This window comes from Astatotilapia calliptera, chromosome 2 (genome assembly GCF_964374335.1).
Source record: "Astatotilapia calliptera chromosome 2, fAstCal68.1, whole genome shotgun sequence".
Classification (NCBI taxonomy): Eukaryota; Metazoa; Chordata; class Actinopteri; order Cichliformes; family Cichlidae; genus Astatotilapia; species Astatotilapia calliptera.
The window spans coordinates 26561496-26705674 of record NC_137423.1 but is presented as its reverse complement, the minus strand read 5'-3'; the positions used below and the strand labels follow the sequence as shown (position 1 = coordinate 26705674).

General features: G+C 41.1%; 1 protein-coding gene across 11 annotated transcripts; it reads left to right on the top strand.

The window, feature by feature from the left end:
• The first annotated feature begins 24528 nt into the window (after nt 1-24528).
• On the top strand, nt 24529-121099 carry LOC113035105 (glutamate receptor 3). Of its 11 annotated transcripts, none has more exons than XR_013911695.1 (16): nt 24533-25576; nt 26031-26189; nt 50311-50550; nt 71219-71406; nt 85868-85921; nt 86944-87105; nt 87828-87995; nt 88370-88474; nt 90501-90605; nt 92432-92638; nt 94675-95048; nt 95556-95754; nt 110110-110357; nt 111136-111250; nt 114087-114201; nt 114688-115758. XR_013911695.1 is itself a non-coding variant. In XM_026190416.2 (16 exons), exons 1-15 carry the CDS (start codon nt 25498-25500, stop codon nt 115858-115860), a joined length of 2649 nt encoding a protein of 882 aa, XP_026046201.1. In that variant the 5' UTR covers nt 24667-25497; the 3' UTR covers nt 115861-115862; nt 119278-121099. The 11 variants fall into 11 exon arrangements, 8 of the variants coding, with proteins under 8 accessions (XP_080163177.1, XP_080163179.1, XP_080163162.1 ...); XR_013911698.1 differs by having other exon boundaries at nt 24535-25576; nt 115615-115754; XM_026190416.2 differs by lacking the exon at nt 111136-111250 and adding an exon at nt 119278-121099 and having other exon boundaries at nt 24667-25576; nt 115615-115862.
• Nucleotides 121100-144179: the final 23080 nt, after the last annotated feature.

Here is a 144179-nt window from a genome sequence, read left to right as displayed (position 1 = left end):
GTTAATTAGTTATTCTAAATTTCCCAAATGGTGTGAATTGGAGTGCAAATGGTCCTCTGTCTCTCTGCGTCAGGCTGGCAACCTGTCAATGGTGTACCCCGCCTCTCGCTCTATGGTGGTTGGGCTAGGCTCAACACCCCCCCACCCCCCAGTGAGGATAAGCAAAAGAGAATGGATGGATGATTGCAAGATTCATTTTCTTGTTTGTTTATTTTTTTCTTTAATTATACCCACATATTTTTTTAATTAATGGAATATAAAACAGGAGTCATCACATTCCCATGATCTCCCATATGTAACCTAATACTGATTTGGTTGCATGATGGAGAAAAAAAAGGTTCTGCTTTAATCAAGACTACTATTGTGGTGCCATTCTAAATAAACTTCATGATTAATGTCTTTCTTACCCCTTAGTGTCTTTTTTGGTTATGTAGATACATAATACCAGGTTGTAGCGATCAAGAAAGTTTGGTTGTGTTGACTTTCAGGTTATATTTGAAGCATAAACTTTTCAAAAAATACCCTAAGCAACAAATCAAACAAAACAGCAATAACAAACCACAAAATGCATCTGACAAAGTCTGAATCATTTATGTGAAACCAGTGGAGACTTTGGTCATTCAGAAGTTTATCTTATCGCTCTGCATGCAGGCTTAAGTCTGCAAGGTCTTTAATTCTGCAGACTGGTGCAACACCCGTATGTTAAGAATGCCTTGATTCAACTGAGTGCAATGTTTCTTACAACATGACCAGAAATTTGCATAAAAAAAAATAAATTAAAAAAAACCCTTTTCAGAAACATTTGTTTCTGTAAGATAAACAGGAACAATAGAGAAGTTCAGCAATAACTGGCAGTGGTTTCCTCAGTGTGCAAAATGACTGTTTATGCTTAATCAGGAACTTTTAGGACTTATAATGGGAACAGAACAAATAAATAGCAAAAACCCAGACACAGAATGAAGAATCTCCCTAAAAGAGAAAGACATTTAAACACACATTTCTCAGCTGATGGTAATATGAAGGTTTACCCTCACACCTACATAAGATGTGCTGGAAACACTGTATTTACAAAGTGAAGCCTTTTATAATAGAAACCTGATTGGAATAATGACTGCATTCTGTATCGCAAAATATTAAAATATGATTGTTAACATTTCCTTGACACACTGCCCAGTGTACTCTGCATTCACGGCCGGAGTAGGTCTGTGATATTGCCTCGCCTTTACTCATTCACCTTGTTCACAGCAGCTTTGGGTGACAAACCCAAACGGAGCATAACACGCTGAGGAGTGTTGCAGGGAGAGGTATTGGTGCCCAGAGAATGAAAGCTGTTCGCGTTCGACACGCTTATGTCAATGAACTGTGATCTCCTAAAGACACTACAACCCCACTGGACACAGTTTCAACTGTGTGAAGCCTCAGGGGCATGCCAGGCCTGATGATGAGTGTGCTACGCAGCCATTCTCCATTTGAAGGCTCATGTGAAATTCATGTACCTGAATCTTTTTTCAGGATGATGCATGCGTGGAGAGAGAAAAGAAAACACCACAAACTTTTATCCACCTGTTTGCCAAATTGATGATTAGTTAACAGCGAGGGCCAATAAATACAGTTAGTATTGGGTCCAAGCTTATATTGGCTATTTCTTAACAAATTCTTATCCCTTCACAATAAAATAGAAAAGAAACAACAGTGTTGCCACTGCATAGTTAGTTTAATGCTAGTTAAACTATTTTTAATTGAACTATACTACTACTCCTTATATGCTTTGTGTAAGTGAAGAGTCTTTTGATATATGTTTCTAGGGCTTCAGCATGTACAGAGATTAAAAACACTCTTCTGAATAGAGATGGTTTACTTTTAGGAATAAAGAGGTTTTAGTTTAATTTGTTGCACTTTCCTGTTAACAACAAACAGTGTATCTCTAAGCTTCAAATGAACATTTCTTTCTTTTAAATAAAGACAAAGCTCTACGGAGAGGGGTTATTTATAAGACAACATTCTATCCTACTCCTTTTTTTTAACCAAAAAAAAAAAAAAGATAACTTGGCACCTACTAATTTAATTGCCTTTAAATCTGGTCATTTAGAATAATTTACTCTTTCGGTTCAGCGCTGTGGGTGGCTTGTTTCATATATTATTCTGTGGAATAACAAAGGTGTTAAAATTGGGGCCATTGTAGAAATAAATCATTTCATAGAGCAGTACATCAGTGTTTTGACTCTGTCTTTAGAGCTGAGTGAAAATCCCATTACCAATTATCGCAGCTGCCTGTTACCACATGAGGGTAAAGCTGTTATTATAATGCAGGTTCTCTTTTCTTTTTTTTAAGACAAAACATTCAGTAGCAACAACCAGAGGTAAAAGCGACTGTTTGCACAAATCATTTTTCTTCATTACTTGCTCTGCAAAAGCAAGAACCATGTAAATGACAGCTACATTCTAGGGGCGATCGTGGCTCAGGGGGTTGGGAATCGCATCTGTAACCGGAAGGTCGCCAGTTCAATCCCTGGCCTCTCTGTCCTGGTCGTTGTGTCCTTGGGCAAGACACTTTACCCTACTTGCCTACTGGTGTTGGCCAGAGGGGCCGATGGCGCGATATGGCAGCCTCGCTTCTGTCAGTCTGCCCCAGGGCAGCTGTGGCTACAACTGTAGCTGCCTCCACCAGTGTATGAATGTGAGAGTGAATGAATAGTGGTATTGTAAAGCGCTTTGGGTGCCTTGAAAAGCGCTATATAAATCCAATCCATTATTATTATTATTCAAACAGCCAATTTAAATATATTTGTGAGTATTTTTGTCTCCTGGATTTTCTGGGAGTCGTCCTCTAAAACTGAAGAAATCGAAAACATGTTTCCTGTCTCCCCTCTACTGCTGATAGCTGTCATGTGACTCTTCCTCATATTCATCTGTATAGCTCTTTATAATTTAGTACCATAAAAAAGTAAAAAAAAATTTGACTTCAAAACAAATCACAAGTGGCAGATTATTTTACAGGCCAACATCAAATATGTTGGAAGCTGTGGACCTGCTCTGCCTCATCGTTTGCTAATTGGAAGGTCGGCGGTTCTATCTCTGGCTCCTCAAGTCTGTATGCCAAAGTGTCCCTGGGCAAGACACTGACCTGAACCAAATTGCCCCCTGATGCATCATCAGTGTGTCAGTGTGTGCGTGATAGGTAAAAGCACTTAAAGTGCACAGAGTGAGGCACAGTGTTAATTAGTGAAAGCGGCTTGTTGTGTAAAAGCTCTGTGTGAGAGAAAGGGGCTATTTAAATAGCAGCTATTTTATCCAAAGCCCTGAAGGTCATTTTGGTACTTAAAATAAGGTTTCTAGATTCAGTGTGCTACAAGTATTTGATTTGAAATGGATCTAAAGACTTGTGTGACAGGAAATAACAATGTGATGTAAATCACTGTGACACTTTATAAACATTGTGCATTTTCATGGACTTTTGAATGTAACATTCAAATTTGCAGAGCTGTCAGTGTAAATTCATATAAAAATGTGAGTTCATTGGTTGAAATATGCCATCATGTCCTAACAGCATTTATATTCTTATTGAATCAGTGACCTGTAGTGTGCTGATCGGAGTCTACAAAAGACCCATCTGAAATATTCTTGCAACAATCGTGAGATAATCTTGAAACGCAAAGATAAATTTAATAAAATTCTTCAACACTCATTTCTTCTAACATTAAATGGGCCACATTGACTGAATGGGGAAAATGGCATAAAGCAGCGGTCCCCAACCCCCGGGCCTCGGACCGGTACCGGTCCGTGAGTCGTTTGGTACCAGGCCGCGAGAGTTGAGGCTCAGGTGTGAAATGGTGTGTATGGTTTTCAGCGTTATTTTGTTATCGTTTTGATCGTTAACTCGGTTTTCCTGGGTCTTTTCACGTGTGTTATGAATAAATCTTCTTTTTTTCGGTACTGGTACTAGTTTTATTTTGTTGTATTTATCCGCGACACCTTAAAGGCCGGTCCGTGAAAATATTGTCGGCCATAAACCGGTCCGTGGCACAAAAAAGGTTGGGGACCGCTGGCATACAAGATAAGTACAATCTCTAAATAGTGCTCATAGAGCTCATGCATTGCACTAGTGCAAGCTGGTGCTAGCACTATCAGTATTTAAAAAGAGAGCACAGTGAAAAGATTGTATGAGATTAGGTTTTGTAAATCACCTGTAAAACCTGTAAAACTAACCACAGCTACGAGCGCTACCTGGGGTTTGCACTCAAACACTGCTTTGCCCCATTTAGTAAATCTGGCCTCTATGTGTGGGTAGCTTTACTCATGACTTATAAAAGTTTCGCTGTTTTCTAGATGATGAGGTCTTTTGTTGTTAAATATCAGTGGAATTGCATGTGTGATGATCCACCCTATGTTATGCCCCTTGAGAAAGGAACTGCCTAAAACACATATGGAACAGGGTCATCAGCAAAAATCTCTTTACCTACACTGCCACCTTCAATGCAATCGTGTCACTGTGCTTTCTTTGTGAATAATGCTTTTTTTATGCTAAAACCCAGTTTGCACTGGTGCAACACGTTAGTAAATCTGGCCCTATGTATGTTAAAAGGCTTACCGAATCATTTACGATCTTAAAACATGTAAACATTAGTATCGCAAAATACAGAATGGGATCTTTACTGGATACATATTCTAATGCCTACAAGTGTCTCGACAACATCAAAAGACTGAGCTGAGCGAAAGCTCTCCTCTTTCAGTTTCTGGGTATTTTCTGCAGGCAGGTGCCCACTGTGTAGTTGTAACAGCAGCCTGGATGGTGCTCTGGGCCACTGCAGGGGCAGATTATATAACATCTTAATATTGTACTGCAAAAGAGATGAAGTCTCTCAGTGATAGTGTGTGTTTACCCCCTGATGTAGATACAGGATTATACCTAATAAAGCTAGACAAACAAGACAACTAAGATTTCCAGAGAAGCAAGATGCCTGCAGTGCATGGAGCAATATTAGATTAAACGCAGGGTGTTTTCCCGCATGGAGGAATTTTTAGCACTCAACGCTCAAAGAGGCTTTTTGTGAGCCCCAGAGGGACATCCTCCCCTCCCTTCCAGTGTTACAGTAAAATTATTTTTAAATCAAATTTGTTAACTGGGGTTTAATTTGCTCATGCAAGATGGAACGTTTTGTTTAGCACACAGTCAAAAATTACATTAAAATGCATAGATTTGTGTGATTTCTGTTAAATGAAGTAATAGAGTCATTGCATTTATTCTACACAGAGCTCATGCTTACTGCCAGACAGAATGATTGCCCATAGAGCCATTCTGAGTGTGGTATAAATCCTAAATTGTAGGTATTTTTTGTCTTTTGAATTCATGACCTTTGCATTTTATATCCAGTGTGTATGAAAAAGAATCATCTGATTTCAAAGAGCTTTAGGTCTGCAGCGGTTCACTGGTAACAAATAAAACAGGTACTGCTAAAGCGAGGGGATTTATGAGTTTCACGTGGCAAGCTCCCAGCCCATTACTTTCAGTCAAGATGGCGATCGTGCAGCAGAAAGACTTCTGGGGCCCAACTTTTGGTCACTGGCCACCAATATCTCGCTGTTTGTGATTCTTTGTTGTGGGGGTTTGGAAAAGACTTCCCCTTCCATCAAATCGCAGAACAACAGTATTGGCTGCATTAACTCCAGACATGCATGCAAAAGCTGGCTATCGTATGGACGTATGCCGCGAGTGGGAGAATTTTCTAAGAGAACATTATAAGTTTTGTATGTAAAACCTTTAACATTTACAACAAGCTTCTGTGTCCATTGCTTTAAAAACTACCTGGAAACACACACAAGCAAGCATACATCCACCCCTGTGCTCCAAACAGTTAACCAGCAGAAGTCTGCAAGATGATAAATGAATACTGTCACTCAGCTAAACACCCACTTGCACTTTTATTACAGTCGTGTTCTCTAGTAAAGTCTTTTGTTTTGTTGTAATTTTTTTCATGTGTGCAGTGCTCCAATAGCAGAGCGATGTTTTTCTTCAAAAATTAAAGCACTCGCACGTACCCCAAAAAATCAGGATAAACATCAGAGCTTGTCCCTAACTACACAAAAGAGTAGTTTTATTTTGAATGGACTCTTGTATCTCTGGTAAAGTGCACACTTCAATAATAGAGCAAATTTGACTAGACAGAGAAGTGGCTGAAAAAACCCGTAACCCTGTGACCTTCACGCCACCCACTTTTGCACGTCCATCCGTGGGCCATTAGGGGAGTCGCTGAGAGAGTGAGTGTCACTTTGCGTTAGTCCAGCAGTCTTGTCCATTCATTCCATCCTGTCTGATAGAATACAGTCATTAAACATCACCCTCTGTATCAAACCTGAGTACTATTTTATGCAAAGACTTTGATAATGTCTGGGTGAAATTGCTGAGATGATCTTCATACAGGAGGATTCTGGTAATCCGTACTACTGCAGCTGGCTGCTGTGGCCTACTTCCGAAAAAAGCGTTTAAAAAAAAAAAGAAAAGAAGTGGTGATAAAACATCAACATATTAAAAATGAAAAGCACTTAATTATTCTGCATGTGTGAGTGCAGAAGGTGACGTTTAAACTAATCAGGGACTTTAATGTGTGTATGTGCAGAGTGCAAAAGGACGTATTTATTTCATGCGATGTGACTTCTTTCAATTTTACCAGTTATGAGCATTATTTAAGGTCTCACAGTTTCTCGAGAGGTTCTTGGATGATCTGCATGGATGATACATCCTGCCCATTGTCAATCATAATAACACATAACTAATTTATAATAGTTACACAGGGATTTACGAGTTTATTAAAAAATAAAAACCTTAACAAACAAAACACGCTTACTACTGATTTAGTTGGCAAAAGAATACACACACACACACATATACATATATATAAAAAAAACACCCAGCACGCCCCTGCGGGCGGTTTATCCTTCAAGCTCGGGTCCTCTACCAGAGGCCTGGGAGCTTGAGGGTCCTGCGCAGTATCTTAGCTGTTCCGAGGACTGTGCTCTTCTGGACAGAGATCTCCGATGTTATTCCCGGGATCTGCTGGAGCCACTCGCCTAGCTTGGGAGTCACCGCAACTAGTGCTCCGATTACCACGGGGACCACCGTTACCTTCACCCTCCACATCCTATCTAGCTCTTCTCTGAGCCCTTGGTATTTCTCCAGCTTCTCGTGTTCCTTAGCTCGGTCATTCTCCACCACCCTTGGGGGCATCTCCCATTTTGACCTCGGGAGATATATGTATGTGTGTGTATATATATATATATATATATGTATATATATATATATATATATATATATATATATACATATACATATATATATATATATATATACATACATATATATACATATATATATATATATATATATATATACACACACATACACACACACACACACACACACACACACACACACACAGTGGGGCAAAAAAGTATTTAGTCAGCCACCGATTGTGCAAGTTCCCCGACTTAAAATGATGACAGAGGTCAGTAATTTGCACCAGAGGTACACTTCAACTGTGAGAGACAGAATGTGAAAAAAAGTCCATGAATTCACATGGTAGGATTTGTAAAGAATTTATTCGTAAATTAGGGTGGAAAATAAGTATTTGGTCACCTCAAACAAGGAAAATCTCTGGCTCTCACAGACCTGTAACGTCTTCTGTAAGAAGCTTTTCTGTCCCCCACTCGTTACCTGTATGAATGGCACCTGTTTGAACTCATCATCTGTGTAAAAGACACCTGTCCACAGCCTCAAACAGTCAGACTCCAAACTCCGCCATGGCCAAGACCAAAGAGCTTTCGAAGGACACCAGGAAAAGTACTTAGACCTGCACCAGACTGGGAAGAGTGAATCTACAATAGGCAAGCAGCTTGGTGTGAAAAAATCAACTGTGGGAGCAATCATCAGAAAATGGAAGACATACAAGACCACACTACAACGGCAGGGAATCACATCACGTCACGGTTCGATATTTTTTCGATACGAAAAAATGTTCATGCCTTTTTAATTTGTCATTTATTAAAATTATAAATATATATTTTAACTCAAAAGTACAGTTTTTAAATTTAACCCTAACCCTTGTGCGTGTTTTTTATTTTGACAGCGAATGCGCACCTGCGGACCACTTATGTGCAGCCCTGGTTATTTAGCTCGTCATATTGCAGCCACAGAAATTATTTTGTCCATGAAACCATAAAGCTGCACTTTCTTTTTGCCTTATAGTCTGATTTGTCATAACTTCTCCGTTTTGTGGTAAGCTTTTCTTTGGCTGTCACTTCTTCACCCTGACCTCTCTTATTTGGCTCAGCAGAACTAAAATATATATCCTGCTTTACACACACACACACACTCACATAAGCTCAGCGATTCTCTGCGCGATCAACCTCTCACATGTTTAAGCTGCGGGAGATTTCACTTGTCATGTTTGCATAGTAAGCTAACGATTAATAAGACAATGTCAGAGGAATTGGTGCACAAATTATCATCACTCACAGATCAGTGCTGTCGCTCTCTATACACAGTTCGCACGATTGCAAAGTGAAAGCAAAAAACAAGGGCAAATTCAAACGCGATTTCAATATGTCACATATTGACAGTGGCTCACCGATGCCAATGACATAATTACCCAGCTACATTTCTGAAAGAATGCAAAAGCATTGACATATATTTTTCCTACAATAGCCCGACGGGCAGGGAAGAGATAGATTTTGGTAGCCCGACTGAAAAAAATCGCTAGCCCCAGGACGTCGGGCTAGCGATATTGCAAGCCCTGTATCTGATTGAGGAATCACTCATCTTTGGAAAAGAGTTTATTACAGAGAAATGTCTCTTTCCAAAATAAAAGCTATACTATACGCTTCTTCTGGGCTATATTCTCAGCAGCATAAGGAGAATCATGTGCTAACAGCTGTCTAAATGACTCGGCTAAAGTTAGTAGCATGCTTGTTGTTTTTGTCTTTGCACTAGGATGATGTCGGCGTAAATGTGCAGTCATATTCGTTGTGTTCCCACTAGTGCTTTCAGGTTAATCTCGTTGAAATGACCTTAACGCCACAACACGGCAAATCTCCGTTAACGAGCTACCGCCGATCGCCCCGTGCATGGGGCTAGACGGCCAACACGTTAACGAGCTAACTGCGCTAACACACTAGTTCCCACCCATGTAATTGAGCATTGCATGGCACATCCAACATACTGTTTTACTTTAGTCCATGACTCGCTTACCTTCAGGGTCATACGTCACATGAAAACCAAAATAATTCCAAACGCCAGATCTGAATGAGGGTGGGGGAGGTCCATGTTGCAAGGAGAGCTTAACTTCTGTCTCGCTAGCTTGCCCTGCGTTCTTCCTTCTGACTATGCTGTCTGTGTTGAGGGCTCAGTGGATCTGCGCTCGACAGTGCAGCCTAGACGGAGTAGTCGAACGCAGATTCACTGAGCGCTCAACACAGACAGCATCATCAGAAGGAAAGTTGATAAAATAAATTACAAATGTTGTATTGTTCGATACATATGCGTACCGAACCGAAAGCACTGTATCGAACGGTTCAATATCGATACGAATATCGTTGCACCCCTAATATATACACATATATATACATATATGCGCGCTTGATAGCATATGTAATATCGAGGCGCTGCATTTTTATATCAATTCAGAATCCAGTTGGAAGATAAAGAAAGAGTATGTTTCTTACAATGCATAGCAGAACAAGATAATCCATAAGCTTTTGGTGTGTGTTTATGCTGATAAAAAAAAAATGCATGCATTGGCTTAAATAAATAGAACAGGGGTTAGGATTGTATTTTACTGCCTGTGTTTCTGTAGCTTGTATTCACTTGTACTGTTACAAAGGAAGAGGGCAATAGGATGACAAATAACCGATTTATCTTACCAATATTATCTTGGATAAGAGCTTTGGCCGGAGTTGCTGCTTCAGTGAAAAATTTGCTGAATCTGATCGAGATTCACAACTATTAACTTTGCAATATAATGCTCTGATAAACCTGCATGCAGGAGCCCCTTCCAAAAAAATACTGCAGTATGAAATTCATTGGAAGTTATGTGCATCTTAAAAATGTCCTGATAAATTCTAGATTTAATCTCTGTAGAGGAAACTAACTAAATTCTCATGGATACAGCAGAAGCACCAACTTCGTATCCCTGGTTGTGGCACACAGGAAAAAAGAGATTATTTACAATAATAATTTTCAAGTGTAAATCCAGACCAAATGTAACATTTTGAAATAATATTTGAGTCTGAAATTGCAAATGTTTCAAATATATAAATATATATATAAATTTAAGCAGCTCTTTTTGAAAAATGTACAAGGGACAACACTATAAACTTGTAGCTCATCCAGACAAAGGACTAATGATGTCTTTCTGTGCTGGGGCATTTGTCCATTATCCTGCCCACAACTCACAAGAATCTCTCATGGTTCTGCTGAATTTAATCAAACTAATGCTACAGTCACACTAGGGAAAACAGTGGTTGGAGACTGTGGCTTGATCAAAATTGAAGGTATTGCACACTCAACTTCTGGACAATTACTTGCAATTGGTCTCAAATGGAAAATAAATACATAAATTAAAAAATTCACTGCAGTCACTGGCAAACCATCAGTTTTTCCTCGTCGCAAGGAGATTGCAGTCCTGCTTTAGTGTGACTGAGTCATTACAAACTATCATCACCTGAAGGGTCTTCACCCAAATTGTTCTCAGCTGTGCTTTAACATCTTCAAGAGCTGAACTACTTATGCCTAAAACCCTGTCTGAAAAACAAGAGAGAATGACTTATTAAATCACTGTCATAATAATTAAAAGCAGAGGTGGCAAACGTACAGACAAGTACAGATATTTGTGTTAATGAGTAGTCTGGTAAAAGCTGTCGATTTAAATAATTTTCTCAGGTGAAAGTGAAAAAGAGCTGAAATATACTCAAAGTATAAAAATTAAAAAAAAAAAAAACTATTTAAAGAGCATTTCTGCCAGCTATTTCTGGGCAAAGGAAACCGAATCTGATGTCATATTAATATAATAATGAAATAATATTAATGCAAGGAAAGCCATACTTCAATCTAAATTCTACTTCTAGTGGAAACACTAAAAAATGTGGGGGGTTTTTAAAAATGGGGTAAAAAAAAAAAAAAAAAGCTCCATATGTTGTTGCCTTCATTGTAGATCATGGCTTTTCCTCCACACCTAAACAGGAAATGAGTATAGACAGGGGTTAATGTTATGTGGGCTTCAACAGATGTGGGAACACTAAGACCAGCCGTAGTGATGCAGTGTGCAGAAGACTAATAATAATTTCTATTGACAGCTCCTGTAGGTTTTCTTTGTGCGCAGGCTGCGGTCAGCTGACATGTTGCTGCTGCTGGTCTGAGCATTACTCCTTGCTGTGGAGTTATGCAATGCAATTCATCAAGATAAAAGCAGATGTTGCACAAGTTCTCATGGCTGATTTCCCAACATTAGACGGCATGAAGCTAGTATGAAGGAAGAATTCAATGAGTGAATCTCATCAGCATCATCAGCTTAAATTCAATGTGATCTCTGCCAACCTTGATGTAATGAAACAGCTGCTCTGCACCAGTTAAACATTTTACGACTGCAACGCAAACTAACCAGCGTAGCATCCACCAAGCTCTCTGTTATTTTCATGCAATAGTGATGGGATTTCCGGCTCTTTTTAGAGACCCGGCTCTTTCGGTTCGGCTCACTAAAAAGAGCCGGCTCTTTCGGCTCCGAACCGGCTCTTCAGGTTGTTTTGTTGCTTTAATTAATTTATTATTAACAATAATATAAAATTATGCACAAAAGGAATTACTAACGTAAAAACAAGTGGTTTTATTTATATATGTTTATATATAAATATATGCGGTGGCCCCTAGAGACAAAACACGTACAAACTCCAAAACACATTTCTAGCATGAACTGAACTTCCAAAGCAGAGCTACTAGATCACTTAAATTACACAATTGAAAGCATGTGTGTATTGTTTGTGTATTTATACACAGGCACTCATATATATATTCAAATAATTTAAAAAAAAGTTCATTTACCTGTTATTACCACACACCAAATCCGGTTGTTGGTACTTGCTGGCTTGTGTAGCCACAAGATAACAAAGGCTCAACACTGCGCCCAGCATCCTGGAGCACTTCTGTTGTCTTTTGTACGTGTTTTGAGTTTTTATGTGCTTCTGAGTTTTTATATGCTTCTGAGTTTTTACGTGCTTCGGAGTTTGTATGTGTTTTTACGTGTTTTGGAGTTTGTACGTGTTTTTACGTGTTTTGGAGTTTGTACATGCTTCAGAGTTCGTACGTGATTTGAAGTTTGTATGTGCTTTGTCTCTAGGGGCCACCGTAAATATACTTTTATTTATTCACTCCACATAAAATGTAATAAATAAATCATATAATACAAAAATCAACTATTCACATTTCAAGTTTTAACTATTTAAATTTTCAGCTTTTTCCTTTCACAAATTTAAAGTGAAAAGAACACAAAACACTGCAAACCACAACACAATTAAATATAAATTATAATATGAAAACTAAAAGAACATGCATATTCTCTGTCATATGGACCTGCATGAATAAACTTTCTCAATCCTTTATCATCTGCAACCGAAAATAGTTGTGGATGATTACTATACCTTTCTAATGTTGTTGTCCCTGCCTCTCTTTCTCTCTCTCTGGCTCTGTTCCTGTGCTACTGAGTGTAACTACCGCCCCTCCCCCCTCTGCCCAGCGTAAAGCACAAGGCTCGCGTGCAGAGTGAAGCGGAAAAAAAGTGCGAGAGAGAGGCTGAGAGAAAGGGAAAAAAAAAAACCCCACGTGACGGCTCGCGATAAGGAGCCGGCTCGCGTCGTTCACGTCAAAGAGCCGGCTCTAAGAGCCATTTCGTTCGCGAACGACCCATCACTATCATGCAACCCTAGTAAGTTCACTTCAATTTGTTTTGCACAATTTTTCACAAAACGAAAAAAACAACATGATGTACAGCTCCAGTATCCCATTAAAAACTTGAACTGTCTGAGGACATTACATGTAAGTTTCCAGTTTACCACATGTCACCAAGCAGTCCTTAGATTTACAAATAATCTGTCTTCCGCCCGTTTCTCTCCCTGGGAGATACAGCAACTGGACCTTTAGCTTAACTGCACAATATTTGTTGAGCTGTTAGAAATGTTGCATTTAAAATGTACCCTTTAAGACTTATTGGAGCAGCGCGTTAGTAACCATTTTTAAATCCCGGCAGAACTGCAACCATATAAGCTAGCGCAATAAATATTTTTGCATAGCAACCCTGAGGAGTTGTACTTACATGTTATGCATTCAGCTTGTCCTAGGTTACGGTTTCCTTCCACATATTGTTTTGCAAAACTTGCATAAAAAGCATTTGCAGCAACAAAAATATAATATTCCAGAAAAAGCTTTACTGATCTGATCAGCTGTTCATAGCACTTCCTACCTTGGAATAGACGTCAGCATGAACTATCACATGTCCCCCATTACCTGCCCAAACCGGAAGTGCCGTCACATTTTGTGGGAAACGTGTTTTTTTCCCCTCCAGGGCCTTTTTAAACATATACTGGTGTTATTCAAATTGCAGTTTATTTTGATGTATTTTATTTATTTATTTATTTCAAATTTGCATTATAATATTTATCTTCATTTTTCCTGCAGTATATAAAAATTGGTGTATCTCAAAAATAAAACTATGAAGACACCCAAAATAAAATTCCTGTGGTTGGAAACTATTTTGTGCAACTTTTTGGCTTTTACAGTTTTGAGGGAAATACATTTGAAATTTCTCTAACTATAAATATGTGTAAAAAATATATATTTTTCTAGTTTATTGCACTTTTTTGCAATTTATGTAGTTACTATTGACTTAATGCATACATATGATTAAAATTCGGAATATAACAGATGTATTGATGTATAGAAACTTGAAATGCTCCCCAAAATAGCACTACAGCATGTAAACATATAAAGATAAGCTCTGGCGGACTTGGTTCTATGGTAGATCTTAAAGGGTTAAAAAACACTACCCCCTTTATGCTAGCTCCTCTTTTGTTTCACTATAGATAGATGCTGAAGCACCCCGACCACAACTGACAGACACCTGCACAAAAAAAAAAAAAAAAAAAATGTTTCAGATTGTTATGGACCTCTTGAACCCCGGAGCGCTATAAATGATGCATAAATAATGTTTGTTATGTATACCGGAATAGGAGTGTCTCTCAATTGTTACTGGTCCCTTGATTTAGATTAAAATTGGTTTGATGTTTGAAGCGGTGTAATGACGGGAAATAATACCTTCCCACAAAAAAGTGTTAAACTTAACGTAACAAACCTGCTTTGAAAATGTAAGGAGTGTGTTGGTATTTCACAAGAAGATCCATCGGTAAGTAAAATCACTGACAGCGCTCGTCTTCTTCCATTTCAAAGAGACTCAGATATAACCTCGTACATGCTTTTCAGCCAAATAGCTCTAACCATACTAGGCTCCATTTAAAATGGAGTCAGAATCGTACTACTGTATTTCCATAAATATTATGATGTATATGGGCTCAGAAAGTGAATTACCCTTTAGTAAACTTTTTAAGTAAATGGGCCAAACTGCTGTGCATAAACCACATGTTCTTCCACAATCTGAAGAAGGCCACAAGGCTGAAACGCTGGTACATTTTTGCTTTGAAATTTGCACGTTTAATAACTGTGCAGTTTTCTAGAAAAACAAAAATAAGAGTGATTAAAAAACCAGAAAAACGCTTAACTATGCACACAGCTGCTTTTGCAGCTTCATTTATGTTTCTTCAATGTTTGTCAAAATCTGAAGCCCAACAGGCCTCCTGTGCTTAGTTAACTCATAATTAGACAATTGCAGTTTGGGAGAAGGGCTTTGGCAAATTGTGTAGCTTTGAATTCTAGTCATTGTTGAATGGTGCAAACTGATTAGCTTAGAGTCTGATGGAATTGAATTGCTTAATATGGTAGTCCCAAAAAAGTGTGCTCAATGTGACACGCTTGTGTGCTTCCTCTAAAGTGCTTCTAAATGATGATCTAATATTTCTGAGATACATCTCCACAGTGATTAGCTGATATTTTTCTCTTTGAGAAGAAATTGTTTAATTAGCTTGGCCTTTCCAGGGAGCTTAACCTTTAAAATGTCAGGTGAAGAGGTTTTAAAATAAGTGTGCCATATTCTCAGAAAATTTCTGTTTTAGTGCGCTCGTGATGACCTATAGAAACATGGCAAGAAAGAAGGTCTGACAGTGATGAATCTTACAGCCCAGGGCAATTTGTTATAGTTTTAGATAAGTTCCTGGAAATCCCTTTTAAAGCAGAACTCCCACTCAGGTGCACTGACCCAACTGGGGACTTGCATAACAACCGCCGGTCCAGACTTTTGATGAACTCGGGGAATTTGTCATATTAGCTTTGTGCTCAGGTAGGTGCTTTTGTTTCAACATAGCATTAACCAAAAATCTGGGTTTACTAGATAGGCAATAGACGATAAAGTATAGCCATTCCGCTCGCTGACAGGACCATTTGTTTGATCCGAGGCAGATCAATCCAACTCTATCTTCTTCGGGTTTCCTCTGCCTTTGTTGTCACCACTCTAACTGTCTTTAGTAATCATCAGCTTTCATGTCAAATAAATGGGCTGTCTTATTGCCGGTGTTGCCGAGGCTCCACCACCGTTCAAAATAAATGGAAATGAATAAGGGTTATTTCGCAAGGACATACGAACATGCAGAGTAAACGTGGCCGAGCTATAAAGGCTCCCGTCAGAGCGAATTGGATCACTCGGATGACACGACTGGTGCACTTTACCTTTAGAAGAAAGAAAGAAAATATGTGAAAATTTAATGACTCTAAGAGGAATATGATGTTCAGGAAATGTTATGTGATAAACTGCAGCATGCCCCCATACACACGCACATACAAAGGAGGTTAAAAATAAAAGTTACGGGTAAAAAAATAAAAAAGCATTTTTGCATGTTCAGTGTTTTTATATTGATTGTGTTATTTTGTTGATTATAACAATGCAGTGTATACTCATACCTTTTTTTGGACATCTGTCGGTTCAAAAACAGACACTAGTCTCATGAATACTGCAATACCAAGTATTCTTACTTTGGATATTCAAGACATTTCCTATGCTGGTGTAGCTGGTGTACTTCTGTCCATCTGTTGCCTTCCTTAATGAATTATTCACACAGTGTATGCTGTGTCAGTCACACAAGAGATTTGACGCTACATAAAACCATCACCACAGTTTGCTACTGAGTTTTTATTTGATCTTTAAAATACTTCATAGCAAACTTGTTTTGTGCTTTGTCACTTATTACAGTCAGCCTTGCCCAGCACCTGTAATACCTGATCTTGATCTATCTTGATGTGTCTTTATATAAAATTTAATAGTGAACCACATTAATTTTTTATTTTCTGCTGTTGTTTGGCTTGTTTATGTCTAGTTTCTTTTATTTGTTTTTTTCTGTTTTCCCCACGTTATTTCATCTTGTATGAATCACCACTCGCAGTAACCTTTCTGAGCTGGATCCAGCTCAGGCTCTGGCTATAGTATTTCACGGAGTCACATTATAGTGCAGAGATTGTTTTGGAGTCCTTGCATCCCTGCAGTTGAAATATATAGCCTGACTGTGGCCTTGCAGATCTTCTAATATAATTATAGCAGTAGTTGTTTGCCAAACTGTACTCTGGAGCCTCACCGTGCTCCAATACCACCCGCTGCTGCCCCTGACAGCACGCTATATTAGAATATAATATGCCTCAGAAAAAAATGGGGAATTTACATTGCAGTTCATATTCCAGTGTGCTCTTTCTGGGATAATTTGTGAGTTCAAAAAAAAAAGAGAAGAAAAGAAAACGACTTCATTCTCACGTGCAGACAAGCTGCCCGGCTCTGGCCTCATCAAACACTTGTCAATATCGTGATTGGGAAATATTGCAAGTGAGTTTGGCCGTCTTCGCTCCGACAAAAAGGAGAAAAAGTGGTGTCATTTTATGCTTGCACTGCCACGCCGTTCTGCGAGAGCATTGCATTAGGCTGATTACAGTTTTATCTGTCAAATGAATGCACAGAAATAGCTGACATAACATTATGTTCCAAATCCAATTTCATATTGATTGACAGTGTGCGATTCACCAAGCCCATGCAATGGCTTTCTGCACTATTAGAGCATATTGTGATGTTATTTGCATTGGAAAGAAGGGGCATTTGCTGGGAGTAATTAGTTAAGCTCCCCTGACTTTGGAAATTTAATTGCAGGTACAGTAGAAGCAGCTAACAATGGGATAACTGAAGCATTACAGTCTGTGTGGGACTAACAAACAGCAGGAGTCTCCCTCCTGACAAACAGCAGACACACAAACATGCTAGCATGGACATACAGTGACACACGAACACTCAATAGAGTATATGTTTGCTTCCAGGCCTGTTTTTTATTATTATAGGCTGACTAGACAGTTGCCTGGGGCGCCACCAACTGGAAGAATGCCAAAGATGAGAAAGAAAGATATTATAATTGCCCCAGATCTTCTGAAACTGACATCCAGTACGCCCCATACTTGTTAAAACATTGGCATTGGCTCCTGACCGCTTCGTTCTTTGATCCAGTTATGACATGCAATATCAATTTCCCAGCTACTGAATGTTTCATTCTAACTACAGAGACGCTGAGTGCATTTTAACAAGTATGGCAGAGCCTCCAGAATGTTTATCACTCATCACGGTCTCGGGTCTTTAGCGTGTTTTCCCGTAAAACCCTCAACCTTTAATTTTTCCCCTTTACTCGTATGCTGGGAACGGGCATGAGGGAGTACCACTGGTTTAATATCATGCGGTGAACGCATCTGGGAATGTGTACGCACGCCTGTGATATAAAGACAAAAACACACACACACACACACCCCGCTTTTCTAACATGCCCGTGGTTGTCGTTATTCACGCACATTTTATGAACAAGTGAATTTAGTGCTGCTCATCATATTTACTGCTCAGCCTACACAAACACCTTATGTAACAGTGTTTGTCAACTCACCTTAAACTCTAGTATTTACTCATGGAGAAAATGTCATTCACACGATAATGTGCAAGACTGCCAACACCCCCCTTTTCCTTTACATTAACAAGTTTATATTAACAGGAGTAACAGCTGAAACATAAATCACCGGATGTGGCAATGTAACAAAACAGGCACTGTTAATCATTTAAAAGGATCACTGACTATTAATGGTATTTCGCCTCACCTTTCCCATTATCTGTAGCAACCAGTTTGTTTTCCTCTCAATTAGACACGCAGGCACTGAACAACACCCATCTCCTATTACTGGGATATGGCAACTGAGGCCATGGGGGAAGGGAAAATAACAGGCTGCTGTTGTTACTGATGCTGCTGCTGCCACTGAGGGATTGTTTTGAGTATTTCTTGGCTGCATTTTTGTTTCTTTATTCTCTCCAACATAACTTGCTTGGCTCTCAACCCTCTGTCACTCCCTTTTTGAGGTCTTGAAATGATTGCGTCACAGACGTCTGACCCGAGAAATCAGAGTCAGAGACATGTGACGTCCTTTTTTGTCTTTTCATATATCTGCATACAGCTGTGCATAAAGCATATTTGCCAGTATACAGGAGTCCCTAAATGGGTTCTGTTCCACAAATCCAGTATCATTAAATTTTGAAAATATATATATACTGTAATTTTATTTTGTTTTTTTCACCAGACACACATGTCAAACGGTGCCATCATTAATCGTAAACGCACAGCGATTTGCCCAGTGCACTCACGCGTGTGTACATAACCATGTAGGTCCTGTACATATTTGTGTGTCAGTTAGGTGGGGGGAGTAGATACCGTTCTGTGTGCTGACAGCCTAGTCCATGTAGCTCAAGCCTCATGTGGTGAAGATGTCTTCCTGCCACAGTGAAGTGACTGCTGTGGTCGCATAGTTCTGACTGTGCAAAGCCCGAGGCGAGAGACTGAAGTGTGTCAGCCTGTGCAGCTGATAACACCGCCTCTGTCACAGTCAGGCCAAAGAGTGTTTGCCGGGAAGCCAAAGCTCGTGATGGGTTTGTGACGCAGCATACAGTGCCATTCAAACATAGTGGAATTGGGGTGGGCACTCTTTCTTCATGCGCTGAACTGTGTCACGTCATTTATTTTGCACCACTAGATGTGTTTTCATTTTCCTCATGGGGAGTTCACAACGATTATGTCTGAACATCTTTTCCATCAAAAGGTTCTGCCGCTTGACATACAGTGAGTTTTATCCCAGTGGAGATATTTTTACACTTTGTTAACCAAATGCGATTTCCACATCGTACCGTGTTTTTCACAAAATGTTTTTTGTTCAACTAGATTTGTTGCTTCTTTACATCTGTGTGACACTCTACCACAATGGCAAGAGCTTCTCTGTCTCCTTAGGCCATTGCCTTCCCACAATTTCTTTCATGGAAAGAGGTACTGACAGAATAAAGAAGCGCTCCTTGAGAGCAGACTCTCTTATCAGCTCCCAACATCTGGCCAAGACTGATAGGCTCTTGGAAAGGCTCTCCAAATATCTTTGAGTTCAAGCTGCATAATGCTTGTTTAACTGCATCCCTCCTACAATACTAACTCAGCCCCCTCTCATTATGTGTCTTTCACCAGAGGAACTTGCTTTTATGATTACTTAAATGAGTTCCTCAGCAGGGCAGGAGTGATGTGAAGAAGCACAGCAAAGGGTGGAAAAATGAAAGACTGAAAGGTGAGTAAAGCCATAAGTGATAAAAGTCAATGAAATTGGGTTTGAAAAGCCCCTTTCATACATTACAAGTCCTAAAAATGTAGAACTTGCAAACTGTTGAGAAGAAAAGCGGTGCACCTTTTTTTGATTGCAGAAAATTGCCAAATTGAAGCCATCATTGATGATTTAAAACAAATGGTCTCAGTGCCTCGTTATCCGTTAGATTAAAGCTCCAAGGTAATCTGCACCAGATTTAAGAATTTATCCAACCACCTGGTTCAGTAGCTGCGAGTCACGGGTGCCAAGCCTCTGATCGCAGCAAAGGAGGGTGTAGCAAAGCAGATGTGTCACACAGAGCCAGATTTGTTCTTGTCACAACAGTCTGACATGAGCAGGATGGACCAATTAATTAAGTTGAGATTTGTTCTCTTCTGTTTGCTGAAGAGTTATCTCCGTGCACAACGAGATTTGTTTTCATGTGATCTTGAAATAATTAAAATGTAATCATCAAAGTGGTGTTCTTTTTGTGACAAAGAGCATTTTCTTTGGAACCCACCTGCGGTGTTTTGTTTTTATTTGGTGGCTTTCTTTTCGCCTTTTTCTCCCCATCTCCACCCCCCGGCCCCCTTGTTTTTAAAGACCAAATCCCTGCGTATACCCAGACCTGCGGAGCTGACTCCCACTGTTCACCAGAGGAGGCTGTAGGCAGCGAGGCGCTGTCTCCGACACAAATGGAGTTACCAGCTGTTTTTTTTGACCTGGCAGCGAGGAGCTTCACAGGAAACGCAGAGATTCAGAGAACCTCCTGCAGACCCACACATCTTGGCACAGATGCTCTTATCAACCAGTAGGAGTCACCGGCTCAGGTGAACTCAGCCAAATGAGTTTTGTAGAGTTGGAGAGACACTGTGGCCATGGATTACATCTCCATATGAACCTTTTACACAACCCAGATGTCATCCAATGATACATTTTAGGCTTACGAATATGAATATAAAAAGATGGGCCATTTGATTCCCAAATGCTTGCAACACTGTAGTTTTTTGCTTAATTAGAGTGAGAGGAAAGCCTAAACTCGGAGCTGCAGAGCTGCGTGTTAAGCCATACAGAAAAAAAGCCATAAAGCACTGCAGTGTTTGGACCTTTGAATTTAAAAAAGGAATTACGCAAATGTTTTGAGGTGCATTCAAATAAAAATAATGATTTATAAAGTATCCAAGTAATGATATACTCAGGAACAGATGGAGAAAGACTAAAATTGTTTCACATTTTGTTGCTTATGGTGATCTTGCATCCTGGGTACCCACCTTTAAACTGTGCATATTGTACATCTTCTGTGCTGCCAGGTTAATAAAAAGTTTGCTATTTGTAGCTTCTTTGCAGCAGCATCTGTATTTGAAGCATCGTCTTCTGTCATGGTTTCAATGTTGTCCTTTATCAGATTAAGATTTATTGTCAGCGCAAAGAAATTCGACTGTTTTTATTCCTCTCACACTAATACAGTAGACACACAAACAGCAAAGCTGAAAGGCAAGTCGAATGCAATGGATTTGCATATCCCTTCATCACATATCAAGAATTTGCCTCAAGGGGCTTCACGTTCTGTAGAGCAAACGACACCCTCTATCCTTAGACCGTCAAGATGGATGAGGAACAGCTCTCAGTAATGGGCAACGCGGAAACAAATATGTGAACTCAAGCTTGGCTGCTTGGCAGAGACACAGCTGCAAGGTGGCAAGATCCTCTGCCAAGGCAGGAGCTAAGTTGGAGGTTATGATGCTTTCAGTTTGTCTTTTACAAGCTATAAAGAAAATAGCTAAAAGCTGAATTCTATGAACTCAGATGCAAATTAGACGATTTTCATTTGAAATTGGGGGTCAGGGAGGCTTTTGGCTTTTGCTGACAAACAGCCTTGTGGCCAGGTAAGGTATGTTCCATTATTTTATGACAAATGAAGCACATTTAATGCCTCAAATTTATTCAAAGCACTTTTTATTGTAATTCTAAACACAAAGAGATGTCACTGCAGGTAAAGGAGTCCATCAGTAGGCTGGAAAAACAAACAAACAAACAAAATAAATGAAGAGAGAGCGAAGCCGAAACTTTAGGAGTGGTTAAATTAACCATTTAGTACAATTGGAGATAAACCATCTGGATTTCAGGAGCGTTACCACACCTCCAAACATGCCACTTCCAGTTCTTATCTATATATGACACCCCCAGCTTTACAAGCTGTTTATTCTCGCTTTCTTGTCCCTCCCTCGCCTTTTTTCAATTCTTTCACTTCTCATGGGATTTGCCAGGCCTTCCCCAAAACGCATCTCAATTCATGTTTAAGCCATCTGCCTTTATCTACTAAAAATGCTGTCAAACCTAAAATGAGGATGTGGGCCCAGATACTGAATCTTAAAAATGATGAATGTCTATGAAAGCTCAGAAACAACAAAAGGCCTGAAAACCCACAGAAGACAGATGGCAGATTTATTTCCATAGTTAAAAAAAAAAAAAAAAAAAAAAACCTTCACTCAACAACTGAGACATGCCATCATTAATGGAAATACAGGTAATCTACAACAATATGGAAACCACTGGTTACACTCGGGAACTGGAAGACCAGATTGAACTTCGCCTAAAAACATCTCAAAGAAAAGAAACCCTTGGACAGATGTGAAGCCAAGGTGAACTTATATCAGAATGATGGGAAGAGAAAAAGTATGGAGGAGAGAAAAAGCTCATTAGCTGAAGCATACCACATCATCTGTCAAGCATGGTGGAGGTATTGTTATGGTATAGGTGTGTATTTCAATAAAGGAGTGAAAACCTTTATAACCATTAAAATAAATCCTTATTTTTAATACTACATTAGTTTGTCCAGTTCATGAGCCTCTGAAAATGGGCGACTCTGTATAAAAATGCCACTAATTTTAAAGCTATTCCTAGAAAACGTTTTGTTAAAGCCCTTAAATAAAAGCTAAAACTCTGCACCTCTATCACATCTTGATTGTTTGATTTAAATTCCACTGCGCTGGCGTACAAAACTACAAAAATCATGTTTTTGTCCTACAAAAATATGAGCCTAACTGCATTCAATATGTTCAACGTTTATGCAGCAACAGCAGAAACTTTCCAGCTGGCCAGGAGCCACGAGCTCAAAAAAGTTTGAGAACTACCGACATGAGGCAATCTGTGGCAATAAATAATAGAAACTCCTTCCACCTGCTGATTATAAATGATTACCACATTACACATGTTCGCATGTCGAGATTATTTTCTGATCCTGGAGAAAACATAAGCTTGTTATGTCGGGATGACAAAATAATTACCCAGCAATCACGAGCAAATCAACTCTAAAAATAGCTGCACTTATTGCCTCCAGGCCTCCCACAGAGGCACGCTGTCATTTTTAATAAATATTAGAGTTTCTAACTTATTTGCTCACATATCCTCTAATGGGCAAAGACGAAGGTTCCATCCTGTTGTGTTAGGAGGAGGATGCAGGGAACAAATGAATAACTCTTGCTGGTAAGCCTTGCCTTGCTCTGAGCTATTGCCTGTGAATCATCGTCATCATCGTGAGATAAAAAGAAACATCTTTTCATCTGCTTTTTAGTCTCTTCATTACGCCTGCTCGAGTAACACTCCTCTCAAATCCCCCCAAAAGGCCGGATCATATAATTATTTGTTTTCACGTAGATTGTATCTTCACATTTCTACACTCTGTAATTCCTGCAGAGGATAATGCGCCATGGCCAAAATGTCCTAATTGCAAATAATGCAGCACAGTCATCGTCATTTAATATCAATTATACTGAGGTCTTATCTCAATTACTTGGGCTCCCCTTGTAGCGAATAATGCTTTTTCTTTGTAGGTTTTGTTTGAAATGATGCATGATTAGGTTGGTTTACACAGAGAATCAGCATCTACTGTAAATGATCTATTAAACAGCTCCTTTGGTATTCCTCCAAATAACTGTTTTGCATCGCTTGTAACCAAATCAGCAGGTGGTCTCTTATTCCCCCTCAAACCACAGCCCGTTCTACGCTTTGGGAGTGACAACATGTTGCAAACCACCGATGAGATTTTAAACCAGGCTATGGTGTGATGTGAATTTGTGGAAATAGCAGGCAAGAAAAATCTTCAGGTCATGGTTTAACATTGATCATCATGACTTCAGCCTTTAGGGTCAAGTAACCAACATCCTGAACTTTGGACACAGAAGCAATAAAGGGACCAGAGAATCGATGTGATGTCATCGCAGTTTTTCCCCAGAGAGCTGCCCAGTGGGGGGTGGGGGTTGGGGGGGGGGGGGGGGGGACAGATGTCATCTGACCCCTGGTGAAAGGGAAGTGTCACTCTCTGATGACGAGGTCATGCAGCATCATTGCTGGGTTGACGCGGGTGACTAACACACACCTTCACGTGCATGATCCTAGTTCCATATTATTTATTTGCTAATGATGCTTGACCAGCTGCCCCATACTTGATCTCACTGCTGGCTCTTATAAATGCCAATAAGAAATATGACTGCAAGAAATCAGGTTGCATCGTGATGCTGCCTTTTAATGCAAAATAAAAATAATGGTAGAAAGTTAAACACAGAATGCACAGTCTGCCCTGTGTTAAAAGGAACTCAGTACATTGCAATATCAATAGCGGAAGCCCCAGTCATTTGGAATGCAATTAAAAACTCAATTTTCAAGGCGCTTTGGTGAGGGTGATAAATGGGCCAGTAATCCCTTAATTGTTCTCTCACAGAATCACAGGGGTGATAGATGTTTCAATAGAGGAGTACAACTTAAAGTAAATAACACGAGTTTGTTGATGGCTGTCTGATATTGGATTATCCCCAAGTTGTCAAAGAAAGCCGAATATGTATTTTGCATGTTGATATTTTCAGGTGAGGTCAATAGAAACACTGCAGTATGCATGTTTTTTGCTTTCTTTTAGACTTGTTTTTTTAGACGTTTTCAGGACCACGGACAGTTCTGTTGGCTCTGCGTACCCAGGGCGCTCTGGGTGTCCTACAAGTATTTATCACACGTAGCCTTCAAAGTGTTGTTTTCTCGACAGTGGATCGATACAGTGATAGCGGAATTTCTTGCACACAAACTTTTTAGATATGCCACAAACGTGGAAACAGAAAAAACCCGCCGGTTGAATCATATGGTGCAAATCCAGCGTCTTCATCGAGCCTTGAAATGCAGCAACTACCACAGCTGGAAGCGGCCGGGCTGTACGGAATCATCGGCCACCTGAGATTGCAGTGTTTTTCTTTTTATTATTATTTTATTTTTTCTCCTTTAATTGATTCATCCCACAGCAGGCTAATATCGCAAGTGCTGCTCTTATAACTTGTCGTCGCTTGCGGGCTGAGGTTTTTTTTTTTTTTTTTTAATTTAACATCAGATCAAGTTTGACCAACATTGGCGGATCCAATCGGAGTCCAGATCAGCTCCTTCTTTCCCCCACCACCCCCACCCCTCCTCCCTCTCTCCCTCTCTATCCTTCTTGCTCACTCGGTTCCCCCTCTCTTTCTTTAGTTGCAAAAAAATGCTCTGCAGCTGGGCAGCACCTCAATGAATGAATTGGTGCACTGTGAGCGACCATCATCTATCCGCTGGATTTTCTTTTGCGCCCGGCTTTCAATCCAGAACATATGAATTTTCTTAGGCAGAGCCTTTTAAGGAGTTGAACAGACAGGTCGGAGAAAATGGCACAGCGCGTGGTTTTCTTTCTACTGTGGCTCTTTGACCGCTCATTCGCTGGATTTCCCAATCAGATAAATATCGGTAAGTGTTTTGTTGTTACACGGCTGCAGATTTGTGATTTTTGTTTTTAACGGACATTTGAACTGCAAGATTGCGTTTTAAAGAGGATACGGCGCGCGGAGCTCTGCGCAATGATAAGAGACCAACTTGATTTCTCATATGTTGCAGGCTGAAATCCACTGAATTTTAAAAAAAAAATACATTAAAGCCACCACTGACTGTGTCACTGTCATCTTTAGGGTTTTTATTAAACATAAGATATACGTGACACTGGCGGTTCATCTGCGTTGTCCGAAGAGTTACAGAGAAGCGCGCGGGTTAAAAAAAAATAAACATAAAAATTCGTATTCTTTTAAATAACAGCTGCGTGTTTTAAATCACTACACGGAGTTCTCCCTCACTCCTTAAAATGCCGGTCAGAGCTGGCGGTCGTGTGTGAGCGCTTTGTCTGATCTCGGGTTTTCATCTCTTCCAGGGGGACTGTTCATGCGTTCCACGGTGCAGGAGCACAGCGCGTTCAGGTTCGCTGTCCAACTCTACAACACCAACCAGAACACCACGGAAAAGCCTTTCCACCTCAACTACAATGTCGACAACCTCGAGTCGTCCAACAGCTTCTCGGTCACCCATGCCTGTAAGTCTGCTTTTTTTCTTTTTCTTTTTTTAATGTGTTTCTGTGCTCGAAAAGTGACCGCGATTATTCACGAGCTTATAGATGTTACAGCATCTGCAGGAGGAAACAAGACAAGTTCTTCTCACTTCACTGTGATTCTTAAAGTCACAGCGGGGAATAAAATTAGGACGTTTTCTCGCACAAATCTTTGTTCTAATAAAATCATGTTTTTTTTCTTTCAATATATCCTGAATTTTCTAGAAATTTCTCCAACATTTAAATGTGTCTTTCACATTTTTAACGACATCGGCTACAGTTAGGGAGCACGCAGTGTTAGTACATTTATGGCACTCCTGCATGAGTTTTACGTGAGCTGGTATGAATCCCACATTGTAAAAGAAGTTCCCTTGGCAACATGCAGTAAACATGCTGCCAGTTGCACAAACCAGGGGCTCAGCCCTGGAGGAGTTCACATCTGTAGTCCAATTTCATGGAGTTTATAGATTTTCAGCGTCTTTGTTATAGCAAGTAGTGTGAATGCCTTTAATTTCATCACACAAATGATGTTTTGTCTTATTATTTGGTTATCAGACTTCTCTTGTGCAACTGGTGTAACTTTGCTTAGTTGCTGATGTAGTAAATAACCTGTTTTTGTAATCCTTTTAGCTGCAGTTTCTTGAAATAAGCAGAAACACAGATTCAACACGAACAAAACTGGAAGAAACAGGCTCCGGAGAGCCATTTTGTTATGTCATTTCAGAGGAGGAGTTCAGTTTAGGCTGAATGGCTGACTTTGTGGGCACGCAGCTCTGTCTGGATGGTGAGGTTGTGTCCCTGTAACCCCTCTGTGGCACGCTCATAACGGCCCCTCTGACTCTCCCTGTGCCAGAGCGCCTCCGCCTGCTCCGTCCTCTGACTCCCCCCTGTGTTACAGTGCATCTCCCCCAGCATTGCAGAGTCAGCTCATTAGCACTCAGCCCTCATAGCACCTCACCGTGCTGTCATTGGGTGAAAGGGGAAAAAAATCCATAGCTCCCCAACCAACGCCAGCAAATGAGTTGGGCTCAGACCTGCAGAGGAGGTGGGTCTGAGCAGTGAGGGAGATGAAGCAGAGCATCCTATCACAGGCAGCAGAGCTGCAAGTGCCTTAACAAAGGCATCCATAAGAAACAATAAGCAAATGAGAGTGAATAAATAATAGATAGTGCCATGCAATTTCACGCGTGTTGAAGAGGAAGGGAAGCATAGGAGAGGAAGGCTTGATATCAGAATCTAATTAAATTTGGGGGCAGACAGAGTTTTAGCAAAAGGAAGGGGATCCTGTGGGAGACGTGACCCCATTTCCTGCTGCCGTGTCTCTGCGTCTCCATCAAGAGCACTGTCTCAACCCTGCCTTAAACTTCAGATGAGAAAACTCTAAACCTTTCATGATGCAAACAAAAAGATGGGCAATCATCAATGTCACAGTGTGGTGCTTTAAAATGCATGTTTGATAACTCGTTCTCTGGCAGAGTGCTTACCTGCTACATCATATTAAAAAAAAAAAAGTTGCGTGCTTAACACACAAAAAGTCTTCTTAATTGCAAAATCAATGCACGATCTGATGCCTTTGTCGAGCGAGTGCCCTGAGTCTCTTGTCAAGCTGAGCTCGCAAACCGCAGACAGCTCATGCTGAGCTCACAACAGTCCACAAGCACCTCCGATTGTCTCTACCGATGTACTGAACAAAGTAGAGATGACGGTTATTAAATATCACTTATCTGCTGACTTCTAGGCCTAAGAGATTTTGCCTCTAGTGATTGTGGAGCTCTTGTGCTCTGGGTTTTACTTTTGTCAGCACTGCTGTTTGTTCTGCAAGCTGTCACAATTATTTAGTGGACATTCAGATTCTCCTTTGTCATCAATAGCCCCATGTGAATGACTCAGACCTTTGTCAGCAGCAGCACACATCTACTCTATGAACAGACGCGGTTTTACAAAAGTAGGGTTCAGGGAGTGTTTTGAAACAAGCTCCAGTGCTTTGATTAAGATGAGATCTGGCTTCTTTTTGTTTTTCTCTGCAGTTTCACATTTGATATTGCTTTAGTGAGCGTTCCCTCTTTGGTCTGGGACAGCCAGTGCCAAAGCTCTCCACTCTGACTCATCATAAAGATCACGCCCCCTCATTTGCTGCGCATCCTTTAACACATAATGCAATACTGGGAGAGCAACTAGAAGGCGTGCACAAATTCAAATTAAACTTCAGTTTAGCTGCTGAGCCTTTCAGAAACCAAGCACAGAAATCCAAGAAAGCCTGCTCTTGTTTCGGAACCATTTCTTTCAAGCTGGTTTGAAGCTGTTAGCATGTGCTGTTAATTGAATTAGTGGCCATCAGAAAAGAAAAGAAAAAAACAATGCGTGGCTTCAATAATCCTCGAGGCTTTGCTTTGTACTTCAGCGACTCGGTGTGTGCTTTCGTGGCAAGACTGTTGTTGCTTTGAAGTGACATCAGAAATTGCGAAATGTGTAATTACCAGTGGAGGGATCCATAATAGCCATGGAAGCTAGGAGTCAGGAATACCCACAAAGAAGGCAGGAGTAGTTCAAAGCAAAGGGTACCAGTTTGAAGAAAGCACAGCAGACAGCATTAATGCTCCTGATGGTCACGGCTAGCCAACTTAATGGCACCACTATCCTTTTCTCTGCTGTTTACCCTTCTTCTTCTTCCTTTACCTGAGGCAGAGGGGGGAAAAACATCAAGCCCTCTCTGCCTCTCCTTGCCACGCTACTTATTAGATTACTCGCCTTGATTCCTGTTAAAGGCAAATTTTGCACTGGTTGGCTTTTGAATCTCATCTCGCTATTCCTCATTCCTCATTCTGTCATTAAGCTAATGGTGTGTGTCCCCTCTGCCAGCCTTTTTTTACATGATCCTACCCTTCTTTTATTGAATCCTGCAGCTCCTTAAACCTTGTAGCAGATGCTTTTCTGACGCCACCGTTCACCCACCTTCTCCCGCCATTGTCAGCCACAGATAAAACCGTTTCACTCCGAGAGTGTGGAAAAGAACACTGGTAAAACTGGACATTTTGACTGCATTTGTCTTTTTTTCTAGTTACAAGAATAGGAAGAAGGACAAGAGAGTACCTGCAAGGTGCACAGTGTCACTGTAAAGAGAAAGAAGGCGAGAGGAAAGGGATAGTTTGAGATTTCAGGAAAAGCACGTTTGCTATAAATATCTAACAAATATCTTCAACACAGCTCTGCATGTTGCACATTGTGTATGTGTTGCACTCTGACTTGGTGTTAGATTGGATGTAATGCAAGACGATCTCTGGCGATCGTACGTGGGAATACTGTAAGCATCGGAACGTGCGAGAAGCCTATTAAGGCACATTTAATTTAATGGCCGCGAGGAAAAACTCCAGCAGATGCTTGTATTTACACCGAGGTGGGAATATCACCATCACTGATGAGCACCATCATGAGTACTCCAGAAAGCAATGCCTAATATTTGTCTAGACACTTCATTCAAAAAATCATCTTTACTAACCTTTACCTTTAACCTTTACATCTGCACATGTTGCTGAGAAACACCAACGGTCTCTTTACACCAGCGGCCTGCTCTGTGACCGAGCACATGTGACAAATGACATATGTTGCGGAGCACACACTGAAAGAGCCCTTACTAAATCTTTTCATATACTTTAGCTTTTGGGGGTTTGTTGTGGAGGTGGTGTTGGTGGTGTGAATGGACGGTAAACAAAGCGACAGGGAGACATGTTTTTTTGCAGTGCTTGGTCTGAGAGAGACAGGGTATGGCCGAGAGAAGCTCCTCAGGTGATTGTAGAGGTGCCACGGTTCTTGTTCTCGCAGGCTGTAACTCAGTTTGAAAGGTGTGACGAGGGAAACATGGCAGCTGAAAGAGGGAGAGGGAAGCTGAGGGGGGGAGGAGGGATAGAGACAAAAGACTGCAGTGAGAAAAAGCAAGAGGAAAAAAGAATATAAGTAAGGATGTTTTTTAAGGTTGCTAAGTGTGTTTGTGTGTGTGTGAGTGTATAACCAAGGCAGAGAGAGGGAGAGCTCTTTAGGCTATGGAGGGGGGAGGTTGTACCAGGACATGCCATCATAGTCCAGCTGTGTTGAAAGCACAGATGGGGGTTTGTTTGTGGATGTATGAGCCATGTGCTTATACACGTTTGTGTATGCATCTATGTAGAGACGTGCAAACACCCTTAAACACTACAAGTCTGGTCTGGACCTTAATATTTGTTTCTGGGTAAATTTTAGTGTTTTGTGCCGAATGCCTCTTGACACACTTCATCATTCATCAAAAATAAAGGTCAGGGTCAAAATATGGTGGGCTTGCTCCATGATTTTGGTGCAAAAGAAGAGAATTTGAGAAAAGACATAGTTTTATTATATATGCAGACTACGACGTTTTGCAAAAATAAAAATAATCCCCCAAATTTAGCTAAAACATGTATTTCATAAGCACAGTGACTGTGCAAAATCCTCTGAGGCTAACATAAGCCACGCTACAGTGATGTGAATTTGAGGCCAGCAGGCCGGGGCTGTCTCAGAGGCCTGTTTGGATGGCTTGATATGGGCCTAAGTCAAATGAGTGCTACAGAAATGGCCACGGATGAGGTTACATGCTTGGAGAGCTGCAAAGCCTCTGGGAGGGGAGCAGGATGTCAGCAGAAGAGGGTGACTGACAGCCCTGTTTTCAAATAACACACTTAAAATGTAAATTTAAACAAAAAAAAAAAAACCTGAGTTTAAAGATAGATGACAAGTTATCGAGTTAGGGATGCTCTGATCCGATAGTTATGTCAGCTATTTGTGTGAGACTGACTCAAACAACTGGACAACTGGAACATTGATGGCTGCAGTGTTCAGTTCAGTTCTGTGCTGCATCTTGAGTCAGCAGTGCACTGGGGCACTCGCATAATTTAGCTACGAGCTCGTGATCTCGTTTCGATTGTGAACAGGGGTCAAGTGAGTGGATGAAAACAGAAAAACACCACTCATATCGCCATTAACATAACAAGCTCTCGTCAACTCGATTAGCAAAATACATTCGGTAACTAAGATGAAGTGATAGAGAAACCTGAAATTTGTTGTCTTGATGCCACTTTGAATCCCATATGGGGCTTAAATTATTTACCAATCCTGCGCTGCTTTATTGAAGATGATATCAACACTGCCCTCTGATGAACAAGAGGAGCTGGCTGACCAATCCTTGTTGATGGCGACTGTGTCCAATTAGGTCACAATTTGTAACATTTTTTAATGTGTTATTATCATTATTGTCTTTTAAGAGCTACTTTGGAATCATAAGTAATTGTTAACACAAGTGCTACAGAAATAACTGCTAGTTTAGCAGCACACTGCATCTCATGCTTAATGTTACTGCTGATACAATTCTAATGAGTTATCCTGAATTTCTTGCCGTTTTCTTGAAATACTCCTGGCATGATTTCAGCCACTGCTACTGTTTGCCACAGTCATATGAGGCTTCCTGGTAAAGCCAACACAAAAAAAAGAGCTGGAAAAATTCCAAAGGCCAAATCTCCGAAGGGAACATTATTTTGACCTAATTTGCTGGTCATTAGATGCCCTTCGCTGTATTTTATTAAGTCGGGCGCATAGCTGAAACAGTAATGAGATTCAAAATACAAAAACACAGAACACACTCCAAGGCAGTTTCAACACAATGAATTTTTAATCAGAATTTCAAAAGATCTTCTTAAACCCAACCTGAGGAGAAGTGCTGCTGTCGGGGTGTTATTTGTCTTGGAATCAATGTAGCTGGCAGATGTTGTTTGTTAAAACAACAGATTTCCTCCCTTGCCACCGCGGTGGCTTCAAATCTCCATTTATCTTTCACAAACGCCGGGCATTTGGCCACTTTCAGCAGCTGTGAAGTACGAAAACTATAAGTCAGTGTAAGGAAAGAGTTTTTTGATTTTTGAAATCAGCATATCCTATGATTGCATCAAACATTTGTGTTGCTGCTTTTAAAGATTTCTCCAGCTTCTGACAGTCATCAGTCTTTATGGGTTTTTTTTTTTCCAAAGTACTCAGACCATCTGGCGAGTGTTGGTGTCTTTGAATTGTCTATTGATTTCCTTTATGTATCTGCTCAGTTTTCTTGGGCAAATATCATAAATTGTAAGTGATAAGGGGGAAATGGTTATAGATGAAATGTCATGGCACACTGAAGATATCATTGTCAGCAGATGGCATTTGCTAAGATAGCCAAACAGAATGATTAGAATTTCCATTGTTTTAATGTGATAACTGATGCTTTTATATTGTGAGTGAGTCAGTGATTGTGGGCTTTGAAAAAACCAGCAAGACAGGCCCATCTCTGCTTCACACATCAGTTCACCACAACTCAAATAATGGTGTAGTTTCTGAACTATAAGTCGACAACGACAGGCCAAGTCTGCGTTCCTTTATTGAAGATGATATCAACGCTGCCCTCTGATGAACAAGAGGAGCTGGCTGACCACATAAAAGACGGCAATAAACACTGCAGGAACCACACAGGAGGAGACACGCAAAATCTTAGTGGTCCATTAAACAAATTCGCTGCTGTGAAGGAAACACTGTTCCCGACGAGGAATGGCGTCTAAATGCTGTGCATTTTAAGTCAAAACCAACAGGGAGAAAGCTACAGTTTTTTTGTTGTTGCTGTTGTTTTTTCTCTTTCTTTTCTTTTTTTTTTCTTTTTTTTTTTTTTACAAACGGCTTATATCAGGTGCATCGGGGATGTGTGTGCCAGCAGTCTAGCTCCGTGTGACGGCTGTTTTCCATTTTGTTAGCTCAGTGAGCAAAACTTCTCGAGGAGAGTGGGCAATGTTGTTTGTGGCAGAGATTATATTTCATTTCAAAATGTCATTTACCTGCATGGAGCAGATGTGAAAAGCCAAGGGAGGAGTAGATTAAAGAAAAGAAAAGGAGGCGCATTTTCAAACCTTGTCACTTGTAAAGATCTGTAACACTGTAGTCAGCATTTTTCTTTTTTTTGAAACTTTTATTCTCCCTCTCTGTCTTTCTCATTTCTATCTCCATGTCTTAATATATATTTAATCTCTTCCACAAAGCCCATTACAGTTATGTTCTTGCAGCTATTGCAGTCACACTCAGCTAGCTATTGGCTATTCACTAGACTCCCTGACAATACCCGTAATCACTTGATCAGTAATCCCCCTGCTTGAGCTGGAATAGCACATCCGCATCGTGCTTCATTGGAAGTTTCTGCATTGGTTTGGCTTCACCGAGTCTTAAGGGAAAGAAAGAGAACTCTCTGGTCTTCTTCAGAAGGAGCTGCGGACTGCATTGTCCTAACCAAGGTCAGACAGCGTTTGACTAAAATGCTTTTATGATCTTTCAAGAACCTCAAGAACCTCGTTCATTGACACCGTTGGTGCTGTCTAAACATACCAAAACACTTGGTTTAAACCATCAGCTTGTTTTGACGTTCCTCTGCATGTGTGTTGCACTCAGTTTTATTTGTGTATGTGTGTGCTAAAGACAATCTAAAATGAGGAGGACGTCACTGTTGTGTTGAATTCAAAACACCAACAGGGAGGGTCACGATGTACTCTCCCAATGAGTAAATATTGGATCACAGTGCGATGGGGCTTCCAGCTCTCCGTCTGCCGACTGAGCAGATTGATCCGCACGTTTCTGGCCTGTTTCAAAAGAGGCAGTCGCTAGCAGAGCCCTGCCAAAGCGGCATGTCTGTGCAGAAACAAGGGCTCCATCATAACTGATTGCTTGTGACAGTTCACAGTCGCTGGGCCACTGAAGCATCATAACCTTGTGAAACTAGTGGATGAGCACTCATACATGCTGAAGGAGAGGAGGAGGAGGAGGAGAAGGAAATAAAATTATTAGCATATTCCTTGCAGTGGTAGAAAAAAGAGAAAAAAATGCGAGTAACACTCACTGTGCCGTGAATGTGGTTAATATTAAACACATCTTACACAGTCAACGACATAATGCAGACCAACACCTTTGCAGATTTACAGCCAATTACGGCAACAGTTGCAGAACAAAACCGCTAGCAGTGTCAGAGAGAGAGGGGGGGGGGGGGGGGTCAGCTGGTGTGATGGAAGTGCTAATGACAATCAAACAAGAAGATCTTCTGGCAGGAGATGAGGAGCAAAATCTGCATGGCTGTGATCGCTTTAGTTGGATCGAATGCTGCCACCATTACAAAAAAAGCACCGATTTATTTCAGAGTGTTTAAATCTACACAAGCGCTGTGAGGAGAAGAATGAATAACAAAACAAGCGTGGGTACGATTCTTTGAATCTGTCCTGGGTAACTATAAAGCAGAGATTGGTGCTGATGAAGGTGGCTGTCCATCATTTTCTCCATCTTGTGTTGGGAAAACGCGCATCAGGCAAAAATGTTTAAAAGCAGCACGGCGGTGTGGTTGTGCTTTACATATTTCCTACTGGTATTCTCCCATCCTTAGAGCTCACTATACCCATGAGTGAGAATTAAGTGAACATGATGTGCTCTTTCAACCATGACCCTCCTCTCTTTCTCTCTCCAACAGTTAATTCGGAGAGTGCTGTTGTGTGGCTCTTGCCATTTCACACATGGATACGTAAAACCTGTGGGCGGTAGCTCCCAGGCCGCTGTCCATGTTAGTGTGTCCATGCATAACTGTGCTGTGAAATATTGAAGTGTTCTATCATTCTACCATCAACTATTCGGTAGCCGTCAGTGCCATTCCTTAATTGTTATTTTTCAACCCCACCCCCTCCCTCCATAAAAAAAAAATCCTGGTTGTGTGGCTTTATGTGGCGCAGTGTGGCCTGCAGATCAGGGAAGCAAACTTCATCTGGACCCATGACAGAGCTAATCCATCGCAGCTGCAGAATGAAAAGGCCGTTTGGAGTGAATCTATTCCAGAGGCCTGAATGGAAAGCTTCTCACAGAAGCCGGTGCCCTTTGCAGCCCTGACAGTGTTAGAATGTGATGGAAAAAGGACATGAACGAGTTCAGTGGATTAGCCATGTTTGTGAAAGAAGGGAACAGTGGACGAGAGAGGCACAGTAGATGGAAAGATGAAGTGACCAGCAACGGTGTTAGCGCACGCTGGGTTGTGCACATGCAAGTGGTGTGAACTGGATTCTCAATCGCTGACACAGAAGCTCCCACTTGTACGCTGAAGTTGAGTGTTTGGAATATGCTGTCAGCTGATATGTGAGATTTTATACATCTCTGCGGATGAGCCGCACCCGCTTTCTAGCAGAACTGCGATGGCGGCGATTTGAGGAGGAGCCAAAAGTAGGACTTTTGAAATTAACTTTGTGTAAAGGAATGTACAATATGTTTAAAGGGTGGATGCCGAATAGCACCTTTCTATTTCTGCTGGAAATGGAGAGTAAGACTGAATAACATGTATTTCTCCAGTGTGTCAAGGGCGCGCATTTCTCATCAGGCTCGCTTTATGTGCCTTTGCTTTCTTCTCAGGACTTTGTTCATTCTATTTTCCTTCTGCCCATTGTAGTGCTGCTAGTGCTGCTACTGTACATGCACCATCACTAAGCTGTAAGGGGATAGACTTTGGGTCTTTTATGCGTAAAGAAGCTTAAGTTTGGAAATTGCTCTCATGTGGCCAAAGTTTGTGAAAAGTCAGTGAACATTTCACTCCCAATTTCTGCGGTTTGTCTCTGAGTAAAGCTTTTTAGCCCTAGGACACCATGTAAGTGAATGAAATATTTAGGATTAATGAAGCCTCTTGTTGCACGAGGGGTTAACCAAATCCTGCAATGGGGACTCAAATTCTGAATTTAATAAAATGTTATTATGAAATTTAGGTCAGAAAATTGTGGTATCAATCATTGTGTATTTAAAAGAATGATAAAGAGTTTTTAGTTGTAGTTTCAAGCCACCTGTGACATTAGCTATACCTAGAATAATTTTGTGAATGCTGATATCTTGGAGCTCAGCCGCATTGCTAAAAGTTGGTCCACTGGGCCAGTCAGTCAAGTGCCAACAAAACCGAGAGAAAGCAGAAATGAGAAACATGCAAAAACAGCTATCAAGGCTGTCCTTTGTTTGCAAAGCTGCTATTGCAAAAAAGTAAATGGGTTCTCAGCATCTCAGTAAAAAGGTGCAACCAGCTTTTTGGAGGTATGACCGAAAAGTGATCTGAGAAAAAAGCCTGACTTGAATTTGACTTGTATCCCTTCAAGGTAATCTCCTCAGGCAGCACTGCAGCGCTTTCAGCATTCCTGCTAGTTTCACACTGTCCTCTGATTATCTTTCTTGAACTGCTTCCATTTGATTTCATGATGGAATCCAAACATGCATTGAGAGCAAGCGTCATTTCTGCTTCAAACTGACCCAAACTTAATGCTGAGGAACATCACTGTTAGGCCGAGTTAGAGCTTTAGGTCTGACGCACAGTGTTGTTTGGCACTGCAGGTTTTTCCTTTTTTTTAAATCTATGCAGGGAGTTCATTCACCAGCTTCAGACTGTTCATTCGGAGTATTACTGAACCATCCTAAGATCTCCGTGTGAGTAAAAGCCAGCACAAGCTGTGGCTCGTGGCATCCTGAGCGCTCTCACAGCAGATGGTTTATTGGTCCACCGGTTTGAGCACCGAAACAATAAAACCTTTATGCAGGCACGTGTTTATAATTGCGTTGCATCACAACACCATCGATCGACTGCTGTAGTTTTATCTTGCTTGATATATGATTTCAACCACTTAACTGCACAAGATCTGATTTGTTATGCTATTTGTTTCATGAAGCCTCAGATCTTGTCATTGGGTGACATGTCTGGACAGCTAGAAAGAAGAAATTCTCACTTTGTGGTATTTTCAATTAAATACAGGGTTTAGGTGATTAGCAAACCACTGGATGTTTTTATATTTACCATTTCTGCAACATCCCTCTATTATTATAATAATTATTATAATTTTATTAACAAATAAGCTATTGATATTGACATATCCAGGACATGGACAAGATACATATAAGAACAACACAAACTGGAAAACAATCTACTATCCACCATGTTCCAACAATCATTGGAATAAGGGGATAGTAGAGATATAAGAAGACGTGTAGTGTGTATAATGTGGAAAGAACTGCTGTATAACTATATTCAGCCAGTGATCAAATAAAAGAAGGGACAAAATAAGCTAATAGTAACAGTAATAACAACAGTCTTTTTACATTCTTGCTTGATATACGATTTCAAATGCTCGGCTGCTCGAGGCTGCGTTTGTTGTAATATTTGTTTTAATGATGTCCCAGATGTTTTCACTGGGTGACAGGCATGGACACCTGTTGTCATCCAATTTGAGAAGAACTCAAAATAACTAATTTGTGGTATTTTCAGTTAAATATAAGATTTAAGAGATTAGCAAACCATTGAGTGTTTATTTATTTTCTGGAAGTTGGCCTGTTTGCGGGGTTTGTACACAGCCCTATATAAGCCTTATCCATTTATCTATGTCTCAAAAAATATAGCGGATAGTATTTTGCTTTCTCCAGTCTCTTAGTCTCATAAAATGAATCTATTACAAAGTGTCTTTGTCGGGATAAAAAGAGATATTTTAATACCTGTGGCTTATTATGACTTGATTACATTGTAGCATGGCGACTATATCAGGCAATATATCAGACTGCTATTAAGTCTTTTAATTGGTATGTGTGCCCAGCACATCCAGACAATGACGAGTCCACTGAGAATAAAAAATAGGAGGTCTTTTCATCAAATGAGAAAAGAGAACCTTCTTGCCCGCTATACGAAGTGGATCTCAAGTGAAGCCACTTACCAAAAATCTTTATTTGTATTTGTGGGGAAATTGGTTTTTAGAAAAGTGTGCATGCCGAGGCCCCAGAATATAAGGGGATTACAACTTATTCCCTTACATAGCTCTCCGTTTTCCATTTCAGCCTCTCCCCTACTTCCCCCTAGCTTTATCATTCAGGGACGGAGCACCATCTCAGGAAGGGCACTAATAAGATGAAAAGTGGTGTTGGACTCTACATACTTAACTATGCCGGCACCAAGGCTGAAAAGGAGAGGGAAGTCTTTAAGTGATGCCTTCAAGGTTAAACAACTGGTCCCATCTCCTGTCCTCATTGACTTATTCTATTATTCTTCACTGAAAGACAAAAGGCTCGGGGAGAATGGGCTCAGAGAGGTGCTGTTTTAAAATTCTCTGTACTCTGTAATCAAGCTTCACAATGGAAATCCTTCATGGCTCGACTTGGATTGTTCCGCCGTCATAGGATATGGATTGCAATATGAAATTTGATTAGTGTCACCAGGGGCAAAGGCTTAGTTTACATGCACGGTAAGCAGACCTCGTGAGATTGGCAGATAGTCATCCCGTCTCAGTTTCCCTAGGCAGCACACTCTTGGCTTTGCAGGTGCATATAACTCTGACTGTACACGAAAAACAGGCATCCGAAATCCCCCTAAAGGATGGAAACAACCAGTCAGAAACATTAAAATCAGACGGTGTTCACTCTAACAGCAGCATGAGACTTTCAAGACTTCTTGCTGTTCAGTCTTGCAGATGAGGAAAAGAGAAAATGACAAACACACACTGGTTTGTGAGGCACAGACGGAACTGGGGTATACGTGAGGTCAGAGGGGGGAAAGGGAGCATTTTGACACTGATGGAAAACTATGTGTGCCTGCCAGATATCCACGAAGTTTACTCTTATTTTTCTTTTGTTTTTTTAACAATCCATCCAAATGATAGCAGGAACAGGAGAGGTTTGCGGCTGCCAGGTATTTTTCCCACTGTGGTGAATAGAATTCAAAACAAGTCAGTTGGGTGCAGCACTCTATACCTGAAATATCACCACAAATCTTTACTCAGGCAAGCCCAGCTCTCCTGTAGTCAAGTCGAATAATTTAGAGGCATCTTCTTATCCCATTCCTTTAATCTCTTTGATGGAGCTAAGAGGTTTTTTCTTATGTCTTCTTTTCTTAAAGGCAGTCCTTAGGTGAGCTGTTTCCTGCAATTCAGCAGAGCCAATCTGCCCATTTTATCAGAGACTGCTCTCCCACAAAGAATGACCCTATAGGTCGATTGTGTGAGAAGCTTATTACAACCAGTAGTGTCAAAATTAAGCAAATTCTAGCAGCCGCTAGTCTGGAGATATACATTTTCCAGCATGTTTACTGTTGTGGACGGGTTTATTTCACCGTGTAGCTACTTAAGTTTCTAAAAGGGTCCCACATGTAAATCAAACCCCAGCGTTCTTGTTGAAAGTCAAGTGCTGGCACACCTTTGGCGGCTCTCCATCCCTGTAGTGCAGTCCACACCAGTCTTCTTCTACGATCATCCACCATTCTCTTCCTCCATATTCATTTGCGAGGAAGGGCATGCTTTAGTCCCGCAGTGCTGATTGGGAGGATTAGTGGTATGTGAGGGACTTTGTCACCAGCTTTCTGGGAAATCCAATTACAGAATATCATAAGCCTTACATGTTTCACACTTGGCTGAATCTTCCTTAAAAATGCACACCGGCAGCCTCAAAAGAGTCAGCGTTTAGCAGCTGTCCTCGCTCTGTACAGCGGTGATATCCTTCTGAAGGTGAAAGGAACGATCATCTTTGAAAGGATAAGACAAGTCCTGTAGCACTCCTCTTGCCTCTGCATTGCAGCAAATGGTAGACTACACAAGCCTGAGAGAGAGGGGATTGTTATTTGTTCAATGTAATGGGCCAGTATCTCAGAGCATGGCTGTCAAGGTGAAGCGAGGGCCAAGGGTTTAGTTCTGTTATCTGCTTCCACAGATAGTCCTTAATTGCATGTGTCAAGGAAATGACATGCAGTGGACAGGGCCAGGCAAAGTGAGATTTCTGCATGTATCGCTTGAGCGCTATCAAACTGATTTTCCCAGAGATGCTCGGCAACTTGTCCAATCGTCCAGCTCCGCCACTACAATGTTATCTGAACTTTAGAAATGTCCAGCACATTAAACATAAGAACAGCACTCTCGTGCAACCTCCTGCTCCCATACTCTGCATCACAATGAGCAGATGGCATCGCCACAATAATAAAGACATCACCGCATGCGCAGGCCAGGTCCTCTGTGTACGCAGTGTATGTCTGTTTGACCCACACGGTGCTTCTCAGCCCAGTGTGTTGTTCTGTGTTCAAAGAAAAGCATGATGGTAGGACCAGAAAATATCTGTCAGAAGGAGATGGAGTTGAGAGTCATTGAGTCCCTTGAGGTTTGTTCACCGGCCATGCTCACAAGTACAGGACTATATCACCAAGATGGCAGGTGGAGAGGAGAGGGAGCTGATGGGTGAAAGGCTGCAGAGAAAAACGAGGAAATATAGCAATAGTTAATGAACCTTAGTGATGCTACGTGCGTGGACTCCGGATTTAACCTGAGTGACTCCGGTCCCCTGGTCAGTTTCACAGCTCACTGTTTCATTCTGAGTCGCAGCAGTTGAAGCTTTAATGTGTCAGGCGTTATTAACGAAGGCACAAAGGCTTCGGATGCAGACCATAAACGGGACCTGAGCTCGACTTAGAAATGACGTTGGCTCAGTTCTTTTTAAAACATTATTTGACAGGGAGAAAACCCGATACCTGCTTTATCTGTGCCCAAATGATAAGCACCACTTTGAGTAAATAAGAATTAATCATTCATATTTTAAATGTATGAGTGATTTTTTTTTTTTAGCATGGTTGTTGCAGTAACACCATATTAACATAATCTGTTTCATATAGTTGTCACAGAGTCCTATTTTTTAATATTAGTACTAGTACATTATTATTTTTTAGTATTAGTTTTCCTATTTAAAAATGCTTGAAATCAAAGCCATCACTTTCGTATTTAACTACTTTTATTTAATTAGATAAATTAGCCAATATTTGAAACAGTCATGTAAATGAACTGAGATACATTTCCTGATATTTTAATCCTGTGTCTGAGATAACAACACCGAACAGCTGGCTGTGTCTTGTTCGGACCTACTGTTTTTTAGGTCAGATATCATCCTTCTGTGAGAACGCTGTAATACAATACAAACGTTCTTTGCTAAGAAGTTGCACAACCAAGATTGCAGGCAGCCAGTCAGACATCACTTTGATAGATATAAATGCTTATTTGAACATTAAGGTTACTGGACAGTTGCCTTTTTGTGTGTGGCTGTTATTAAGGTGTCATACAAATAGGAAATCCACAGGGTTTTTACAGTTTGCAGTGGTGTACACTTTATAGATACAATAAAACGCACACAGCCATTTTCTGTCAGGAATTTGCCTTACGACGCACTTCGGTGCAGCTTAACGTGACGAAAGTGTGATATATGAATCTTTAAATGCCGTTTACAGAACAGTGCATGAACACACAGATTCCGATTAGGTTTGACAGTCAGTTTGTGACAGTTGCTTAAACACTGTGTATAATTATACAGGAGACACAACACAAGAATGCGACAGGGAGCATCAGTTGGACAGTTTAATATGATTGCTTGAGAACAGCATTTTATTGTAATGTGAGCTCAATCTCAGTTCATTTCAATTCAATTTACAAAGCACAAGCACTTTGTCATGGTGGGAAGGAAAAACCCACTTTTAACATGAAGGAACCTCTAGTGGAACCAGGCTCAGAGAGGAGCTGCCGTCTGCCGTCGTGTGGCAAGAAAAGAAGAAAGAAAGCACTGGGAGACAGGAGACAAGTTATTGTCAGTAGTACTCCCTATCACTCTCAAATTAATTTATCATAATGCATCTTTGGCCGAACAATATTTGTTCAGATGAAGCCGTGGGATATGGTGATGACAGTGTTCAAAACAGTTTTCAAAACAATAATGGCAGCCTGTAGCATAAATGGCACTGTGACTCTGGCAGACGTTATAGGAGTCTGTCTGCTCGGACTACAAGACTTAAAAACAGTTTTTACCACCAAGCCATACGACACCTCAACCACAACACTTAAACACACACAACACAGTCCACAGGACGCACTCAGAAGCTACCTGCAGCTTCACAAGTACTCTGTTTAATCTGCACTGGTCACTCCACTTTATTGTTATTGATATTTATATTTAAAAGTGCAATACTGTAATTTTCTGCTGCTCATTCCTGTGCAATATCCCATCTGCCCTCCCGTCATATTTTCTTATTTAATCACTAGTGTACATATATTTATATTTATAGATACATATATATTTAGTCATCTTTTCTCTTTTACCATGTCTCTTTAATAGTTTGCTCCTTACTATTTTTCTATTTTTTTTATTATTTTATTATATTTTATTATATTTTCTTCTACTGTATCATGCTGCTGAGTGACTGCTGCTCGTCAAACACATTTCATTGCAATGTTGACCCTGTGCTAACTTGCATATGACAAATAAAACTGAAAACTGAAACTGAAAACTGTGAGATCAGTTACGTTGAGACCATTTTGTTAACTGAGAGCTGTACGATAAACATCTCTGTCAAGAGATGTATTCTAAAACACTTCTTCAGCTGAGAATCAGAGAGGAGAAACACACAGGTTCACTTGCTAGCAAGGGCAGCCACCAGAGCTCTCGTACAAGAGTGAGGGCTCAGGGACTCGCAGCTCTGAGACTACCCTGGTCTTTATTTTATACATCAGTGGGTGTTTGTTCCTTACATTGGAATGTGGATGTGTATATGTGTGTGTGTGTGTGTGTGTGTAGGTATGGAGTCAGTGTGTGACCCCATAACCGACTTCCCTAAACCTGCTGGTCTGGAAGTCCAACAGTTCATCTAAGCACTTAGACTAAAACTTGACATAGCTACGTTTATCCTACCATAAAACAATAAGACAAGGTACGACCTCTCCCATGCTCCCAGGATGTGGGTGTGAATGCCAGAGCACTCTGGAATGCACACAAAGCCTTTGCAGACTATTAAGGATCGCACATCCTATCACTACCATATGCAAACTTATATTATTAAAAGATTATACTGACTACTAAGTACAATTTTCTATTGACAATCTCTGAAGTTCTTTTAGCGAAAGGTATTTTTCCCAGTTATACCGACTAGCATGTTCACAGGTGGTAGACACCAAAAATCATTACTAGCAATAAACCAAATGTCACGAAAAAAGAACAAAACATACAAACTAGAATTGCACCCAGAGAGGCCAGTACTGGGACCTTATACTCATTTATTCAGACATAATAAAGAGCACCATGATGTAACACATGCTTACAATATGAAACAGCTAGTGTGCTTTTCAAAAGCCCTCTGTTGCACCACATGAGAGAAACTGTTCATTGGTGGTTTTGGAGTTATTTGTTCAAGTTTGTTATATATATTTATTATACTAAAAATATGTATATTTACATTATTTATTATGTCTTTTACCAAGGTGAAGGAAAATACTTTCCATACTGATTTTCATGTATATGTGTGTGTGTTTGCTTGTCTTCAAGACAGATCTCTAGGTGGGTGGGCTCAAGGGTAAGGGTGAAAAAGTATCCGTAGGCTGGGATCTTCATCCCTGTATCATCCATCATGCACTCCACCAGACTAACACTCACATACATGCTTCAGGACACATGTATAGCTGCTTCCTACACGGCAGAGGAGGTATATTTAGCAAAGGGGATTCCCAGCGTTCCTCTTTACATTCAGCGTATCCTTGAGAATTAGCAAGCATGCTGACTTAATGTCAGCATGCTATCTTTTATAACGCCTCGAAGTCCTTTTTTCCCCCTCCCCTGCAAATTGCATATACATTTAAAAAATATGCAAATTACTACCACAGTTTTGTGCAAAAGGATCATACCTTTATGCATAGAATCACTTCTCAGCAGCCAGAAACTCCTTCGGTACTTTTACCGAAGTTATAAAGGCACGGTATCACTGAGGTATACTGATTGATTCTGTATTCTCTGGTGTTTTCTGTGTTATTATCATGTTGTTGTTTTTTTACTGTTTTCCTGTAGTCGTATTGCCATTTTCTTTAGCTTGTGTTTTCACAGGACTCAGCTCTCGACCACACAGTACAGAGCCTTGTTAAACAGCAGCATGATTGTTTGACATCATTACGAGTCACATATCAGTAATGTAAAAAATATAGCCCTGTTCGAATACCCACTACAGCTGTATTGAAGCGTGTGAGTGTTTATACCGCATACTTTCTTTTTTTCAGTGTGTGCACTGGTGTCATTTAGCCCAGCAGATCATGTGAAGTCTAAATAGATTGGAGACGTTGATTCAGCAGGACTAGTAACAGCTTCCTTTTAACGTTTCGCAGCACCACTGCAGTTGAGTAGTTCTTGAATCCGGCTCTACCATTTGTGTTAACGGTTTGAGGCACTTCACATCTCTATATGACAAGACTCGATGCAATTCCCCAGGGCACTTACAAGCTATCTCCCTGTGACAGCATCCCTTTTTCAGAGCAGGACTGACTGGTCCTGATGTAGGCAGGCGACAGTGGGGGGTGCGAGTGGGGGGACCAGAGGCAGAAGGAGATCCAGACACAGGCAGGAAATGGAGGACAACTGGCTGAGAGAAGAAAGAACGAAGCCAAAGAGAGAAAGTGAGAATGTGGAAAAATGGAAAACAGCTAAAACGATACAATCAGCAATGACATTTACCCTTTGCTGCAACCCTCTGCACCGCACACCGTCCCAAGGCAGTGCAAGACCCTGGCTTGTGGGCCACAAAAGAGAAAAAAGGTTGTTTTTTTTCCTTTTTTCTTTTTTATGAATTAGCCGTGCGTGCCTACAGGACACCACATATCCCTCTGAACGAGCATTCCAGGCCAGGCATCTCAAGTGATGCATCAGAAATGTAACATCCCTGTAGCACTAGCGACTGTCCTGATTATGGAAGGGAATGAGGGCGGCACACTGTGTGTGTTTGACCAGTGAACTGGAGATGGGATGCATGGTTCCCTGCAGCAGGAAGGGGGAGTGGGTGGGTGACGGGGTGGGGGGTGGAGGCACAGTTAGCTGCAGAGGAAGAAAAAAATGAAAAAAGAGGGGCAAATGAGATTGGAGAATGAAGAAAAGAGAGGGAGCAGATGAGAGGGAGTTATCTATGTAGTCTTGTTTACCACACAGTCCTCATACAAGCTCCTATAATGACTCTACATGCACACAGCTGTCTGAGGACTCTTGAGTAAATTAGTATTATTGAAACTCAAGGTGACACAGAACCACTGAATCTTATTATCTGATGTGTTATTTCTTCAGAGTTGGAGACAGGCCGCTTATTTCCAAGCGGAGCAAAACATTTCTATCACGTTTATTTAATTACAGAGACATAAAGCTGAGGGCAGGACATTTCTCCACAGTAGCCCTGTCCCCTGACTGTACCATGTTTTTTTTTTTTTCTTTCCCCAACACCAATCTTCGGTCCACTGATGGACTGGGGGCAATAATATGGGGAGGGAACAATTCGAGTGTGGAAAGAGGGAGGCGCTCAGGTGGAAAGAGATCCTGCCATGCTTGAAGAAGATGTGTGCTTTGGGGGATGACCAGATGGCTGGGGCGAAAGAAAAAACACAGGCAACAAAAGAAGAGGTCAAATAAGGTGGCGAGGACGGAGGACAAGAGAGCGGAGTTAGACAGTGAAGGACGTGGAGAGAAGTGCCGTATGGAGAGGTGTATGACACTACTCGGATTTGAGTTTGTCTCTTCAGAATCACACACGAGGGGCATCTTGATACTAGAAGGTTAAGAAATACTGATGCAACAAGTTCTTTGTGTTGAGACAGCAAGAGATTCCCACAAGTTTGTCCAAATGAATTTCCCTTTCACTGCAAAGAACCAGCTTGATCGGTGTTTCTACTGATTGCTCTCTGGCTGCTGCAAACAAAAATCCCAATGTGCTGTATGTGCTCTGCTGCTCCACTGTCTTGTTATTCACTCTTAAAATATTAGTATTATTAAAAAATGCATTCAAATTAAATTAATTAAAGTTATTGGCAAAGTAGCGATGTAGGAAATTGGTTCCGCTTTCAACAACGAAATGTAAAACAAAAAGAAAGTTACAATATCGCACAAAAGCCGGTGCCTTGATTTAAGAAAAAAACCCACTTACTCATCCCTTTTGTGAGTTCCCTGCTGTTGATGATAAGAGCAAACACGACTTTGTTTTTTCATTCCTCTGCACCGAGTTAAAAAGCAAGTTGCTCGTTGCTATTTTCTCACAGCAGATTGTAAAAATTGGGGGAAAAAGGGATAATTTTTTGATGAGATGATGTTTCTTTTCCAGAATCATCCTTTAAGGGGTTGCAGCTCATCTTCAGGCTATGCTACATGAACAATTCAATTTTATTTACACAGTGCTAAATCACAACAACAGTCACCTCAAGGTGCTTTATTGTAAGATAAAGACCCCACAATAGTACAGAGAAAATGCCCAACAATGACCCCTATAAGGATCCACTTGGTAAAAGTAGGAAGGAAAAACTGTAGTGAGCAGCTGGTAGTGATGGGATGGAGAGAGGACACACTGTGGACACCTCTAAGCCTTAAGGTGCCATCTTTAGTTGGCCCGTACTGTTAGTAATAATGGCTCCACCATGCTAAAGGCCAAAACAAATCCTGTTCCGACATCAGACTTCTGAGGTATCTGGAACGCAACATGACTCCGGAGGTGGACAGTACGGAGAGACTGAGGAAAAGAGTGTGGAGCTCTTGAAGCAGAAGAGTTCACTGTGAATTATATCTAAGGGGTGGAGTTTGAGGATGCTGGCAGATCTGTTGCAGTGTGCGTAACTGGTGCATGTCTCCCCCCAAAAAAGCAGTATATCAGTTTTTAGCAGAACCTACCCTCATGGGATCAACGCAACACAGAGCTTTGCACTTCTGTGAGGGGACAAACCGTGGAAGAAGATGAGAGCAAAAAAGACCAGTGTGAGCAGAGCGAGAAGGGATTGCATGGACATACATGTTATTGAAACTTAGGCTTGCTCAAGCTCAACCTAATAAGAAGAGGACAGCTGAGCAGAGAGAAAGAGGCTGCCAGATCTGGTCCCGTAGGATAGGTTCTGTGTCAGTACCGGGCCAAATTAAGAGGGAGTGCAGAGAAAAGTGGGCCTCGACGAGAGCTGGAACTCCTACTGGCTCCCATTCATTGTGGGAGATTGCACCACTTACCCAGCAGCACTTACCCACAATACTGCTGTCCATCTGTTGATTCACTTATCAAGGAGCTGCGTCGCGGCTGTGTGCGTACGTGCTTGCGCCTCTGCATCCGTGCACGTGCCTGCCTGTGGTGTGTGTGAGACTGAGACTGCTTATACCTTGAACGAGGTGTCTGTACCAGGACAGATAGGGGAGGGAACAGAATTAAAGAGGATGAGGAAAATCCCAGCAGATCTCTTATTCACACAGCAATTGTGCTAAAGAGTCAAATACATAAGCGCTGTTGTGTTGTCCTCTGAGCATCAGAAAGGTTTGTGCATGCTGTAGCACAGTTCTTTACAAAGTCAGATGAGTCCTTGCGGGCACAAGAAAAGGAAAACAAGTTATTTTGTGTTTGTGATTGCATCTTCTCCTTGATTAAGATGGACACACAAAATGCCAACTGTCACTTTGGTGATGGATTTCTGTTTTGTTTTCAGTTTAAAGAATACTACCAGAGATTATTTAAAGAAGTGAGCAAGAGCCAAAGCGATATCTGATGTTTCCCCATCATATGACTTATATTTTTTTGTCCATTAGCCAATCAAAAATAAATTTTTAACATAGCCATTACATAAGATTGGCTAGAGCTTTCCTCCCCGTCCTTTTCCTTCCCATCATCCTCTGGAATATTCAAAGTGTTTACGGATGTTAAGAATGCTTGATTACCCAGCGGGAACGCTTGAGAGTCAATCAGAATAAGTGAACAGTCATTCATGATAGGGTAGGAAAGCAAAACACACCTGTAGCTCTAAATATTAGTTTACACATTAATGGCTTCTGAGTGAATGGAAGTTGCCCCTGCCTAACAATTTACGCCAATCCCGCCAGAGTGCGCGATGAATACACAAACAAATCAAAACGTCTCTCAAGAAATGTTGCTGATCAAAAATGCTACTGGTGCTACTGAGATGTTGGAGTGAAAATGATTGTGTAACTGTTTATTTTCTTTAAGTTCCACCTTTGGTCTCCTTAGATAGCAGTCTTATAAAACAGGGTCTTTTTTGTGCATCTAGTTAAAGTGGTTGTTTTTTTCCCTCAGAAGCTGACCTTCTGGGTCAGTCTATTGAAATGTGATCCTCATTTGCACGTCTTAAAACTGTTTTGTCTTTTTGTTTTGACTCTGTTCACATTAGATATGAAACTGAAACACTGTGACACTAAGAGACAAAAATCCTGGGCCACATCACACCTACTGTACAGGAGTTGACTGGCCATTGAAACGCATACTACCAAGCTCTTGGCGTACGGTTTTTGTGCTGATGTTAATGCCAGAGGAGGTTTGGGACACTATGCACCTCAGCTCTGTAACATTATGTGGTCTCCTACTTTGTGACTGAGATATATCACTTGATCCACCCCATCCATGGCTCGAATTCGGTGACCTCTTTAAAACGACCCATTCTTTCACAAATATTTGTAAAGACAAACCGCATGGCTTGGCGTTCACTTTATACACTGTGGAAATGGGCCTGAAAACACCAAGAGGTGTGACCCAATACTTCTCATCATGCCGCGCACATTGGAGAATAGCAAACACTGTGTGGAGTTGTTGAAACACAAACATGTGTGTAAGGTCACTGAAAATGAAACTAGATTCACTTGGCACTCGAGGCACAAAGAGTTGTCTTTTTCAGCTCTTCCGTGGGAGGCAACAGAAGCGACGACAGGCAGCAGCGGTGCACACAGCTGCTGTGAATGCTGCAGTAAGTCGTTCACCGTGGAAGAGGGAGCAAAGCGATAACCGGTGGGAGCTCCTAGTGGGTGCGGGAGACCTTGAGTGAATGGCGTGATGTTTCTATCACTTGACTGCCACGCAGACACACAGAAATGCTGCAATTCTTGCATTTCTGAACCACTACCACTGGATCTGTTCCCCTTCAGATAGAATGCTGTCTCCATACTTAGTGAACGTTACCCCTTAAGCCACAGGAAAACATGCAAAGGCTCAATACAGATCAACTGCAGCCTCCGTACATAAGTATTCACAGGAAGATTTTTTTAAGTCCCCTTTTTTGTATCACTACTTCAGGGTGAGACTTGAAATAGACAAATCAGCATTCAAATTAAAAATGCTTTTACCTATCACTGGAACAGGGGCAGTTTGGGGTTCAGCATCTTATCAAAGTATACTTTGACGTACTGACGGGAGAAACTGGAGCTACCAAACCTTTCTCCATCTGCCATTACTGATGGAACAAATATAAAACACAACAAACACTCCGTGTGCACACAGTCATAGGTTACTTTCTTAAAAATTGCTTTTAATAACTCTTGCAAGGACCTCAAGGGAGGAACTAGTGGTAAGACAGGTTGCATACCAGGTTTACAAGAAATGTGAAAGCATTTTGGGGAGGCAACGCTAGGAATTGTTTTATATTGATTCCTTTCTAGATTGTTTTCAAAATTAAGGGGTTAATCTAAAGCCAGAGGACTCGAAACAGCTTATAAAATAATGGGTAATAATTTTAGCCACAAAGGCTTTGAGGGTCTTTTATTGGCCGGCTTTTACTGTTCAGAAAATTCAAGTTCCCCAGTTTGTAACTCACAATAGGTACACTATTGAGTTCTCTCCAAACCTACTCTGAATTAGCCGTGTCGATATATTTGATTGTTCATTCTATAAGATATGAGAACGTTGCAGACGTTGTATTGCTTATTTTTAAAATCTCAACAATGCTGGCACAAAAGACAAAGAAAGTTTGATTTAATTTTTTTTTAATTTGGGTTTAACAACGCTTAATAATGATTTGAAAGAAATTGAGAAATCAATGTATTTTTTGAAGCTACATCGTAAAAAAAAAAACAAAGACAACAACATTAAGATTCTGACTCTTAAGCTATTTATGTTGTTAACAATTTATCAAGTGCGCTGAGCTTCCTTTAGAGTCATACGAACCCTCGATTGGATATTATTGAGGGGTCAAGTATCCAAAATAAAGTGTTCTTGCGGAGAATGATCATGTTTTTTTTTAACTCGTGTCCTTCATGTACTTTGCTGTCCCTGCAGTTTGCTCTCAGTTCTCCCGCGGGGTGTACGCCATCTTCGGATTCTACGACAAGAAGTCCATGAACACCTTGACCTCGTTCTGCGGCGCTTTGCACACCTCCTTTGTCACACCCAGTTACCCCACCGATAATGAGGTGCAGTTTGTCATCCAGATGCGACCTGCCCTCCGGGGTGCTGTCCTCAGCCTCCTCTCTCACTACAAATGGCAGAAGTTCGTCTACCTCTACGACACCGACCGAGGTAGGTGACAGCGCGAGCCTTGACTCGGGACTTAGAGCCGGAATTACATCACGGAAACATGTTGCAGTGACTCAGAATGGCAGACGAACAGCAGGGTTAGTAAGGGATAGATTTACCCTGTAATGCTTCATGAAAGCCCTGTAAATGCTTGAACTGTTAACACTGCACTATTTTATACAGTGGTTTGGCTGTTATGTAAATGTGAAATAAATTCACCAGCAGCTCATAACACTGGTAATAACTATTATGCTTTAAGAGACGGCATGCTCTATGAGCTATAACCTTTGGATTCTTCAAACAGTTGGCTGCTTGGTGTCAGTTAATCTCCTGTTTAATCTTGTTGTTGATATTGGCTCGTCTTTCATCTGAAATGAGGTATGTCACAGCTGCTACTAAAATGTTTTCTACAGAAATCAGAGTCTCTGCCTGCCTGTGGGGGCTGCTTATTGTTTGTGTCAATGAGGGTTCTCTGTAGTTCCCAGATTGCATTGCCTTGTTGACGCCGTGTATATGACAACCTGTCAATGTAGCCAAGTGTTCATTTCTGGGATTTTTAATGTCAGGTGAGAAAATGAGCTCATTATCTCTCCGTAGAATAATGATCCCCTCCTCCTACAAAAACTTCAATTTATTCAAACACCACCTGGGCAGAGGGGGGAATGGATATGTTCGGGATATGACAGACAAAGCCAAATTATGTCTTCCTCTTTGTGAAGGTGTCAGTAACAGTCACTACATATTCCTCCTGCACTTTTTTTTTATTTGTCTTGTTTATTTGCTCATTATAGAAAGGTCCTGACCCACAGATGTGCTTCAAGCCACCTGTCTTCCCTTCAGCAAGATTTCTGCTTTTCTTTGGTTCTATTTTTTCATGGTCCTGCCTCACGCCCCCACCTCTCTCTCTGTCTTGCTTTGAGGCAGAATATGAAGTGTGCTTTAGCAGAGAGTCTCTGTCTATGGGTCTCCAGGCCTGTAGGGTCTAGAGCTGAGGGCCTTAATCCTCCACACAGCCTGCAGATAATATGTGGTTAATTAGGGTCACTCTGACTAGGACACTCATTGGATCTTCCCTGCGGATGCTAGCAACCCACTCGTCCTTCAGCACAACCAATACTGCCCGTCCCCCATCCTTCTGCTTTTCCGCTTCTGTCTGGCAAGTTAGACCGTCTGGGGCAGAGTGGGATACATAGCGGAGGTGGGCAAAATAGCCTGAGATAAAAAAGAGAAAATAAAAACAGAGGCGGTGTTATAGGACGAGAGTGATAACAAACAGACATATAGACTAAAGAGTGAAAAAGGGCGATAGAGGGCAAAGGAGCGAGGGAAAATAAGGAGGAGGAGGAAACAAAACACCAATTCCGTCCTGCAATTAAGGCAACAGCAGGCGCGTTTGATTTACAGCCTTTTACCTGTGTACAGACAATTCCCAGTGTACAGTACATCCCCGTGCTGAAGCCCCTGCCAAGTCACTTTTACCTCTCTCCTTTCTGCCAGTGGTGTAAGACGATCCCTTATTAGGGGGAGGACATTGGCCCCAGGAGGGGATTAAAGTCGTTTATTGATGCACTCCATCCAGCACTTTGGGGGGCTTTGACACTTGGCTCATCAAGCAGACAGATGTGTCAGAGAACCTCTACCTCTGCTTATCAGGTAGTGCAGCTCCCTTGGCAATATGGACACTGACTGCTGGCTAAACCAAGAGGAGTGACTGAGGAAATGGTCTTCAAGGGTGCATGATTTTTTTACCTCTCTGGAGCAAAAGAGAGCTGACAGACAACTCTCTGCATTTTCAAAGCATGACGGAGCCTCCACCATGTTTTGCAGATTTCTGTAAACTCACGGTTGTAGCTCTCTCCTGACCTGCTCCATACATATTGATGAGGATTTTAACTGAAAACATCAGATTTGGATTCATCAGACCTCTTGCCATGGATGTTCAGTCCAGTTCTTGTGTAATTTGGCAAATGTCAGTCTTTTATCCCTGTTTCCTTCCCTTAGGAATGGTTTATTGACAACCACCCTCCACTGAGACCATTTTTAAGGCTTAGGTGAACATTAGATGGATCCAGTGACAACCTAGATGCATTTCTCAAGTCCTGTGTCAGGTCCTGGATTTCTTTCCTGTTTGTAAAGGATACGACTTGTAGATATTGTTTATCTGGTGTAGATAGTATTTATAGGTCTGGCAGTTCTTCTAAAGATACAAGTTTTCTTTTATGTTTGGACAAAACACAGGTTCATCCCTTGCGTTAGATGCCTCTTTTGTTTGAAGGACTGATAGGTCACAGTTAAAAAAAATCTTTAAAACAAATCTCTGGAAATGGTCGGGTACAAGGCCTAGAGTATCCTGAGAAAAACTCTGAAAGATCTTCAGAAAGTCTGAAGAACTATTGTACTATTGTTCAAGACCCCTTTAAAACAGTACAGGAAAGTCTGGCTCCTTGAAAGCACAATGTAAAGAAACATTGTGCTTTCACAATGTTTCTTTACATTGTAAGTACTTTAATTTCAAAGTTTTTTACTTAACTTTTCAAACTTGAATCTATCTCTCGGTTTCAGGAAACTATTTAAAGTTCTGCTCACGTACTAACCTTGTAGTTCTCATGCTCTGACTTACAGCTGACTCATGTGAGTGGGAGGTATGGTGAGCAGTTAGTCGCTTTTAGCCGACGGCTTGCTGATTATATTGTGACACTATAGGTCAGCATCACATCAATTTATTATTTTTTTATAATTGCTTATTATTATTATTATTATTATTATTATTATTATTATTATTATTATTATTATTATTATTATTATTATTATTATTATTATTAAATGAGCTTAAGATGTCCTCCTTCGGAGGATAGAAGTAGCATGTTCAACACCTTAATCTGTCACAGTGCTCTGGATCTCTCTTTTTTAATTTTTGTCTGAGGATTGTAATTAATTATTAAAAAGTCTAAATTATGTCCCTGCATGCAGGTGGCTGTGACAGATTTCTGACTTTGAAGTATGCAATCAGCGAAATGAACAAACAAGCAGAAATCACAGCTGACCCTCTGCTCTGCTTCAGGCTCATGTTTGCTACAAAGCACCTGCTTCGATGTATTAGTTTCTTGAGTGCCTTTTTTGCCTTTTAATTTGTGTTTTATAAAAGCATTGATCATTCATAATACTGGAAGCAACTTTGCAATTATTCTCCAAACTCTTCTATTAGGGATGGAAAACACACAGCGCTACAGAGGGGGGAAAAATCACATAGCTGAGTTCCACCAAGAGGTTTTATTCAGTCAATAGAAAAGATTAATTACAGCCACACTATTCATTTGGCTCTGTTATTGGACTGGCAAAAAATGCTTTTAGGCCTCAGTGCAGTGCTTTCAGCCGGAGAGTGATGGTCCATATGCTTCAGGCTCAGATGTATTGGAGGGAAATGGAGGGAAATTTGTACCCTAAATGCCAATATCAGACAGCTGTTTGAAAGCAGACGTTATGATGAAGGAACTGCACTGGAAGCAAATGGAGCCTCCGTAGGCAGTGTTATACCAGCCTAATGAGTGGCTACTCTCCTCTTATCTGAGGTAATATATTGACAGGATACATTATGCGTGTGTGTTAATATGTGTGTGGATGGAACGAGATGAAAGATCCAAACAGCTACTTTGATTCAACCCACTACATTTCATACATGAAAAAAGACTATCCCAGCAACACTTCTTCTCAATATCAATAGTACTCCTGGAGTTTCTTTTTTTCTTCTTCTTTGCTTTCAGCTTGCGTCAGTACATGAATTTCCCCTTAAAAGCTGGAGCTCTATAGGGTGATAGGGTGAAGGTAGATGGATCTTGCCCTTTCTGTTCTGGCGGTCAGGTATGGGCAGATAATTGCCAGTTCTGTGCAGCAGAGACAGATGATTACAGGCTTTATTGTCTCTCCCAGGCACAATCAACCCTGATTCAGCAATCTCACCTCTACTCATGGGCAGGGATAGCTCAGTAGGTAAAGTGGTCGCCCCATGATCGGAAGGTCGGCGGTTCGAATCCACTTAACGGCTACCCTGAGGTACCCCTGAGCAAGGTACCGTCCCTACACACTGCTCCCCGGGCGCCTGCTCAGTGGGCTGCCCACTGCTTCACTGAGTGAATGGGTCAAATGCAGAGAAAAACAAGTAATTTCCCCATGGGGATAAATAAAGTATCCATTATTATTATTATTATTATTACTTGATTTATGAGTCTCTGTCTCTCCTTCTTTCCTATTTCACTTCATTCTATACCTCTTCCTTATATGTTTTTAGCTTGCTCTTATGTCCCTTCGTCTTGGAGCTTACCGTTGTTGTCTAGTAGACGCAACCTTTCCTTAAGCACAGCAAAGTAGTCAAGAAATGATGAATGGGAAGAACAAACTGTAAGCAGTCATAAGAAATGGTGCATGTTTGACAAAAGAAAACAAATTGGGATTTTCAGGTTCAGTTAGCTCAGTGTGGATGTCAGAGCTGCCGTGTTCGTAGCACTTTTGAAGTAACTGGCCCTTTAAAAACAAAAGCAGGCATACTTGATGACATTTTGCTGGCTGGAATGAAAATTTTACCTGTCGCTAATGCCTGACATTAGCTTCGTGAGTTGGTTGTTGCTGCTATTTTTGACTTTTTAATTTCAGGGAAACCTTTAGTATTACATGAAACAGCAACAACAGAAATATTTCAAATGTCAACATCTATAAAGACCAGTTGATCAGTCATGAAAAAGCAGCCTTTTGTTCTTTTGAAGTTATAGCCAGTCAACTACTATACATAAAATAAGCAGGTATAATTAGCTAAAATGCTATACTAGGGCTGTGCAATATGACCAAAATCTCATATCCCGATATAAGACATCTATTGTCCGGATAACGATATAAAATCACAAAAATTTTACATTTTCTGAAAATTCTGTGAATCTCGGGCAGCTCGACTTGTGTAAAGTGTTTCCAGCTGAGCGTCATGTAGCTGGAGTCGAGTGTTTTAACCGATGCATGAAACTATACATTTTTAGACATAAGCTGTAAACGGCCTCTGTTTTCTATGTGAGTATTTATTACACGGCGTGCTGCGGGGAAAAGCCTGTTCTAACGTTTGAGTCTAAGGTTTATTTTTTAGCACCTGGCAGCTCTTTTTTGCTTCTCATCCGTAAACACTGCATACTCTTTCACGTGATTCAGTTTATTTTGAAAAGTGTAAACAGGATCTTGAGCTTTATTGTGAAAGGTTTATGTGGAAAATAAACAAGCGGATACGCGATGGTTTTACCGTCGTTGTTGCTAACGACAATGCATAAAAACAGTCGCTTGTCCGTCTGTAGTGTGGTTATATTCAATATAAGAGAATAAGAAATTAATATAGCCACTACAGTGACCATCAAAACGATGAAAAAATATTGCCGTAAACAGTTTATTTTATGACACCACGAAACAAACGATAGCGTAAAATGAAAGATAGACGTTTTTATATCGTCATCCGATATTTATCGTTATATCGAACAGCCCTATGCTATACTGTGTAAAATTATTGAAACACACCTCATTTATATCATATTATGGAAATGTGCAAACAGCCAGCACGTTTTCACTCCCAAAGTGTAACATTTTACACTACTTGACAAATCGTCGGTATATTACGCTTTCGGCCACCCAACGCGTCCCTATATTACGAGTTGGGAAAAATGAGGAAACATGAGAACCATTTGGAATGAATCTACACATGTACGTTTATTTTATTTAAATCGCTTTGGAAGAAACTATCTAACACGATTAAGGTGGTGGTTGACGTTAGGTATAAGGCTAGGGTTACGGCTGGAATACACGGCTGGAACGTGTGCTACTAGGAGCGTCACTCTATTCGATTTCATCCTTCCCAGATCTAGTAAAATAATTGCTACTTAATAGCCCCTGAACTCCGTTAGCATTCATTTGTATTCACTCCAGGTGTGTCAATACAATTCTGTGAAAATCATCAATGGGATTTTTTAAACGTAACCCCCAAGCCCACAAATAAGGGTCTGTTTAGGGTGGTGTTAGCTGTAACTCTTCTGCCTTTTACAGTGTCTTAGGCTAGTTATCCAGCCATGCTAACAACTGCAGCTTAATCAGGGCAGATAATCCTGTCCTAAAGCTCTGTCTGAAAAGACATGAACACACAAACAGTTAAGATGCACTGTATACCTATAAATCCAAAGCTTGACAGGCCCGTTGTGACCAGTTACTGTTGCAAAGCTGGAACTGATCAGTCTGTATGGGAGAGGAGCTCAGACATCAGGAGGACAGTTGCCTGTTCATTCTTCTTTCATCTCTGCTGTGTCATCCTGCTCTAACACTGTTTAATTCACTGAGCTACCTTTTTGCATTACTTTATTTTGTCAGTCTGGAGAGACAACAGGATAACAAGATAAATAAATAATAATAAAACATTTATGAAAGATGACGTAAATATGACCGAGTCTTCTGAAAGTGTGAAGGCACTTTTTATGTTTGACGTGTGAAGAAAAATTCACACAAGATATTCACTTCCGGCTAGATTTTGTCACAAGAGCTGGAGCCGCCACCTCTTGAAATCTATCATGATGAGACAGAAGATTTTAGCATTTCGTGCAATATCTATCACCACACCAAGGCATTGATGACATGATGAAAAAAATCCCGCTGTCTCTTTCCATCATCTTCTCTACCAATCAATATTCTAAATGTGATACATTTAGATGGAAAATGATCCAACACAGCTGAAGCAGGGAGCGCAGAGCTATTTACTGTTATCATTTAACTGCTGACAGTTGAAACTATAGTGCTCAATGTCACAGCCCCACTACAGTACAAAGAAGTCAAATGTTCTCCGAGCAGAAATCTTCCAGGTGGAAGCTGTATCCCAGCTTTTAGTCTTAAAAATATCCCCAGAGCATGTTTTTGATTTACTCTGCCAATATTTTCAATGACCCCAACTACAGCTGAGTCACTTCAGCAAACTAATCTGGACCAATAAGGTGCGTGCAGAGTATTGATTAGAGCTTGCCGCAGCCACAGTGGGACTGGATTGTTATGAAACATGCAAATGTCTACGAGCTTATTCTGATTGATTATATGGAGACTTTACAGTATTTGAAGCTGAACTGCACACAAGCTGTCCCCAAGACAAATATATTTACTTCCTAAACAAAAGTTACTTGCTCTTTCATTATCACCCAGACAGCTGTCTCCCAGACAACAGTCTGAACCTAAACCTAAAACAAACAAGTCAGTCTGTGATTTCCATAATAGAAGCAATAATTTGTTTCTGTGTGTTTGGAAAGCAAATAACTTGATTTTTTTTAAAATTGTCCTCTGTGGAAAAATGTAACATAATTATGCAAAGATGTAGTTATTTGTTTTATAGTTCACTGTGGTTAGCAGTTTTTGGTTTTCAGCTTGAAACACCAACTCAAAATGACCAAGTAACCAGCAAACTAAAATCCAAGGTACAAAACTGAAAAGGAGAAATCCTACATTTGTGATAATTAATGTTACATTTAAAAACAACAACAACAAATCTCATAAATCTGTGTTCACTGTCAGCTAATTTTCAGGCTATGATTCCAAGCAAAAAGCCACTCACCCGTAGACTATAAAAGATGAAAACTTAAAATAAAGCTAATGTGGGAAATGGCTGCATTCTGTCTAATGGCCAGCAGGGGGGTGACTCCTATGGCTGCAATAAACTAAAGACCAAAATAACCCAACAGCTCACATGATTTATGATCTCAATAAACATTATCCAGAAGAGTTTATGGCCTCCATCGGTCATTTCATGTCTTATTTAATTATGTTAATTTTGTAAATTATGCCCCCATTTAGAGGATAACAGAAGATAAAGCAGGGCATCCTTTACACTGTACTACAGTGTGGTTACCTTGCATTTGACAACTGGCTACTGTATAAACATGCAGTGTCCTGATTTTCTCAGTAAGAGTCATCTGTAGCTCATAATGTCAAAAAACTAATCTCAGGATTCAAGAAGCAGGCTGCAAACAGGTGGGCTAGGCCATGCTGACTATGTCCATTTTGTGTTTACAGGTTGGTTTTGTTTTAAAGAATGATAGTTCTTAGGAGCATGGTGGGTCTGTTATCTCCGTCAGAAGATGGTGACTACATGTGACAAAAAAGACCGACTGGAACAAGAGTGACACTGACAGAGGACACGCTCACAGTGCTGACATGCTACTTGTGTGACGTGCAGAACGTCAGTACAGCACACGTCACATTTGAGCTTTTTAGCTAAGTCACAGGTTCGGTTGTTATTTTTATGCATAAAAGGTTTGGTGCAGTTTAATTTAGCTGAACTGTGTGTAAAAAATATTTGCAAGCACACTAAAATGAGATTAAAAAAATTATCTGTCAGATTCTATTAATCTGCAGGCATCGATCGAAGACCACTTGGCTTTGTATTAAACTTCTATGTCTCCCCACAGACACAGTGAAACAGGCAGAGAAGATAACTCCTGGCCTGGCACAACTGGCTGAGGAATGTGCCAACAAGGCCAGGAGGCTTTTGAATGGGAGGATGACCGCACATAGTTAGCTTCATCTCTACTTCCTGCCAAGCTACAGAACACAGACAGACAGAAAGACAGATATGTGGATGGGGTGAGCAATCATGCACAGCCGGTTGTACTGTAACCAAAGCGAACCTTGCTCCCTATTCTTCAGCGATCCCTCTAATTGGCTATCCAGAGACAGTTGCCTTTGTTCTCTGAAAGAGTCAAACGATAAATGCCTCCCGCTGCTCTCCTGCAATGTCTTCGATGGCAAACCAAATCAAGCCTGGCCTTTAATTTGATTGAAGTGGTTTGGCATTGTTCTCACTGGTGTAAACAGCATAACAAATTAAGAGATGTGACACGTTAGCAGAAGAGCAAAAGTGTAGTCCAAACTACAGTGATTCAACACAAAAAAACCATGAAATATTATTGCTTATTATTCTGAATATTAAGCAGCAATGATCTGGAAAAAGATTTTTAAAAAAGACAAAGACAAAGAAAACATTCCTTAAGATTAAAAATACTTTTTGCAGCCATCATCTATAGCCCGAATGCAGTGGCTCACTCAGTTTGGCAGCTCCACACATATAAACACATGTTATATGTAGGATTTTTTAGCAATAGTTTGAACTATAGTTCAAAGGTTATCATAAAAACAACCCAAAGGAACAAAACCTCTCTGAAAGACCTGTGATTGGCTAACATCTTCCACCACAAGTCAACCTGAAAAGGAATCCAAGAGATGCCGACGTCTACTTTTCTTTTAGACCACTTAAATTAAACCACGCTGAAAGGTTATTAGGAAATTTTTACCCAGTAACAAAGACTTAGAGCCTCTCTTAGCTTCAAGAAGCTGCTGTTTTATGTACAGCTTTTCAGCTTTTCATATGTGCGGAGAAGCCTAAGCGATATTTTTCATGCAGGATTACACACCATTAGTCGTTTCTCTCCCTTTTCAATTTGTTAAGCAAATTTCACACAAATAACGTCTAGTCAAGTGCAATATTGTCACCCACAACTGTTGATTTATACTCGCCGCTTGCAATGTGAGATAATAAGTGTGAATGCCAGTTCTCTACTGAAACCATGTCTATGTCATGGACCACACTTTACTTCCACAGCTTTGTGGTCTCATCTCAGCCATTATAATAGGACATCAGTTGCACCCAGCTGAGACTTTATGCAGACACACACACATGCACATACACCTCTTGTGCTTTAGTGGCCCTCTCCTTCACGGCGGCTTCATAAAAACTAAATTATGCATGCATCAGAAGAATAAATCAGCTTGGACACACTGACAAGAAAGGGCACATCAGAGAAGCCATAAAATGCACAAGAAAAATAATATTAAAGAAATATGGAGGAAGCTATACAACGCTGGCATTCTTTCTCACGTTTTTATTTTGCGCACATGAAGTGACATCTCAATATACAGATAATCCAACCTGCACCAGGAACCTGCGTGATTCAGTAACCTTTCGATATACTACAAGTCAAGCACCTGTAAAAAATAAAAAGCATCATATGAGAGCCATCGTCTGTCACAATAAGCACACAATAAACCCCGTGCTCTCTCTGTGTCCTCTTAACTGAACCTGGAATAAAGCCATTTTACCACCTACCCATTGCTAGCTTCAGCAGCCATGAAATTACTGCTGGGAGCTTCTTTTTTCATTATAACAAAATGTCCTGGCCTTTGCTTCAAGCAGTCATAGAAGAGGTAGATTGCCTTGATGGTCGGTCTATGTCACACGGCCAATTTGTTTGTTCGAAATGACAAATAAAATGTCATCCTCAAGAGTAAACACAAAAAGTAGAATAATATTTGGACTTATTTTGTAAAAGGCTCTGTCTTCACTCTTTCGGTTTCTGCAGATTAGAAAAAAGCTGCTGGGAGACTTTTGTGATCAGTCTATTGTCATCATTATTGATCATCCCCTCTGAGACGTGCACACACAGCTCTACATGTGTGCACGGATGTCCCGCCCCCCTCTTCGTGTTATAGTACGTGCTAATAATATGTCACAGTATGTGTGAGGGATAGACAAGAAAGACTGACGGAAGGGGGAGGGAGATGGAGACGCTCTGAAAAATCTGTGGGAGGATTTTCAGAGTGGTGAAGCAGCTCTTCTCCCTCCTGCATATATGCACTTCTAACGATACAGACAGCATGCTGCTTCTGTTTGATTTGACATGCGCTGTCTTTCTGATTAGGACAACACTTGGCAGTAAAACTGTTGTGGTTATAGGCCTACTGTAAATACCACATCAAAGCCTTGGCTACACACTTTTGGGCTACTTTGCTTCACGGTGAATGCTACGTCTCTAATGCGTTCTTCTCCTGTGGGCAGGAAGAAGCTGAGGAGCTCTAACACAGCGCGACCTGATTTCACATCACATCACATGTTTCTTTTCTTTTTTAAAAAAAAAAAAACAAGTTGATCTGTTTCAAAGCCTAGTTTTTTCTGTTAATTGGCAGTTTTTCTTCTTTTTTTTCAGCTGTTTGCTTTAGAAGTCAATAATACACAACCCTTTTAAACCGCAGCCTATTGTATACAAGTTGTGTGGCTATACCAGATAAGACTAATAGTAGGCCAGGTAAAGCCTTCCACCTAAGCCCAAGATTTTGATCTCCACTGCACAAACACTAGAGCAGGGGTCAGCAACCTTTAAGACCCAAAGAGCCATTTCGACCTGGTTTCCATGCAAAAGAAAACACTGGGAGCCACAAATACTTTTTGACATCTAAAATGAAGATAACACTGTATATATTGTTTTTTAGGTGTGTTGCTTATGAAATCCATGAAGTGCTACAGAGAAAATTACATTTTATTTATGTATTTAACACATTTTGAACTCTTAAAGAAATATAACAAAAGGAAAGACACACAGCTGAACTAAAATGATCCATGTAGCAAACAAAAACTGTTGTGCTGCCACCCTTATATCGCCTTTGTGCTTTTGGAGCCTTGACCTATGCTGCTAAAAAATGAAAAATAGATATTTGCAAAATTCTGCCTAAATATGTATTTTACCTGGTTAATGTGTGTGGCGGGACGTCGTCTGCAACGCCGCTGCAGAGGAGGCGGACGCACCTGAGCGGCACCCGCAATCACGCCTATGCTGTTGTTGGTATGTGTCGGGCTGTGAGCTGAAAAGCTACAGCCAGCTGTGTGCGCACAGCAACCGTGTGTGAAAAGTGGTCAATAAAGAGATGCTGAAAAGCATGTTCATGCAAACATCGTCAGGTCTGCTGTGGTATGTTTACAATGGGACTTCTGCGCCTGAACCTCTGCGCACAGCGTCTGCAAATTGGGGCTGTATGAAGTCACTTTTATCTTTACGCAGGACTGTAAGCTGTCGTCTGTGAGGCGTGAGCGGTGTTTGTTTTTAACAAAGTTCACAGAGGAGAATAGCTGCTGACATAATGTGGATCCGAAGATCCATAATTGGCCTACCTGGGGTTGAAAGTCTTGATAAATGCACGGCGTTTGGCGGCTTCCGCGAGTGTGACACTTATTTTGAGCAATGAAAAAATAATAAAATATAATTTTATTTTTATATGTCAATATCACAATAATCTTCCAATTTAGAACTACAAGTTAAAAAAACTAAGTTAAAAAAAAGAACTAACATAAATAAAGTACACTTCAGCTAAATACTTATAATTTATTTTCCCAAACCACGCAGAGCCGCACTATAAGGACTAAAAAGCCGCAGGTTGCCGACCCCTGCACTAGAGGGATCCTCAGAGCCCCGTGAGCATACTTAGCCCAGAGGCAAAGACTCGCCAGACCTTAAATCTTTTAACTATTTATTCTGGTTTCCTCAAAAGACAATAGAGGGGGGAGGGGGGGGGGGGGGGACCACACATGGTAATGTCTACATAATAAAATATAAATGCAGGAACAGTTAATGAAGAGTGAGATTTTGACAGCTTGAGAATTTTAAACAGATTGTTGCTCTGTTGTTTCACAGCTTTTCAACTTCAACCAAGGCGTCTCATTAATGGCACTCGATGTAGCTGTGCACCCATAAAGAAGTGATACCAAATATAAAAACTGTCCAAAGAAAGTTGTCCTGAAATATATAAGGCTAGTCATGAAAAACAATTGTGTGGCTGTTATGACTTAATTGTAGTTAAATGTATACAGCTAGCTCCATAACACGTTGGACAAAGGCACTATTTGTTCATTCAGTTCTTCCTCTGTACACCACCACTTTGGATTTTAAGAGAAAGAGTTTGCATGAATTGTTTAGGAATTGCAGCCATTTTAAGACATATACATAGCATAAATATAAGGATTGTTTCTTTTATTCCTAGATAAAAATCCATTTGAGGCAGCACCTGCCTGAAGCAACATGCATCATATGACTAACTGGCTGTCAATTGTCCATTTACTTATGAGCCTTTGAAAACGTGGGACCATGTATGAAAATGTGTGTAATTCTCAGAAGTGTCACTGTTCACCAGTGTTGGGGAGTAATGGAATACATGTACCACCGTTACGTATTTAAAATACAAAATATGAGCAACTGTATTCCGTTACAGTTACTGTTTAAAAGGGTGGTATTTAGAATACAGTTACTTTGTTGAAAAGAAGGGATTACACAGAAGTCTTTTCCTGTTTCATATGTTAGGCTATGCCCTCTCTATTTTTGGTAATTCCACGCCAGTGGAAACCCAAACAAAACATGCATTAAGAGACTCAAATGCCTGTCTCAATCTCGCGTCTCATAATGACGTGGAAAAGTACGAGTTGTCACCGAGCAGAAACGGGAGCTGGAAGCATGTAAATATAATAATAACCACTGCAGCCAAAAAGAGAGCCTGACGAGCCCAGTTTTAAGTAAGCTATTAAGACTCGACTGTACACTGTGTTCGTGTTTTCCTCCGAAACAATAAGTTCAGTTGGAGCAGCCTCTCTCTGTGTCTCACTAGAAAAGCGAACCTAGACAACAAAGTAAAGCTAGTTTTCGGCTACGAGCCCGACACGGAACCGGACGTATTAGCCAGAGGTCCCTTTACTACGGTTCGGAGCCGCGGACCTATTTTATACACGCGCGGAATAGTTTTCTATACAAGATCGCTGCAAAAAGTGCAGCCTTACCTAATGTCCGCCCTACTGTTACTCATTTCATATTAAGATTTAAAAATCTAGTTGCTATTGGTATTGCGAGTAGCCTACAGTAATAGTAATAAATCACACAGCAATAGAACATTCATAAATTGTAAAAAGCACGATAATAAATTAAGTAATTAAGTAATCCAAAGTATTCAGAATATATTACTCTCATTGACAAAATACATTTTGGGGCATGTATTCTGTAATCTGTAGTGGAATACATTTTAAAAGTAACCTTCCCAACACTGCTGTTCACATATTTATGGATTATGAGTAAAATGTGGAACTGCTTGCCCCCCAAACACTTTCCTCTAGTGTTAACCACAAATGCAGAACATTTGACACACCTATTTTGTCATTTCTGCCGCAATATTGTGCAACTAAATAAAAAAATTTTTTTAAACCTAAAAGACGCTTAATCTAGAAATCTGGAAAAAAGAAAAAATTCACCTGCATGACTTTACCAGCAGAGGTAAATGGTTTAAGCATATTTTTAAAAACGACCTCTGAAAATTCAGTTTTCCCTTGAACTACACACTTATGTAATTATCTAAAACGCATAAAGATGACATCCCAACTGTCTCAAAAGATGTTCAGCGCAACTCAAGTATCAAGCCTACAATTAAGAATCAAAGGCATTATCTTCACCGTTTCCATTCAGTTGTTTAAGATGCCCTTTTAGACCATGAACAGTGCTCAGCGGGGCGTTTCAGCTCCCCAGAGACTCTCATTTACCAGAGGATTGACAAGCTACAGGGAAAAGCAGCCACATTTACTGCCTGCTCAGTGGACAACACCTCTTTTTCACATGTGCTCTTTAGATTTATCCTTCAGAAATTGGTTCAGATTGAACTGGTTTTACCCTCCATCTCTCCTTCTTTGCCATTAAGTGGTAGCTTTAGTTGTTTGTGGCCGCTGTTATTTATTGTGTACCACAGTGTGCTTAACGTCGACTCATCTGCTTACATTTCATTATTTGATAAGATCAGTAGAGTTTGACGCAGTATGGATTATTATAATACCAGTGATAATACAGTGTAATGATATGAGGTAATATGAGTGAGTGCTATACTGCAGTTGTGCCTCTGAAGCTCACAGTCAGTCGTGGTTAATGCGGAGGTGTATGGCTTGAGGAATTTGCAATATTTCTCTGAATTGCCTAGTTAGACTGGATCGGCTGTGAGATATGAGAGACGGCTGTGAGTAATAGAGGGGGAGAGAGAGAGATGGAGGCCTGTGACACTCTGCATCGAACCCTAATGAGAGGCAGGGAACCAAAGGAGCTGGGCAATGAGATTAGATGCAACTCAATTCAATTACTGCTGAGCCGCCACGGGTGACGCTTCAAAACTCATCCTGTTAAGATCCGGTTCACAGACGAAGAAGAGGACTGCAGCTCTCACTCAGCCACTGTACGCTACACTGCCACAACATCTCATTCGCAACAGTTCTGATTTATAAGCACACAGGCCGTCTTTAGGCTCCTTCTGGATTTGATAGCAGAGAAATGCAGAAATAATTGAGTTTTCACCCATCGCAGCGGTTCCTGCACTGCATGCTCCACAAACTATACAGTTGTTTCAAGTGTGTGTTTCAGATTAAAGAGCAACTTAACTCCACTTTTTTATATGCGGGGGGGTCTAAAGTCAGACCAGGACGCAAGCCTTCTGCCCTCGAGTTACCCCTCTCCTCTGTCTCTCCAGTACTCATTATACTTCCTTCATCTTAACTCTGATTCCTGTTCACTGTTCGCTGAAATAACTCTTTTGAAGATACACATTGTGACTGACCACACAGAAAGCTGTTATGAGTCACCATAGGTCGCAAAGGCTCCAAAGAGAAAACACACACACACACACACACACACACACACACACACACACACACACACACACACACACACACACATATATATATATATATATATATATATATTATAATCAGGCCTATACAAATATGAAACATCTCTGAATGACCTCACCTGTATATGGCGCTCAGGGATGTTTCAACACTGACGAATTCAGCCGTGTGTTTTCTCTTTTGCTGCAGTATTCATTTGTCAGAGTTAACATTTATTTTGGCCCGTATCCTGGCAACATATAGTAGAAACACTCGTGCACTTTATCAGTGGAAAAAAAACCACTGCAGCATTACTGGTGGCTAACGTCACCGCCTCGTTCTTTAGGGCGAGGACGCAGAATTGTTGTTCATCAGCCCCAAAGCACAGAGGTTTATTTCCCACATACATACAGAACAAAATATCAGATAACTATATATAAAGAATGAGTTTGCATAAGGGTAGTGATAAAATTTTAAAGACATTTTGATGAAATAAAGTGTTTTATAATCTATCATTTGAGCGCTGATGAAATGGTGGGTTGTGCAGTTCTATAGTATTTAAAAGTTATATAAAATGTTTATGTGCACCAATGTTTTTGTGAAAAGGGCTGTATCTTGAATGTGTAGTTAGAGTCACCACGCTTATAGATGTTGTCCACATTTTATTACGCTGTACGCCGTGTTTGAGTCGCAAGCGGTGCGTGAAAAGTCTCCCTGTCTCGATGGCATGATTAGCCCCGAGGAGCATTTGCAGCAGAAGCCGCTGCATGTCGCTGGATTTGTACTGCAGGGATTTATAGGTGGTGATAAGGAAGCCTTGTTGTTGTCGTCCATAATTTATGTAGTTGACTGTATTACATTTTCAGATGCAACACAGATGTGGGGTTCCTGTTGGTGGAAAAAAAAAGGAAGGTGTATAGAATTTATGGATTTTCTCCATGTTGGAAATAAATATTAGTAACAAAAGCATTTATGAGGGTCTCCAGTGCTCTTTAGGAAGATTAATTTACTGATTGGCTGAATCTGGAGATGGACTCTGGTCCAAGAAAGGTAAGTGGCTGATGTAATCTTGGAAGAGCTGCATGAAGTACCAAAGACATTTATTATATTTACTTGCTGGTGGAGATGAAGAAGGAACTATCAGTCTTCTCAGGGCTGTCAGATTAAGTTGCGCTCAAAGGATACTGTTCGGTTTTTTGATAGTCCCAATCAGAATGCATGCAAACTTTTATGCTGACTTTTGAGAAAACAGCAGCAAAAAGCAGGCCTAATCCTTTTTTGGACAGACTATTTACCACCACTAGATTCCATCTCTTAATTTCCATACAAATGTAAAACTAGGCAGGCATGGAATCTTCTGTGAATCTTAAATGAATCCAATTGTTCCCACACAGTCCAGGGTTTGCCAGAGGCAGAGGGGGAGACAAAATGCTGCACAAATCAGCAATTTCAAAATAAAAGAACTATTTGATTGTAATCTGATTGACAGTATATCCCTCCTCCACATAAAAGCATAATTCATGTTTTTCACTTCCCACTTCATCTCGAAAGTGAAAATAGGATTTTTTTTGTTTGTTTCATTTTCTGGACAGCACACTGTAGATCCTTGCATATGTAAAGCCCAAATTTCCAAATCATTCCCGCTGTGAGAATTTAGTTTTTCTAACATTTAAAATTATTCTGAGACATACTATTGTGCCTTTCAAGGAGCACGGGAATCACAGATTACACTACCCTAAACAAATACATACACGCAGCCCTGAAACAATGAGCACCCTATCATTTTAACCCACATGCATGGCATGTCGTACACCCAATGTGATTAGCGTGTGGTAAATGATACACTGGCATTTTTACCTTTACCAGCCTTCTCAACAGTTCCCAAACCAACAGAGACCATTTTGACCCAGTTAATCTGCGTGACATCTCTTAATGTGAGAAGCTTTTTATTGCCGGGAAGACTGCCATGCTATCCAGCTGGCTTGTGGTTGGTGAGGTTGTGAGCATATGCCTCAGGAAAATGAATAATGCATCCATGTTATTCAAACCTTCACTCTGTAACTTGTGCTTTAGGTAAAGGAGATCTGAGGACGTTTAGCACATGAGTGCTCTGCTCCACTCTTGTAAAAATGATGATAGTTTAGAAAATTACATCTATATCCATATTGTTTTTAACTCACTACAGTGTAAAGTTTTTGACCTTTAATTCTGGTAAGACCTGTTAGCTAGACTCACTCTTTACATACAGTAGTATGTAAACTGTGTTTTGCTACAGGTTACATTCATAAGCTATGAGCTGAATCCTTAGAGCCCTTTCACCTGATAACCAGGTTGCCACATAACCTTGAGATCTGGCAGCTTAATGTCTCTAGGCAGTATGCCACCGCTCCTATGGACAGATGACACAGTGTGTGTCGGTCTCCACTACTTGCTGTACTGCTTGCCAAAAGGTCGTCTGGTGGAGATGTGGCTGTGTGCTAAAGCAATGTTGGCACACCAGGAGCACAGACACACATGGTACAGTAGTCTCAAAGTACGTGGAAATCCAAAAAATAACAACAACAAAAAAAAAGAGAGCTACTTGACCAAATGAAAAAGAAAAGACATGCAGAAGACAAATGCAGTGAATCACAAAGAGGCTTCCTTGTTAGAGCTGCTGTTGTTGCTTCTTTGGTCTCTGTGCAGGCTTTGTTGGCTGTCTGCAGCCGGTTCACAGAGATAAAGTTGTACAGAAAAATAGCTCAAAATAAGTAACAAAGGTAAAGTAAAAAAATAAATAAATAAAAGTAAAATGTTTACTTTTCCCACTTATTTCATATTATGTCAGACAATTTCCATAACAGCCTCCACAGACAGGTTTTAATGGTTACAAAGTCTGCTCGGTTTTTTTAAAGGAGAAAACCGCTCTGGCAGTCGGTCACCAGATTGAAGTTAAACATTGTTATTGACTTCTTAATAATGTTGTCTGTAATTTCTTCCAGACTTCATATTAAAATGCCATATCAAAATTGAATCTGTTTGTTTGCCTTTCATTTCCATATTGATGTAAAATTATGTTTAGCAGGCAAAAGTATCAGGTGTCTGAATGAAGTGGCCCATGCACTAAACCTGCCAAAGTTTGGCTAAAAGAAGCTAACTATAAAAAATATATTGTTGGCATGCTCTTGGTTTGAATTTAGCAAGCTTTGAATGTTTTTAGTTGGATGTTGGGTGTGTCTGTCATTTCCTTATTTAACAATATCGTAGCATGGGTTTAGTGTTAATGTTTGTTGCTAATTTAGTAAATGTGAAGGTTAGCAGGTTAGAATGCTTCTCGACTTGCCACAACTGCTGTAAGCATATTGTACCAAACATAAGGTACTGTAGGTATTCAATTCGAATCAATCCAATAAGGTTTAAATGTTTACAGTGTCAAATGCAAAACTTAAGCCAAAAAGTAAACACTAAACCTAATTATAAAGAGAAGCTAAATGGACTGTTAGCTAGCTGTGAGACAGTCAGCTAAATCTGGGATTGTTATTGATGATGCAAAAAGCCTCGGTAATTCTGACCATAAATTATATCAATGAAGTTATTCTTTGTAATGGTGGGAATGCTTATGCCCATACAGTTATGTTGTTTGTCTTTGTGTGCAGAAGCTAATGTGAAAGTTAGCAGGTTAGCATACTTCTCGACCTGCTATAACTCCTGTAAGCATGCTGTACCAGACATAAGGTACTGTAGGCATTGAGTTCAAATCAATTCAATAATGTTTTAATGTTTATAGCACCAAAAACAAAACTTAAGCCAACAAAATAAACACTAACTAATTATAAAAAGAAGCAACATGGGCTGTTAGCTAGCTGTGATAGTCAGTTAAATCTGGGATTGTTATTGATGATACAAGAAGCCTCGGTAATTCTGACCATAAATTATATTAATGAACTTATTCTTTGTAATGTGAGAATGCTGATGTGCATACAGTTATGTTGTTTGTCTTTGTGTACAAAAGCTAAAGTTTGGGATATGTCCAAAGGATTAACCATATTGAGAATAAGGGTCCAAGCACTGTAAAGAACCTTGCTGGCTTTAGGACCGACAGGAATTCATTTAGTGGTCTGGGTTCATATTCCTCTTCTGTTCTTAGCATAGGCACATGATTCCCTTGGATTATTTAACATTTCCCATCCATCTTTTTTTTCATCCTTGTCTCTGCTTTGGAGCCTGGCTCCGCTGACTTTTTGCCCCCAACATCGCTGTGATGATGTTGCACAGAAACAAAATCTATATTTGTCTACATGTTTGCCAGGGCATGCTGTTGCTGAAAGATTATTTTTTCTCCTTGTTTCCCTTTCTGTATCAGCTACGCACATGACAGATCATGTGAATATTATAAAAAAATTTGAAAAATAAGCTTATTGCACATGTTATGACTGCATTCTGCTTGGCCTAATGATGTTTGATTTTCACAATCTTCATCACGTTCATGCCCATTTGTTATACACTGGAGACGATTTAAGCCATTTTTATTTCAGCTTGTCCTACATGCAATCTATCCCTCCAGAAATATGGTTACATTATTCATTGTGTGGTATGTGATTTGACCATAGTGTTTCTGAGCACTCTGTTAAATGAAAATATTTCATGTGTGAATTAATCATTAGAAGGGCTCATTTTCCATTCTTCTAGTATTATAATGATCACTTGCTACCACTGGTTTGGATAAATCTTTCATTGTCTTTATCTTAAAATGAGTTGGCAGGATCCTCCAAGGAGACACAGGCTGCAATGTGTTTCACCGCACTGTCAAAGTTAACATGTGGCTGAGCTAAATGCCATAATTTAATTGATGCCAAGTGCAATAACATCACCCACTGATCTTTTAATAATATGGAGATACGATTCCTGTCCTTTCACTTCATTATGATACTGCCTTGTCAATATGCAAATGTGAATTAAACACACATACACACAGGCACACAAAGTCTAGACTCTAGAAAATATTTTAGTGGGCTTGCAGACTTTGTAATGCTATTTTAGATTGTAATGAGATGGCCTTTAACCTCTGGATTCAAGCAAAAACCTCTCCAGAATAAATTAGAAGCCACTCGGCTCTGCATAACTCTTGATGTGTGCTGGTCGATTTTTTTGTTTAATCCTCTGAGTTACGTGCTCTCACTCTCTCTCTCCCTGTAGGTTTCTCCATACTGCAGGCCATCATGGAGGCAGCAGTCGCTAACAACTGGCAGGTGACCGCTCGCTCTGTTAGCAGCACAACGGACGCAGCCGAGTTCAAGCGCATCATTGAGGAGATGGACAGGAGGCAGGAGAAGCGCTATGTGATTGACTGCGAGGTGGATAGGATCAACACTATATTAGAGCAGGTGAGCCTCTGAGCCTCAGTGTATAGGCATGCTCATTATATCACCGCCTACACTTACACTCTACCTCAAGTCCTTTTTTTTTCGCTTGCAGTAGTAGCAGACTAAAACAGCAGATATTAAAAGGACTTATTTTATTATATACCAAAGTTTATTTAGCAGTCTTCTTGAACACTAGTTGCATCTAAATACATGCTTTGAGTTATCTTTGGCTGAGAGGCAAGATCATTATGTGTAATAAAAATTGTGCACTTGTCAGGCTAGGTTAACAGAACATCTAGCATTATGGGAAATGTAGTCTCTGTAGTTTGTTTATAATACTTACAGTCGGGATATCTTTGTGTCTTTGTGCTGCCAATGTTTCAGTGTCGAATGACTGATGTGTAGCGTAAAAAGCGTTAACCTCCAGAACTCTGCAGGTCCTCTTAGCTCTTTTTTTATCAGGTTTAAATTAATGTGTTCCTTTTTTACACATTTATTTTTCAGTTGCAGAGAAAAAGCTCCACTTTATCAGTGGAGTGATAAAATCAAGAAACATTTAATCCGTCTATAATTTATTATCTAAGACTTTCAGGTTTTTGCTAATACTGGTGTTTTTTAAGTATGCGTTTGACTCACCATAGCTAATTTTGGAACCAAACCTTTCTTTTTTCTTTCTTTTTTCCTATACTCACTCAGTTTGGGATCACCTAAGGCCTATGAGACATAGCAGCAACCCTGCCTATTTGAAGAGCCCTATTTGGCATTGTTTGGTTGCAACGTCTGATGCTGTCTCGTTTGAAAATCTTTGTGTATTGAAGCTGCCCGAGAGCCCAAGGTAGCGAGAGGTCTGAGTGTGAGCAGCCATTTGAAGAGACCACTGATGATGCAGCCCTTTTAATCCTCTCCTAACAACCCAAAACCCCTCCGTTCCTCTATCACGTCCATTGCCTGAGGAGAAAATGAAAGGTCCACCAGTCCTTGTAGTAGGGGAAACACAATTACCATGAATAGATGAGTGGCTATTATGCCATGCATCTCCTCTGCTCGCTTGCTCCTCTCCAGCCTGCACCCCTGCCTGCTGCCGCCTGCTTATAAGGCAATCAGTTCCTGAATTGGATTCTGCTCGTTAACATTCATTTAGATATTGGCTTCTCTTTGCCTCACAATATCCCCTCAATGACTGTTAGTTTCACTTGTTTTTTATGAATCTAATTTGATCCCAGAGTCATAGTTTAAAACAGAATAGCTTTTAGTAATAATTTGCTGTGTCTAATTTAATTCTTGAACTGCAAATTTCCTCCCTTTACAATTCTGGGACTATATCGAAATACGTTTCCGTTCAAAGTGCTGGAATATGCTTCAGCTTTTAAGAAAAGCTTAGAACACTCATTGCACATCACGTGTGAGGCATATTAATGGTTGCGTTTTTAATTGCTTTCTCCCTGTAAACAATAATAAGGATGCGGGGCAGTAATCTGTTTGATGTTATTCTGTTCCTGTCTTTGTTCCCGTTAATGATTTTTTCTTTCTTTTTTATGTTGAGCTCTTTCCTCCTCAACACGCGACGATAATCATCATCATTCATTTTTCTGCCTTGGCTTTTTTTTTCTACAAAGAGGGGAAAAATGTAGCTTTTGCAGAAGCTAACCTTCAAAGCAGCAGCGTGCTCAGTTTTGCCCCTTGTTTCAGTGACAATCTCAGCGTGGGATTGTTTTTTTGTTAGAGCTAATTGAAATAATCCAGCTAGCTCTGCCAATATAGATGAGTCATGAGGCATTCAGGGAAGCTGCTGGACTTCACTCTGCAGCTGCCTCCTATCGGGCCATTATACATTGAAACAGGAATGGACCGTCTCCCACGGGGGCAATCATGCCAAAAATGGCACCCACTGTCTGCTATGTGGTAAAACCCGCTGCTTCTACCTGCTGTAGTAGTTCTATTAACCAATGATTGTCGACAGATAGAGTTTAATCTGTGGCAGACTGGTGGCTGAGTTCGAACAGAACCGGTGTGCAGGCACTGGTGTCTGCGTGTCATAATGTTGCTCCAATCCATCAAGGTCAGTGCCTGTTGAGAGAGGATCATGACGCAGAGCAGATCCAGCTAGCTGATTGCTGGGGGAAATGGGAATCAGCTCGGTGGCTTAGTTTTATGATTTCAGTCTGAGTAATCCCACTGCTGAATGGATTTTTTTTTTTCTTCCTTTAAGCAGACAATGATGTTCGTGGAGTGTCGTTATCGCAATGGGAAAGTGACGAGCTTGCACAATTGTTGCACAGAAAGAGAAACCTCTGTGCTGCTCTTCATTAACACCGCTTTTGATACAGTGCCTGTGAACGCTCTGCTGGTTCGATCTAGTATAGTTATTCAACTTCCAAATGTCAGTATGGTACAGATATTTTATGCATCCCTAAACTTTAAAAAAAATACCTTGAAAAAAGTGTTAACTTTGTACTTTTAAATAAAATTAGATATAATAGATATTCGGGTGTTTTTATAGTTATTGTTACTTCTTTTCTGTATTTTAGAATTTTTCATTTAATATAAATGAACAGCGAAATAAACTATCAAGTAATTAGACTGCTGCTCAAATGCTAATGCATCACAATTACAATTGCACAGTCATAACAAAGTTTTTAAAAATCGGTCATTATGCATACTTGATACTTCAGGTACAGTATATTGTGCCATTCACAACTAGATACCGTAGTAAAATATACTACAGTTCAGGGCTAGCTTGCATAACTCATCGGTATGGTAAGAACATATTGTCTGAAGAAAAGCAGCCGTGGGAAGCAGTTATAATGTGAAAGTCAAAGATCTCTGTGTGCACAGTTCCATTCAGGTATCAGCTTTGCAAATTGTATTACCACTAGCTGTACAGAAGCACAGTAAACACGCAGGTTAGCTGTTTACCTTTAAAAGAAAATAATTTGTAATTTAGAGGAGACTGTAGACCACTACTCTTTGTACGATGAATAACCATCTAGTAAAACGTTCTTATGTTATTCTTCTGAATAGCTAACTATATAAAAAGCCAAGGCAAGCGTGGGTTCTGTATATAGCATTTTTCAACAGCGAGGTCATCCTGAGTGCTTTTTACAAGATTTAAGAAGCCTTGCAATAAAACTGAACATATGCTGAGAAGGTAGAAGGCTTTCTCTTCTCTCTTGATCAAATTACTATGATTAAATTGTTATTTAAGTGGTCATGGTTCCCTTCTAGAATCATAATCAATTAATTGGCTTGCTTTAGTTCACCTACCATGTTCTTAAATGGAGGTTTCTACAGACAAACACAAAACAGAATGTGCCTCTTCTGTGGTTGGCGCCCACCCACCCACCTGAACGTTTCTTTTATTCCCTTCGTTTTTCACTTGACATGATGTAAAAGCTTCATAAGAGAAGTATTTGCATACTGCTGCATCAGGCCAAGTTTTGTTTACTCGTACGAGAGCTGACTGAGCGTCCCTACAAATTTGTTTTGAGATGCTGAGGAGAATGCTACGCCCGGGCCATTATCATTTTATGCTGTAACAACCACTCAGGATTTATCGTCTATAGGACTTCTCCATCAATACTGCACTGCAGATAAATTAACCCTATGGCAAATCTTTCCTTATGACTAGAATATCAGACCCTCTGCCAGCTCTGCTCTCCTAAACATATCCAATCAATGTGTTTCATTGAACCATCTAGGTTTATGATAGCATACATGAACCAAAATATTTATACCGTTAAAGGAGCCCTGTAAACAAACAGCGATCATCTCTGTATTGCTACCACTGGTGGCTTTTAAAAGTGAGTGTATGTATTGCAGCCTCTGAGTGTATGCTTGTTTACTTGACTGTATGTGTTGTCATGCCTAATCTGATTCATCAGTGAGATTGCTCGTACATGTATCAGTTTCTGTGCTCCTTGCTGGCTGCCTCTTCTCCTGGGATTTCTGCACTGGAGTCTGTTTAGAGGCAACAACTTGCTCATCACTAGTGTAAAGAGAGACAGGCGGGCAAGCAGACAGGAAAGAAAAAAACAAAATAATAAAATTTAAAAAAAAACACAACACACACACACACACAGACAATGGCATCTTGGACAGGCCCAGGGCAAGCAAGCTGTTCAAAGACAGGCTGGCAGTGAGCACCCTGCCAGCCACAAAGCTGCATTTTCATACAGGAAAAAAAAACAATAAAAAGCAAAAAGGATTCACTGAAAGAGCAAGAAAAAAAGTAGGTGCATTTGGGGATTTGTTAGAACAACATTTTGCTGCCTGTAGAGGAATTAAGGGTGGCCACATTGCCTCCCCATGGAGAACTGGAGATTGTCCATCCGTTTCTCCCCTCTCCAATAGAGAGTTCTGAGAAAACCAGCAGTTCGATGTATTATAGAATCTCAAGTCTTTGCATGATATCGAATTTAAGAAAAGGGTAGGACGTTTTACCATGGGAGATAAGAAGTAGTGGGAGAGGGAGAGAATGGATGACAGATCGCCAGCAGCATATAAAAGAAGGCTGTCAGCAATAAACAGAAGAGTCTCAATCAATGTTGCAGATGACTCAGTGAAAACCCAGGGATGACATATTGTGACATGCTGGCAAACATGGATGTGAGTGAAGGTATTAAAGAATGGGAGGAAAAACCAAATCTGAATAAATGCACTCTGGCAATCTCCGAGTTACAAGTAAAACACCACGTTAATCCCTCTCTTGCAGTCATCGCCCTTTGATTACACATCGTTGAGAAAACTGCTAAGAAAGCAAGCTAATCTCTCCACTGATATAAAAGACACTTCTGATCTCAACATCAGCTCGTTGCCCCCATGTTGCTTGATGTAAAGCTAGGTGCTGCTTTCAAATCCCTTACACCAACCTTAGGTGTTGAGGGCCATTTATTAACTGTGATTATAGAATTAAATGGGATTAAAGTGTTATCATTAAAAAGAATGTGACCTGCTGACTCAACCAATGAATGAGAGGCTGAGACCCGGGCGCTGTGACTGTGAGATTTGAACATGTTGCTATAACTGTGTGAGAATACAGTGTATAATATTGCAATATATAAACCAGAGGAGCCCCTTTCACCTTATCAGTCATGTGAAATTGCCTCGTTCATTTTCAATAAAAACTGAGTAAGCCATCTTTCTCCTTTAAAGTTTTGGCACACAAGCATGCGGCTGTCTCTGCTACGTTTCCAATGATTTCTTCCTCCCAAGGTATCAACTCTAAGTAGTTCTTGTATCTCAGCGCAATGATAGACATAATCATTTGAATATGAGTCAGGTGTTTCTAAAACGTTCCGCATTTGGGGGAAGGCCAACACTTCAGGGGCATATATCACGGCCGCCAAGAAAAGCGTCTCAGCCACAGCCGCTATTTGCTGTTAATTAGAGAGTGCTCCACTAAAAGCACTTCTATAAGCGCCTTGAAGTAAAAAATGGGAGTTCGAAAAAGGCGAAAGTCCTTTTACATCAAAGCATATAAAACTAAAATTCAGCCTTCTGCCCCATCCTAATTGAAGTGGGACACTTAGGAATCTCTACAGTCGCAAGATTATACAATGAAGTCCAGAAATGTACAACGGACAGTGCCACACTTTTCACAATGTTGGCCATGTACACCACCACAATAGATTTGAAATTAAGCAATTAAGATGCTATTGAAGCTCAGACTTTCAGCTTTAATTGATTAGGCTCAATAGGAATTACAGGGATTTTCATACACAGTTCTAAACTATAGTCAAACTATGCCAAGAAAGTTTGTTAAAATTTGCATTGGAAACAGTTGTATGTTCAATTAGCCAAAGACGGTTTGCTACTTTGTATTGTTGTGATATTTAAAAAACACTAATGATTGATATTTCTGTGCACTAGAATTTCAAACCAGTACCCAGGAAAATAATGTTTGCTGCCTAGCTCCCATGTTAACATTTTGTGAATTAGCCAAAGTTGCTAGCTGCTCCTATATTGATAACTTATAAAATGCAGGTTAATGCATAAGAGGACACTTGGCCCAGTCATGAAGAACTTTAATAATACTGTTTGCTTAACGAAAATTTTAACATATGTAAACGATGCCTTCTCTGTGCGGTTAATGAATGGTGAAACAAAATATGTCATATAGGCTTTTACAAGTCAACAAGGGCAAATAATTAACTTAAAAACCTCTGGAATTAAATAATGGTACAAAAGTAAGGCCTCATCTGTATAAGAAAAATTACCAGTACCGGGACGGTACGAGGGAAATTTCTTTTGCAGTTCGTCTGAAAAGCTGCATTTGCGCTTTGGCATCTTTCAAACATCACCAGGCGCTCCTGTGCGCTGTCTGTCCCGTCTGTGAGCGCTGAACAACAACTCACAAAGTAGCAGCTCGGGGATGACGTCACACATATGGGTTCTCTATAGCCCTATAGGAAAACCCGGACTTGGTCACCCTGTGATAACAGTTAAGTAATTTAATTTTAATTTGAAGAACTTTACTGACTACTTTTATACTTTTATAACTTATAAAATGTTAATGTGGTTTATTGCTAATAGTTAAACATCTAACGTTTGGCTGGCCAGGTTAACATACAGGAAGTGCAGAATTATTAGGCAAATGAGTATTTTGTCCACATCATCCTCTTCATGCATGTTGTCTTACTCCAAGCTGTATAGGCTCAAAAGCCTACTACCAATTAAGCATATTAGGTGATGTGCATCTCTGTAATGAGAAGGGGTGTGGTCTAATGACATCAACACCCTATATCAGGTGTGCATAATTATTAGGCAACGTCCTTTCCTTTGGCAAAATGGGTCAAAAGAAGGACTTGACAGGCTCAGAAAAGTCAAAAATAGTGAGATATCTTGCAGAGGGATGCAGCAGTCTCAAAATTGCAAAGCTTCTGAAGCGTGATCATCGAACAATCAAGCGTTTCATTCAAAATAGTCAACAGGGTCGCAAGAAGCGTGTGAAAAAACCAAGGCGCAAAATAACTGCCCATGAACTGAGAAAAGTCAAGCGTGCAGCTGCCAAGATGCCACTTGCCACCAGTTTGGCCATATTTCAGAGCTGCAACATCACTGGAGTGCCCAAAAGCACAAGGTGTGCAATACTCAGAGACATGGCCAAGGTAAGAAAGGCTGAAAGACGACCACCACTGAACAAGACTCACAAGCTGAAACGTCAAGACTGGGCCAAGAAATATCTCAAGACTGATTTTTCTAAGGTTTTATGGACTGATGAAATGAGAGTGAGTCTTGATGGGCCAGATGGATGGGCCCGTGGCTGGATTGGTAAAGGGCAGAGAGCTCCAGTCCGACTCAGACGCCAGCAAGGTGGAGGTGGAGTACTGGTTTGGGCTGGTATCATCAAAGATGAGCTTGTAGGGCCTTTTCGGGTTGAGGATGGAGTCAAGCTCAACTCCCAGTCCTACTGCCAGTTTCTGGAAGACACTTTCTTCAAGCAGTGGTACAGGAAGAAGTCTGCATCCTTTAAGAAAAACATGATTTTCATGCAGGACAATGCTCCATCACACGCGTCCAAGTACTCCACAGCGTGGCTGGCAAGAAAGGGTATAAAAGAAGAAAAACTAATGACATGGCCACCTTGTTCACCTGATCTGAACCCCATTGAGAACCTGTGGTCCATCATCAAATGTGAGATTTACAAGGAGGGAAAACAGTACACCTCTCTGAACAGTGTCTGGGAGGCTGTGGTTGCTGCTGCACGCAATGTTGATGGTGAACAGATCAAAACACTGACAGAATCCATGGATGGCAGGCTTTTGAGTGTCCTTGCAAAGAAAGGTGGCTATATTGGTCGCTGATTTGTTTTTGTTTGGTTTTTGAATGTCAGAAATGTATATTTGTGAATGTGGAGATGTTATATTGGTTTCACTGGTAAAAATAAATAATTGAAATGGGTATATATTTGTTTTTTGTTAAGTTGTCTAATAATTATGCACAGTAATAGTCACCTGCACACACAGATATCCCCCTAAAATAGCTAAAACTAAAAACAAACTAAAAACTACTTCCAAAAACATTCAGCTTTGATATTAATGAGTTTTTTGGGTTCATTGAGAACATGGTTGTTGTTCAATAATAAAATTATTCCTCAAAAATACAACTTGCCTAATAATTCTGCACTCCCTGTATATGATAAGTTAAAAAAAATTGAATGTTATTTAGAAGAGCTTTACTGACCTTATGAAACTCTTCATGAAGCCCAGGGTGTCCCTCTTGATTCACCAAGCTGCTGTGCTACTGTTCTTGCAATTAGCTGCCATCAATACTTTTGCTAATGGGTATTTAATGTAATAATAGATTTCAGTACCAATTAGTGTCCAAGAATCCATTCTTTTGAGAACTCTGCTCAGTACCAGTGTTAGGGTCGTTAATCAACAAATATAATTATTACACCCACAGTTTTCTTAAAAGTAACACTGATTACATTACTTTCTTATTACTCCATAAAATGTCGTAAAGGGCGCTGTCTCATAATTACCAGTTAACAGTATAATCTTTAGTCCTACACACCAACACAAATCCCTGACCTAATGAGACCGCACATGGGGTCCTTCTTTTAGTATTTATGTTTGAACAGAGCCAACAAATGAAAACCAGTCGAAAAGAGACTTCAAAGCGATCGCCACAGTAATTCTACTTTAGAAACATGAACAGGTAAAAATGGAGGCTACAAACCTGACTGCTCATCACTGCCTGTGTTACCTGTTGAAGATCAGACTTTGACTGCTGGGCTGGAGTCGGCAAAAACTCAACTTTAACATCACTCTGGGTTCTTGGCTAGCTTTGCGTTAGCATGCTGTCCGTGCAGATGCTTGCAAAGAGCCAAACTAAGGTTAGCAGTATGAAGCTTGAAAAAAACAAACAAATATTGTTTCTTTTTTTTTAAATTTTTGCTTTAAGAAATGTCTTGAGCGTCCATTCTGGTGACAACAGACTAACAAAAAACCAAGCAACAAAGATCTGACATTAGCGTAGAGTAAAACACCTTTAGGCATATCACATCAGCATCTTGAGCACCATGAGCTGCAGCCTTTCAGTCTATGAATTTTAAATGTTAGCTAATGTCAACTCAGCAGCCAAAGGGGAGACTGAAAACACACATCTTAGCTTTCACTGTATGAGACTTACTAGGACTGACATTTAGTATTATAAGTCATAGCACAGCGATGGAGCCATTATCACTCAAAGTGAGTTGCAGTGAAAGTATTAATATTCATAGACTGTTGTTTCTTTAAACATACCTGTTTCTGACCTTGGCTTTAGAGTAAAAATATAGATTACTTCAAAATATATGTAAGCACAAATCACACATGACACAACTCACAAATAACACCAATGATTTCATATCATTGGTGTTAAATGTCCTTTTGATGGAGCATTGACCCTTGCAAGAAAGCTGTGCCGACTGAACCTCTTCCTGGACATTCCTTACTAAAACACTGATCTGTAACAATTACAGCAAATAGATTAGTAGACTGATGGAAAATTATCTTCCGTTCTAATAGTGATTGATTGTTAAATCAAACAAAATTGTTTGTCTTTGTATTCTTTCTAGTGGAATATCTTTGAGGTAAAACGAGTTGAACAAAACAAGATATTCAATTACTTTTTTATTCACTAATCTTAAAAATTAAAATTTAAAGAATAATCAGCCAACTGTTAAACTGTGAAGACTCAGTAAAGATTAATTTTATGAAGCCCTATGAGTTTAATGGTGCTTTGGATTCTGGGTTTCCATAGTTCAGAGAGAGGCTAAAAACTATTGCATCATTATTTGCTTGTCTTTCATATGCCTCGCAGTGAATGGTATGATATTTACAAACTCTGGGGAGCCTATCATTTTCCTCCTGCCTCTTCGTGTGTTGTGTGGCAAACTCTGCACTGGAAAGGTCAAATTTGGAGGAAGATGTTTATTAGAAACGTGTAGGTGTAGTTTTGCATTTAGGGCTCTCTGTCTGGGAGGTCTGAAGCAGGCAGAGACTGGATGAGGGTAAAGTCAAGGTCACCCTAGTTGTCAGGCTTTAAAGAAAACTGCAGTCTGCAAAATGCAGGCTTTCTTTCAGCTGCAGAACAAATGGCTGTGGGACCAGCTAGTGGATCGATGTGGAAGGGGTAAAGTGTACTAAAAAGAGGAATTACTGAAGTGGGAGACACACCAAGCACACTTCTCTTCAGTGTCACTGGGACATGGAATAATTTGCTAGTGGGCTTGTATGGACAGTACATCCTCTAAAGATAATAATCAAAAACCCAAAGAATATTATAAACCCCACAGTTTTAAAATATTTCAAGGTGTCTATTAAAGATAAAATTAATAAAACCGTTCATAAAATGATAGCAGTTTAACCATAGCAGCTAAAAATAATGGTAAACAACAGTTGAAAATATTTTGAGGAGCCAAATGTGACAATAAATATCACCATATTATTTTCAGCACAGATCTACATAAAAAGTGTAGGCAGGTGAAAGAGCTAGCCCTGATTAAAGTTGAGCAGCAAATCATCTACCAACACCTCTAAAACTCACTAATTAATACACTGTAACCTATTTGTTAAAACTATCTGCAGAATTTGGTAGGTGGATTTAGTTAAATTAATTCTTTTTTACATGTATATATTTAAATCAATTGTTAACTCTTTCACCTGCCTACACTTTTTATGTAAATCTGTGCTGAAAACAATAAAGTGATATTTAGTTTCACATTTGGCTCCTCAAAATAATTTTTACCATTATGTTTATCTTAGATGCTATAATTTTATGAACCATTTTATTTATCTTTAATAGAAACCTTTGAATATTCTGAAATGGTATTTGGCTTTTTATTGATCTTTACATGACATACTATCCATAGATACACAATGTTTTAGGAGAGGAAGCAAATTTTTAGGAGAGGACAGAACAGGGAGAAAAGTTTGAATTGGACCAAAAATCAGTGGCAACAAGTCTTATAGAGTGAAAAATCTACATTTAATTTTTTTTTGTTTCAAAAAATATGTACACTAATAAGTTCACCAATATATATAGAGGATCTCTGGAGATAAACAGTGAGTTTCTACAGCCATACGTAAACACAGTGGAGGTACTGTCATGGTTTGGGGGTTTATTTCAGCCAATGATGTTAGAGATCTTGTTAAATTGATAAAAAGCATTTAACCTGAAAAGGATTTTGGAATACCATCTGGAAAGCATCTAATTTTCTTCATTTTTCAGCAGGACAATGATTCCAAACACAGCGCTAACTTAGTAAAAGCATACATGGATTGAATACTGAAGGCTACTTAAAGAAATTACAAGAAAGGTTTCTTAGGAGAGAGCTGGCTGAAAAATAAAGGTGGTTGTAGACTAACAAATATAATGAACTATTGCTCTATCAACAAATTAGAAACCACTGCTGTCTCTTTAGATTTAGAGAAAGCATTTAACCAGTGTGGTGTGGGGTTGGTCTGTGCCCCTTTGGCAGAGTCGCTGTGTGAGATGGGTTGGCCCACACTGGGAATTCTGGTCTGTGCCTTGGCGGCTCGTGGGTGCCCGCAGGCCCATAGGGTGGGGTGGGGTGCCCAGGTGAGGGAGCAACTGTAGTTGTAATTGAATAGATGGCTGTTATTGTGGCTCAGCGTGCAGATCAGCCCCAAGACTTTGGACTGATATCCACACTCCAAAGTATAAAAAGCCTTCTCTTCAAGTAACGGTGTCATTATTGAGAACCCATAACAACATAAAGAAACAAGACAGAGGGTTGTGGGTCACGTAGGTCTCAGTGGGTAGACCCCATCATGTGCCTCTGCTGGCTGGTGACCTGCTCCTTGTTTTTAATGTCACTGTAGTCATCAAGGGAGGTGTTCACCCTCTCCACCACTCTCCACTGGATGCTGCTACCCCCCAGAGCGTGTGGTTGGATAAGCTGACATGGTCATTAACCCACTCCCTTGGTGATTTGGGGTGGCTTGGATCTCTTCCATGTCGGGGAAGCAGGGGGCGGTCTCTGCCAGGTACTGAGCGGTTCTGGGAGGCCTGAGAGTGTGGCCTTACATCTTCAGTACTCTTGGGGGCTGCAAATGGCCTGATTGAGACTTCCCACCCTCATTTTCAAGTATATTTCGTAACAAAGACACACTCTCGCTTTCTTTCTCTCTCTGTCACACACACACACACACCAAAAGAAGATTGCTGATGTATGTACCTGTGCATTTTCACACACAGTGGCAGTTGGCGAAACATTGTGCATTTCTATTTGTACTCTAACCCCCTATTACGTCCCCCCCCCCCCCCCCACCACCTCCCTTTTATTTTTCCTCCAGCCTTTCCTGCCTTCGACATTGTTATACTGTATACCACATATAATGTAATAACTGAAATAACATGAATAGAAATAAAGAAATAATCAGATAAACCCTAAACAAGAAGAGCCTATAGAGAATTTATAGAGCTGATTTTGGAAAAGCAAAATGTGTTCAGCAAAGCAGTGTTATCATAATTCTGTTTGTAAAAGCTCCCAGATAGCACAGGATTTAAAAAAAAAGAAGACGAAGAGTAAAGGTGGTCATAATAAAATTAACTTTCAGAACATCCTCTTTCACTGAGCTGAAGTATTGTGTGTATAAATTCTGCAATATCAAAAGGACTTTTAAAAAGAACGTTTAATTTAACAACGAAATCTGTCCATGTCACCTGGAGCAGCTGAGGGTGTTGCTGTCTGCCTAATTAAAGAGGTTGAGGGGAAAGGTTTGTGTACTCTGGCTGGAGGTTCTGTGTGTCTCTGTCATCAATGTCTCGCTGTGCTCCATCCCAAGGTTGCCTCTTGTAGCCGTTGCCAGACTGGCTGCGAGCTCTAGGTTGCAGGCAGGTGGTGAGGTCTTTCTTTGCCCAGTTCCTGAGCAGGTGTGATGAGGCTTATGGCCAGAGTCAAGGTTAGCACACAGTGAAGGAAAGTGGAGCCACTTGGTTTGTCCAGCGAAAATGCAGCAGTGCAAAGAGTCCAAATTGGCTCGTGAAGAATTATCCTGATCTGTCTCGCTGTGATTTCACTGCAGTAAAAGTGTTGCAGAGAGCTATTTTCATGAAGCTTTGTGTCACTTAATCATTAGAAGGAGATTGATGGATTCTAACAGTCGTCTCTGGCTATTTCTGCATCATAATAAGCTCACTTCCCCTTTGTTTCTATTTCACTTTTCTTTGGTTTGTTCTTGTCTGTCTGACATTCAGCAGTGGTGGAAGTTTAAAGCCTTAATGATGGGGAGGCTGTCAGACCCACCCAAGCAGCTTGATGGCATGAGTGAAAGGCTTTGTGAGTTTGTGAAAAACACTAAAGATGTCTCTTCCCTTCGTGGGCAACCTTCAAATGTCCACAAGGAGACGAGTGGTCTGTTTGATTTTTGAGTATGCTCAGTCCAAGCGAGGGAGGTTGTTCAATCATTTCCTACTGCTACCGCTACATAGGTCATGCACATAGGTTAGTTAAAATGATGCTATAATTATACTTAAAGCAGGAGAAACTGTTTCCCTTTTTTTTCCCCCAAAGACATTTTTTTGTGCCAAAATGCGTAGATGCAAGAGTGCTTTGCATCACTCTCTCCTGCTCTGTGGGAATGTCATAAACGACCCACTGTAACAAATATCCAACGTCCCCAGCTGAACACGCATGCACAAACAGATGATAAACTGACAGTTTGCTTTTGCAACGGAGCCAGAACATGTGCAAACATGCTGATTTTGCTGTAAACTTGTGTTGCTCTGTTTGTAGAGCGCAGATGAAAACGGAGACATGGTTGACAGGTTTTCTGCATGGCAGCCACTCAGAAGTCCATCCGCATAAGACTGCAAACTCATAAATAACAGACCTCACGAGGTCCGACTGAAAAAACCTGTCCAGCATGTAATGCACAGACAAGCCAGAGCTGTTTAGAGTTTCAGTATTGGATTTATCTGCAGGGCCAGAGCAAAAAAGAAAAAAAAGATGAAGAAAATCTAGAATAAAAGACAGCATATGCTTAGTACCACAGTGATGGAATGGCTTAGAACACCACTTACTATTTTCAGACAAACTGTGTGGGTTGAAACATGCTGTTATGCTCCAAAGGTGTGATATTTTCAAAGCAGGGAGAGATCTACATCTTACTCTCTCGCTACAAATTCTTTTGAAACATCTTTCTACCTTCTGTCCAGCAGCTACCGAGGACTCACGTCCCAGCGCCGTGAATGACTTAAAAGCGATCAAGGATGTTCCACGTTGCTGCTGTTTCTCTCTCATTATGAATTCCTCTTTAATGAACACACACCCCCCCCCCCCCCCCCCCCCCAACAGTGCCCCTTCCGTGTTATTCCTTAGAAGATCTGCTTTGTTTAAACGTCTGTGGCGGCATCCTGCGTGCTCACGGGATGCCGCCGCGTTTACTGTGATTGCTGTAGTCACTTACATTAGCCCTGGCTCTTAACTCTCATCTCACTGGTGGTTTACTGTATCGATGTTTTTCTCCCATAGGTTGTAACCCTGGGGAAGAACAGCCGTGGTTACCACTACATTCTGGCCAATCTTGTGAGTAATAACTATGCTGCTCCCCTGGGGTGGGGGGTGTGGGGAGGGGGACACCAGCTTTTTTTCTGCATGGAGTCTAAGTCTCAGCCTTGGGCGCAAATGTGCATGGACAATAAGTGGATTAAAGGCTTTTATATAGGACTGTATATAGTTGTTTCTCTCTCTACATATATATATATATATATACATATATAAGGCTTTCAATGTTTGTGCCTCATGCTTTATAAATCACAGTCCAGCAGTCACACTACATTGCAATTTTGCTTCAGTATACAGTCATATTTGAATATCAGTGAGCATCCTTAGCAATAAATAAACAGGATTAACCTTTTTAACGATCCTTGGAGGGCAGCCATATTTTTTCCCTTCACTCTCGGGAATGTAATGTTCATTTAGCCTTGGTATTAGCATGAGCGTTTTTAAGTGAAAGGCCGGCCCCGCTCTCACTCGCTGATCTCCTGCTGCCATTTCAAGATGTGATTATGCAGCAGTCAGACTCGTGTCCTTGCACAACATGACACAATTCTGCACTTAAAAAACAGTGATTTGACCATAAAAAGAAATAACTGTCATAGCTCCAGGGTCAAGAAGGAAATTTAAAGGCAGCTGGTGCAGCGTACGTTTTTAAAATGCATTAAAAAGTGTTAGGGGGGCTTTTTTTGTTGTTGTTTTTTAACATGGTAAGGCTTTCTGAATGAAACTAGGCCAGTTGGTTCAAGTAAAAAATTTAGACTCTACATGGTATGACACAAACTCTAAAGTATCTTCTGGCTGCTTGTGTATGTGAAAATGAATTCAGGTTCCACCGCAAAGTGTGAAGAGAAACATTTGCTTCAGTGTAATTGCAAACACATGCTGCTCTCTCCGACAGCACAGGATCCTTAATAAAATGCACCTTGCGCGCTGCCAGAATGGCTGCTAATATTTTGTGGAGCTTTGCCCCGGGTTATATTAAAAAACCTCAAAGAAAAACAAGTTACATGAGTCTCATCCTCCCCCGTTTCTCTTTTGTCTCGTCTCAGGGATTTTCTAATGTGAGCCTGGACAAAGTCTTCGCCGGTGGAGCCAACATTTCAGGGTTTCAGATAGTCAACCCTGAGAACCCGATTGTGCAGCAGTTTATTCAGCGCTGGGAGCGGCTAGATGAAAGAGAATTCCCAGAGGCCCGAAACGCCCCTCTGAAGGTGCTATGCTTGCAAGGCCTTTCATTGTGCATGCGGAGTGCAACGATCATCCTTTCTAAAGTGCTGTCTATTGGTTCTTCTCCTCTCATCCTCTGTTTGCCTTTGTCATTCTCTTGTCTTTCCCACCCTTTGCTTCCTCTGTCTTAGCGTTGCATCCCTCAGAGCAATCGATATATTGATAGGCAGCGCAAGCCAAGGTTATATTGCTGCTTCAATTTACATCTAATTAAACAATGATCAAGAAAGAAATGGATTTTGAATGGCATTTAATTAGATTTTGTCACGGTGCGCTGGTCAACAAACAAGTGGCTCTAGCCTCCGTGGTGAAAAGGTCAGGCGAAGTTGGAAGGGAAGTGCGTGGGAGATAAAATCATGCATTAATTCTCTATTTAATTCTCCCCGCTAAAAAGTTTTCAAAGAGGTCCTGACCCTTAGAGAAGTCCTGGCTTTTCTAATCCAATCTATCTAATCTAGCTATTTTTAGCATGAGCAAGCTGTCAGAGGTTTCGCCAGCGCCGCCCAGACTGACCCGCCTGGCAAGTGCTGAAATGCAAGTCATGAGAGCAACATATAGGCTGAACAAATTACACCAGGATTTTCTCATTTTAACAGCTTTATTAAAAAAGCAGCAGTCTTTTTTTATTGATTTGTTTTTACCTCACACCAATTCAGCGTGTCTTTAGCTGTTTTGTTGTTTGACTTGCGTGTGTGTCTGTGTGCAGTACACTTCAGCTTTGACCCACGATGCAATCCTGGTGATAGCAGAGGCCTTCAGGTACCTGCGGCGCCAACGTGTGGATGTCTCTCGTCGAGGCAGCGCCGGAGACTGCCTAGCCAATCCCGCTGTACCTTGGAGCCAAGGCATAGACATCGAGAGAGCTCTCAAAACGGTAGGGTGGGGGCGGGGAAAATGGAAAGCGAGTGGCAAGCTAAAAACTAAAGAAAAGGCTGGAGGAAGCGAAGCACAAATAGCAAGTGAGAGAGTGATAAAGATGGAAAGTGACAGAGAGAAGGGAAGAGAGTGTAGAGCTATTCTCCTCCCTCTGCCTGCAGATATCTCTGCACAGAGCTCACTCAAAAATCCAGGCCCTCATTACCATAAAACTACATCTTTTATTAAAGCGTATCCAGTTCATCATTTGATTAACAGACAGCATGCACTTCAGTAGCTCCGTGGACTCCAAGTACCTTAATGCCAGCTACAGTATGCAACCTGGGTTATAACTACTGCACATTCCACTGTGTCTTTCTGTCTGCCCATTAGGTCCAAGTACAGGGGATGACTGGGAACATCCAGTTTGACAACTATGGCCGCAGGACCAATTACACCATAGATGTTTACGAAATGAAAACAGGTGGGCCGAGGAAGGTAAGAGAGGCCGGTGGCTGTCATCTATCAAATGTGACGTACAGACCTGATCAAAAAAACAAAAAACATTTCATCTCTCTCTTTAAAAAATCTAACAGCTGGCACACATCAAAATCATGGAATCTGGCCAAAGTGTAATTTATAAATGATTTATTTCTCGGCTCTAAAAGAACAAAACTCAGTGACTGTTGGTCACATGTTGCCTCGAGCCATTTAGAGACTAATGCATGATTGTGCAGAAGTGGAAAACATTTTCAAGCAAGCCTGTACTGCCATTTATTAAAGTACTGAGGGCCAGGTGGGACCAGCAGGGCTGAGAGGACAGCAGAGAGTAATGCTGATTGCCTTTCTCCACCTCTGTTAGGTAGCAGCACTGATGAGCTATGCCGAGTATTACAAGCCTCACAAATCAGTCGTAGCCTGCAATCTGATAGCTAAAGCTGTCCTATCAAAAGAATGATAGAGAACTATTTCGTTGCTGTAGGATAGCACAGATTTGATATTTGGTCCTCTTCTGACAGTAATTACCATTCAAATAACCAATTACTGTAAAGGAGGATCCAAGAATTCCTCTGGCTCCTCTTCAAAATGCTAATTCCCAGTGGTACATTCACATTATAACCAGCACCATATGATGACCTCTGGTTTTATTTCATAACCTCTCTGAGTTCCAAGAGACAGCTGTGAATTTCTCGTTAGCTGGATAAGTGTGGGCTCAGTGTGATGTGATGTGTGATTATGCCGCCTGCCTCCCAGGCCTCTAAAGCCCACACTTCAATTAGCATTGCAAAGCCCTCACAGCTATCCCTACACTGTCAAACAGAGGAGGAGAGAGCGGGGAGAGGGGCCGGGAGAAAGGAGGTCAGCGGGAGAGAGTGAGGGAGCGAGGGAAGACGAGACAAGTCGGGCAGGCTGGGCGGCACTTTGTCATGGACCTGGAGCCCCAGTCACCCCAGTGACAGTTTCGAGGATGAAGGTTCTTAGCTGTGACTGTCACGATTGATGCATGGGCTGATATCTGTCCCAGCTGCTAGGGGGTGAGATCAGGACAGTGCCACTGGAGCAACACTCCGTGACACAGGTCCCAGCAGCCGTGTCCCTCGAGCAAAGTGTCTCAAATATCACTCAAGGACTAGAGAGCCTGGAATAAGCATTTAATAACGTCCAGCACCGCCCCGCCCGCCACCCCAAATCACCCAGTCTGCCAAGTGCACTTAATACAGCCACAGCTGTAACGATCGGGAGCTCAATTCTGAGGCGTCTGCTGCTTTCTAGCGCCCCCACTTGGTGCTCAGTCTCTGCTGTACACCTGTTTGTCCCAAACATGAAAGATCTCATGCAAAAGAGAAAAAAAAGAAAAGGAAAAGAAAAAATGCAGACCAGATGTGAAGGAAAGAAAAATCCAAGCCAGCAACAGTTAGACTTTTGGCAATAACATATGCAACACGTTTCATCACGAGCCAGAGCAGCCATTATTTCAGACGGGCAAACAAACACTTGACATTGGTTTGACTTAAGCATCTGTAGAGCAGAATGCAGAGTAACTACAGCGGCAGGACAGAGTAAAACTGAGGAGCCACTGCAATATTATGCTAGATTATTAAACGTGTATGCGGTTCACAGGTTTGAATATCAATTATTTACCATAAAAAGGTGGAAGGGATTGAAGTTGCCATTTGCTCACGGATTGCAAAGGAGCAATTGGGTATCTGAATTTCGGGTGGATCGTAAAAGGCAAAAGTCCCTCTGTAATCACGTCCGTTATCTGCACGTTGAATGCAGAAATGTAAACGCAGCATTCTATGCCCAGAAAACTGTACCTGTTTATCTGGTCTGTTTTAGTACTCTGCTCATGTGGTTGAACATCAGGGCAGAGGCAGCAAGTCTCTGGGGAAAGCTCCGTTGTTTCAATGAGCTCTGCAGCGCTGCATTTCCCTGTAATATTTGTTCATTTCCCTTCTGTATGCTCACTTATATCTGGACCGTGGGCCGGAGTGCATCACTAACCGCTGCTTTCTCTTTGCAGATCGGATACTGGAATGAGTACTCGCGGTTTGTAAATATTATGGATCTGCAGGTCTCCAACGACTCCTCAGTGGAAAACCGAACGATTGTGGTCACTACTATTATGGTACACTTTCCACGCAATTTTAAATGTTTCACGTATTCTGCCACTCAAGGTCATGGTGTTGATTCCAATGAGTGATACATTCTGTCCTGGGCGGGTAGAACCACATCTTTCTTGTGTTGCTTTCCATCCACTCACTACACGTTGAAACAGTCGATCCGGCTTGGAGGAGTGTTTCAACTGTATCCGTGTGGGTGTCAAAGCATTTTGATTTTCCATACTTCAGTGGCCTGTCGTAGCAGTGACATCACAATAATGGTATAAATGATTATGGTTGACTCCATCAGTTACAAAAAAAAAAAGCATACAAATGCATACGTAAGTAGACCTGTCTGTCCTCATCAAGTAAATGTTCAATGACACTTGGGATAGACTGGCCGCAGAATGACTACAGAATGATACTGCAATGGTTTCCCAGGTGGGGCAAAGCAAAATAAACAGTATTGGATGGGGATGATGAGAAGGTGCTGTATTTCTTTTCCCTTGTTATCTCCCCTTCAATCTATTTTGTATTGCTCCTGCTATGTGTTCTGTGTTGAAGTATGCACAGCTTGTTAGCCTTTTAAACGGAGGATCATGTTCGAGGCACTTTCACAAAGGAACATATAATCACCAAATATATTTTCGATTTCTTTTCTTTAAACTGGATTTAGTAGGTAAATATTTCGGGCTTATTGGACGGCTCCCATATTTACTGACTGTTTAATGGCATTCTAATTACCTGTTCTCCGCAAACAAACGCTTCAAAATGACAAAGAAAAACGTTTGGAAAAGTGATAAGTGTCCATGGGATTTATGCAAAGCTAGATCTTCATCTGTATTCCGAGCCGTAAGCCGGCGTCACTCAATAGCGAGAGGAAACATTTAACATCTCCAGGTGAAAAATACAGTCAGGAGGCAAACACGTGTTAACAAGCAGAAAATACTCAATGGATCCAAGGTTAGGGGATACGTTCAGCACAGAACAAACAAACCATTGCTCTCCTACTTGCACTCTAATTGTGTGTGGCTGTAATGACAATGCCTGCTCTCCTGAGCAGTCCTATTGTTTGATAATGATGATGATGTGCTCAGTAAGAGAAAAGACGAGCTGCACCGGCATTTTGAAAAGGAGAGGAACACTAGCACGCTCCTGCTCTCCTGATCTAGTTATTTTATTTTACAGAGTACTCGTTTGCTCTTTTTTTTCCTAGATAGCAAACAACAGCTTTTTATAATCATTTTATTTTATATTATGGTTTTTTTTTGGTTTGTTTTTTTTGGAATGAAACAGCCTTTAACTGCGCATTGATGCAATGTGCTTGAATATGTCGAGATACTATGGGCACTCTCTGATCCCTCTCCTGTCACTGGCATTTACTTATGAAACCCATTCCCATCCCCACCCACCTCTGAGCTGACCCACACCTTGCCTACCAATGACTCCCAGCCCAGCTTACTCTGTGGAAGTGAAAAACTTTTCTTTTTTCTAAATTATTTCCCATTGAAACGATTATCCTCTTTTTCATTGACCCCCTTTATTACGGCCTTGGGCTCAAAAATGGGTTGGGTACATTGGCCTTGGTGTCTGCTGGCTGCCACCGCTTGATGAAAGCAGTGTGAACACTCGGTCACGCTGCTGTTATCAGTGCGTATTTGTGCATTCGCAGGGCATCATCTGTGTATGCACGACTGCATGGATGTGGTTATAGCAGCTTCTCATATTCTGTGTGTGTGCGGGAGTGCGTGCGTGCACAGAGTTATGTGAGAGCGTGCATGCATACATCTGTATAATGGAATCTGTGCGATGGCATGGGAGTGAATAAACCAGCGTGTGTTTGAATCAACAGGAAGCTCCTTATGTGATGTACAAGAAAAATTATATGCATCTGGAGGGGAATGACAGATATGAAGGCTACTGCGTCGATTTAGCATCTGAGATTGCCAAACATGTTGGAATTAAGTACAAACTGTCTATAGTAATGGATGGAAAGTACGGAGCCCGAGACCCTGAGACCAAGACGTGGAACGGGATGGTGGGTGAACTGGTCTATGGGGTGAGTACTGGGAGTCTCACTGATTACATGACAGTTTGCAAGGAACTTCAACATGAGAGGAGATCTCATTTTTCTATCTTAAGGTTATCACCAACCCATAGTGAACTCATCAGCTCTCGCCCAGTGCAAAAGCCTAATGCTGGCCCAGGAAGCTCAGCTGTGAGTGAATTTGTCAAATGCAGCCTGAAGCATTGGGGAGTTGGTGATCATCTTGAGATGGAGAAAATGAAATCATTTCTCAGTGCTGTTCATTGCAATTAATGCTCTTTGCTTTAGCCTGAAAATCCTAACTCTCTTGCAGGCGATACCGAGGTAGGTGGAAGGCAAAAGAAGGAGTCCATATGGCAAACACACTGTAATAACTTTGATGAATGAAAGAGTGTATGCCTTTGAAGTGATTGTGTAATTATGCTCAATGTTTCATGTGTATGATGAATACGCCGCATTGTAAATTCACAGCTGAGAAAATCTGCTTTAGAATCAACAGCTAAATTGTGGCTTGCGGTTTGGAACAACAAGATCCATATGTGGCGCGCTCCATAAACGTTGAACCTCTCAGATTAGCGAAGGGTCACACCGTGTTTTACATCTGACGGCGCCCGGGCCCGTGCGACACCTCCAGCAATCCAAAATTGCCTCCCCTCCCGCCGCCCCATCCAACCCCACCAACCCGCTCACCCCTCTCCAAGGCCACAGCGGTTGAGCGGGGGCCAAATGCAAAATGCATGAGGGTTTGGCTTCCTCATCTGTTCAATTTCCTAACTATCAGCTTGAGAGATTGCCTGGTTTGATGTGCTATCGCCACCAAATTATCTTTCAAATGGGAAAAGACCACTCCTTGCAGATGGAGGGGGAGGAGGCGGGGAGAAAAAAAAATCTTCCAATCACATCTCTGTCAAGTCTTTCCAGGCCTGTAATTTTACAGCAGGTGGGCCGGGACTAATAGTTTTGTACATTTTGACCTTTTGACCAGTAAATTAATTTGATTTTAGTTGTCTTTTAAAGGTTAGGCCCGAGGCTGCTCTTTATTGCTTTGTTTCCCTCACCATTGATTGAGCGCTGCTTACGCCCGCACCCCGGATTAAATGGTTATAGCTGCTCGCAACGTTGTGTTGACAGGGCAAAGAAAACAGTCGTGTTTATCGGCTCTATTTGTGTTGCTCCTCGGCTGACCTTGTAAGAAACATTTTCTGCCTCCTGCTGATTCAGTCCAATGTTTTCTCGGTTTCGCCGCGAAAAAAAGAGAAAAAAAACAACAGCCCAGGCCGATATGAAGAATCGTCTTCTGCGTATTGTCTGCTTTGAAGAGGAGCAGTTATTTAATTAATCACATACACAAGCTGCAGTAACACTGTTGAACATGATTAATTATTTTCTTCTGCCTTTACAGAGAAACCCATTGTGATTTCTAAAAAGGCAGCACCACCTCCGTGGATGTGTTTTGATAATATAATGTGATTGAAGCAGCAGAGCAAAGGAGGGGGATAAAGAGAAACAGCTTGGGAAAAAAAAAAGAAAAAAAAAAGCTAATGCCAGAATAAACAGTTTGGGAAACCCGGCGTGCTGAATGCCATGTGATGAAGTGTACACAGGGAGGGCTCGCAGATTTCTCTATGCAGCAACCTGTTTACATTTCGCAAATTAAAAGTTAACAGTTCTAATTAGCATGCGCACTTAACACTTAATTTTGCCTTGTGTTTGATTGCAAACAGTTTGTTTTGATTCATTTAGCGCTCCAAGTGTTGGCTAATATCCCAGGTCACGACAAAACACACGGCGCAAATGTGACCGTGCTTTCTCTCTTTGTGTGCGTGACTGTGCATGTGTGTGTGTGTGTGTTTGTGTGTTTTTCAGCCTGTCTTCCAATGTGGTGGCTCATTTATGAAAATGATATGTATAAAATGTATAATAAAATATTGTTGTTTTATATCCCCCTCAGCTCCAGCCATTCAAACATAAAGAAAAGAAATAAATAAATAACCTCTTTCTTTATGCAGGTCATAACTAACACTTGCTGTGCATGTCCCTGTTTCCAGAGAGCAGATATAGCCATTGCACCTCTCACCATTACACTGGTGCGAGAAGAGGTGATAGACTTTTCCAAGCCATTTATGAGCTTGGGCATCTCCATTATGATAAAGAAGCCGCAAAAGTCCAAGCCCGGTGTTTTTTCCTTCCTGGACCCTCTGGCCTATGAAATCTGGATGTGTATAGTGTTTGCCTATATCGGGGTGAGCGTGGTCCTGTTCCTGGTCAGTCGGTTTAGTCCTTATGAGTGGAACCTCGAGGAACAGGATGAGACCAAAGACCCTCAGACTCCCCCCGATCCTCCCAATGACTTTGGCATCTTCAATTCTCTCTGGTTCTCGCTGGGCGCCTTCATGCAGCAGGGCTGTGACATCTCCCCCAGGTGGGTCAGCTCCAGTAGACACAAGGAGTGGACAGCAGATGAAAATAGAAAAACAAATCTGATGACTACATGAAATCTTAATTTTCTGTTCTTCTCCTTTTAGGTGTTCATTGCTCGTGCTAATTTTGCATTCGTTGCAGCTATCATACAGTATATGCAATGTCAGTGTCAGTGAGCGTACGATGAAATATTTATCACCATAGTAGACAGATCAATACGTTCCACAGGCTGTGAAATGACTTTTGAACCCTGATTGTTTCACAAGCAAATAAAGACTTGGATTGGAGTACATTTAAACAACTTGCCTTTACTTGTTCCGTGGAAATGTGCTGTTTCAGAGTGCTGATGCAGCACCAGGTTGCCGTTAATGATTTACATGGAAATTCTGATGACTGATGCAATTAGGTACATTAAACACAACTGGCAGATCTTAGCTGGTTGATGGCCACCACATGCCACCGTGTAATTACATCCCGTGTTTCCCTGTCGTCAACCCCTCTCTCGCAGGTCTCTGTCAGGCCGAATTGTTGGCGGTGTGTGGTGGTTCTTCACCCTCATCATCATCTCCTCCTACACAGCCAACCTGGCTGCCTTCTTGACAGTTGAAAGAATGGTCTCTCCTATAGAAAGTGCCGAAGATCTGGCAAAGCAGACAGAGATAGCATATGGCACTTTGGACTCAGGCTCCACTAAAGAGTTCTTTAGGGTGAGTAGTGTCAAGAAACTGCTTTATGCACGCATACACACACACAGCACAACACTAATCAGCCAGCGGCTCCTTTTTCTTTCAGCTCAAATGGCAAATAATGCATTTGGTTTAAATATTTTGCACTCAGGCGTTCTGAATCATAAAAAACTGCTCTGTGCAATGTCCTTGATCAACTCCTCCTTGCAACTTTTCCATTTTGTACCTTTAGTGCAGCACTCTTGACCTGCACAAGATTGCTCCAAATGAGGCGTGTTGACACAGAAGCAGTTCTTGAACTCTTATGACACAAACGTGAAATTTATGCAGTACTACTGCAGTGTGCAACCTTGAGGCACGGGGCCTGTCAGCAGAAAGCGTGGTAACAACACGGAAGACTCAGAGGTGATAAAAACAGGAGGCTAATCAAAGTACCCACATCAGACTCAAACTCAGAAGGGTCAGTTCATGAAGTGTAATTAGCTAGCTGGCCATGGCAGGCAAATTGGACCTGATGAAGAAGAGCCCTGTAGGTCAAACAGAGCAGTCTGAAAGACATTTTAGAGGGAATAAGCAATATGTCCGTTGGTGTGAGAGACTAAGCAGGCAATTAGGTTATAAATGAACTAAAATCTGAAGCAAAAGTGTATTAGTCTGCGAAAGGCTACACAGCAGTTAGACAGTGCTCATATCTGAGACAATCAGGCTTCTGATGTGAAACGCAGAGATGGCTAAAGCTCATGGCTGTGGCTACACTAGCAGTCCAGTGTTGAAAAAGCATTAACGAAACAGCACTCAGCCTGTGATGACGAAAAGGCAATATGACAGTCTTTTATCTTACGCTCCCTCATTACTCATCAGCAGGAGAGAAACAATTCATATGTTTCACAGCTGCAGCCTGTTGGCAGAAAGAGCACTTCATTTGTATTACCCCTGGGTTGCGTTGCTCACGACAACAAAATGCAAAGTCAATTCTGTGCTTTTTTTGGGGGGGGGGTTAAAACAAAGAAGGGAAAGATAGTGTCTGCACAGCTTAATGTTTAAAACCCTTTTCTTTTTAAGTCTGCAAACTCTGGGGCTGTTTAAAAAAAGGGGGCTGCACTCAACGGTAACATCGCACATGGCGCATGACCGCATCTTTTTTTAATTCTCTATACACCACCTCATAAATCTGTCATCACTTTCCCTTTCGCCAGAGATGCCGCGCAGGTGTGTAAACAGTGTACTATACGCCTTTGTGTCACACACATAACGGATGCCAGTTACAAATTAGCTTTAGAGTCTGACGACGGAGCCACCGAAGGTCTGCTGGTAGGAACTGTCTGAGAAGTGGTCGGGAAGTCTGGAGTTTTCTTGTGTTCTGTATAATGAGCGTCCTAGATACATCCCCGAGTCTTCAAATAGGAAATGACATGTGTGAGCTGCTCTTCCAAGGGACTTTTAATTAAAGCTGTAGAAAGCTGACAAGGAAAAAAACACACTGATTAATCGGAGTTCAAGTTCTATTTCAGATCTGTTTTCAGGAAATACATTCAGGCTTAATTAGACCCATACGGCATCAACCAGCTGGAAATTTTAAATCAAGTCCAAATTTTCAAACAAGACATATGTCATCATCTCTGACATTGCTGGCCTTGAATTTTTCATGATTTCACCTGGTTTATTTTCCAGAGCTCCCCGACAAAGAGGAACAGTGCTACAAAACATATTTATTACCTTTTTAGTACAAAGAAATACATAAAAAAGAATATTGCTTGTGGTAATAAGCTACCAAGCTCTCTAACTCCTGTGTGGATTTTAATGTATTAATATTAGTTGAATTATCCCATTATCTACTGGAGTTCAGACATTCCTCCAAGGCTGTTTTCCTCTGTGCCTGATAAATTGACACAGCTGACAGTGTGGCAATATTGCCATCGCTGTGTACACCTATGACAGAAATTTTAGAAAAGCTGCAGAGGAATTTTCAAAGAGCGGTGTCAGAGTCTGCTGATTCTGCTGCCCACAACAAGCTAGGACAGCTGGCCTGGGAGTCCGCTGACGTGCCCAGCGGAAGCCTGACTGGCTCTAGGCGCTTGGCACCGCCTCTGCCCGTTCTTGGCTCGTCTTCCCAAGACTACCCTGCTTGTTTGGGCACCCTTCTCTCCTCGGTCCTCTGTCTTCAGCCCGTCTGCTGCATTACCTTGAGACAGTGGCGGGATAGCTTCAAGCTTTGTAATGCTCTTCCTCAACACAGCAGCTGTCATGCTCTACTGCACTGCTGTGGTTTGTTTCATCATTTGAATTCCTGTCATGGATCTTTTCATGCAGCCAGTTGAATATTTGGGTTTTGGATGATTAGAAAATGATGAGTTGTACCAGCGAGGCCATGTTTATCCTCTTGATGAGGTTTTATTCCATCAGAAAGGCTTGGCTCAGTTACATTTCCAAATGTACATGGAGGCAGAAGCTGGATCATAATAACGGCCGGGATGATAAAATGAGCTGATGTGGCTGTTTAATTATGTGTAAAGACTGGGGTGAGACCATCAAAGACAACCACACTGCTGTCCCTTCATGCACCTCATTTAACAGTGTAATAATGAAAGAATGATAATTGCACAGAGAAATGAGAGTGCAGCATTGTTTTCTATTGTCCTCATAAGACTGCACATTACCCGCAAGCCTCAAGAGCGAACATCATGCATCTTACTGATCAGCAGGTGTGTTGGAGATGAGAGCAGCAGCTTGAGTGCAGTCACCAATGCATTTTACTAAGCATGAAAATCAATTTCACGTCTCAGCTACTGTGGTACAGACACGGTGGCTTCAGCAGGGTCCAACGCAATGTTTAATAAGCAGCTTTTCTTTTTTTATGCAGAGTAGACCTGCATTAGGGCACGGTAGCACGAAGAAGAGCAGTCAAGGAGATTTATGCAAGAAATTCTTAGGTTGCCCTGCAGTCATATGCAGCGCATTGTAACACAACTCCCCGAGCTCTTGTCACTTTGTGTTTCAGTACAGTGCCGGGTAAAGGGGTGGCTCCTATAAAGATTAGAGGCTGTTTGCATAAAAGGGAAAGCTGACAAAAGTGTCTAGCGCAAGATAGGCATAACCTCTGAGGAAAAACACCATACTCTGAGGGCCCAGGCGAACTTTAGATCAGCGGCAACAGCGGGCGCGAGAGCGGTTATTGGAGTCCAGCAACGAGCATCAAAGACGAGCAATTGGTATTCAGGGTGTAGCATGTGGCACTTCAATGACAAAGTACACCCCCAGAGCCTCAACTTTCATCTCTGCATACTTGAGATACAGGTAGTCCTGGCACACAGGATATTGGAGGAAAGTGGTGATGTCTACAAACAAAATGGAAGTGAAGTAAAGTCGAATGAAATGTAGTGGCGGTGTGTTTGGAGATGGCCTTTAAGATACACAAGCAGTGGAGCGTATGTAGGGGAGGCTATAATGAAAGCAGCCGGCCACGCCGAAGGAAGAATAAAAAACAGGTTGCGGTTCGAAGGGCAGTGGACAGCATCCTGGAAACGCTGCGTAATTCCAAATCAATACAGATTAAGCGGTTATTTAGAACAGAGAGGTCAGTTTCTTTGACTTTGAACTTTAAATACGTGTTTCTCCTTGAACAATTTAATGACATTATTAGCAATATTGCAATAATAGAATCTTCAGCTGATTTCAAGGAGAAGTGATCTTCAAAATACAGAAATGTAAACCTTCTTCACCTTTGTTTTCTCTTCCTCTCCATCACAGAAGACTTTAAAGACTGTTTTCAGGCCAATAAGCATTCTCTAGATTGCAAAGAGATACTTGCAGGGTAACCTGATTAGTCTCAGAGGAAAATCTTTTGTATCTAAAGTAGTTTAAGGTGAATAGTTGGTAATGGCAGAAAAAAAAATCTTCGTTTAAAGTTTTAACATAACTTTTCTGCAACTTCTTTTGTACTCGAAAATCCAAGACTTGTGTAAATCCAAATAAGACCATGTTTCACTAACTTCTGCAACTCGACTCAACTGCAATCTCAGTGAAACGTGTTTCTTTTTAAGCAGCCATTGTTTGAAAAAAAAAAAACGACCATATTCTTGGGGATTTTGTATTCTACAATCAATGACCACTCTCTTCACTCACCTCCTTTCACTCTCGGTGTGTTTATACACCACTCTGCATTTAATCATTAGTTATTATTAATCTCTGGCTCTCTTCCACAGCGTGTCTTTTGTCCTGTCTTCCTCCCCTTCACCACCAACCAGTCACGGCAGAAGGCCAGTCATCCATGAGCTGATTGTGCCGGATGTTTCTTCCTGTTAAAAGGGAGTTTTTCCTTCCCACTGACGCCAAAAGCTTGTTGATAGGGGGTTGTCTGATTGTTGGGGTTTTCATGAATCTATTATTGTAGGGTCTTTACCTTACAATATAAAGCAACCTGATGAATGTAAAAACAAAGAATTAATTTTTTTACCTGATTTTTGTTTCTCAGAGAAATGAGATCCACATATAAGGACATTTGTTTTAAATGTCAATAGAACAGCGGCAGTATAATGTCCTCGTATCTGGATATCAGGCCCTTGTAGAGCAAAATGTACTATTTTGGTCTAGACATCCCAAAATGTGATGTCCACATACGTGGACGCCAGGGCCCTATTTCAGGAAGCCGGTTTAGAAAACTCAGAGTGAAAAACGATACTCAGGGTTGAGTAACCCCGAACTGTCCAACTCGGAATATTCGGTTTCAGAAAGGCTGATAACAATTAGTTCAATCAACGCGGAGTTGCTTTAACCCCAAATTAAGCGCGCGCACGAGGATACATAAAGCCCTGATTAGTGGAGCACAGATTAAGCGAGTCACCATGGAGACGGAGGGAAAGAAGGCGCGGTCAATGTATTTTACAGCGCTTGAGGCCGAAATTCTGATGGCAGTATATGCCGATAACATGCAAATTTTGCAGAAAAAAAGTAACACAGCCTCAGCTGCAAAAGAAAGGGAGCATGCATGGCAAAACATAGCCGACAGAGTCAATGCGTGAGTGTTAATTTAAACATTGATCTAGGGATTTCCACCCATTTAACACGTTATTTTATTATATTTTATTTTTTATTTCATACATTTTATTTTGTGATGTGATGTGAGTGCAGGTGCAACCCAACAGGCCCCAAACGTTCCTGGCAGCAAGTAAAAATGAAATATAAAAATATAGTCCAAACAGGTATGGTGTAATTGTATTATGAGCCATAGTGTCTGTTTGTCCGATGTAAATCAATTGCAGTTAGAGGCTACATTAATTTCCCCTCTGTAAGCACTTATTGAAATTATCTGAGCACATTATAAGTACATATTTGCTTACTCTGTATGCTCAAATGTGACCCGTTATGGCCACTAAAAAAAAAGCGGAGGCCCGAAAAACAGGTGGGGGTCCTCCACCACCACCACTCACAGAGCCTGGCCACTTGGCTTCCACATTTGTGATAATGTTGGCAGCATCACATATGATCTTCACAGTGCAGAGAACACAAATTAGCATCCATTACTAATAATGAAATAATTTGTTAGTTTGAAATGCTACAGGGAACTATGTACCTGTACATTAATGCTGTGGAAAGACTTCCTGTTCCCATAGTCTCCTTCATTTACTGAAGGAGCAATGATTGGAATGCGAGTGCCATCTATACAGCCAATCACGCCTGGGAACCGTGAAAATAAATGTAAAATTTAAGTAGTAGTTCAAGTATCACCACATCATGAATTAAGTTTTGTTCATCCTGCTACCTGCAATTTTGTGGCATCCCTCTTTGATAAATCTTGTGGGTCTATGACCAGGGAACACCACAAACGAGTACAGGAGACGTTTCAGTGCAACTGTAACATTCCTGACTGCCCAACAGACGGTAGCCTTGGAAACGTGCTCAGCGTCACCAATATTATACAGAAAGCTCCCGTTTGCAAAAAACCGAAGTGCGATACAAATAATATGTACAGAACTGAGAGGATGTCCACGATGTGTCACATGAGCAATATTAGGCCTGAGGATGTTATCCAAATAAATTGTAGATAGTGCTGAAAAACGGTAACGTTCACACAGGAAATCATCAGGAAATGATAAAATGTCCAAACGCGCTCTAATCACTCTCTCCCGGCGGAGAGCTCTGCGGAGAATTTGGGCTTCAACATCTACTGGCTCTTCAAGGAAGGGACACGCCATGTCTGACACTTCCTACAGTCAGGTTTCCGACAAAGAGGCGGAGAACGTCAGGGTTAGTTGAAGTAAACCTGCTAGGGGGCAGGTTAGCTTCACGGAGTGTGTCGTCATAGTAACTCACTCAGAATTAATCTAAACTCGCTTTGTGAAACCGAAAACCCAGAGTTTTCGTTAACTCAGGGTATACTTACTCAGAGTTTGCACTAAACTGGCTTCCTGAAATAGGGCCCAGGTCCTAGGAGGTTAAAAACACAAAACAAAAAAACTACAATAAAACTCACTTTTATCCCAATTTATATTTGAAATCTGGTTCTTATGTCAGTTTCCATTAAGGCAACGACAGCGATACTTCCATTCAAGCATTAATGATGCCGACCAACATTTACTGGCTGGATACCCTTTTAATTAAATATCTTCTCTTATATTGCGACACAATATCTTTGCATATGAGTCATTTACTAGCAACTATAGTGTTTTAATGTTAACATCCTACTGGGAAAATGCAATCCATAAACTGTGAACCCACTGCAGTTATTGGAGACTCACAAACAGAGCCAAATGAACCAACGTTTTTCCCCTGACTGTGTTTTACTCGAGGAAAGTCCTGCTCTTTTTATTCCTCCTCTTAGGTCGGGAGGCTTAAATAACAGACCGGAGCCTGTCTTTATGCAGGAAACTCGCAGTTTCAGACAGACTTGCAGGAAAACCACCTACACAGATGATGTAACAATGTCGCCTAGGTAGGCAGATAGGTAAGTAGGAAGGAGAGTAGGCTGAGACTCACTATTTAGGTACTTTGTTATAAAGATAGCAACACTGTGCTTGATCTTAGTAATTCAAAAGACATCTAGAGAAGGAGGGTTGTGACATTTGCATGATAGCGAACACAGAGCCATGCAACACAGGCATCACAGCCATTCCCTGTCAAATCGTGGGAATCTCATTTAGGACACAGCAGTATATTCTAACAGGGCCATTATATAGTGTAAAGGAGTGGCAAGTGTATAAATCTGTATTTATGGCCGTATTTAACTGCTCAACAAATTGTCTGTTCATTGATTATGGACTTTTACAGTCATTATTCCCTAATTGAATTTTAAATGACCACCATAGATGGGAATGTGAATGATTACATTGTAAGGGAGTAGGCTCTTAGTGGCGTGTTCTTGTGGGTGTACTGTACGTGCCATTGTGCACCAGCATTCAATAATCAAACGTCCCTCCTTCCCTGCTGGGCTCTCTCACTGAGTCTTATTTTCTCTCTCTCTATCTTGTCTAAGCGTCTCAGTGGTGACTTTAGCAGAAGCAGTGAAACCAGCCTATTTAGGTTTCGGCCGCACTTGGTCCCTACTCCCCGTCCTGCTATTGATGAATTGACTTCATAAAGCACTGAGGCAGCACACTCTGTCGTCAGTAATCAATGCCCAGATCCATTCTTTTCTCTTCATTCTAGGAGGCGTCTGGAGCTTTCCCACCACTGAACAGATGAGCCCCGTGCCTTTGGGGAAATGTCCTCCAAAAACTAGCGTCCTCTTCACGCTGTCTGACACATGCAAACTGAAGTCATTGAATGTGGCTGTTGTCAAATATAGCACATCTAACTCTCCTTAGCCTCATCTGTTGTATTTGAATTAAAGCAGATCAGCTATCGTTACAGCTTGAATTCCTTTTCATCTGAGCTCTGAACATTTTTCATGCAGGCTTTTTAATTTGTGTTATGCTGCTGTCTCATTTCATTCTCACCCTTCGCCCGGTTAGACTGTGACAGATGCCAGCAAACAAATTGTATATGATTACATAAAGCAAGTAAAAGCACTTTTGTTGGTCAAGGTTAATGCTTTTGTTTATTAACAGAAATGCATCAGAGATGGATTTGCTCTAGTTACAGGGGGCTTTTTACCAATTCATGTGCCTGTGCTCTGGTCAGTATGTTTAGGCGCATAAAGCCACAGGTGTCAGCACGTTAACTTAACTGTATGACAATTGTGCCCATTGTTTTTTTTTTTTTAATTAAGCATGCTAAATATATAAAATATCAAAGGTAAAACACTTTTTGTACAGCAAGCTGTCATGTTCCTGTGAGGATCATGAGAGGATTGTTTTCACAGACAGGCACCAGGTTATATCAGGGTATATCATTGTCCCTGGCAGGTCCCTGAGGTCCTGTAACTAGGGCCTGCTGTTGGTACCCTAGACTAAGCTGAAAAAAAGGAGACAGAGTTTTCTGTTCAGTGGCCACCAGACTGTGGAACTGTCTTCTTTATGATTTTAAATCAGTGGTCTCTTTTAAAAGCCAGTTAAAAACACATCTTTTAAAATCTGATTTCTATTAATTTCTCTTGATTTGTTTTTTTTATCAGTTGTTGGCTGTTGTGAAGCTGTCATAAGATAAGATAAGATAAGATAAGATAACCTTTATTAGTCCCACACGTGGGAAATTTGTTTTGTCACAGCAGGAAGTGGACAGTGCAAAAGTTATGACGCAAAAATTAGAATACAATAAGAATAAATACAGTACACAGCTGTACAGAATAGAATAAAATAATATACTATATACAGTAGAATAAAATAGAATAAAAATATACAATAAGATAAAAATAGAATACGAATGCTATATACAACTGAGTAAAAATACAACGATGCCAGAAAAGATTATTGCACTTAGTGTTATTGCACATGTGTGGATGTGTGTGTTTGTTCAGTTAAAGTCTTTGTTGTGGAGTCTGACAGCAGTGGGGAGGAAAGACCTGCGAAATCTCTCCATCCCACACCGTGGGTGCCGCAGTCTCCCACTGAAGGAGCTGCTCAGTGCTGTCACAGTCTGCTGCATGGGGTGGGAGACGTTGTCCAACAGGGATGACAGCTTAGCCGCCATTCTCCTGTCACTCACCACCTCCACTGGGTCCAGAGGACATCCTAGAACAGAGCTGGCCCTTCGGATCACCCTGTTCAGTCTCTTCCTGTCCCCAGCAGAGATGCTGCCGCCCCAGCAGACCACACCATAAAAGATAGCAGAAGCCACCACAGAGTCATAGAAGGTCTTCAGGAGTGGGCCCTCCACCCCAAACGACCTGAGTCTCCGCAGCAGGTACAGCCTGCTCTGCCCTTTCCTGTAGAGGGCGTCTGAGTTATGAGTCCAGTCCAGTCTGTTGTTCAGATGAACACCAAGGTACCTGTAGCTGTCCACAGCCTCAATGTCCATACCCTGGATGTTCAGTGGTTGCAGTGGAGAATGCTTGTGCCTGCGGAAGTCTACCACCAGCTCCTTGGTTTTACTGGCGTTGATCTGGAGGTAGTTCAGCTGGCACCAGTCCACAAAGTCTTGAGTCAGTCCTCTGTACTCCTTGTCGTCCCCATCAGTGATGAGGCCGACTATTGCAGAGTCATCAGAGAACTTCTGCAGGAAGCACTTGGTGGAATTGTGGGAGAAGTCTGCAGTGTAGATGGTGAAGAGGAACGGAGCCAGAACCGTTCCCTGTGGGGCCCCCGTACTGCAGACGACCCTGTCCGACACACAGCCCTGAGTCCTCACATACTGTGGTCGGTTGGTGAGGTAGTCCAAAATCCAGGTAGTGAGGTGATGGTCCACTCCAGAGTTCTCCAGCTTGTCCTTCAGAACCGAGGGAAGAATAGTGTTGAAGGCACTGGAGAAATCAAAGAACATGATTCTCACAGTGCTTCCAGCGGTCTCCAGGTGAGCGAGGGAACGATGTAGGAGGTGAATGACGGCATCATCCGCGCCAATGCCAGGCTGGTAGGCAAACTGAAGTGGGTCCAGTGATGAGCTTGTTAGGCGCCGAAGCTGAGCCAGGACCAACCGCTCCAGGGTCTTCATCAGGTGGGATGTCAGAGCCACCGGCCTGTAGCTGTTGAGGTCCTTGGGGCGTGAAGTCTTTGGCACTGGTACAACACAGGAGGTTTTCCAGAGCTGTGGGACTCTTCCCAACCTCAGGCTCAGGTTGAAGAGGTGCTCCATCACCCCACACAGTTGGTCCGCGCAGGACCTGACGACCCTCGAGCTGATGCCATCTGGGCCCGCTGCCTTCTTGCCATTAATCCTCCTCAGTTCCCTCCTAACCTGGGTGGTTGAGAGAGACAGGCTGGAGCCTTGTGTTGAGTGTGTATTGGATGCTGTTGTTGGGGGTGGGGGGGAGTGAGCAGGGTGAATAGAGGAGGTGTGAAGTGTCTGAGGTGTCAGAGGTGGAACAGCAGCAGTGGGGGTGGGTGAGTCTGCAGCCGATGTTGTAGACTGTCTCATGGTTGAATCAAATCTGTTGAAGAAATGATTCAGTTCATTTGCCCACCTCACATCCCTCCCAGGCAGAGAGTTCTGCTGTTTGTGGCCTGAGATGGTTCTGAGGCCTCTCCAGACTTCACCAACGTTGTTTTGCTGAAGCTGGTTCTCCATCTTCTGCCTGTAGCTGTCCTTCCCATTCCTTATCAGTCCCCTCAACTCTCTCTGCACCCTTTTCAACTCCTCTTTGTCTTTGGATTTGAAGGCCCTCCTCTTCTGCTTGAGGACAGCTTTAATTTCTGGGGTAATCCAAGGTTTGTTGTTGGAGAAACACCGTACAGTCCTGGTAGGTACGGTGTTATCCACACAGAAATTAATATAGTCAGTAATGCATGTAGTAAGGCTGTCGATGTCCTCTCCATGGTCGTCACAGATCACCTCCCACACAGTCGACTCAAAACAGTCCTTAAGAGCCTCCTCGCTCTCCTCTGACCATCTCTGCACTGTGCGGGTGGCTGGTGGCACCCTGCGCACTAAGGGCTCATACACAGGGACAAGGTGCACCAGGTTGTGGTCAGATTTGCCCAGTGGAGGGAGAGGTGATGAACTGTATGCCTCTTCAGCATTGGCATACAGTAAGTCCAGTGTTTTATTGTCTCTGGTTGAGCAGGTCACATACTGGGTGAAGGTGGGCAGTGTGGAGTCCAAAGAGGCATGATTGAAGTCCCCTGATATTATGAGAAGGGCTCTCGGAGATTGTGTTTGCAGTCTGCTGACCACTGAGTGGAGAGTGTCACAGGCTGCATCCGCGTTGGCCGAGGGGGGGACATACGCTGTTATTGCGATAACATGCGAGAATTCCCGGGGCAGATAGTACGGACGCATGCTAACGGCTAACAGCTCAATGTCTCTGCTGCAGAGTTGTTCTTTCACAGTGATGTGCCCAGGGTTACACCATCTGTCGTTCACAAAAACTGCCAGTCCCCCTCCTTTCCTCTTACCGCTCTCTCTCGTCCTGTCCGCTCGCAGCATCTGAAATCGCGGGAGTGTCACGCTTGTGTCCGGAGTTAGCGGTGTTAGCCACGACTCCGTTAGCATCATGATGCTACATTGCCGGTACTCCCTCTGTGACCAGGTTAGCGACGTGAGCTCATCCATCTTATTGGGCAAAGATCTTACGTTTCCAATGATTACAGAAGGAAGAGATGGTCGATAACGTCTCCTTCTCGGGCGACGGCGCTCCTTCCCATGATCCTGGGTCTCTGACCCAGCGTTTTCAGTTTACGTTTTGAGTTTCTAATAGTGCTGTCTGCGTTAATCTCATTGAAATAACGCTAACGCCATAACCGCATTAACGCGGCAAATCTCCCTTAGCAAGTTAGCGCGGATCGCCCTGTGCGTGGGGCTGCATGGCTGCGTTAAGGCGGTTAGCTCGTTAGTGCGGTTAGCTCGCTAACGCATTTGCGCAGCCCCACGCACAAGGCGATCCACGCTAACTCACTAAGGAAGATTTGCCGTGTTAAAGTGGTTATGGCGTTAGCGTCATTTTAATGAGATTAACGCTGACGGCACTGGTTCTTAAGTTATCCCTTTAAATATGTTGAGTAATGGGATTATCATTTGGTTACCTTAAGTTTAGTTTAGTTAGGTTTCACTTTGGTCTTCTCTGTTAGTCTGTCATGTTTCTTGGCTTCTTGTCCATGTTGTCAAGTTTGTGTTGTCATGTTGTCGTGGTTCCATCTTCCATCTTCCAGGTATATTTGTATCCACGTGTCCAGGTCAAGTTTCATGTTTAAGATTTTTCCCCAATTAGGTTGTTTATTGTTTATTCTCATCTTTGTTTGCCTTAGTATTTTTCCATCAGCAATATTAAACGGCTCGCCTTTTGTCCTCCTCACATTCATACAGTCTGCTTCGACATACTGTGACAGAAGCACTCTGTGATTTTATATTTTGAAAGGTGCTTTATAAATAAAGTTTTACTTACTTACAAGCTTTAATAATAGCAATGCTAATGATGCTAATAGTGCAGGGGAATAACAAAGTCTAAAAACCAGGAAACACTTGGAATATCTAGCTCGGGGCAGAGAAAGGATACACAGCTAGAGGGGATAGCTCAAAAAATGGGCAAGGGAGTACTGGAACAATATATACAAAAGGTAATCACTCCCTCTATACCCACACCCAGTCTTGTTATCTTAATTTACTAACATTATGAATTATTCATTCTTGTTACACTAATGATTTGTGGTATGAAGGAAAAAAAGGCCACAGCAAAGTATGCTATGTTGCCAAAAGTAAATATTCCACTGTCAGCTGTTAGTGGTATTATAACAAAGCAGAAGTGGCTGAATTGCTCCATCACAGAGCAGATGCTGAGGCGCATAGTGCATCCAAACTTCATGTGGCCAAAAAAATTAGCTCAAGGACACTGTGTAGAGAGCTTCATGGAAACTACAGCTCTACACATCCAAGCCTTACAGTGCAAAGCACATTGCCACTGGACTCTAGAGCAGTCGAGACTTGCTCCCTGGAGTGACGAATCACGCTTCTCCATCTGGCAATCTGATGGACGAGTCTGGGTTTGGCAGTATCCAGGAGAACAGTACGACTTTTTGGACAATTTCATGTTCCCAACTTTATGGGAACAGTTTGGGGATGCCCCTTTCTGTTTCCTCGTCGTGCACCAGTAGACAAAACAAGGTCCATAAAGACATGGATGAGCAAGTTTGGTGTGGAAGTACTTGACTGGCCTGCAAAGAGTTCTGCCCTCAACCTGAAAGAACACCTTTTGGGGTGAATTAGTGCAGAGACTTTGAGCCAGGCCTTCTCGTCCAACATCAGTGTCTGACCCGACTAATGCATTTCTGGACGAATAATAAAAAATTCTGATAAACACACTCTAAAACCTTTCAAGAAACTGTTACAGCTGCAAATATTTGGCCGACATCATTTTAAACCCTGTAGATTAAAAATAAGATGCTTCTCCAGTCCATGTGTGTTTGAAAGCAGATGAGCAAACACTTTTGGCAATATAGTGTATCTCTGGCAGATTTTGGCATTTTCTACGTGCAAATTTATGATTTTTTATTTTTTACTTTTTGCTCTTCCTTTTTCTGGCCTTTGCTTAAAAGAAAGTGTGTTGGCTTTTTTTGTTTGTTTGTTTGTTTTTTAATGTGGGATCCAATCTTCAGCACTTGGAAAGTATGGCTCATCACTGCTTGGACCAGGATCACACCGGGATGTGTGAAATGCCTATGCCAAAATAAATCCAGCGGCATTGAATAATTTAATTGATGCTTATTATAGATAGTGCCCGACTCCTCCAGATTTTACAGGCTCACTAAGCCTGTCTGCGGGCGCCGGGAAAATGCTCATCCTTGTCACTTTGTGATGGGTTGCCTTGTTGTTCGCTTCTCTCGCTTCGTCTACAGTGCAGAGTCACAGTTGAGATATTTCATTAGCAGTGTTGTTGAAATAAATGAATGTAATAAGTTCTACAAGTTAAATTAGGACCATAAACTCAGGCTCAGCCCACTGAGGCTGAACTTTCAGGAAACAAATCCGAGGCCTGTGCAAATTTTTCAGATAGAATGATCATTACCTGCAATTTACACCCTTTCAATTGTTAAAGATCTTTTTTTGCATAACTGATTTTTCCATTCAGTGAATTTCAAGTGACGTACTTAAAGGGTACATTTTCAGAATGCTGATAAAAGGAATGGATTTTGTAAATTCTTGTACTTCATGATCTCATAAAGGTCTGTCAGCTCTATTCCCTGGAAGTATTTAAAGATATCACACACTTTCATTCCAAGATGTCTATAAATACTTCACGATGCCATTTTTTAAATCGTATGATCACGAAGCACAAAAATATGCCGAAATCCATTGCACATGTGTGATTTTTCAGATTTCTAAGCTACTCCTTTTCTCCCTCTCTTCTCTGCGCAGCGATCCAAAATAGCAGTTTACGAGAAGATGTGGTCGTACATGAAATCCGCTGAGCCCTCTGTGTTTGTTAAGACCACACCCGATGGCGTAGCCCGGGTACGAAAGTCGAAGGGCAAGTTCGCCTTTCTCCTCGAGTCCACCATGAACGAGTACATCGAGCAGCGGAAGCCGTGCGACACCATGAAAGTCGGCGGGAACCTCGACTCGAAAGGCTACGGTGTGGCGACGCCCAAAGGCTCAGCATTAAGGTGGGTGGAATAATATAACAATATCCCCTATGTTGTTATAGTATTCCACCTACCCTGATGTTCCCCTGTTGTCATTCTCTTCTCTTCCTCTCCTTACTTTTTTTTTCTTGTTAATGGACACAGAGGTAACGGTTGTATGCCTTTCATTGCACTTGGATACAAAAGTTAATTAACGATATTTAATGTTGTATTTCTAAAGAGTTGCCGTTTTATAGCAGAGCAGTCAAATCCAGATAATGAGACTAAAGCTAACAATAATTTCATATTTATGTCTCTCCCACTGCTTTTCTCTCTCCTTCGATCTCTCCTTCTGTCCCGTGTGCTGTCCTACCTGACTGTTGTGTTGTCACTTTTAATTTAACAGTTCAATGGTTTTTCAATTTAGCCCTTAAAAGCTGCGCTGTCACTTGTGACGAATGTTAATTGCATGATGTTTGTTGTTGTTACTTTTCTTCTCAATGACAAGTGTCCCCATCCCGCACACTTCAGTTCTAAACTACGTAACCCTTTATGCCACCTTTTTCCAAGATTTAACACTGTCTCTACCTCATACGAGCCTTTCTTATCTCTCTATATTCCTGAAATTCTTAAACAATTTGTCCTTCCCTAGACCATTCTGATTTTAACCGATAGTTTTCTGTGCATAAGCCCCCTGCTTTGACAGTGGTAGCCTCTCTACCATTAACTACTCTCATGATGCTTAGTACGATTATTACCTTGCATTAGATTTCTCACGGACCTGTGCATTTTCTTACAAGTTATGTTTTATCGTTTCAAGAAATGCTGTTAACCTGGCAGTTTTAAAACTGAATGAGCAAGGCCTCTTGGACAAATTGAAAAACAAATGGTGGTACGACAAGGGAGAGTGCGGCAGCGGGGGAGGTGACTCCAAGGTCAGCCTCGATGTCACCACAATCGGGTACCATAGTGCAGAGTAATCGGCAAGGCTGTTGGAACAAACCAACCAGAACCAAACCAACTGTCTGCCCCCAACCAACCTGGTGCTGCCCCAAAGGCAGATTACCAAATTTACCGACAGTCTGACCAGACGGCTTAACGGCTCAGATCAAACTGAGGAGCTCTTGTTTAACCAACAGAAAAATATTTATGGATGCCAAAGGTAAACTTCTACAAGACGAAGAAGAGTACAGAAGAGAGTTAGGACACATGTTTCTGTTTGACAAAGTAGTGTTTACAGGAAAGGACAAATGTGAATGTGTCTGCCCTGCCGCTGTGAAAGGTTGAGCCTTGTTTATTCACCCTTACTCACGTGTGGGACAGATCACCCAGCCTCAAATATTAGGGCTTTATTTAGGCAGCTTTGATGAGTATAGCCAGTTGGTCTAATTCAAGAACAGACTTTGCCAGCGACACTGAACTGAAAAGGCTTTCATTTTAGGTGAGATGAGGTGAGGTGAGGTGAGATTTGCTAATCCTTTAAAATATGGCTTCGCAGTACTTCACCACTGCTGCTTCACTTCTATGACAGTGGACGACAACTTAAAAGCCAGTTCACCTTAATAGCAAACAAATAAAAAACAGATCAACCGCTAAACGGCCGCTCAACAGAGGCCGACAAGAAAGCAAGGGGAACAGCGGCGTCTTGAGGGGACTAAGCATTGCAGGCAAACGTGAGAAGTCTAATTAAAGAAAAAGACTTTTTAATGGGAGCTCTGGTAACCCACCTGTGGTTTGGTTCCACTGCATGCAGTTTTAATTGAACACATTAATAACCCAGCTGTGACCCTTTTGACCATCAGATCTCTCCATCTTTAACATGTGGTTAAATGATGAATGACTGTCCCGTGACAGCTTAGCGTAATGCCACTTAGACCTAAGTACCATTAAGCATTGTGCTTCTCTCTCCAGATTACATATACCATAAGGCACGAGTATGATATCTTTTAAAACGCAGGTCATTTTTATGACAAACGATGCTGTCGACACACATAGGATGATATAGGTGGGCGACATGGCGACATTACAGTCAAGCTGCAAGATCCCATGAAATGCAGATTGTGTCTTTACGCTCTGTCATTTCTGTCATGATTGGCTTGGACTCCAATGAGCAGGTAAGGAGCTGCGATGCATTTCTGTACTCACCGCAAGAGGCTTCATGAGGCACACGTGAAATAAAGCTAAACAAGGGCTTTCATTACTGAAAAGCGTTGTTCAAAAGTCACATTCTTTTTCAGTGTTTTGCTAACATCGTTGTGTTCTGTAGTCAATGAGCTCAGGACGCCTCCCTGTGCTGTTCAGAGCTTTTGAAAGCATCTGTCTCTTGCGCTGCCATCGATCTATTATCATGCACAGGTATGTACCGTCTGTCTGTTTCCTGGCTTGTTTTGACTCTCCGGGACTCAGTGGAAAGGTCTGATTAGGTGGAAATAAAGCGGCCTGAAGCGCTGTGTTCCAAACAGTGAATCGCCTGGCCCCTGTCCTGCTCACAACTACATGCTCCAGCCGACATCTGGAGATGCACATAAGCGTGCACGCGTGCTGCATGCGCACGCACTTAACACTGCTCTTTCTTGCCCTTAGGCGAAACACGGCGCTGCCTAGATTGAGTTTCAGACACAGAGCATGTTACAGGGTAATTGCATTGTTAATCAATGTCTCTCCAAGCCAAGACAATGGTATGGTCTTCACAGTCTGTTTCTCCAGATTGGTGATGAGGGATATATAGTGGTGTAATCTTCTCTCAGTGCATTATGCATTGCAAGAGATCCCCTCAGGGGACATTGTTCCCAGGGAGTAGTCACTAATTTATCGATCCACTACATTTTCTTTGCTTCCAGTTTGCTTTTCCTTCTCACAGAGAGATTTACCTAAACCAATATAGTCATAATACAACTACAAAATGTGATCTTTATTGAGCTATGCAAATAAATTTTTTTACCTCCTCTGAAGTAATTTACCCCAATAGACTATTATGCAAATGTATGTTGACATGCAATACTACAATGTCATGATATACCTTCTGGAGTTATCAAGCAGCAGGAAACAGCTGTGTCAAACGTCAGATTGTGCAGCTGCAGGCAAATACGAGATGAGTTAAATTCCACCGAATCTTTTTGAGCTTAGTCCTGCAGCTGCCTGCAGTTTAGTTGGGACACACTCATCTGACACTAATCTGGCGTAATTGGAAGATAAGGTTTTCTTAGCGATATGTCAGGATAGAACATGCGAGAATTAATTAGGCTTTCACTTTTGGGCACAGTTGCTTGAATGGGAAATTGGTTGTAATACCTCCAGAATTGACTGTTGTCACTGCAGTGACAGTTAGCATTAGCCGACGCAGGATTACACTGACATTGCATATGCAAAGGTTTCTTTCACTGCTTAGATTTTTCTGTTTGTTAAGACAACTGCTCATGTTGGAATGAACTTGTTAAATGCTGCACTGAAAGCCTCTGCGACTACTACACCCCCCACACACAAAGAACCAGCGTGCACCAAGGCGCTTTTTGATGTTTATAGACTTGCAGATTGTACTTTGCGTACCTGCTTGTCGCCCCATGAACAGCGTCTGCCGATTACTCAAAGCGATATGGGTAGGTCCTGGCTTTAGAGTAGGGGTTTAAAGGTAATAGGTAGAATGCCTGCTCTTTGTGATGTTGAATAGCCAGGTGCCCTGCTTTATCGCTTTGTAAAGTATGTAGTAGTTTAAAAGTTGAATAACATAAAATAACATAATATAATGTTATTTATGTTATTTCCCACGTGAAGAACTCCTGTAAACCTTGCAGTATTGAAACTCAGTGAACAAGGCATCTTAGACAAGCTGAAAAACAAATGGTGGTACGATAAGGGTGAATGTGGAACCAAGGACTCTGGAAGTAAGGTCAGTCGCTGCAGGTCTTTTGTACTGATTCCAAATTGCATTTTGACGTACTGTTCATATGCAAGACAAAGACTTCTCTGACATCTATAGTATGCATTCTGTTTATTTGCTACACATAGTTTTTTTCTTTTCTTCAGTTTTTCTGCCACGAGCTGTTAACACAGCTCACCGGTGGCTTTAATCTAAGGCACTGTTTCCCCAGATTCACCGTTTTTTTTTTTTTCTTTTTATGCTGTAGAAATGACTTTTTGACAACATAAAGACTCATTTTTGTGTGTGAAAACTGTAATGGTAATGCTGCGGGGACGTTTCTAAAGTGCCTTTAAGACACACTCTTTTGATTGAATCACAGCAGTTAATAGTTGTTGATAAATGCTATTTTTTGCTCATTTTCATTCTTGACATTCATGATACTTTGACCATTATGCTGCTGCTTCTATTTACCACACTGTTAATGAAAATTTGATTTATTTGTGTTGTTACTAGTTTGCATCAAGATGTGTCTATTAGATTCTTTGGCCTCCTGTGGTGTGATGAACAAGCAAAGCCTCTTATTGTGATGATTTACACAAATTCAACTTCTCGAAGCGGAGAGAGCACCGTAGGGTGTCCTCTAAAATCATCTGGCTGCTTTCGGATGAGGTTAGAGGTTTTGTTTGCACATTGCAAGAAGTTGAGGAATGTAATACACCCACTATTTAACCCTCTGAGATACAGTTAAAGCTTCAGGTTACAGGTTAGAGTTGCTAGATAGCATCATGGTAACGCCATGCTCATAGGGTTAAACTGCAAATAGTAAAACTCCAATGAACAAATTTTATTGAATATGTTTGGTAAGTGAACAGCAGCAAAATGGTTTGATATATATTTTTATATAGTGTTTTTTAATTGAGCTATCATTCATCTACTATGAATTTGACTGTATTGTATGACAGTGTTGCCATTAGAGAATTGAAAGGGCAGGGATGTTCACAGCTGTCGACCTATGCGATACTGACCAGCTTCCTTATATGGTCAAGAGCAGAAGCCATTTTACATGTATGAAGCATAGCGCCAGGTTAGCTCTACATTCACCAGCAAGAGTTGGCTTCTTTCTCCTAAGTGGAGAATGGTTTGACTATATCTGAATCTCAAGTTCCTCATAAATTTGTAACATAGCAATATAATTTCAGTTGAAATTGCTTAGCAGCTCGTTACATGTTTCATTTCTTTTGTTTGTAGCTGTTAGTAACCATAAACAACCTTTGGTAGCATCAGTAATATAGAGCATGATAATCTAGAGTATGATCATTTACCACTTAAGTCAGTTTTACTGTTGAGTCGAGGCTCAGTTTGAAGGATGCAGGCTGCATTTTGTTCTTTTGCCCTAGCTCCACTGCAAAACTCTTAACGATGTTATTCACTTCCCCCCAGGACAAGACAAGTGCTCTCAGCCTAAGCAATGTGGCTGGTGTCTTCTATATTCTGGTCGGAGGGCTGGGTCTGGCCATGATGGTGGCACTGATAGAGTTCTGTTATAAATCACGACAAGAAACCAAACGGCTGAAAATGGCCAAGAATGCCCAGAATTTTAAGCCGGCTCCCCCGACCAACACCCAGAACTTTGCCACATACAGAGAAGGCTACAACGTATACGGAACCGAGAGCGTTAAGATCTAGAGGTACGTCGCCTCGCCTTACTGTTCCCATCGTGCACTCTGATGAATCATTTAGCTTCCTGCCATATCAGTCAGAATTAAGTCTTCCACTGTCTGTTTGGTATGTAGCTGCTGTTTGTGAAATTGTTTGATGAAAAAGCACACTGTTGTGTAGCATATAGCTCTGTGTGTAGAATGTCAAGCAGCACGCCCGATCGTATCAACCTACAGTATGCTGTTCTTTGTTTTGTTCTGTGACACAATTTAAAAAATGACCCTGAGAGGTTAAACACACTGCCACCTAAGAAAACACGCGCAAACAGAAAAACGCTACAAAAGGACACAAAACACAAAGAAAGGTGAATAAAAGACAATGAAAGAAGAAAAAACACAACAAAAGTAATAAACTGGTTCTTATACGACACTTTTTTACTCTCCTTGAGCATAAAAACCACTTTATACAACCTGCCTCATTCACACAAGCATTTTCTTCTACTGCTAAGTGCTTTCTATTTAACATTCAGGCACATTTACACTTAGATGGATGCATCGGAAAGCAACTTCATCTTGCAAAAGAGTACTTTGGCATGCGGACTGGCTCGAATCACCAACCTTCCAATTAGTAGATGACCTCCTGAACTACAGCCACCAAAAAACTGTGTTTTGGAGGAGACAATAACGTGGCATAAACACTGCACTGAGACATGTTTAAAAGAAGTGGGTGAATCATATGTGTTGTGAGAGGGAAAAAGATGCAGGATAATGTGCGTTTTAATCGCATGATTCATATACATGTTTACCAATAAGCCACTTGTAACTTCCGCAGCTGTTCCATCACATTATTGTTTCTACAAAAAAACTTTAGTTCTGTTCTGTGATGTTATTTTGGAAACTCTTGCTCCTTTTTTTAAATTTCCGTTGGGTTTTGTATGCTTTTGCAGCATTTTTCTATTTCCTTGTGTTTTCTTAAGTTACAGCGCATTTGATGTCTCAGGGCCACTGTACTCAGCATGAGGTAAAAATGAGGTAAAAACAGCATTAGATAAAGAACAACAACTATCAAACCATGTCATCATTTAACAAAAAGTTAGCTAAAATGCAAAAGCATTGTGTGAAAAGCTAAGTACGCCCATACTGCGTGCTCAGCAATTAAGATTAGCAACCAAATACGGCTAATCAAATGTACTGGATTAACTGATCAACAGCAAGTGTGAGTCTGTCTATAAAGGCAGCGGTTCTGGCAGAATTCGGGTGTGTGTTAACACAATGCCAAAGAGAGAAGACATCAGCAATAATCTTAGAGAAGCAATTGTTCCTGCCCATCAGTCTGGGAAGTCTATTTCCAAACAATTTAAAGTCCATCATTCTACAGTGAAAAAGATTATTCACAAGTGGAAAACATTCAAGACAGCTGCCAATCCTCCCAGGACTGTGCCTCCCAGCAAACTCACCCCGAGGTCAGACCGTGCAATGCTCAGAGAAACTGAAGGAAATTCAAGTTTTTGTTTAGAATTCCTTTAGTTCTACTAATTTTTTCTTTTTTTTAATCTTTAAATCTCACTTACTTTTGTGGCTCAGTCACTCAAGAGTACAAAATCAGATTGCAGCACAGTTGGCCTGCTGGGGTCGACATATCATAAAAGATATGTAATTTAAAAAAAAGGCTGACAGATTGGCAACATGTTGCAATCAGTTGCAGTCACTCTGCACCAATGAGCGCAAGTGGTCTGCGGAACATTTCTTTGCAACATGGTTGCCAAATCATTTTATTCTGATGTACAACAGATTTGTGATTTTTGCTGATTTAATACATTTATTGGTGTATTATGTCAGACAGTAGCACTGAACACAGTAGCTGACTGTATATGACTGTAGCATTACTTTGTTTCTGTTAAACTTGTTGCTTAGCTTTTTAGTTTTGGGCTCCATGTAAGCACTAAATTCTCCTCTGTTTTCACTACCTAATCATTTGTCCTGTACAGGAAGGTAAGATATAGTGCAAGCTTTTCGGGAAACTTTATTTACCAAAGAAAAAAGCTGCATACTCCATCTAGAAGTATTACATGTAAGAGTGCATTCAATTTCCAAAACATGCTGTGTTTTGTGAAACCTCTTGGCTAAAAGACAATTAAAATAGATGTAGGTTCAGGTTCTGGTAACACACTTACGCTTGTTTAAATTTCAGACCTCAAAGAAATTGTTCCTTATTACGGGTCTTTCAAATTTCAGCTTATTTAATACAGTATTATCTTCATTTATGACTTCATGGCCCCATTTAGAGAAAAACAGACAATAAAGCAGGATATGTATGCAGCACCCACAGTTTTCAGGCAGATGCCTTTTGCTTGGCTTCAAAAAACAAACTAAAAAAAGCAGCAATGTGCAAAATGGCCAAAATGTGCAAAAAAGGCATTTCCAAACTAGTTTCTGAAGCGACAGCAGGCATCTCTATACTCATTCTAAAGTAAAACCAAATGAAACGGGCCAAAAGGTGTTAAACTACATAGTGATAAAGGAATATGGGATGTGTGATAATTCTCAGAGTGTTTATCACTACAAGCAACCTCCACCACACTGCACAGAGCCATTGCTAATATAAATAGTGTTTTGAAGCTTTAAGAACATCTACCTTATCCTTACCAGGAATATAGACCACATCATCCTGAATGATCCACAGAGTGCACTGACCTGTTTTCATGGGTTTGTTTACTACGCATAATTCTACTGGAAAAAAAAAACCTCCACAGAAAATGTCAGCGACCAATGAGAAGTTGCAGACTACCTCTGCAGCAGTTCTACAGAAATTCACTGAATAAAGATAAGCATGCACTGATAGGGACATAATTAAAAATTCATCTTGGATTTGATCAGATTGTTTGCACGTGTGCTCTCATTAGACACAAAGTGTGACTTGTCAACAGATTTTCATTGAGAACACATTTTTTCAATCAGTTCTTTATTCTGAGCGAAGGAATCCACCGGCGCTCATTTCTTTTCTTTCGTTTCGACTGTTTACACAAGAGGCTTCTGTAGTGTGTTTCTGTGTTCTTCTGACTGGTTTGAAGTGGGCAGGACTTGGTTGGAAAGAGGTGATGTCATGTGCGTCAGACAGTCAAAGTCTGATCACAGTCGAGGGAGTTGTTTGCCTTTCCTTCCCACAAACCGTGTCAGCACAGTCATGATGAAATAGGTTAGGATGGAGGCAGAAAGATGTATTTTTCCCTCATGTTGTTAATTTGGTTAAAGATATTTGATGTTGACGAGTGAATTGTAGAGCCTTTCAAACAAAGCTTTATATAATAAAAGATACTGCATTTCAGCCAATAAGGAAATCCCCACATTTTATTTTGTAATAAAAAGTCATGTGTTCAACATGAGTTGTCCAGAACAAAAGTTAACTTTTTCCATTGTTTGCTTTTGTTTTTTTGTGCTGTCACAGGTTTAGGAAACATTTCCATTTTCCCTTACAACTGTGACTATATCTAAGAAAGGCACAGGATCACGAGGATTGCCAGATCCTCCTGGGCGGACACGGCACGATAATCTGCAATGACGACACGACTGGACTGGTCATGGGACGAGCCTGCGTGGTTCCCTCCTATCAGTGCCTTATGGAACTCCAAGTCCAATCAATGCAACTCATTGATAATATTGCTTTTTGCTTGAAACGCATACAAAACAGAGGACTGGTGCAGTAATATATATATATATCTATATATATTTATATATATAGATATATATGACGTGACATGAATGAGAGAACAAAAGCCATCATTTGCAACCCTAAGCACATTTTGAAGTGCCAGAAAGCCGACAAATCTCACATGACAAGTGTATAATTGGTTTCTTGTATTTAATGCGATCAGATTACTCTTCATTCTTCTGCTGCCAGATTTTCACTGGTTCTGTGTGTTCAGATTATTTTATTAGATCCACACAGTGTACTGTTACACACTGGTTACAATGACATAGCTTTTATACTGCTCTAAGTCACTTCTAGTGACCATGTACTAGTTTTAAAAGATTTATCTTATTAGAGTGAAATGCTATTTCAGTCCAAAACAATGACGTGTGTCGTTTGTACTCTTAACTCTGGTGCTGCTGCCACTGTCTTCTGAAAGTTTGACAGGACCCACGGAGATGAGAAGATGACCTGGTTCAGCTTTCACGCGCTACGGGACCAGGTCATAATTCACACTTCCGATACTGCCAAGAGTGTGTTTTGTATGACGAGTGTGTAAAGCAAAGTATTTATGCCTGGGGAAAGAGAAATCTGTTTGTGATTTACAGTTTGTAAAATATCAAAGGGGCACTGACTCACTAAGGTTTGTCGCTCCGAACAGTGTTTTTTCCCGAGTCATTCAAGTCTTCTGTACATCAAAGTAATACCAAACAAAAAAGGGTAATTCAATTGTAGATTAACTGCAGTCCAATTAAAGGATAACAGTAATGGCTTTTAAACTGTAGTATTTTGGATTACCTTACCATTTTCGTTAACAACTGCACATTTTACAATGAGCTGTGGTTCGCTTTTTGATTTGATTTCCTTTAATGAGCATTACAGTGTTTAGTGACTTCACTTAGTAAATGAAAATTACAAAAAAAAAAATTATGAATAAAATGGAAAATAGATTTCTACAAGGTTAAACCAGGGAGAGTCCTGGAGCTTAGCACATTTACATATTGCTGTAAGAATTTCTTTTCTTTCAAAAAGACTGTGATTCCATAGGATTTAGGGAGACACTTATCAAATCACCTGAAACTATGGGCAGATAGTTTTATATACATAAATATATATAAATATTTAAAAAACTGACAATGTGAAAAAAAGAAAGAGCAAACAGAGAAAGATGTGTACATTTAGATAAACGAGAACTATTTATATGACACAATTGAATATTGATTTCCCCTTTTTTCCTCCTTGTTTGTTGTTTTTTTGTTTTATTTTATAAGAAATTGCATGTGAAATCAATGATGCTTGACGAGCTCTGCTACTCACAAAGCCACCTTAGGTTTAATGCTAGAAAGCCAGCCCTAGTAATTCTTTTAGTAGAATCACTTTCACCGTTTTTGTTTTCTATTTTTTCTCTTTTCTTTTTTTTTGTACGTCTCACCTTCTGCAAAAAGAAAACATAATATCGCCAGGCGTAGTAGTGGGTACAAAAGAGCAAAAGATGCATGCATAATTTGCTGAACCTCATTAGTGAGGCGCTGTATAGAGAATTTTAATACATTTTGTAAATAAAAATGTACAGAAAGGGTTCCTGTGTCCTTGTGCGTGTGCTTTCACAACATTGTTTAAACCCGTCTGCGTTGAACAAAACACTGGGGCTGATTCAGTGGCCTGAAGGGATTATAGGAAAACATCTCAGCAGAGGTTAAACACACTGCATACTTTAACTCGAGCATGATACTGCTGGAGTATGAGCATCCCGGGCAGCCCGCTCCCTCTCCTTGCAGACAGCAACACAGAGAGCAGAGTTTTTCCCTATACCAGTTCAACATTGATCTGTGGAAGTATGTGTGCATGTTTCGGATCAATAGTTAGCACCATCTGGTTCTCTCTCTGTGTCTGCATTGCATCTACTGATTGAGGGCTCCATTGACAGCTTCATCTGGCATGTGATCTTTTTTTCGCCTTCTCTCTCCATCAGATGCTTTGCGACACAATCAATAATGTATTATTACGGCCGCAAACTGCCCGCACACAATACTGCGCACGCACACGTGTCGCATCAGTCATAATTTCATCGCGCGTTTTCAACTTTTTAAAACTATTTTTCAGGGAGGACGCGTTCATGTGGATTTACTAAAACAAATCCAGCCAAGGGAAAGGAGAGTGGGGGGTGTTAATCACGTTAACTCTCAGCTTCTTATTCCCACAGTGTAAATTCTCACATACACTGCAGAGTAAACCAGGCACAAAGCGCAGTAGATTGCCCAGTCTGTGTTATTTTACTAGTCTCTGGGTCTGTATTGTGTGGTGAGAATGAAATTCCTCCTTCCAGAGATGCAGCCTGCCACAGCTCAAATAACAAATCCAACATGGCAAAACACCAGCTTTTTTTTTTTTTGATTCATTTCTGGATGCAGACTCTATGATTCAGGATTTATTCACTGCACCAGTCCTGTGGAACAGACTTGGGCTGCATGAAATGCCACTCCACGATCCAAACAACCCATTTCTGACAAAGCATGAAAGGATATTGCTTTTTTTTTTTCGTTCTTCTTTTGCTTCACTGCCTCGCCTTTTGTCATTTTTTTTTCACTTCCCGTTTTTGTCTTTTATTCTTTGTTATGCCTGAACTGCTTCCAAATAGGAATAAGACAACGTGGGGGAGTGGTGTGCAAAGATGGCACTGCACTGCAGTAAACAATGCTCATGAGACTGTTCGCTGGAATTAGTTTATTCACCTATCAAAGGTGGGTGGGGAGGAGGCGACATAGTGGCAGCACTTGTGCTGCGAGACCAGAAGAAAAAAAACAAAGGGGCAACAAGCAATTAGGACGAGTCCTTTCATTCAGAAAGTGACACGGGGAAAGGAAGTGTTAATCTAATCAAAGGACCAGGAGAGGACATTTCCTCCCACAGAGGACAACTCATCATCCCCCACTGTGGGGTAGCACACTTTCTCGAATGTGCTGAACTGTGCGACTAGAGGCTGGCTTCTCGTGATCACTGCCTCTTTGGGCCTGTGGCTGTGAGACTTAATCTGATATAACATAGGCTCTGTCACTATGTGTATGTGTGTCTGTGTGTGTGTGAGAGAATAAGAGAAAGACAGAGGGAAAACTGAAAAGGCAGAGGGAGGACGTGTCATGGGGAGGATACTTTGATTACTGTAGAATAAAAGAACTTTCTGGTTCAATAGCTCTCTCACTTTGCAGCTTACTGCAGTCTTTCGCCCTATCTCCCTCTCCCTTCAAGGACACAATGAATAAATCAGATTCCAACTCAGTTGTTCTACTTCTCCCTTTCCTCCACTTTAGCTCTTCAGCTGTCTTCAATTGCACCTGAAGAGACCTGCACTTGAAGTTCAGTTGACATTGATCAGCTTCCAAAACATGTGCCCTGATATTTAAACACACACAAAAGAGTAACTCAAAGTCCTTGCTGCGCGCAGAGCACTTTTATCCACTGATTTTTGGCATAAGCACTTTTATCCCAAGTGCAGCTACACTCTAAGCTCTGTTCTTCGCTGTTATGCGATGTTTTAGCATTACCACATTCTCATTTGCTTTCATTAAGCTTTTTGAAGTGCATTTTAATGAATGCAGTGACAATAAAGACGTGGAGAGGTAACATGGAGATCATATATGGAGCCTCTGGGGCACCTCGGGAAAGAGATATGAAATGAATATTAGCACAGAAACATCATTTGTATTCTGCGCTTGAATAATTTACACTAACCGTGGCTCACAAGTCATTCTTTAACATCAACCGTTACATAAAGGATTTACATTTGCTTTGTTTTTGGTAGACGTGTCTCCCATTTATGCAAAACGCCTTTCCTCCAGACGGTGAATAATGCAGGTGTGACTCACAGAAACCATACAGACAGCAAGAGGAGATCCTGTTCCTGTTTGATCAAACCTGAATGGGCAAGACTCGTGATACGACTTTGAACACAGTGTAATCGCTGGCGATAGACGCGCCAGTACATGGATGTGCAGAGACAGCTGTTCTCATGGGAGTGTTGTGCATCAGGGTCCACAGTTAATAGAGAATGAATGGCGCAATATACAAGACACATACACTCGACTACCATCCTGACAGCAAAACACTTCAAAGTGAAAGGTCAGACGAGGATGGAAAAGAGACGCTCAAGCCCTCAGGAAGAGGCTTCTAATATAAAAAGGCACCTACTCCAGCAAAAGCCTTCTCTCAACTGCTGCTGCATACAAGCAGCTAAAGAAAACATTTTAACTTATGTTGGCTGGATTCTCATGTGATCGGTGGCTAAGAAGAAAAAATGGAACACTTGCTTCAGGTGTCTCAATTTGACAGACAGTTGCATATCACAGAACTCTCCCGACTCTGTGGTCATAATCAAAAACTCTACCCCCCCCCTAACATAAAGTCTCAGATGCTTTTCTTTTTCTTTAACCTGCCATGCTGATACCCTAGGTCATAATTTTCTACATTTCTCATTTCCATCCAAAGATTTAAAAAAGGGACTTGGGGAGGATTCAGATGGTGTTGAACTCCTTGTCCAGAGCACAAAATATCTTGCGGCTGCGTTACGTTATTAATCACTAAAGCTCCAAGGAGAGCTTGGCAGTTCTTCTACAACAAGGAACTTCACCCTAATATTAGGACTCTCTGGGTGTCTAACAAAGCCTTTGCACTTTGATTCTGAGGGACATCTGTACTTCATCTGCAGTCATATTTATTAACATATAAGTGTAAATCATGCACATGTGCGCCTACAGCTGCTGATATGAGAAACACTGGCATATTCTTCAATTACAAAGCAAACAAGTCATTTTTACATGTTGATTTTTGCAAATAAACAAGTTAGAGCATGCTACTTAGGACATTTTTGCGGTGCTGCTATTACTATGACTTGTAACCATGGTGTAGATCTATAATAGCTGTTTCCATATGTTGGCTGTCTGGCTGCTATGCAGCCATATAGCCTGTATAACAAAGACTTAGAACATGTATCAACAGGTGAATCCCTGTTTAAATTCACTTGTATGATTCTAAACAAGTAAACAGAGATGAGATCGAACAGGATCTTCACAACACAGATGAAAACCTGCAGGTGCTACAGGACAGCTGCAAGACAGCATGGGCCCATACCCCTGCAGCATGTTTCTTAGCATCGAGCTGAATCTGTGTGTTGATGAACTGGAGGGGAAAGCAAGTCCAGTGCAGTGTGCGTGAGCTATTGAGTGTGTTGAACTGATTTATGCCAGCTTTGATTGTTCATGTATGTAGGTTTGTACTTTCACTGAACATGTGGAGGACAGAGAAAAAGCACTGAAGGGATTTGCTGTGTTGTGATCACAAAGATCAGAAAAAAAGAAGAAGGAGGGGCCGAGGGCCTTCAGAGCTTTATTTAAAGCTCCATTAGAACTGACAAGGAGCTCAGTGTGACATCACATCTGGACATTGCACTTGTTCATTATAGCTACAGGCTGCAGGCTTTTATACAGAAATAGATTTGGCATACAGTTGAATGCAAAATCATACTTTTTCAAATATGTTGGCCTAGATGTAGTGCACACTTCAGTGTACATTTATGAAATGAAATGATCATTATTCATCAGCTGCCAGAAGCTGTCTTATTTCTCGCAAACAACAAATTGCCTTTGTGTCTAGTCTTCTGAGTTGTGCTGGTCACTGGTCTTCAGCACTGGCTTCTGCAGTCTAATCTGTAATCCAAACATCATAATAGCTTTTTCTGTGATGCTATGATTAGTTCCCACACTAACAAAAGGGAATATGAGTCAGCTGTGGTCCTGCCCCCTAGAAACCACAGAATGGCTGATGCTGAAATTTCAGCTGCATGTTGTTGCTCAACTGCAACATTTCCTAAATCACATTATGGATTTTTACTAAACTGTGAGGAATTATAACAGTCTCACGTATTCATAAATAAACAGATGATCCCATCAAAAGGTCACCATGAAATTTCTTCACTCGTACATGAGTCATATGCAGTGATATCAGACACTGATCTGGGCCATGCTTCCCAAAGGCTTCTTGAAGCTTAAATGATTGTAGCACACGGAATTACAATCACATTAAGATTATCTTCGCCTTAAAGGAACAGTTTGACATTTTGGCAGATTTTGCTTATTGGATTTTCTTGCTAAAAGTTAAAGCCCTTTTACAGAGAGAGTATTTCACAATATTTAAACAGGCGGGTGACAAATTAAAGTTTTATGTGTGTGTGTGTGTGTGTGTGTGTGTGTGTGTGTGTGTGTGTGTGTGTGTGTGTGCCAAGTCAAACATGCAGATCATCAAAAATGAGATATCCATATGAGATCACTAGAGGCTGAAGTTAAAGACCGCCACCAGTGCTGTTGACCAGCAGGGGGCTGGTGGAAACTACCCTACTATTGGCTGAAGACAAAGGAGAAGGAGAAAGGGAAAGCATGCTCGGACATAGTGAGAAAGAAGGAAAAGCAGGATATGTGTGAAAAAGAATATGTAGATATATATACATATATTTAAAATCTCCCTTTTCATTGAAGCTTAAGTCCTCTACCAGAGGCTTGGGAGTTTGAGGGTTTTGCATAGTATCTTTATGTTTATGTCTATTAAGACCCCCATTAGCAGCAGCAATGCAGCAGCTATTTTTCATAGGGTCGCAATTCTTACCTGTTTCTAGGACTGCACTCTTCTGGAAATAGATCTTGGATATTGTGCCTAGAATCTGCTGGAGCCACTCTTCCAGTTTCAGCATTAGAGCTTCTAATACTCCTGTTACCACTGGGACCACTTTGGACTGTACCTTCCACATTAGTTCCAGTTGTTTCTTCAGCCTCTGGCACTTCCCTATTTTCTCATGCTCATTCTTCCTGATGTTGCTGTCTGCTGTGACTCCTACATCTATTGCAACTGTGGTCTTCTGCTCCTTTTCAACCACCACTATATCTGGTTGGTTAGCTAGCGGCTGTTTGTCTGTCGGGAAATTGAAGTCCCTTGAGACCTTAGCCCTGTTGATTTCAACAAACTTGGTGGTGTCTCCCATTGGGACTTGGGGACTTCTAGTCCATATGGGGCACAGATGTTTCTGTAAACTATTTCAGCCACTTGGTTGTGCCTCTCAGTGTATGCTGCCCCAGCTTGCATCTTACATCCTGCTACTATGTGCTGGATAGTCTCTGGGGCACAGTCTGCAACTTGGGTCCTGTTGGCTGTGGTAGACACTTGTCTCTGTGGATCTGGTGGTTGGGGTCTATTCTTCTGCTTCTGTGATCAGAGCCTCTTTACTGTCTTCTAAGTCAGCCTTTTCTAGCCACCGATCTAGTAAGATTTCTTAATGTCAGCCACTTTCTCTAGCTGTTGATGGTACATCTCAATGTGGGGGCTTAGTTGTCCATGATAGTTCCCCTTCCTGATCACTATCCGTCTTTGGCTGCCAGACTCATCCTTGGAGCAGTTCATCTTGGGGGGCATCATCCCGATATGTTCACGGATGGTCCATGTTTCATTCTAGATTTTGGCTCTGACACTCACTCCTGTATACCTGAACTTCTACCTTGTGGCAATTCTGTCTTCAGTCTGGATCATGTAAATAGTTATTCAGCCACACTTATCCAATCCAAATGTCATCTTGATGTCCTCGCTGTAGATCCTGGTGAGATGTCTCATTCACTCTTGGTGTACAGCTTGATGTCATCCATCTTCAGGAGGTGGTTGATGGTCACTCCAATCCAGAATCTATATCCATATCCACTCTTAGTAATGAGTTGTCTTAGGATGATGAGGCCTATGCAGTGTAGCAGTGGGGACAGTGGGGACCATTATCTCAGTATATTCTGCACTAAATGGTAACTTCTGTGATTGCCTTGGAGTTAGCCTCCAGGATTATCTTCCACAGTTACACTGAGTTCCTAATAAATGTGATTAGCATACTATTAATCTTGTATAGTGCCAAGCACTCCAATAAGTGTGGAGCATTAATTCGTTGTCTTTCTTGTAGTCAATCCATGCAGTGCTTAAGTTGATCTGCTAGGTCTTAGAGTCCTGATGTACAGTTCTATCAACCAGGTGCTTTTATTCACTTATTTGGCATGATGGTAAAGAGCAATGTCTAAGTATGATCTTAAACATATCTTATACCTTTAACATTGGATGACTGATATAGTGTATGGTTGATGTTTTTTCTGTATTGCTGCAGGATCTTTACCTTATAATATAATGTGTCTTGAGGTGACTGTTGTTGTGATTTGGCAATATATAAATAAAATTAAATTGAAATGAACCTGCATTTTATCTGAAGGCTTCCAGTTCCATAGAAGTGAAAAAAACATCTTTCTGTCTGGACCTCTGTAAAGACTTTCCTGCTGATTTTATGGACTATTTTGGGTGACATTGAATAAAAAATTAAGTGTGCTTTCTTAATCTTGGTCATATCCATCCATCCATTTTTGTCCACTGGTTTTAAAATCTAAAATTACAAGACATTAGCCAATGAGCATATAAACCCGCTCTTCTTTATCACATCAGTTTTTACTGCAATCAAGATGGTAAATTTGGAAATTCTATCCTCTAGGGTTCAAAACAAGACTAACAGGTTATATTATCGCAACTGTATACTCTCTTTGACTAAACCAATCAGTGTCCCTCACGCTCTGTGAAAGAGGGAGGTCACGTCCATCAGTACAGAAATGTTTTATTATCAGATAGATGCCATCACTGATGATCAGTGCGACCGTGGCTCAGGGGGTTGGGAAGCGCATCTGTAACTGGAAGGTCGTTGGTTCGATCCCTGGGCTCTCTGTCCTGGTTTTTGTGTCCCTGGGCAAGACACTTTACCCTACCGCCTACTGGTGTTGGCCAGAGGGGCTGATGGCGCGATATGGCAGCCTCGCTTCTGTCAGTCTGCCCCAGGGCAGCTGTGGCGACGACTGTAGCTTGCCTCCACCAGTGTATGAATGTGAGAGTGAATGAATAGTGGAATTGTAAAGCGCTTTGGGTGCCTTGAAAAGCGCTATATAAATCCAATCCATTATTATTATCACCGTCAAGTAGGGAGGGGTATCGTTTAGGTTTTATCCGATACTGGTGCCAAACCGGTACTTTTGAAACGCTGCCGGTGCTTAAACGGTACCTGAACCGGTGCTTAAAGAATGGAGAACACAAACTTTGTCCAAAAACCTCTCATGTTTTTATTTTTAGAAGTCTCTTTTTTTCTGCAAAATGATAACCAAGTTAGCCTTTTCTGTAGATACAACATACCTCCTTTGGTCGAAACAGGTGCTTAAACAAAGGAAAACATAAACTTTGTCCTAAAACCTCTCATGTTTAGCTGTTTTTTTGGAAAATGATAACAATGTTAGCCTTTTCTGTAGCTATAGGGCATATATGGTATCACTCTATCAAACAAGAAGACAGCCGCATGTAACTACAATGGAGTTTGCTAGTTCATTAATTTAATAATTACACACGAACAACATTAAGCTACTCACGCAGAGAAGAACGGCTGCTGCTGCCATCATCATCCGTCATCATTTCTACTACACTGGCAGGGCTAGGGGCCAGGACTCTACTCTTCGGTTTCTTGGGGGATGTTGCTAACTCCGGGTCCGATAACAGGCACCACACCCGCAGTAGATTTGCTCGGTCTTGCAGCAAGCTATCAAATACGGTGCATTTCTCAGCTTTTAAAAAAACGCTATGCGTCGCCAGGTGTTCCATCAGATTCGAGGTGTTACCTCCTTTGCACAGTATCACAGTATCACCTTAAAGCACTTGTTGCAGGCTGCTGAGTTTGCATCTTTTGCTGTGAAGTACAGCCAGACGTTAGACCACTTCGCCTTGGGCATTTTTAATCTGTAGCTCTGCTCTAAAAGAACGTACGTACCTGGGCCCGCCTACTATCCTTGGAAAGGTAAAATGATTGGCTAGAATCCAAAGTGTATGACATCTCAAGAAAAAAAAAAGCAACAAAATATGCGCTGCTTTTCGGTCTGGTTACTACCATTTAGGGCTGCCACGATTTGTCGACTAGTCACGATTACGTCGACTATCAAAATCGTCGACGACTGATTTAATAGTCGACGCGTCGTTTGAAACTTTGTACGATCACAAAAGACGCAGGAATAAGTGACAGGATTTAAGAGTGTAATAACGGACTGAAACAGAAGATGGCAGCATTGCATGTACAAGGATGTCAGCTACCGTTAAACCCCGAAGAAGAAGAAGAAGCAGCTGTGTCCCAGAATTCATAGCGCGGCCCAGCGCAGTTTCCAACAATGGCGGCAGCTAGTTAGTTTTAATGTTACTCTTATTATTCTTTCTGGGTCACAAAATAAACGTTTAACATATTTTCAGGCGAGAATGTAGCTGTGTAAACCTCAAATATCTGCTCAGTTTATCAGGACACCACATATTTTCAAAAGCGCTCCGACGTTTTCGGAGACATCTGTTACCCACTAGCTCGTTAGCGAGCCGGGGGCTAGGCTCACTAGCGCCGTGAGAACACCGGACTCCCCGCAAATCGTTTTCAAACCCACCGCCGTCTTTCGCTACTCAGGTTAAATATATATGAGTCACTTAGATAACTTAAAATGTTATTGTTTGGCTTTTTTTTTTTAGTATTTTATTTGTTCCTGAGTAAATCAGTTTGTCTGAGATTAAAGTTATAGTTTTTACACAGCTGAATAAACGTCAAGCAGACAGCTGATTATCAGAAGTGTGAGATGCTCCAGAATATACTCCAGTGTCCTGTTATATTTTAGATAGCAAGGAGTTTATTAAACTTCACCGAAACAATCTGCAAATTTCATTAAAATTTAATAAACTATCATCTTGTCTTTATTTTTAGTTAGCACAGACCTTAAACACTTAAAGCTGTAAGCTAATGATAGTTATATAAGAGCAGATGCTGCTGGTGCAATAAGCTGTAGTTTTACGTCTAATGGATGATGATCTGATTAGTCGACTAATCGCAAAAATAATCGGTGACTAGTCGACTATCAAAATAATCGTTTGTGGCAGCCCTACTACCATTTATGTCAGACTGGATGTTTGCATGATGCTCATTGTACTAACGGTTCGTTTTGCAACATGGAGATGCATGAACAGCCCGTCACTAATGGCCACTGAATCTGAACAGTCTCGGAGTTGACCAATGACAAATAAAGTGTGTGTCTGACTGTTATGTTATACTGTGGGATTTATATAATGTAACAGAATGGCAACAATTGAACGCGTCACAATAATAACTAGATTCAAAGGAGTACCGTATTTTCCAGACTACAAAGTGCACCTGAATATTAGCCGCACAAGCTAAAATCAGGGAAAAATCCCATTTTGTACATACATTAGCCGCACCTGACTAAAAGCCACAGGTGTTTCAATGTTGACTTATCATATGTAAGAGAATATGCACAAAGGGAATTGTCAGGAAAGAGATGGCTGTTTGGAGACACATCACTTTTATTAATATTTTGAAAAACAAGTTATGGGTACATATTTGCATAACTTTTTAGGTATATGTACAAGTATCTGTAATTACAAGTACGAAACATGTACTGTGCTTCATAAATGAGTAACAAATGTGGTACATAACAATAACTTACAGCACACCAGAAAAATAGATTCCGCCTACCTTTTAGGCTCAGGTGCAATGACACCACCATCGTTTTCTTCTTCCTGCACACTAAAGTCCTCTTCTCCAGTGTCGGAAACGAACAGGCTCAGGATGGCTTCGTCATCCACTCTCCGCTTCTCTCTTTCATTGTCACTTTCAAAACCAAAGAAATCCTCATTGTCAGTGTCAGAGTCGAACACCCTCAGAAGGGCCGTGGCAGTGTCCTCCTCTCCATCATGCAGCAGTCCAGCCGTTCGAAATCCGTTGGTGATCGTGGATGTTTTCACACTTTTCCACGCTGTCAGAATCCACTGGTGGAGTTGGGCATAACTTGCTTTTCACAAGTTTATCGCCGCACGTCATCCACGCCTCCCACTGAACGCGTAGCGCTACTTTGAAGTTTGTTTTTCGCGCTACTTCGTACGCACTACGTTGCCTGGCGGACGGACATGTGACCAACATACCACTCTTGAACCCCGATCCTTCCGCCAGGCAACGTAGTGCCGTACAACAGCGGAACAAACAAAACAAATCGTCTTACGATATGACAAAAATCATGGACAATCCATAGAAAAGCCGCAGGGTTCAAAGCTTGTGCAAAAAGTAGCGGCTTATAGCCCGACAATTACGGTACATTATTGTATTTGTAAGTTGGTTTCTGTGCAGTTAGGAACACGTGTTGCTAGCAAGATAGCAACTCATGGCATTCCTCTTTTAATTTTTCTTTTTTTCCCCTTTAAATTTTTTTTTTAAATATTAGTTTAATTAGTTATTTAGAACTTTATACATGTATTACACTCTTCTAATAATTTTCCTTATTACGGCCAGAACCCGTCTCTTAAAATACCAGCAGGCTTATTTCCAAAGCAAAAAGCTCGGTCAGTGTGTGAAAGTGCATGAATTCCCATCAATGTTTTAAAATACCAGGCTTCAACTACTCCTGCAACAAAGTCAAATGAGGTGCAGGCCAAGATGTTACTTGAATAACAAGGATGAGCAGAGTCAGAGAAGTAATTTCCTTCACTCAGCGAAGCATCAGAAGAGAAAAACAGTGTGTTTGTGTGTCTGAAAGCAAGTGTAAGAGGCAGAGAAAAAGACATGGTAATACCCTATTTGTTTGATGTTTCTATTCACAACTGACAGCAGTTACAAGATAATAGCACTGCTTTTTAAATTTGACAAGCCCTTGAGCAAATAAATAAAACGTAGCCTCTGAATAAGAGGGGGGGAAAAAACACAAAACCTGCATGAGACGCACAGAGCGACTGTGCCCAGCTCATTACCTTTGGAATAAAGCGTGTGCGTACAGTACAGATGAGCGACACAGTCCACGTCTTTGAAAAGGAAGCGATGTTCCTGTCACAGTTGCGCCACTAAAACCTAATTAAAGCACAAAAGACAAAGCGTCTCGTACTAGTCGTCCAGGTAGGTAGAGAGGATGTACCTAAAAACAACTTTGAGCCATCATCAAAAGTTATATCAAAGCTCGACTGTAAATTGCTTTTCTACACTCCCTTTTAATCACGCATGCTAAGTTTCAGTAGATGAGGTGTATAGTACAAATGCTATGTGTGCATAGAAATGTCTATGCACACAGGAGCCACTAATGATTTTCCATCTGACGCATCTGAAGAAAAATGTCAATTTAAGAGAATTTCTACATATGCCGTTTTACTATACTGGCACTGCAGTCAAGGACGCCTGATATTTAAGCCTCTGCTGATTTTGGTTAATGTCGGAGAATTAATGAGGTGATGTTTTATCCGGTTGTTCAGTGATGACGCGACGAATCCTACTTCCGGGTCTAAAGTAATCTGCGTTTAATATTGCTTTTGTGTTGTTAACATGTTTAATGTTATGTATTTTCTTCTATTTGATCTCAAAAAGCTCCTAAAACAGTCAGTGATCCCTGTTGACCTCCCTCGGCTTTTATTACCACTAATCATTTATTTAAGCTCAGTTTTTAAAACCTTAGGATGTAACTACAGCCCAGCCCATGCAGCAGTATATGAATGACTAACCTCGTATTGTGGATGGATTATCTCAGTTGTTCTCCTGGCTGAAGTTTGGTCCTTTTACAGCATCCTGCCATGCCATTACATTTGTTCCTGACCACCGAGAACACTCACGTTAACTTTTATCGAGTGGAAAAAAGTTAGCTTGTTTATATTATGCTAACATAGCTGTGTCGCTAGCGGTTACGTAGCACATCATTATATACCAGCTAGCCCAACTTCAGTAACCCTACAAACGTCACTGCTGTTTAGTTTTCTGTCTTCATTTATGCTGGAAGTGATAACAGAGCTGTACGTTTTAATTTGTTTCCAAAACCCCGCAGTCAGGACATGCTATATTGTATTTAGATAGAAACTAGCGAGCTAACTCCCTGCTAACTTCTAACTCGGTTAAATGTCATCAATTCCGTTTTCATGGATGCCTGGATGTTAAACTCAATTGTTACACCTGGTAGAGCAGAATGCTGATCATTTTATTAAAGATGAAAAACTTTAGACAGTTTTTCAACTCTCAGTAATGCCATAGTGATCGTTTGATATATGGACCTGCAGCGGAGTTTAGATCCAGACACGGCTAGTGACGTCAGACTGAACAACCGGATTCTCCCCCAAGTCTCGCGCTTTCAATATTTCATAAAATCCATGAGGTCGGGGTAGCAGTGTTTGCCGGGATTTGTCCGTAATTGAACCATAGAGATGCTTCAGTCTGTACACTTCACATCACTGACATGCGAACATTACGAGGATTTTCTGTAAAATATTTACATCCCTGTGTTTATGTACTCTCTCATTTTGCACTAAGGACTGACAATATGAAAAGAAAAACAGAAAAATCCAGAATTGTTTAAAAAACAAATCTATAGCATGGGCTCAGTTACACATTGTATTCATTGGCTTGGACAGTATCATTTCCCATCATCTCCAAACTGAAATTCCAGCCAACATCATGGGGAACTTCTGGAGGGAGGCGGTGGAAACACTGCCTCGTCTACATTCAGTGCAACTGCTGTTTCAAGTGGAGTCATCAGCATATTTTTGAATTCACTGTCATTTCCTTCATTGACTATAACAGCAAATGCACTTCATCTGCTCCGCCGCTTGAAGGACGCTATACAACAGGGACCGGTTCAATAGAAATGCCGAGCCCGCAGGAAAACCAGGTCCAATCACAGGGAGCGGACAGGCACGCCAGCCTGAGAGGGAGAGAGAGAGGGAGGGAGAGAGAGAGAGCAGTGGGAAAGATACTGTTGCCCACAAATTGCATTACTGGAATGCATAAACAAAAGAAATAGGTCCGATCAATAGATTTGCTCGAAATGTCAGGGAGCCATTTATGGTTACTTAATGCAAAGTTAAGAGTGAAACTTTGCTGGTGCACTGGGTAAAATGTCTTTCACATTAAAAAGCCACTACTGCTAACCTTAAACACTGTGGACTTTTCCTTAACACAAAGAATCTTTCACACTCAGAAGGTAATGAAGAGAGGAAAAACTTCAAAAGAAAGGATCCTTTAGGAAAAATGCTTTACAGTGACAAATTTATGGGATTTTTCAATTGTCTGCACATAACACCCATGTCTTATGAGGATGGCTATTTTTGAGCAATGTCCCACAGCAATAGCTCAGTTTAATAGAACAGTAACAGGATACTAGCCTAGAACAGTGTTCAATTTGATTACGCAGTTCATGGGGACTGCGGACTTTGATAAAGGATTGATTTATTTTTCAGGGAGCTTGAAATAATAATCCTCTGCTAAACCTTCATGGCCTCCGGGCTCAAACTTTTAATAACGTTAAGCGAGAGATGAGAGTAGTGCATCACTCCCGGGCCTGGTGCAGCTAGCTCTGCTCAGCCGCTCCCTACAATTGGCTCTTCCTGTAGTTGTTGGTGCCTCTGCGAGATGGACTGTTTGTTTTTGATTCTTCTATAAGTCGTCAAGGAAAGCAACCTTGGGATGTATCTTCAAAGTCATTTGTGCTCTTAAATACCTTGTGCCATGAGTCATAGCGATGCCTAGTGTTTACAAAGACAGCAGCTCTTTTGTAAAAGGCTACGGGATCTGTATGATAAATGCAGAGGTTGTTATTAAAAATCATAAAAGAACATGAAGGTTACAGGCTAGGTGAGGGAGGTTGTGATATAAACAGGCTGAACTGTCTTGAACTGCCACTGGGGGCTCATAAAAACTGAATGGAGACTGCTTTATGTGAATTATTTAAATCTGGTGGACAAAAACCATACACACGCTGCATTCTTAAAGAGCACGGGAGGGATGGGCATCGTCTTCATTTAGACAAGTAAACTGGAATTAGGAATTAGAAATTAGACGCTGACATAAAACTGAGATGGACTTGGTTTGTTTTTTCTACGTATATGACCAACCACGCTTTTGTATACACACGCAGCTATACTATACAGCCATTTAAAACAGCAGTAAATGTTTTTGACATATTTGCTTCCTTGCCAGGAGAGAAAATTAACTCCCACTCCAGTATCTCCCTGGTAAATATGAACCAAATGCCAGAGGGTGGTTAACAAGATTACTGAAGTTCAGTGCACAACTGCAACAGGGTTTGATATGGTTGGGAAAAAAATGTGTTTTAATTACTGATGTTTAGATTGGTCTGGTGAACTGCATCTTTGAGGGTTGCTTTCATGTGGACGTAACAGACAGATATATAAACACCTAACTAAGTGTCTCCGAGACTACAATTCGACATGATGACAGATGAGCTACGCATAAAAACACAGACAGGTTCACAAATGAAAATGTATACCAGCTTTGTTTTCACTGTGGGTAAAAAAAGCTCAACCTTAACGTATATGTAAAATGTTTGCTCAGTATCGGATTTTGTGGTCGAACATGTGCTTACAAACACACACACACACACACACACACACACACAAAACTTAGTATGTAAATGCCAGTCTTCAGGGTTAGGACAAGTTTGTAAGCCCTGAAATCATGTTGTGTGCAAGAAGGTGGATTTTAATCTTGGAAGAGATTAATGGTGATTTGAAGTCTCTAAAATTAATATGAAGCGAGCAAGCTTAGCAGGAAGACTGGATACACAGGTTACAGCTGGCGTGGCTCTGTCTAGCTTTTAAAACCTATTATGTACTCCAGATAGATTTTGCTAAAACTAGCAGATGCACTAAGCAGCCTCCAGGGCTGAAAACTGAAACTGAACAGTGTCTGAAAATAGTTACAGAGGCAGGTATATACACTTACTGTCTCCAACTAATCACTTCACATAACCTCAGCCACCAAACTGGATCTCTCAGCCATGTTTTTGATGTTTGGTCCCTTTGGAGATTTTTTATTGTGTTTGTGGTTAACCACAATGGAATATCCAGCAAGTCTGTTCCCCACTGTAGGTGACGCACATGTAGTATTTTGTTTTTAAAGTCAATGACTGCAAGGCGCCCAGGTTATGTGTAAGAGTTGGTATGAAGTCTTTTTGCTGACATGTGTTTGGTGCTGTAAATGATGGCCATACAGGTCAGGTCTTTCTTGTCTAAAGAGCATTGTTCAATCCAGTTTGTTCAGATCCAGCTGCCATGTCCTTTTTAGAGAGAAGAGGCTATCTCCTGGCATATCAGTGCTCAGTGTTTTTCTAATTTTGTCATGAACTTTAACATTTATCATGCTAACTGAGGCCTTAAGAGTCTTAGATTTTTTTGTTGAAGTTTCTCTGAGCGTCACATGGTCTGATCTTGGGGTGACTTTTGTGGAACGTCCACTAACAGGCAGACTGATGGCTGTATTTAACTTTTTCCACTGAATAATCTTTGTCACAGTTGAATGATGGATTTCAACTTGTTTGGAAAAGGCATCACAACTGTTCTGAGACTGATGGGCAGCAACAGTTGCTTCTTTAGGATCATTGCTAATTCTCCTTGGCATTGTGTTAGCAGCATAGCACCATAACCAGCAAACTTACAAAACATCTCCCCTTATAGAGGTGATTACACATGCTGGTGATCAGTTAACAAAGGGCATTTGATGATCAGAACCTGGCTGCTACTTACTCTCTTAAATCTTATGGAAACAGAGGAAACAACAAGTGAAACCTTGTACTTTCTTTTTACCATGATTTTAGGTGAGCAGTGTGTGGCTACAGCTTTACATTCACTGCACAAACACATGATAGCAACTAAGCATATTCCCTAATAGTATATCTATCAAAAAATATTTTATTTCATTTTTGACATAATTTTCTTTTATGTAACTTGAACTGAAAAACATGATATCTATTCTTACTGGGAAGCTGCTCAAGAAAAACCACATGAGCAGTAGCAGTTACAAAGCAACATCATTTATTTATAATCATGCTGGCACCTGGTAAATGTAAGATAAGATAAGATAAGATAAGATAAGATAGAACTTTATTAATTCCTCGGGTGGGTTCCTCTGGGAAATTCGACTTCCAAAAAGCACAGCAACGACCGAAGTAAGCTCAATATTAATTCTCTTCTAGCTTTCTTTTGGACCCCAGCTCCAGAGGGAAATACCAAACCCTATAGGAACCAAATGCTCCACAGCTAGTGGCTTGTTGCTGAATAGAGCTGCCTGCTGTGGCTAAAAACAAGGCAATTAAAGTAGCAAGAGAAAGCAAAAACAGCATCATTTTAGAAAAGACAGCGGTGGGCTAAAGCTTGATAAAAGCTCCATAAAGCCCAGGGAAGTGTTAGGTTCAGTTAATAAATCTCTATGTGCTTGTCATTATGAGCCATGCCTTTCATGCAGCCGCTGGATCCGTTGTTCATAGCAAAAGCATTGATTATAGCTGCCTTAAGGAAATTAACTCTCATGTTTTTGACAAGTAAGACTGTCACATGGAATCTTATCATTGCGATCTCATTAATGCATCAAAGTGCTAATGTTTCCATCTGACTTGTGCTATGCTAATAGATATACCAAGCCCGCAAACACGGATCGACATCGTTAGGTTGGTATCTGGCCTTACTTGCTATCATCAGAGCAAGATGTTATTATTTCACCAGTCAGCTCTCGTCTCCCACAGCTACAAGAGCTCATTACGATTGATAACTGATAGCATCGCTTAATCATGACTGGACAAAGGCCATGGCCATCCCAACAACTCCCCTGATTGAATTAATAGTATTCATTAAGCCCCAACGAGAGCCTTTACAGATGCTGCAACCTTATCCTGCTACTCCATCTTCTTGAGGATGACTGAGGTAGCATGCATGCGTAAGATAGAGCAGGAGATGAGGAAGAGAAGAGAAGAGAAGAATATTAAGTATGAGAGAGGTGTTCATTTTACCACCAGTAGACTGACACATTCCCACTGGGAGGAATGGTGCCAGTGCAGATTGTCCCAGAGCAGATTACCATCAGCTTTGCAGTGACTTGAGCATGCCCGGACTAATGGTCCTCCAATGCCACATTTCATCAAAAGACTACTGAAACATATGTGAACAACATTGCAGGGAAAGGGGGAAATCATTTCTTCCTCATTAATAGGACTAACCTGAGGCAAAATATCTGCTCAGGGACCCCAGACCTTGAGTTAGAGGACATCATTCAGCTGCTGCTTTAAAATCAGTACTAGTATGAACGTGCCTCCCTGTACATTATGAATCATTTACAGCCGTGCTCTAACAGCTTGCTAACATGCTGCTGTGCTGTCTCACTCTCCCCAAGCAACCCTAAACCAGTAGCTCAGGAATACACAATAATGTTGACCCCATATGTCCATGCAGGAAAGCAAAGTTATGTAGTTAAGGCAGGGTTGCACACTTTTAACCCCACAGGGAGGGCTTACCGAGTGGTTGTGCCTGACTTCACTCTTCCTATCCCGATGATGCTTTGTATCTGGTTTAAGGTTGGCTAGTTAGGACTGAGCTTTGCAGCAAATTCTTCGGTTGTCTGCTGCTTTGTGGTCCTAGGAAATAAGACCTTTAAAGAGTCACAGCTACTAAAATCTGTTTATTTTTGTTTTTATACAGAAAATGGAATGCTAATAGTATCTCAGATATCAGCTATCCTTTATTGATCCTTGAAAGATGTAAGCTTGTGGGGGGCACACAAGCAGACAAGAACCAAGGACTCTCTTGCTCTCAGGCTACTTCTACCAACTGTAATCTTTCTTAAAAAGAAAAGCTAGGAGGGGAAATTCTTCCAATTTTCGTGGCATATTTATACAGTTATATAACAGAGTTTGGCCCTTACAGTTGTGAACTATATTTATATGTTGTCTGTCATGCATTAGAGTAGGCAGGTTATAGAAAGCGAACTGCAAAATAGTAATTTCCCTAAAGGTGAAGTGACTAAACTTTAACTTTATCATCAGCTCTCTTTAAGATATTGACTATGAAACATCATTTGCATCATTTAAAATGACTGATAAGATGCCTATGCCCTTCAAATATGGTATCTTGTAAATAGCTTATTTTGACACAGCAGGACATCTGTAGTAAGAGCTAAAATATAGTGTGAAATTTAGCATCTAGTACTCACGACTAACTCTTTAGCTATTTTTTTAATAAGTGCCTGATAATAGGAGCAAATGTTGTTATTACCACAGTTATTTTAGGCATATGCTTTGAGGTTACAGGGAGGCAGTAAGTTTTGTGTATGATTGAGATGATATTGCAGACAATGGACAAAAAAATTATTGTTACATTAAGAACATAATAATTCTGGGATCATTTTTACCTTGTCTGTCAGCTTTGTCCATACGAAATCAGCTCTCAGAGATAAGTGGCTAACTTTAAAGTAAATCTGTTGATAATGGGTGTTATGTGGGAAGTCAATAGCAGCGTGAATTGTGTGATCCATTCATAAGATGGTCCCCAATTATGACTAACTAGCATTAAATTCACTAGCATCATAACGTTTCCTTAATGTACTACAACTGAAATAACAGAAATCCAATAACTTTGATCTGACCTCCGATTGTGTGACTTGTCAACTGGCAAGTTAAACTGATGTGTGCGACGTATAAATAAGCAATTCATATTTGATTTTGGACTTCTTTTTTTTTAATCTAATGATCATCTTGATAAAAAGAAGACAATCTTTACTAGATCAGGTAGATTTACATTTATGGAAGCTGTGAACATGAAAAAGGTTGCTTGACAGGACAGAATGAAGAAGACTGCATTTAAAACATTGATGGCTTTCTGTAATACAGATAGCCTGGCAGTAAAACATGAAAATGAAGCAGCGGGGTCGGTAATGATTTATGCAATCGACTTCATTAATAGTTTATCAGCTCTGGAGATATGGGCTGGGTATGTCCTTAAATTAGTGTAATGCATCAGGTGATCACAGCCGTATGTAAATAAATAAAAAAAACATCCACACAACTGTTCTGATATCACCAGGAGCTACACAGACATGCAAGTGTCTCACAGGAAAGGTTAAACTAAAAACATCTGTACTTGTTGCACATTGCGCCCATGCTGCGCCTTTACACTGGATAAACTGGGTTAATCAGATGAGTATGAAGCACTGCAGCAAAACATTCGTGGCTTGTTGCAGTATGGCGCCCCCTATAAAGACACCATCACCGTCACGCTGCCTTTGTTTTAATAACTGTTCTTTGAAGTGCGTATATTGTGCTACAGAGCTTCACATTTTAAAACAGACCAGGGTCATATGACACCTGTGACAAATAAGTTCACATCTTATTAGTTTGTAAAATGTTGCAAAGTGTACACTTTAGGCTGAAATTCTAGAGCGTAGGCTAAGGTTCGGGAACAAATTGCCCAGTTGTTCTACCCTATAGCCATGCATCAATGTCAGGAGTGTGCACACACATTGCACTCCCCCACTGTGAAACATATAGCTGACTAATGAATGTGTGGTAAACATAGCATTTCTTCCACTTAGTTACAGCTCAGTCAGTAATTACACAGAGGGATAGCTATCAGGCTAACACTCAATGTATAAAGCTTTAGTAGGTCGTCTGCAGTGAGACTGAAAGGGGAGGGAGGGATAAAGTCCCCGGGAAAGCTTTCAGGGTATCAGATTTGAAAGGAACAGCCGTAAGCGCACAAGGGGGAAAGAAGTGTGTGAACCCCATGAAAATGTGTTTATAATTATTAGCTCTGTTGTCATTAATAACAACAACAAAAAAAACACGCTTGGGGAAAAACTCTGTTTTCTGCTAGTAAAATATTTTTTGGCATTGTACATCCTATAGCTCATTTAGCGCACATGGATATGGACGAGGGAGGTGACGTTTTTCAAAGGAGCTTCGCAGGTCAAGATACTTTTCCAGTCTCCTTCCTTCTCTCTCTCTTTCTCTCTTCTCACCTTCCTCCGCTGTGACTGGTTAAGACGGTCACGGATCATCTGTGAGCCTGTTAATTAGTCCAATCACTGGCAAACAGGCCCGCATTATCACTGCAGCACGACAGTCTTTCAAAGCTGAAATTAAACCATGCACACCACTGCTTTGGTGCCAAGGGGAGTAGAGATTTAGCTCCACTGGCGCTGTGCATGGATAAATCACCACCACTAAGCAGCCTGTAGCACTGCCATGGCAAAAATAAAATAAAATAAAATGTGCTGCTGTTTATGACAAAAAAGACCATTATATATGATGACAAACTAGTGATGAGCACTTTGGTTCAAAGAGAAATCACTCTGCAGCTTCAAAGGGAGGGGAAGTCTGTCAGAATAAGAGTGGAAAGACAAAAGAAAAAAGAAAAGACTGAAGTACGTGTAGAACTGAGAAGAAGAAGAAGGAAGAGAGATGCCCAGAAGAGCCAAGGTTCTGTTTTTATTGAAGGGAAAGACGAATGGCAGAAGATGTGAGAATTAAGTGAAGGATAGGATGAAACAGAGTGGATGGGAAAAGGCAGTGAGTGGAAGTATGTGCATGAGCCAGAGTGTGTAACAGGCATGTTAGTGTCTGAGTGTCTACGTGCACAACTGTGTGCATACTTTTTCTGGCACAGACTTTGGGCTGAACGAGTATCATGAAACTGTTTCCCAGCTTAGGGCCTGTTTACTCCCCTTAAAATGCAGATGTTGGTAATAAATCCTGCGTTTGCTCATTTATTTGGGGAGACTGCACCTTGCTTTATTAAACCCATCTATCACTCAGGGCTCCTGAATCAATGGGATGCAGAGGAAAGCAGTGTCAGCACAGCAGCACGCAGGGAGAATACCAGGAGCTTGGAGAAGTTAGAATAGAGAATAAATAGCTATAGATCAAAGCATCTCTCACACATTGTAGATGCGTGGTGTCAGAGGTCAGCTTCTTTATTTGCTTGAATATGAAAAAACCCCACTTAATTGGAAATATATGCCAACCTGTTACCTGTAGATATGAAATTAGCTTTATTATTGCATATTCTAAAGTGGAAATTCTCTCGATTCTGTGTGTAAATGCAGACTAAAATACAGTCAGGTAATTAATCACACTCAATCTGCTTTTTAGCATTCAAATATGCAGCGTTATTCCATACGGCATTCATTTAGAGAGATCCGGGGTGAACTGCTGCAATCCGAGCCCATCTGGAGACTCCCTCCCTGGGATTCACTCTCCTGTGGTACAAAGGGCCACATCAACCTCTGTTCCACAGCTGCCACATCCACCACCCAGCCTGCCAGGCGCTTGTTAAATAAGTCTGTCTCAGCCTGCGGACCTGAGCAAAAGGAATATGGAAGAGATCTGGCTCAGCGCAGGGAGATGAGAGAGCAGGGAGAGAAGAAAGTTGGAGTGGAAAGTGAGAGTGGGAGGGGATAAATGTGTGGAAGGGAAATTTGGAGTCTGCAGTGAGAGGTGAGAAAGTTTCTATGAAAACAGACATCAGAGGCTCAAGATTGGTTTGTACTTTTTAGTGCTGCTGTTAATAATATAACCGACACGTGCAGCCAACTCTTCAGATGGAGGCAATAGACAATTTTTTAAAAACATGTTAGGATAGCCTCCCTCCATCATTCATTCTGAACTAGAAGGGAGAGGTCAGTTACAATGGTGGTCAATCTGTCAGTGACTGATGTGTCTGCTTGTTTAATGATACAGTGCACAGAGTGGACAGGAAAAGGAAGCAAATACTATCCATAGAGCTGTGGATTTCAGTCTAAAATAAAGAATTTGACTTGCCATTCATTTCTTTATACTCTAACTCAGAGACAACGAGTCATTATATTCCATTTGCACTATGGCTGCTCTGTAGGGAACACATTTAAAGAGCTCAGAAAAGCAGGCTTACACCTTGATTTAAAAAGTATATTAAAATATAGAATTCAATGAATTATAGCTAACTTAAAAGGTATGAGTGTCTTAAATGTCTATATCTATATCAGTAAAAGCATCGATGAAAAATTGAGATCGTGTTGGCAAAACAACTGATTAACTTCAGTGCATTTTCGTCAATCAAGTGACATGTCATGGGTGCTAATTCTGAAAGTGCTAATAGAGCCTATACCTGTTAGACTTGCCTCTGTTATTAAACCAGACATAGTATGATTTGGCATCCCCTCTCCACCATCGAGCCTTTATTTGCTAGTGTGCTAAAGTAATTATTAAAAATATTATCACACTGCACTCAAATTCTTCCAAGGTGGTTAACAAGAGGAAACCTATCTGGTGATAGATGGTAAGTTATAATGATAAAAAGCTCTGTTTCCCATAACTGATCTCAGGGCGGGGCGAGCAGAGCCAGCAGCAGCTTGTCTAGCATGCTGGTCTCACGTCAGTTTCTGTCATGGTCCTGAGTCTGCCGACTCAGTGTTTTGTGTTTCTTTATACTTTTGTTTATCCTGAGTATGTATTCTGTTATGATTTGCCATTTGTTAGGTTTCTGTTCTGTGCTTACCCTGGTCCCACTTCTGTGTTCTGTCTGTCTATGGTGTCACATTGTCTGTTTGTGAATCTGTCTGTTCAGTTAGTTCAGTGTCTTGTCTGGTTCTCTGTGTCTGAGTTTCCTGTTTTATTCTGAAGGTCCTCGTCTCATGTGAGTGTGTTCAGTTTACGTTTCCCCTGTCCCGTCAGCTCTGACTTCTTCCAGGTGTGTTGCCCTCCTGTCTCTTATCCCCTGATTACTGCTGTGTGTATTTAAGC

What these genes read in the sequence shown, in the direction of transcription:
- LOC113035105 (XM_026190416.2), top strand. Translation starts at nt 25,498, where the DNA reads ATGGCACAGCGCGTGGTTTTCTTTCTACTGTGGCTCTTTGACCGCTCA. An exon ending in TGGGTGAACTGGTCTATGGG is followed by an intron (nt 92,639 to 94,674) that starts GTGAGTACTGGG and finishes CCCTGTTTCCAG; the next exon opens with AGAGCAGATATAGCCATTGC. An exon ending in CCCAAAGGCTCAGCATTAAG is followed by an intron (nt 110,358 to 114,086) that starts GTGGGTGGAATA and finishes TCCCACGTGAAG; the next exon opens with AACTCCTGTAAACCTTGCAG.